Source organism: Crocodylus siamensis, chromosome 2 (assembly GCF_052110815.1).
Source record: "Crocodylus siamensis isolate JL-2025a chromosome 2, ASM5211081v1, whole genome shotgun sequence".
NCBI classification, from domain to species: domain Eukaryota; kingdom Metazoa; phylum Chordata; order Crocodylia; family Crocodylidae; genus Crocodylus; species Crocodylus siamensis.
Window position 1 is genome coordinate 141,010,510 of NC_143396.1, and position 124,667 is coordinate 141,135,176.

Below are 124,667 nucleotides of genomic sequence, written 5' to 3' on the forward strand. Positions count from 1 at the left end.
CTCCATATAAATGTCAGTGCTAGAAGAAGGGACTATTTTAACAGTGTTTCATCTCTCAATAATTGAATGCACTGAGGAGCTGGAAATTGAGCTCTGGCATTAATCACTAATGACCTTACAGAGCTCAAGGATCTTTCAACAGCCTGATCTTTGCAGGGCAAGACTGTATGGCATGATCTATATTCCTACAGCACCTCTCAAGCAAAATCTGTGCTTTACAGAGCAATTCTCATGACACCCTGCAAGAAAGGGAGGCATTATCCATTCCTCACCTGAAGCACAGGAAAGCAAAATGACTCTGAAGGTTTCTCAGTATAACTGGGGCAAAGCTAGAAATAGATGCTACAAGGCATAGTTCACTAGTCCTTGCTTGACTCAGGAGACAATAGTACATTACACTTATTCAAGCACTCAGTGACAGAAGTCAAGGTGGATGGAGGGACTAGTAGACTATAGGCATCCTCCTTGCCTAGTCTTCATTGATAAACTAACAGATGGGGAAACAGACGGGAAGTAAGAACCTTCTCAAATCACAGGACACAAATCAAACATGTATTAGGCTATTTTGTAGGTTGTATCCCAGAACAGGGAGACAAAATTAACTTACCCAAGCCTGCTGAGTAAGGTTTGCAAATACATCTACCTTAATAGGATTGTTTACAAATATGACACAAACAGAGTTTGGCATCTTGTAGAACAGGAACTGGGCGCTTCATACAGTAGTATAGGCTGGAGAAGGAGATAGAAAGAACTAAGTATAGGTTTCCTGTCTTATTCTCAGGAGTACCTGGAATTAAAGTTCAACCTTGCATGAAGCAGAGGACTCAGAGAAAGATGTGGTGCATTGTACTGGAGCCCATCTCTCTCTCCACCTAAGACAAAACACAAAGTGTTTGTTGTGGGAAACTCCATCCTGAGAGGGACTGAGGGGGCAATCTGCCACCCCGTCCCCTTAGCCTGGGAAGTTTGCGGCTTCCCAGGAGCCCGTATCTCAGACATTGTGGAGAAGATCCCTGAACTCCTCCAGCCCACTGACCACTATCCCATGCTCTTTATCCATATGGGCACAAATGACACAGCTTGGAGTGCTCCCAGCTGGGTAATGAAGTGCTACAGGGATTTGCGAGCAGGGCTAAGAGGTCTGGGGGTGCAGGTGGTGTTTTCTTCGGTCCTCCCAGTCTCAAGCTATGGGCAGAGGAGGGAGGAGAGGATTGAGATAGTGAACCAAAAAGACTGCAGCGCTGGTGTCATCAGGAAGGCTTTGGCTTCCATGAGCACAGTCCACTCTTTGGTGAGAGAGGCGGCGAGCTGCTGGGAAGGGACAGCCTCCACCTCTCTCTCCTGGGGAGGAGGCACTTCTCAGCCAGACTGGCTGATCTTCTCCACTGGGCTTTAAACCAAGCCCACTGGGGAACAGGGGGACTACCGCCACTGCTGGCCCACTGAGCAACCCTTGCAAAGCCAGAGGGCCAAGGCACTTAAGGGAGCCCACCCCTGCAGCAGCCCTGGTGTAAGCTGTGGGCAAAGCAAGGGCCCCCAAAGGGACACTTGCCTGCCTGTACACAAATGCCAGGAGCTTGGGGAATAAACAGGAGGAACTTGTCCTCCTGCTTAACACAAATAATTATGACATCATAGGGATAATGGAGACCTGGTGGGACTCCACCCAGGGCTGGACCATGTGTATAGATGGCTATACCTTGTACAGGAGGGATCAAGTGGACAAAACGGGTGGTGGTATAGCTCTATGTCAAGGAGAGCTACGCATCCCTGCAAGTCAACATTGGCATGCAAGGTGGATGACTAGAGAGCCTCTAGGTTAAAATCTGTGGGGAACACAGCACAGGGGACACAATGGGGGGAGTCTACTACAGACCTCCGACCCAGGATCAAGAACTTGACCAGGAGTTCACCAGGAAATTGGCTGAGGCCACATGCTCCCAGTCCATGGTTGTCATGGGAGACTTCAACTACCCAGACATCTCATGGGAAGAGCACTCAGCCAAATCAGAGTGGCTGCAAAACTTTCTCTTGTGAGTGGATGAGCTCTATCTGATGCAAGAAGTCAATGGGCCAACAAGAGGTAAAGCACTGCTCAGCCTGGTTCTGGCAACAGGGGAACAATGTAATCAGCTACCTAATGATCAAAGGGAACCTGGGTGACGGTGACCACAAGCTGATCACCTTCACCATCCACCATAAAGCTGGCAAGTCAGTCAGCAATACAGAAGTCCTCGACTTCAGGAAAGCTGACTTTGACAAGCTCAGGAGGCTTGTCAGTAAGGCCCTAAAGGGTCACAGCCTGAAGGAGAGGGGAGTTCTGGATGAGTGGTTGTTCCTTAAAGGAGTGATCCTGGATGCACAAGCAAAGTCTATCCCATCTCAAAGGAAAGGCAGCAAAAAGGCATAGCAGCCCCCTTGGCTCTCCAGGGAACTGGCGGACCTCCTGCATCTAAAAAGACAGACCTACAAAGGATGGAGGACTGGATACACCTCCAAGGAGGAATACTCTGCACTGGTCCGGACCTGCAGGGAGTGAACCAGGAAAGCCAAGGCTGTGATGGAACTCCAATTGGCTACAAGTATCAAGGACAATAAAAAGTTCCTTTTTTAGATATGTGGGGAGCCAGAGGAAAAGCAAGGGCAACACTGGATGCCTGCTAAACCAGATGGGACAACTGACAACTGACACCCAGGAAAAAGCCAACTTGTTAAATGGATACTTTGCGTCAGTTTTTTCCAGTCCCATGGGATGCCCCTGCCCATTACAGGACAGGGAGACCCAGGTGAGAGAGATTCCTTACCCCCCATCAATGCTAACCTAGTGAAGGAACACCTTGAGAGGCTGGACAACTAAGTCAGCCAGCCCTGACAGTTTACACCCCAGGGTACTCAAGGAGCTGGCTAGCATCACGGCTCAGCCCTGGCACTGATCTTCGAGAACTCCTGGTGCTCTGGTGTAGTGCCTGAAGATTGGAAGAAGGCCAATGTGGTGCCTATCTTCAAGAAAGGGAGAAAAGTGGATCCTGCAAACTATAAGCCCATCAGCCTGATCTCTATCCTGGGGAAGGTCTTAGAAAAGATTATCAAAGAGGCCATTCTTAACAGACTGGCCAACGCCAACATCCTGAGGGATAGCCAGCACGGGTTTGTTGCAGGTAGGTCTTGCTTGACCAATCTCATTTCCTTCTATGACCAGGTGACCTATCACCTGGACAAGGGAGAGGAAGGTGATGTTGTATATCTTGACTTCAAGAAAGCCTTCGATCTGGTATCCCACGATCAGCTCTTAGTAAAACTAGCTAACTGCGGCCTCGGCCACACCATGATCCGCTGGCTGGAGAATTGGCTCAGTGGTCGGACTCAGAGGGTGGTGGTTAACAGAAGTCAATTGTTGTGGTGCCGTGTGACCATTGGGGTTCCTCAAGGCTCTGTCCTTGGGCCTATACTATTTAACATCTTCATTAATGATGTGGACATTGGTATCAGAACCAGACTGGCCAAGTTTGCTGATGACACCAAACTCTGGGGTAAAGCGTCCACACCTGAAGACAGGAAGGTGATCCAGGCTGACCTTGACAGGCTCAGGAAATGGGTGGATGAGAATCTGATAGTGTTTAACACAGGAAAATGCAAGGTTCTCCACTTTGGGAAGAAAAACCTGCAGCACGCTTATAGGCTCGGCAGTGCTACACTGGCTAGCACTATGGCCGAAAGGGACTTGGGGGTCATGACTGACCACAAGATGAACATGGGCCTGCAACGTGATACTGCTGCTAGTAAAGCGAGCAAAACACTTGCCTGCATCCACAGATGCTTCTCAAGTAAATCCCAGGATGTCATTCTCCTGTTGTACTTGGTCTTGGTGAGGACACAGCTGGAGTAACTGCATCCAGTTTTGGGCCCCACAACTCAAAAAGGATGTGGAGAAGCTTGAGAGAGTCCAGAGGAGAGCCACACGCATGATCAGAGATCTGGAAAGCAAACCTTATAAAGAGAGGCTGAGAGCCATGGGACTCTTCAGCCTGGAAAAGCATAGACTCAGGTGTGATCTTGGGGCTACCTATAAGTTTATCAGGGGTGTCCACCAGGATCTGGGGGAATGTCTGTTCACCAGAGCACGCCAAGAGATGACAAGGTTAAATGGTCACAAACTCCTCCATGACCATTTCAGGCTGGACATAAAGAAGAACTTCTTTACTGTCCAAGCCCCCAAGGTTCGGAATAGATTGCTGACCGAGGCAATTCAAGCACCAACTCTGAACACCTTCAAAAGACATCTGGATGTTTATCTTGCTGGGACCCTATGACCCCATCTGACTTCCTGCCCCTGGGGCAGGGGGCTGGACTCGAAGATCTTCCAAGGTCCCTTCCAGCCCTAATGTCTATGAAATCTCACATACTATGGCTGATACACAACACAAACACAACTTTAACTATTTTCAAAGGTTCGGTAATGTCAGGAGTGGCATCTCTCATTTTTTCCCCCTCTGCTTTTTGGAAACAAAAAACACAGTGAAAAAGAGTATTCTTACCCCTATTCTTCAGCTTGACTTTATGTAAAGTGAGGACTTAGCTAAAGACCCCATTAACGTCCAATTCTTTGGAATGCATAATAGAATAAAGTCCTGAAAACAACTAGAGTTTCTCCATCTGAGAGTAGTGTCTCTTATAGGACATTGCATCTGAGCTGCAAAAAACACAGGTATTTCACTGCCTTGAAAGATCTAAGGCATCACAGTGCAGTGAAGTGGGGAAATGAGAAACCTGGGTCCTAACTGTGCAAGGAGATACTGTGTGTATGCTTTAAAAAAATCCCTGTCTTTTTATACACTTTTTGCAGCCTACAAAGGTTGTGGTTGAAGGAAGGACAGCAGTGATCTGGGTAGGTGCAGATGTAGATACAGCTCCTATTCTCCTCTCTGCCCCCTCCTCCACACCCTTTAAACTCCAGAATCACACTGGCATTTCCAGGTCTACTTTCCTCACTCTACTGAGATCATGACATGTTTTTTGTTCCCCATCCCTTCATTTCAACACACCACTAAATACAATTCTATGCAGACTCTTCATATGAAAGGCATCTAACTGCTAGACTAACAGCTAACTGCACACACCATTTAAAGTACATTTTAGCAGCAATAGGGCATCACGTTCCCAGGCATTACAATCAATCCTGAGCTGTGTTCAGAAAAGGATAGTAAGGAACATGCTGCTGGTTTGGCAGGGCAGAAATCTGCTCTCTAGCTTCAAGGTTCAAGTTCATTTAGTACCTGTGACAAAGAACAGACCAGCAAGAGCATGGAGGACTCCAGTCCTTTTAAATCTTAGGGAGCACAGCAAGCTCTCTCAGAGGACAGCACAGCTGCTTTGAGGAATTAGCCAGTCCAATTCTGTTGCCCTTTTCATCTGAATAATCCTACTGAAATCAGTGAGCCAAGTCATGAGTAAAGGTTTCAGGATATTGCCTTAAAATAGCACAAGAGTCTGCAGGTACATTAAGAATATAGTTAGCTCCACCTTGCTATACAAGACAATCTGTCTTGTGCCTCAACCATATTTCTCTTTCTAGCACAGGGTCTTTGTTGCAGACAGTCTCCCGCGCCAGAGCTATTAACCATGTTGCGGCACCAGTTCCTCCTGTCCATCTGGAGAACAGATATGAGGTCCTGGCAGCCCTGGAGGAGGAGGGAGCAGTGGAAGATTCCAGGGAGGAGACTTTGTGCACACAATGTCCTGTGCGGGCGGCGGGAGTCAAGAGGCCTAAGAGGAGGAAGCGTCGCGTCATCGTGATTGGTGACTCCATCCTGAGAGGTACGGAGGGCCCCATCTGTCGCCAGGATCCCTCAGCACGTGAGGTCTACTGCCTGCCCGGAGCGAAGATTCAGGATGTGAAGGGGATGCTCCAGTCCATCATCCAGCCCTCCGATTATTACCCCATGGTCCTTGTCCATGTGGGTACTAACGATGCGGCCAGGAGAGCCCCTGATCGCCTGATGGAGGACTACCATGCTCTGGGAGGCGTGCTGAGGGAGATGGGCGCACAGGCGGTCTTCTCTTCCATCCTGCCAGTGAGCGGACGCGGCAGACGTCACGAGATGTGCATTGCGGAGACCAACTGGAGGCTACAGGAATGGTGCTTCGAGGCGGGCTTTGGCTTCCTCAGCCATGACCGGCACATCGTGATGAGAGACATGCTGGGATGGGATGGGCTCCACCTTTCCCCTAAAGGTAAGCGTGTGTTCTCTTCCAGGTTGGTGAACCTCCTTCGGCGGGCTTTAAACTAGGCTCGTCGGGGGAGGGGGAAGATGAGGGCGGAGGAGACGATGAGATACCAGGCCCAGCAACAGCCAGCGAGCCCAGACCAATGGTCAAAAGGGAGAAACAGGTAAGCGATGGGGGACGGGGCATTGCTGAGACTAGGGGGTCAGTGGGCACAACCGCTGAAGGCCTCAAATGCCTCTACACGAATGCTCGAAGTATGGGGAAGAAGCAGGAGGAACTCGCCCTCCTCCTAGCTGTCACCAGCCCTGACATAGTAGGGATCACAGAAACGTGGTGGGACTCATCGCATGACTGGGCGGTGAGTGTCAAGGGCTATAGGCTATACAGGAAGGACAGGATAGGAAGGAAAGGTGGAGGAGTAGCACTCTACATCAAGGAGGAATATACTTCCTCGTTAATTAGCATGGGGGTAGAGGGGGGGCACTCTGAGGTGCTCTGGGTTAGAGTAAAAGGCAGTCCAGGGGAGAGAGACTTAACGGTGGGAGTCTACTATAGACCTCCCAACCAGGGAGAAGAGCTCGACCTGGAATTCTTAGGTCAGCTTACAGAGGCAGTGAGGGCTAAGGATGTGGTCATCATGGGGGACCTGAACTTCCCAGACATCTGCTGGGAGGAGCAGTCAGCCAAGTCTGATCGCTCACGTCGGTTCTTAGCCAGACTGCAGGACCTCCATCTAACCCAGGAGGTGCACAGTCCCACCAGGGGAGACGCCTTGTTGGACCTAGTGCTGGCCACGGGTGATGACCTGGTGAGGGGGCTGCGGGTGATGGGCCACCTGGGAGACAGTGATCATCGCTTGCTGGAATTCACCATCCAGCGTAAGGTGGCAAAGGGCTGCAGCAAGGCAACAGCCCTAGACTTTAGGAGGGCTGACTTCAACAAGCTAAGGAGGATAGTTGGGGAAGCGCTGAGGACCCAGAGGGGAAGGGAATCAGATGTCGAAGGTGAGTGGTTGCTCCTTAAGGAGACGATCCTCCATGCCCAAAGGGAGGTAATCCCAACAAGGGTCAAAGGGAGCAGGAGGGCACATAAACCCCCATGGCTCACTAAGAGCATCCGGGAATGTCTCCTTGCTAAAAGGGAGGCATATACCCAATGGAGAGATGGGGTCATCGCCAAGAAGGACTATGTTATAGTCGCCCGAGGATGTAGGGGGGCAGTCAGGAGGGCCAAGGCAGAGTTGGAGATAGGACTTGCTTCCCGGATTAAGGACAATAAGAAGTCCTTCTTCAAATACATAGGGGGTAAAAAGAGGGTCCCGGGTAATGTGGGGCCCCTGCAGGACACGATGGGCAACTTAGTCATCACGCCAGATGACAAAGCTAACATATTTAACGATTTCTTTGCCTCTGTCTTCCTAAGTAGGGACCAGTTCAGCCACCTCCCTGCTGGGCCCCCCTCGGGCCCCGAGAGAGACACGCCTGGGCCAAGGGTTAGCGAGGAGTTAGTTAGGGTACTTCTGGAGAGGCTGGACGTGTTCAAGTCCGCTGGTCCGGACGATCTTCACCCTAGGGTTCTACAGGAACTGGCTGAGGTCATTGCGGGACCCCTGGCACGGCTCTATGAGCACTCGTGGTGCTCTGGCGAGGTGCCGGAGGACTGGAAGAGGGCCAATGTGGTCCCTATCTTCAAAAAGGGAAAAAAAGAGGACCCGGGAAATTACAGGCCAGTTAGTCTGACCTCAATCCCGGGTAAGCTCTTTGAAAAAATTATCCTGGCACACATCCAGGAGGGCCTTGCAGGGGAATGCATGCTCAGGGGCAACCAACATGGGTTTATCAGTGGCAGGTCTTGTCAGACCAACCTGGTGGCCTTTTACGATCAGGTCACCAAATCATTAGACGCAGGGGTTGCTGTGGATGTAGTCTTTTTGGACTTCCGGAAGGCTTTCGACACTGTCTCTCACCCTGTCCTCATCAAAAAGCTGGGAGACTGTGGTGTCGATGCCCACACGGTCAAATGGGTCGCCAACTGGTTGGAGGGCCGCACCCAGAGGGTGGTAGTGGATGGGTTCTTCTCGACCTGGAAGGACGTGGGCAGTGGGGTTCCGCAGGGCTCGGTCCTCGGGCCTGCACTGTTCAACATCTTCATCAGTGACTTGGATGAGGGGTTAGAAAGCCCCCTGTTCAAGTTTGCTGATGACACTAAGATGTGGGGGGATGTGGGTGCACTAGAAGGGTGCAATAGGCTACAAGCTGACCTTGACAGGTTGCAACGGTGGGCGGATGAGAATAGGATGGGGTTTAACACTGATAAGTGCAAGGTGTTGCACATGGGGAGGAAGAACCGGCACCACACTTACAGGTTGGGGAACTCCCCTCTTGCCAGCACGGAGACGGAAAAGGATCTTGGAGTCGTCATTGACTCCACGATGAACATGGGCCGGCAGTGTGGGGAGGCAGTCAAGAAGGCCAATCGTACCCTGTCATGCATCCACAGATGCATCTCGACCAGGTCCAGGGAGGTGATCCTCCCCCTCTATGCGGCACTGGTCAGGCCGCAGCTGGAGTACTGCGTCCAGTTCTGGGCGCCACACTTCAAGAGGGACGTGGACAATATGGAAAGAGTTCAGAGGAGGGCCACTCGTATGATCAGGGGTCAGCAGGGCAGGCCTTATGAGGATAGGCTACGGGACCTGAACCTGTTTAGCCTCCACAAGAGAAGGCTAAGGGGGGACCTTGTGGCCTGCTACAAACTGGTCAGGGGGGATCAGCAGGTATTGGGGGAGTCCCTGTTCCCCCGTGCGCTGCCAGGAGTGACCAGGAATAACGGTCACAAACTGGCGGAGGGTAAGTTTAGATTAGATATTAGGAGGCACTACTTCACAGTCAGGGTGGCTAGGGCCTGGAACCAGCTTCCAGGGGAAGTGGTGCAGGCTCCTAGCCTGGGGATTTTTAAAAGGAAGTTAGATGAGCACCTTGCCGGGGTCATCTGACCCCGGTGCTCTTTCCTGCTAAGGCAGGGGGTCGGACTAGATGATCTACCTAGGTCCCTTCCTACTCTAGCTACTATGAAACTATGAAACTATGAGTCTCCTATATCTCTAGAAAGAAAATGAACCAACCAGAGTTAAATGCTGTAGCTGAGCTGTTTGTAATGTCCTTCCACTTGCCCAGCAGATGTCAATAACATGACACTCACCTTGTGCAGAGGCCTCTGCATCCATTAGGCCCTCAAAATAGAATTCAAGTTGTGCATAGAAAAGCCTTGTGCTTACATTGCAGGGTAGATTTCACCTTGAAGGACTTTTGTCCCAAGCAGAACTCTCCAGTTTGAACATGCACGTGACAATGCTCCTTCCATGTGAGAGGCAATGGCTCACACACAGATAATGCAGTGCCACCCAATTAACACTTGCATTTAAAATCATGTCTAAAATAACCAAGAGTACTTAACATTCCATTTGTACATTTACAATTAAGACTTTCTGCTCAACTGTTTTTCAGGACTGGATCTTGTTTAGCCATTATTTTAATGGCATACCCAGAGACACCTGTGACAATACGCATGGTAGTGGTGAAGTCAAAAATAACATGAATACATTCCATATATCCAGATCTAGATGTATTAGTCTAACTTTTTAAAGGCATACAGTTTCAATACCTGTTATTGGATGAACTAACATTAGTTCCTCTAGTTTAGTCAAAGTTGTCTAAGGTTGGGATGAAAGAGACATCACCACTCAGTGAACACAGAACTCGTGACCTCAGAAACAGAGCCCATCAAGTTAGGAAAGCTGATGGGAAATTATGGTTCGCTGCAGAGCACTACAGCCAACCAAGCTAGGGAGTCAGGATACCTGTGCAGTTATGAAGAGCGTAGTATATGACTGAAAGGTTCTGTAAAATAAGCAGCTCGCATCCAGTTTAGGGTACTAATGACTTAAAATATGCTGCTTGAGGCAGTGACTGCCTGCTACTCTGCCTAGCACAACAGACCCATGTTCTCAACTGGTTATTGTGCAGTTCCATAGTTGTTAATAACAAGTGGGAGGGCCTGTATAGAACTGGCTGCTGATCTCTGTGGTACAATTCCTTCCAGTATATTGTTCATACACCAGATATCTGTGCTTCAGAAAGTCCAAGAAAGGAGGTAGCTCCTACTGAACCAGACAAGCAAAAGATGAGGGTATCATGTAGAAGCTTGTTTTCTTATGTCTGGACATGCGTCTTTTAAGTGGTCTCCTTTTTAGTTCGAACTGCAGACCATCTTATCTGGACAGCCCCAGTCCAATTCATGGAGTAGATATTTTCAATACAAATGAGTCATTCACTGGCACCCTTGGAATAGGTAACAGAGGCAGATGACTGAGTGGGGTGGAAACCAGATTGTCACCCCATCTTTAGAGACTGCTTGCTCCTAAGAAAAGGAAGAGTCTAGAATGTTACATAGCTGGAAAAACACTGCTGTTTGAACTGGTCAGGAAACCTTCTCTCCCCTCCAACTCCCAATTTCTCCAACTGAATGAAAAACAAAGCCTCCCATCTTCCCAAGTACAACCAAGCGATTGACAAAAAGGAAAGTCCCTCTACTCCATTAAAAAAGGATTTCTTCTGTTTTCAAATTTAAAAATGCCTTTTAAATAAATCTTAGACTAAAATTTTTCAACTACTTTTCTTATTGAAAAATACAATAGGCATTTTTGCCAGAGAAACATGGTTCCTACCTCAATAACTCTAGTGAGACCTGACAGAAATTACAGCATTTAGAAGCATTAAACTAATTATTTTTTTGAAAAAAAGGTCAAAGAAGACCATAAATATGACGTATTCCAATTACAATCAGCGCTACCCTCAAAGGCATTTTCCCTCCCTATAAGCAAACAACATTGGTGCCAGTCAATCCTTGTATTCTTTGAACAGAGGATGCCTAGAAGGCTATAGTTTTATTAGGCCCTTTTCAAGCCCAGTTATAATTTTTGTACTTCCACTCAGCCTTTGTTCGTCTGAAACTTTGGGAAGCAGGGTCCCTAGTCATGAACCGCTTAGCTATTCTCAGTCCCACTGAGACTGGGAAAGACGGAGGTAATTTTTTTTTCTTAACAGATTTCTAGATGTTCTTGACTAACAAGGAGAGAGATTACCTTGATTATCAAGTGTGAAGTACTTCTTTTTACAGCTGAAAGCTTGCATGAGGGAGAAAAACTGAGAGCCACTGGACATACCAGCACATATTACGGGGAATTTCTCTTTGTAAAAGAAAGTCATAGAACTTGCTGTGGTTTAACCACAGCTTGACTCCTGTGCTTTCATTCATTGCATCTGTTCTGCTCGTGCTTGTAGGGAGGCAGTTAGACAGGCCAAAGCTACCATGGAGCTGAGGATGGCAACCCAAGTAAAAGACAATAAGAAATTGTTTTTTAGATATATAGGGAGTAAAAGGAAGGCCCAGGGAGGAATAGGACCCCTGCTAAATGGGCAGAAACAATTGGTGACGGACAGAGGGGACAAGGCTGAACTCCTCAACGAGTTCTTCGCCTCAGTGTTCCTAAGTGAGAGGCATGACAAGTCTCTCACTGGGAGTGTAGGGAGGCAGCAGCAAGGCACCAGACTTCCATGCGTGGACCCTGAGGTGGTGCAGGGTCACTTGGAGGAACTGGATGCCTTTAAGTCGGCAGGCCCGGATGAGCTCCATCCGAGGGTACTGGAGGCACTGGCCGACATCATTGCAGAGCCACTGGTGGGAATATTTGAACGCTCGTGGCGCACGGGTCAAGTCCCGGAGGACTGGAAAAGGGCCAATGTGGTTCCCATTTTCAAGAAGGGGAGGAAGGAGGACCCGGGTAACTATAGGCCAATTAGTCTCACCTCCATCCTTGGCAAAATCTTTGAGAAAATTATCAAGGCTCACATTTGTGAGAGCCCGGCAGGACAAATTATGCTGAGGGGAAACCAGCACGGGTTCGTGGCAGGTAGATCGTGCCTGACCAATCTAGTCTCTTTTTATGACCAGGTCACAAAACGCCTCGACGCAGGAGGAGGGGTGGATGTCGTATACTTGGACTTCAGGAAGGCCTTTGACACGGTATCCCACCCCATACTGGTGAACAAGTTAAGGGGCTGTGACTTGGATGACTGCACAGTCCGGTGGGTGGAGAATTGGCTGGAGGGTCGCACCCAGAGAGTCGTGGTGGATGGGTCGGTTTCGACCTGGAAGAGTGTGGGCAGTGGGGTCCCGCAGGGCTCGGTGCTTGGACCGATACTCTTTAATGTCTTCATCAGCGACTTGGACGAGGGGGTGAAATGTACTCTGTCCAAGTTTGCAGATGACACTAAGCTATGGGGCGAAGTGGACATGCCGGAGGGCAGGGAACAGCTGCAAGCAGACCTGGACAGGTTAGACAAGTGGGCAGAAAACAACAGAATGCAGTTCAACAAGGAGAAATGCAAAGTGCTGCATCTAGGGAGGAAAAATGTCCAGCACACCTACAGCCTAGGAAATGACCTGCTGGGTGGCACGGAAGTGGAAAGGGATCTTGGAGTCCTAGTAGACTCCAAGATGAACATGAGTCGGCAGTGTGACGAAACCATCAGAAAAGCCAATGGCACTTTATCGTGCATCAGCAGATGCATGACAAATAGGTCCAAGGAGGTGATACTTCCCCTCTATCGGGCGCTGGTCAGACCGCAGCTGGAGTACTGCGTGCAATTCTGGGCGCCGCACTTCAAGAAAGATGCGGATAACCTGGAGAGGGTCCAGAGAAGGGCCACTCGTATGGTTAAGGGCCTGCAGGCCAAGCCCTATGAGGAGAGATTAGAGAAACTGGACCTTTTCAGCCTCCGCAAGAGAAGGTTGAGAGGCGACCTGGTGGCTGCCTATAAGTTCATCAGGGGGGCACAGAAGGGAATTGGTGAGTATTTATTCACCAAGGCGCCCCCGGGGGTTACAAGAAATAATGGCCACAAGCTGGAGGAGAGCAGATTTAGATTAGATATTAGGAGGAACTTCTTCACAGTTCGAGTGGCCAAGGTCTGGAACGGGCTCCCAAGGGAGGTGGTGCTCTCCCCTACCCTGGGGGTATTCAAGAGAAGGTTGGATGTGTATCTAGCTGGGGTAATGTAGGCCCAGCACTCTTTCCTGCTTATGCAGGGGGTCGGACTCGATGATCTATTGAGGTCCCTTCCGACCCTAGCATCTATGAATCTATGAATCTATGAAACACCGGAAAGTCTTCCCCCCACACCTTGTTTTTATTGTCTTAAAGAAAGATGCAGTATAGAATTCAGGCCACGTTAGAATAAGGAGCTTTTCCATTACCTTCCATTTATCTAGTGCCATACAGAAATGATAAATCAGGACCCGTGCTACTACAATTTCAAACATGGGAACGTTGCCCTCTCAGAGTCATGTTCCAAGTTGAGATATATCCATAAGGTCCACTTTGGCTTGAACTAGAGTCCTTCCAAAGGCATAAAACTAGAGATGGGAATATACTGTAAGCCTAATTCTGAACACATCCAAGCTTTTGAATTTACAGGTGGGGTCCATTTCTGAGTGAGGCAAGAACAAATTTCTGCACTGATTGCTTACTAGATGAGGCTGAGGAGTACAGACAATTACATGTTTTCTCTTCCTACAGTCTACTGTTACAAGCACTAGTGCCTCTGCATGAGATGTGAATGAAGGTTTCCAATTTTGCTGAAGGACACTAGCCTAGGATGCCATCTCCCAAGCTGGGTCACTTATGTAAAAAGACATGAGAGAAACTGAATAACATTTTTTTTCTTATCTCACTTTAAGTACTCTCTTTGTAAACTGGACTCTCATGTGTGCAAGATCACTTAAGGAGGGGGAAAAACACACTGAAATATTCAAGTAAAGTACCTGAAAGTAAGCCTCGATTCTGGTCTGCTAATGTTACTCTGTCTGTGTTGAAAAACCAGACAGACAAAAAGGTTCCAAAATTACTAGATGTTAAGGAAGTGATCAATACCAGAGAAGCAAGAAGTGTTCTTATATGAGGATTAATTTGGTTTGCATCATTTCTTACCAGTTGTACAGGGAGATCGTGGGTCTGATATCATCATTCTTGTCCCAGAGGAATCACAGGACGGCTAAAGGGAGCTGGAAGTAATCTGTACCATATGTTTACCAACCAGAAAACCCAGTTATTCCTCAAATTCCACAAATTCATTACTGTAAACACTCTCATTGTTTGCTGTGTTAATGAATTCATAGCAACTAAAACATCTGAGCAGTCCTTTGCACACCCAGTATTCCCACTGAATCTGGAGTGGGGGTTGTGCTGTGGCAGGAAAACAGTCGCTCACTCTGCAATGATACAGAGAAAATCACGACAAAGCATTCTAGAACCTTAGCTGTAACTAACCAAGAGGAGTGATCATGAAAAATAAAATCCTGATTGTGAAAAATAAGACTTGAAAGAATTTGCTTTCCCATTAAAAAGCAAAGGAAGTCAAAGCAACCTACCTGTAAAGTAAGTACTGCTATTGCTTCACTTAGCCATTTCACAGATCATTATATTAACCAAGATGTCTGAGATTCCAGAGGTCACATTAAAGAAATCCTAATTTCTGTTCTTCTTACATTTTAGATCCAACCCATTTATATTCCAATACTACTGACAGCTGCCTACCATGCACAGGGTGCAGGTGCAGAGGATGCCCACAGAAGACAGTTTCTTATCCAGAAGAGAGGTTTTAAAATCAAAAGCCCCAAGAAGATTTATACACACGGCTAGAAACTAAATATCTACTGAAGTGTTCAGTTGCTGGATCAAGGCACACAGAGGTAGATAAGAGGCAGGAGAAAAATGCACAGCTTCCATTTTATATGAGGAACAAAGGTTAAGAAGCTTAGGAGTTCACACACCGGGATTTTTCAGAGAGCCAGGAACAGAACTTACATCTCTCTGGCCTCAAACTCAGGGTCTTAACTCTAAAGCTCCCATCTCTCCTACTTTGTATTACCTAAGATGGCCTCTACTGGGAAGGAATTAGCCCCAGTAAAAGTCAGTACTTCCTCTCACTGAGCAAACTACTGAAACACTACTTTGGAAAGTTTGTTTTTATTGTCCACACAGATACAGCAGGATACCTCATTAACATTGCTAGCATGTGTCCATATGAACTCTTTCTTCTCATTCTGCTTAACTCCTTGAAAACATCAATGTCTTGGTCAGCCTTGATCTCACCCAGGGATATTGGATACAAGAAAAATAGGTCTAACTTTCAGATAGCAGGAAGGAAAAAAGGAAGAATCCCAGACATATCTTCACTGAGAAATCTTTACAACCTTCCTTGAAGAGCTCTTGCAGCCTGAGACACTAACTTTAGAAGACTTAGACATAACAGAGAAAGGAACCATGGTGAGGAAAAACACCATTGAAGGTCCCAAAGATTAAATTGAATTCTGAGCCTATGGAAAAGATGAGTCACATTTTATATGTGCTCAGCAGTCCCACTGGCTCACCTTGTCATTTGCAAGCATTGCATCCACATTGATTTTCCTCCTTAGTTCCTGATAAAGAAGATCATCCATGTGGATGAGGAGAGGGGCAGTATTGTAGCTCAATGGAAAGAAAGCAACAGGACCAGGGAAAAACTGTTGCTTCAAGCAGTTATTTGTAAACCTGTCAGTAAAAGGAACACTGCATCTTATCAGCCCTCCAACACCACTGCCTGCCTGTCAGCTAAGCTCACCCCACCTGCTTCAGAACAAAGCCTAACAGGACACTAAGTGAGCATACCAGGTTAAGGACCCTTACATGCTTTAAGCCTGCATTAACTCCTTGCCTTCCTGTTGGTTTATACAGTCCTGCTGAGAGATACTGAATAAATGTATAAAGTGAACAAGGCTGGATTCTGCAACAGACCTTGCCTCATTTAACTTCTGTTTCATTGGCAGTGCAAAGAAAGGATGTCTGCTGTGGGAGGGATCTGGGATAGGGCATTTCAATGGTATTTGACCCCATGCATTTGAAGTGTGGAATTGCTGGGTCCTTTAAAATGTGAAAACCTACACAAATGCAGAAAAAGCCTACAATCTGGAGGCTGGATGGCAAGCTACGTAAGAGCAAAGGAATGACAGACAACACATCAGCATATTATGTATGTGCCTTGCAGAGGCTGGACTAAAGTTAATGCTCCAATCCTGTACCTAGTCCTTCAGGGTTAGGTTCTAAGTGCAGGATGGAGGCTTGTGTGTGCATCACTCCTAACCTAACCCATTGTTGGTTTGCACCATGATTTGGCCCTTGATTCTGACTTTAGTGTTAGGTGGTAGACTGCTATTCCTGGGCAAAGCTTTCTTACTTCAGTCAGGAACACACGTAAGACATCTGCCCATGTAGAATCAGGTCCAGAACAATACAGCCGATCATTGTGGTTTTCCTTATCCCTTTAGATGAAAGCACATAGCTGCTTATTACACTGTAGCTCTATATGCCAGACAACCACAAGTAGTGAAAGTCAGGCCCATAGTAAACTGTACCAACACAGTGCACAACACAGGCTAGGTAGAACAGCATTGTACTTCTCTTCACAGGGATGATTTTTGAAAGTGTTCCTACTGTTCCTAGCAGGAAAACCCAAGGGAGCAACGGCAAGAAACTTCTCCAGCATTTCTGCCACTCCACAGGGCCACAAAGTAACAGAAGAGTCAATCCATAGAAGTTTTCAGCTTAGTTATCCTGATAGTTAACTGAAGAGCAGCTGTATAGTTGGTCAATAAAAGGATTTGTAGTACATGGGTTCCCTGTGTTTCAGTAAGTACTACCTGGGAGACCTGACAGCAGGACTATAACAAATTTACTGAAGAAAAGAAAGATTAGAAAAGTTATTAGAGGATGAATTATGTCTAGAAATCTTTTTCTGTTATGGGAAGCAGGTTAAGGTAGGCAAAAAGAGTGTGCGTGTGAAAATATTTGTGTGCTAGTTAGGGTTATAGAAGAAACCCTGTATTTCCTATTGCAGCTATTCCCAATCTGTGGCACAGGTACCCCCCAGTGGCACACAGACAACCTGTCAACCAACACATTAACAGATTTATTATAATTATTTATATAATAAAAATCTGTGGGTGGTACTTAAGGCTGAACTGAAACATTTGCTGGTGGTACTTAAGGTTGTATTGCTGTAAATTGGTGGCGCACAATCTGTCAGAGTTTGGGAACTGCTGTCTTATTGCATTATCTGAGAAATGGGTCTAAACTTTCAAAAATGATGTGGCCTCAGTTTGTGAGCACTCAATTTGAAATGCTTTCAAGGAACCTGATTTTCAGAAAGTGCTAAAGATTCCCTGTCTCTCTGAAAAATCAGGCCCTTGTCAGCATGCCAGGTTGGACAAGGAGATGAATGAGAGAGAACATGAAAAACATCTGAAATAATGCATGACCTACAGAAGTTTCTGTTCGTCCTGATTCTTAACACATGAACAAGAGGCCAGACCATGAAATGGAAAAGGGTCAAAAGTGATAAAAGGAAATACTTGGTCACACAATATGTAATCAGACAGCAGAACTCACTGCCCTAGGAAGTTATTACAGCCAAGGACTTAGCAAGCTTCAAAAAGAGGCTGAATGTTTATGTAGGTATCAAGACTATGCAGCTATAATAATTAGTGGTTACAAAAATTGGTGGAAGGGCTATAAAAACCTAATGCTTCAGAGTTTAAGCCTATCTCTAAATATTAAAGATCTGAGCAAGTCTCAGTGTTGGGGTAGGTTATCTTTATTCTGCTGATGGTAGTGTCCCTCCATGGTCCTCTGTCAACTGCTGGATATAGGGTACTGGAGTGGTTGGACCCTGGAGACAATCCAACCTGGCAGTTTTTATTATTATGAATAAAGAATTATAATTGTGGCTTTGCTTGCATTTTTGAGTGTGTAACGCTGCAAAGGTAATGTAAACTTTATGTATATTCTTGATGGGATTTAAGAAATATTTACCTAGAGATCTACAATGTTACATTACAAATAATAACTCAAGCTTTTATTTGACAGTCTTCCTGAGCTCCATTTCAGGCTAAGCATTTTGGTTAGACTGACACTTGTCAGGATACAGACCAGCAGCTTCTGGTTTTACACTGCTGGGAAGAATAAATCTGATTTACCATGCAATCTCACACATCCTCATTGAAAACTCAGTAAAGACTGGGAGGAAAAAACATCGGAAAGGATCCAGTCTTTGATGTCTGCAAAGAGTGAGAAGCTTGAAAGCTTCCATTCAAGACTGGAAAAATCTTGAAAATGATTTCAAGCTGGAAAAAAATTGAAAATGAGCCATGGATCTCAGGCTCTGTGGCAGCTGATGATACTGTACTATGAAATGTAAAATGCTGAGAACAAAGCAATTGCACTGATCTTCTGGAAAACAAGCTGACATTTAAAACATGCAAGGATAGTTATGGGGCTTGACTTCAAGAGTTCATCTTAAATACTGTACCTAGTCATGGTTACAATGGCTTTGGGTTGTACCTCAGTACTGGGCATGTCTACACGTTTATCAATGCACCATACTTACAGCACATTAAATGTAATGGCAGGTACTAACTTAAAGCACTGTAATCAGCGCTACTGCGCATTAGTGCAGATGAACAGATTTTTAGTGACATTAATGTGCGTTAGACTAAATCTACAGTGCATTAGCACAAGTTGTCTGATAAGGAGAAACAAGCACTCTCTCATTACTCTGAGTCCTGCAGTTGTTTTAAGTTGATGTCAATGGTGACCAACAAGATTTTAAAATCAAGCATTTCTTGACTGCTGCTGGGCTTTGCTCACTGCTGCCAATGCTGCTGCCTCCAAGCTGCACAACGCCATGTGCATCCCACTGCCAAGCAGACAGGGGGTGCAGCGCAGTCCAGCAGCAGAAGTCATGTGGCATCACACCACTCCTGGGGCAGCTGCAATGGTGCACAAAGCCCAGTGCACAGCAGCAGCCACCTTTGCCCTGCACACCAATCACGGATGGCATGTGGGCCCTGGGCCTCCACTGGATTGCACACAGTGGTGGGAGCTCCCCCCACTCCTGAACGAGCTGCACAGGCTCTGACTGACCCATGACCTGCTCCAAGGCCCCATTCACCCTAGGCCCCTCCCCATGCCCCACTCCCTCCCCCATTGCTGGGCCCTGATCTCCCCTCCCCATCCTTTCCCCCTTCACCAAATTGACTGGTACTTGCCTGCTGGGCTGCCAGTGATCCACACACTGGGCTGCAATCCTGGCTGCATACATCCCTGCCCACCCCTGCTGCAGCTGCCCAGAACCTGTGGCTGGGCTGCCTTGCAGCCCTGCCCACAGCCCTGCATTAGCCCTGGTCTTCTGTTGCCTATGCCAGTCAGTAACCATCAGCTAGTAGCTCCTGAATACCCATGGATTGGTTCTGATGCTCTCCACACAATGCTAAGTAGAATCATAGGTCATCCTCACAGATGTTAAAGGAAGAAGGGACCCATGTGAGCTTTTGTGCTCTTCCTTTACCTAGTGCACAGTACTTGTCTGAATTACTCTTTAGTAATTCCAGCTTCCTGTCCAATAGCTGTGGTTGAACTACTGCATATCCACTGACGGATGCGTATTACTGGTCCCTCCCAGTGCCTGATTCACAGTGATTTAGAGTTGGGATTAGTGCCAGGCAGGGGCCTGGGCACCTTAGCTGCAAGGCTGCTTGCCTGTCACACTAAGGCTGATAAGGGTGTCAGTGTTCCTTTCCTGTTTCAGCAGCTGGCTGCTGCAGGAGCATTTGTATTTCCTGCTTCTGCTGCTCTGTGGGGTTCCTCTCTGCCACTCAGAGAAACTGTCACCTGTTCAGTTCCTGGTATGTGTATCTGGTGCGTTTTAGGGACTCCCAACAGCTGTCCCTACCTTGACTGCACCAGGCCGCAGCCCCTCTGCCACCTCCTATCAAGAACCCTTTTTTGATGTTCTGGCTGCACTTTTTTCCATACTTTTTATTTTATGCAACCCCATTATTGAGACCCACCACCTGGGACCTACTGGTCAACCTCTTCCTGGCCCTACCCAAGCTCTCCATCTAGTAGACAAGGAAGGAGGAGCTGGGTTGGGGGAACCTAGGTGACTAGGGCTTTTTTCCTTTCACTTACCCATGCATGTCTCTGGGGAGACTTTTACTAGGCCGCATCCACAGGTTCCTTAGGGATATTTGAGGGGCAGTGGAGGATAGCCAGAGTTCTCTGCTCAGTGGCCTCCCTTGGCACTCTAATGATTAACTTTTGGCCTGCACTTCTATTCCCACTTTAATATCCTTTGACCTAGCAATGTAACTGTTATACATTTAATGGCCTCCCTTTTACCACTGAGGGAAGCTTGTTGTTTCTTGGTGGACCTTGGCTCATGTGACTGTATAACAAGCTTGTGTGATTCCTGAAGTGTTTGGGGAACCAGGGCTCTGCCCTTCTCTTGCAAATAAACAGGGATCCATCAGTGACACTTGCCTCCATCATCAAGTTCTTCAAAGGGAGAAAACTCAGAGGAGTGAGGTTCAAGAAGGTTTAGAGTATTTCATTGATCCAAATGTTTCTGTCATATGTTTCAAGACGTAAATTCCCCTCGAGTGTTAGGTCCATTAATAAGCCATACTGTTTGTGAACAGTGTCACAGCTGAGTTCTTTTGCATGATCCATACTTCAGTGGGAAGGTGTAATCAGTAACCTGTCTGCCTAAAGAGACGTGGAAATGGAGCCAGCTTGCTCCAACAGCTTGCTGCATCTGACTGATGAGGCCACAGCTGAAAATAGAAGAGGATGAGGTTAAATAGTAGACATGGGCCAGCTCCTCAGCTGATGAAAATCACTGTTGCTAAACTGAAAGACCTGAGTATCTGGTCCAGAGTTGCTGAGCCCATCCTGTGCCAAACCAGAGTCTGGCACAGAGAGGAACTCTGCCAGAGGAAGGGTCTGCTGACAAGAATGAAGGAAGACTATGGGCCAGCCCCTAGTGTCTCTAAGGCAGGAGTAGCAAACTCACTTTGTATCCTGGGCCAGATCTGGACTTCTGGTCTTCTTTTGGACCAAATCCAGCCCAGGGTATAGGATAGATCCAGGCCAGCATGATACTATCACCTTGGGTACCTGCCTACCCAATAATCAATGTATTTGTGCATACAGCTAATTCTTCCCTAGCTGTAGTAACACCAGGCATTTGTCTGCTGGACTTCATACTACTGCGCTCTCTAGCCCAGTTCTCCAAGCTATCAAGATCCTTTAAATGCCTACTCTTCTCCCCCAAAATGCCTGCAATCCTTTCCAGTTTTGAGTCATCTACAGACGTGATCAGGAAGCTCGATATTGCAGCATCCCAATAATTAACAAGCAAATTAAACAGCACCAGACAGTATATGACAAACCATAATGGAAACCCCCATGAAGTCTCCTGCCATTCTCACATGGATCCTTGTATAATCACCCTTTGCCTGTTTCTCAAGCCATTTCTGTGCCCATACCACAGTAATTTCATCTCACCCACCTTTCTCCAATTTACTTATGAGACTGTGATTATGGACTGTATCAAAAAGTCTTCCTGAAGTCCACTCCATCCCCTTCATTCACCTCACTAGTAAATTTTTCAGAGGAGGTGGTCAAGTTACTCTGTCATAATTTCCCTGAACAAATCCATGCTGGCTGTTAGGGATCAGCCCTTCCTTCTCCATAGCTTTACAAGCTGAGTGAATCTACACATGCAATTAATGTGACATAAGGTTACTGTACAGTAAAATAAGTACGGTAAGATGTGGGCAGGAGCACATCTTCACATGCAGCCTGTTGGGTGCAGATTTGTACCTAATGGGAACAGCTTGGTCCAGGGATGCTCCTACTCTATCCTGGGTAGGAGCTGCAGGCTCCCTGAGTGCCAGCCTTGGGGCTGGCAGGGAGCATGGGGGCCAGTCCTAATGTGCACAGGGCCAGGAGACAGCTGCCTCTGCAGCCATCACAGGTCCCCCTGCATCAGACTGTCTCCTGCTGCCTGGACTAACCAGAAGCAAAATTATTCAGCAGTACTGTGCATTACCTAATCCGCTGTTTATCTAGTATCTGTATTGCATTGGTACTAGCAAACTGAGCATTAGACTAATTTAATAATTAAGCAGTAAGTCCAGTGCACATGTAGTCTTATTCGCAGTAAAGTGTCTTGTGTAGATACACCCACTGACTCCTTTAGCATTGGTTCCAGTTACTTCCCAGGTGTTGTGGGCTGACATGTCTTAATTTCCTGGGACCATATTTCTCCCTAGAGCAGAGGCCAGATCCCAGGCCCTGCTATGCCACCACAGAGCCAGCTGAGCTGGCAGGGAACTTACTGGGATGAGTCCAGACAAGTGGTATGTCCCCGGTTCACTGGACAGCAAGGCCCAGGGAAGTCCAGGGAAACAGGTAGGCACCTGGGGCCAAAGAACATGTGCCCTAGGGAGCTGGCTCTGATTAGCCTGGAGAGAAGACTGGGTGTTTAAAGGGAGATGCTGAAAAAGGTGTGGTGTTCAGCATCTCCTGGAGCAGGGACCCAGCGACTTAGACAAGCAAGAAGATCAGTGAAGCCAAGGACTCTCTCTGACCAAACCCTCATGGAGTGTTGTGACCCTAAAGAGCCCTGAGCCAGGAGCAACCCTGCATTCCCAGAGAGTTGTCACAGCAAATGGTGGAGTAATAGGGGTCAGCCCTGCTAGCCCCCTGTCAGCAGGGGGAAGATCAGGTCATGGCTGATAGCCACTGACTGGGAAAAGGGAAAGACGGACCCACTAAGAACAGTGGGGACATGGCAAAACTGAGGCAGCCAGGGCAAAGAGAAGATTTGCATGGCACTCTGGGGGGGAAAAGATAAATAGGGCATAAATCCAGAAGGGAATAGCCTAACAGAACCTCAACCCATATAGGGAATAACCAGGATCAAACCTTTTTCTTTGTTTTGCTTGGATGCTGGACTTCAAGGGCCAATATTGGCCAGGAAAAAGAAACCTCCCTTTCAATTTATGGTCCCTGGGTGGAAAAGAGGACCAGCTGGGGAGAAGGATTCCCCCTTTTCTTTTGTTTGAATCATGTTTAATGAGGTCCTATTCCCTACACCTGGGGCTTTAAAGGAGATTTAGTCTACAGGGGCTGAAATAACACTGGAAGGGAAAGAGAAGTGAGGAACAGGACAAGTCAGGATAACCACAGAAATATAGAGTCTTCAGAAGGAATGGGGATGACAACCAGGATGGAGAGAGAAAGAGGATGATTGTGTAAAGGAGATGAGGTCTAGTGGATAAGGGAGATGAGGTCTATGTCATTTACTTGGACTGTAGGAACACCTTTGACTTGGTGTCCCACAAGGCTCTCAAGGTAAAACTAGGGGACTATGGGCTCAACAATTCAACAGTGAGATGGGTGGGAAACTGGCTGCAGGGTCAAACCCAGAGAGTACTAATAGACAGATCTGTGTCAACCTGGTGTAAGGTAGCCATTGGGTTCCCACAGGGTTCAGTACTTGGACAAGTGCTTTTCAACATCATCATCAATGATCTGTATGTGGGGGTGAAAAGCACACTGGCAAAGTTTGCCAATGACACTAAGCTTTGGGGATGCGTGGTCATGCCTCAAGGTAGGCTGACAATCAAGATGGACTTAGACAGATTAGTTAGATCGGCAGACTAGAACAAGATGCTGTTCAACACTTAGAAGTGTAAAGTGCTCCATCTGGGGAGGAAAAATCTGCAACAAACTTACAGGCTCAGTGGTGCTACACTGGCTAGTACCAGGGCCAAAAGGGACCTGGGGGTCATAATTGACCATAAAATGAATATAAGCTGCCAGTGTGATGCTACAGTTAGCAGAACAAACAATATGCTGGCATGCATCAACTGATGCATCTCAAGCAAAACTAAGGAAGTTATTCTCCTGCTCTGCTTGACATTGGTGAGGCCACAGCTGAGTATTGTGTCCAGTTCTGGGCACCACACTTCACGAAGGATGTGAAGAAGCTTGAGATAGTCCAGAGAAGAGCCACTCATATGATTAGAGGCCTGAAGAACAAGCCATATGAAGAAAGACTGGGACTGCTCAGCCTAGAAAAGAGAAGACTTCAGGGGGATTTGGTGGCAGTTTACAAATATATATCAGGGGAGAGTTTCAGGAGCTAGGTGAACAACTATTCACCAATGTGCCCTAGGGGAAAACCAGGAGCAATGGTCATAAACTCCTAGAAGAAGGTTTCAGACTGGATATAAGGAAAAACTTCTTCACAGTTCATGTGCCCAGACTCTGGAATAGACTCCCAGCGGGGATGGTGCAGGCACCTAGTCTGGAGAGCCTCAAAAGGAGACTGGACAAAAACCTTGCTGGGGTTATTCAACCCCAGCAGTCTTTCCTACCAGAGCAGGGGGGCTGTACCTGATGATCTTACAAGGTTCCTTCCAGCCCTAAAGTTCTGTGAATCTGTGAATCAGAGTGACCCAGTGAGTTCAGCCAAGGATGAGATCAACCAGGGGAAACCGAGGCCAAAGAACCACAAAATAAATAAACTGACTGAGTTTGAGCAGAGACCCCATAGGCATCTCATACTTCAGACCAACAGAACATAGTGACTGACCACCTGAGAGGAAAGGGGAAGGGTGAAAGGGAGGAGGAGAAGACCACAGCGCTGCTAGACTGACCTCTGTGCAGCAAAATATCCATCCTCCCAAATATTCAAGACATAACAGACAAGACTGGGGGAAGGGGGACAAGACGTAAGTCAAGGTAATTCTAACATAACAGGACTGGCAAAGGGCACCCACACTCCCCTTTTTAAACATGGGATCCATTTTAGCCCTTTTCCAGCCCTTTGTCATTATTACTGCTGGTGGCATCAAAATCCCCCTCAGCCAGACCTGACAGGACCTTGGCATGAATCTCACCAGGCCCTGCTGACTTGAAAGCTTTCAAATGAATCAACAGCTCTATGACCCTCTCTATGGTGATTGAAACCCTCAGCCTTTCCCCTTCCTTGTCTATTTAGGCAATTCTTGTTAGCTGTCTGGTTGGGGGGGGGGAGGGGTACATGCGTGCATGCGCACACGCGCATGTATTCTTGCTAGATATTGGTGTGCCTCCTTAGCAATGAGCCTTCTTCCCATTGTCTCTATTTTCTCCTTTTGTTTTAAGGCATTGGAGGAGCCTCTTGTGAAGTCACCTCACAAAGCCTTCCTCTGTGATATCAGCCCAGGCACTTATGTCAGAAAGGCCTGTATTTGGACATCAGCCCAGCTAAGCTGAGGTGCTGAGCAAGTGACCTCAAAGACCCTTATATCTTCACACCAGCTGAACAAAACAAAGTGCTTAGTTACTATCTTCACAAAGCTCTTTTCCCTAGACATTATCACACCTAAGAAAATACTAAAAACAAAAAGCCACTTCAAGTAGGCCTCCGTGGTTGCCTCACTTAGTGACTTTGCCTTCACAGTGACCTTTACTCATCTCTTGGTAACCAGAGACTCTTGGCCAGTTTCTAAAGGAATGTGCATTTAAAGATCAAGCTTTCACCCAGCCAGACACAAAGTGAACCCTAGTGATAAATACAAGGCGGTGCTATGAGCTTGCTATAAAGGAGAATATGTTGCAGCTTTTTCTTTCTGGTAATGGAAATTCTGTGCTTCCAATCAAGTCTAAACTTAATGTGCTGGAGTAGTGGAATAATAACAACCAATCCAAGAGGAGAGACACAAACAGCCAGGGACAACTTGTAATGACATTTCACAAATTTATTAATAACAAAGCACTAATAAATCATAAAGCATTTTCAAAATATTGCAGGTTCCTGGCATCAGGGGAGGTCATCTCTGGGGGGCTTCTTCCATCTTCACTTCTTCCATCAAGACTTTGCAACAAGTGCAGAGAGGAGAGAGGAAGACTGGACAGCCAAGAGAACAGCTCAGGAGTGCCACTGTCTCCACACCTGGAGATCCAACAATGCCACAGCAGCTTCTTTGAAACTGGGAGATCTTATACCTCTGGGGCACCCCTATTCCTCTGAAACCAGTAGATCCGCTGTCCCCTGCCTGCCCAGCAGGAGCACATAATGCAGCTTCTTGTTCAGCCATGTCTTGGCCTTTGCCTTTGTGTATCTGCAACCTCTGCTTTGTCAGCTCCTGCTTTTGCTCCTGCTGTATTTGTCCTTTGCCATTTCCAGATGAGGTATTTGCAGCGGTCGATGAAGCAGCAGTTGGAACATGTTGCTGGTTTGAAAGAGCCTCCTGCTCTGGTCACAAGTCCAGAGCTTCTTAATCAGACCTGTAGGCTGGGCCTTTTTATGCAGGAGTGTAAGGGGGTGAAGAAGGCGCTGGGTGAGGGTGACGCCGGCGGCGGCGGGGTCCGGCCCGACTTCTGGGTCCTGGCGGAAGGCCAAGCACCCAGGTTTCCCCCTTCTAGGAACCCAGAAGCACCCGGGTCGAGGCCTACCCGAACAGATAAAGGGAGCCCAGCGGGTCCGGAAGAGGCAGCGGGTCCGGAGACACAGGCGGCGGATCCGGAGAAGAGCCGCGTGAGAGCCGGGGCTGGAGAAAACACCCTGGAGCGGGTGCGGGCCGCTTGGAGGTGCGGCCGGACCTACTGGGGCAGGGGTAAGCCCCGGCGTGGTGAGGAGGCCCGGCCAACCGGCGGCGGGGACTCGAGCGGCTTAGCGCCGCGGGAAGCGATGGCACCCGGCAGGAGCCGGGTACCGTAAGTACTATAATACAAGGGCAACCACAAGTGGGGAAGTCACCGCGCCTGTGAAATTTGGGAGGACTAAGAGGCGGAAGGAGGCCCTGGGAGAGGGCGGAAGATCCCAGCCCGAAGTCAGGAAGGGGGTCAGCCCTGCTGCAGGTAGGGATATCGGGGAGGATAGCCAAGGGGACAAACAAAACCCGGCTCCCTTGAATCCCTGCGAGGAACTTTGTGTTGGACTCTGTACTTTGTTTTCCTTTTTGAGCATTTTTTGGGACCAGCGTCCTGACAAGTGGCCTGCCAAGAGGCGGCCACTACCCGGAGGACCGGGCGAGGGTGTAGGGGAGGAGGAGCCCTCAGGACCCCTGGACTCAGCGGAGACGGAGTGCCGTTTCCGAACTGCACGCGCCACAATATTGTGAACCCCAAATTGAAGTTACCATCAAAGTCGTGGCAGGCGAGACTGGCGTGGGTGCAGTGAGGACAACACATTCCCCTCCCAAGGGGGGTCCCCTGTGAGACAGTCGGTTGACGAACCGCGCCCCTCACAACTGGTGCATTGGCCAGGAAACCGGACCCGGAGTGGCGACGAGGATTTTCATAAGGGCAGCCTAGACCGGTTGTGCAGTCCCAATGGAGCTCCCGACGGGAATGGCGGGCATGGATACAGGACAACAGACCCTGCATCTGGTGGCCCAACTATTACAGCAGCACCAGCAGACCCCCATGAGGCAGATGAATGTGCAGGAGCACATGCTGCAGCAGCAGGCCCAGGTGGGTCTATACCCCGGGGAGTTCAACATGCCAAGGATGATGAAGGAAGACAATGTGGAGGCCTTCCTGGAGTCCTTCGAACGAGCAGCCCTGGCCACAGGGATAGACCGGGCAAAGTGGGCCTGTCGCATGGGGGTCCTGTTGGTGGGTCTGGCTCAAGCGGCCTATCGGGCTTTATCACGGAGCGAAGCCATGGACTATGACAAGGTGAAAACCAAAATATTGCAGAGGTTAGAAATCACCCCAGAGAAACACTGGCAGGCCTTTCGAGAAGCCAAAACAAGGAACGAGAGGAGCCCTAAGATGTTGTGGCAATTCCTCGCCGATGAGTTAACCAAATGGCTGAGGCCAGCCGAGGCTACCAAAGAGGAGATTTGTGACCAGGTGTTGCTGGAACAGTTCCTCGCGGATCTGGGGGAGAACACGCAACGTTGGGTCAGATGTCATGGGCCCACAATGTCACACCAAGCCCTGTGCTTGGCGGAGCAATACGAGGTGGCCCAGAAGGGACTACGTCTAGATAGAGGTATGTCGGGACGGGAGGGCCCTCCCAAAAAGGGGAAGGGCGGTAAAAACGAAAGGACACCAGAAAGAAGGGACTTTTTTTGTTTCCGCTGTGGAGGGAGAGGACATATGGCCAGGGTTTGTCCAGTAAATCTGGACTACCAACCCGCCAAAGGGAGACCGTACCCTGATGGATCCGGGAGAGAGCGCGAGCTCACGAGAGAGGAACCCATGGAGTGTGGGGTCTGTGCGGGGGTGGCGGCTTCCCCCCAACCTTTACCCAAGGTCCGAGCTTGGGTGGGACAACGCCCCTTGACGGCCGTGGTGGATACCGGGTGTGCCCAGACCCTGGTCCGACTGTCTATGGTTCAGTGGAGACAAGCCCCCTGGTGAGCTGGAATTCACCTCGTTTGTCTCCATAAGCAGAGGTCATATTTTGAAAGAAGGGTCCTAGACGTGCGCGTGCGGGGTACCTCCCGGCGACTGCCGGTGGCCCTGAGCGAGGAGATACTGTACCCAATGATATTGGGAAGGGACTGGCTGGAGATCTGGGAGGTCCTGGCGATGCTCCGGCCCCAGGATAAGCCCCTGGGGGGTTTAGCCGGAGGGGAAGTCGAGAGAGAGAGCGATGAAAAGTTGGAAGACTTCGCCAGTGGCAGCCAGTTCAGGGAGGCACAAGAGGAGGATGTAGAGCTGCAACCCTTCAGAGAGGAGGTGGCCACCCGGCCCCAGCTGCAGGTAAGCCCCAGCGCGAGCCGAGCAAAGGGGCCCCGCGTAGAAATTAGACGGGGTTTATTGTACCGTATTAAGCCGGGCCAGTGGGCGGAGGAGGAGGTAGAGCAGCTCCTGATTCTCCGATCCTACAGAGCTCCGCTATTGCAGTTAGCACATGGGAATCCTATGGGGGGACACCTGGGAAAACGTAAGACTGAAGCTTGATTGACGCGCTGGTACTTCTTGCCCCATCTGTATGAAGACGTAGAAAACTTCTGTAAGGCGTGCGAGAAATGTCAAAAAGTGAGCGATAACAAGCCCCCCTGGGCTCCCCTCCAGTCGGTGCCGGTGGTGCGGGACCCGTTTGCAAGGGTCGCCCTAGATGTAGTGGGCCCATTACCCCGTAGCGTGGTGGGACATCAGTTTATTCTGGTGCGCATTGATTATGCCACCCACTTCCCAGAGGCCGTACCCTTGAGGGCGGTGACAGGGGTTAAGGTCGCGGAAGAACTTATGAAATGGGTAACCAAATTCGGAATCCCTAGGGAAATAATAACCGATCAGGGGTCGAACTTTATGTCAGCGGTGGTAGCGGCACTTTGCAAAGTGTTGTGGATACACCACCTCAAAATGACAGTATACCACCCTCAAGCCAATGGGTTGGTAGAGCATTTCAACGCTACCCTAAAGGGAATGCTACGTCGTTGCACCCAGGACAACCCCCAGAGATGGGACTCGTTAGTGCCGCCACTTTTATTTGCGGTCCGGGACGCACCACAGGCCTCTACAGGTTATTCCCCATTCGAGCTGGTCTTTGGACACCATCCCAGAAGCTTGTTAGATATCATGCGGGAAGGCTGGGAGGACGATGGTCGTGTAGGCCAGAAGGCAGCCAAATACGTGCAGGACTTACAGGAGCGGCTCCGCCTGGCCCGGGAGATGGCTCACGATAACCTGGCTGAAGCCCAGAGGCAGCAGAAGGACTGGTATGACTGAGGGACAAGGGAGCAGGAATTACAGCCAGGTCAGAAGGTGCTGGTGATGTTGCCTAGTGCCAATAGCAAGTTTGAATCACAGCGGCAGGGACTGGTGACAGTGGTGAGGCGAAGGGGCCCAGTGGACTATGAGGTATGAAGGGAGGGTAAACATCAGAAGACCCAGGTTTTCCATGTCAACCTACTGAAGGAGTGGCACGAACCTCAGGGGCTCATGCTTGAGACAGACTGGGAGACCGAAGAACAAGAAACTCAAAGGGGGGACCCATCGCCAGGCCCCCCCGAGGGATGTGCCCGGCGCCGAGGATTGGCAACTGAGGGGCGGGCAGGAATGGCAACTGCGAGAATTAGTCCATGAGTTTAGAGATGTCTTCACAGAGAGCCCGGGGAAGGTGAAGGGAGTTGAACATGCTATTGTGATGAAAAGGGGCCAGGTCGCAAGAGAGAAGTGGCGAAGGATTCCCTTTTACCGGCGCCAACCTATTAAGGAGGAGCTAGAAAAAATGTTGGCGCAGGGGATCATTACCCCCTCATGTAGCCCCTGGCGGAGTCCGCTAGTAGCAGTAACGAAGCCGGATGGCAGCTTGCGGCTGTGCATGGATTTTAGAAAGCTAAACGCAATAACACAGTTCGACGACTTTCCCATGCCCCAAGTGAATGAACCAGTGGAGCGGATAGGACAAGCCAACTTTATCTCCACTTTAGATTTATCGAAGGGGTACTGGCAGATCCCCTTACAGCCAGAAGATCAGCCAAAGACAGCTTTCGGCATGCCGTGGGGTTTGTTCGAGTTTAAAAGGATGCCCTTTGGGTTGAATGGCGCTGCAGCGACATTTCAAAGACTCATAGACTGGGTACTCGCACCCCACCAGGAATACACTGCAGCCTATATAGACGACATCGTTGTATACACCCAGACGTGGGAGCAACATGTAAACGCCTTAAGGGCGATTCTGCGAGAGCTGAGGCGAAAAGGTCTGATGGCCAACCCAAAGAAGTGTGCCCTGGGCAAAAGCGAGATGAAGTACCTGGGTTTCTTGGTCGGCAATGGGCAGGTGAAGCCACTGAGAGTCAAAGTGGAGGCCGTCCGAAACTATGAAGCACCGCTGACAAAGAAGCAGATGCGAGCGTTTCTCGGTTTGGCCAGTTATTATCGACGATTCATTCCCCAGTTTGCCGAGGTTGCCAATCCCTTAGTCAAGACAACTTGGGGACCAGAGCCCCACAAAGTAAAATGGACTCCGGAGAGACATAGAGCCTTCAAAGAGCTTAAGAGAGCACTATGTCAGGAAGCCATTCTTCACACGCCTAATTTCAATGTCCCGTTTACTCTGCAGACGGATGCTTCAGCCTATGCCCTGGGGGCAGTCCTCACCCAGGAGGTGGACGGAGCTGAATGCCCAGTGGCTTTTGCCAGTCGTAAGTTAACCACCAGCGAGCAAAGGTATTCTACGATTGAAAGGGAGTGTTTGGCTATAAAGTGGGGTATTGACTACTTTAAATACTATCTATTAGGCCGGGAGTTCCAGTTAATAACGGACTACGCACCCCTACGCCGGCTTAACTCCACTAAAACAGAAAATGCACAAATAATGAGGTGGGCCCTGGCACTTCAGCTGTTCCAATTTCAGATTGGATACAAACCCGGGCGTACTAATACAGTGGCGGACTTCCTGTCAAGGCACGGTGGAACGGGACCACAGCCTGAGCCACAGAAGCAGACCCCCCCCATTGCGGAAAGGGGAGGACGGGGAAGGTGATGGTCAGAGTAAAGAAGCGCCTAGTGGTGTCTTAAGGGGTGGGGTATGTAAGGGGGTGAAGAAGGCGCTGGGTGAGGGTGATGCCGGCGGCGGCGGGGTCCGACCCGACTTCCGGGTCCCGGCAGAAGGCCAAGCACCCAGGTTTCCCCCTTCTAGGAACCCAGAAGCACCCGGGTCGAGGCCTACCCGGACAGATAAAGGGAGCCCAGCAGGTCTGGAAGAGGCGGCGGGTCCGGAAGAGGCAGCGGGTCCGGAGACGCAGGCGGCGGATCCGGAGAAGAGCCGCGTGAGAGCCGGGGCTGGAGAAAACACCCTGGAGCGGGTGCGGGCCGCTTGGAGGCGCGGCCGGACCTACTGGGGCAGGGGTAAGCCCCGGCGTGGTGAGGAGGCCCGGCCAACTGGCAGCGGGGACTTGAGCGGCTTAGCGCCGTGGGAAGCGATGGCACCCGGCAGGAGCCGGGTACCGTAAGTACTATAATACAAGGGCAACCACAAGTGGGGAAGTCACCGCGCCTGTGAAATTTGGGAGGACTAAGAGGTGGAAGGAGGCCCTGGGAGAGGGCGGAAGATCCCAGCCCGAAGTCAGGAAGGGGGTCAGCCCTGCTGCAGGTAGGGATATCGGGGAGGATAGCCGAGGGGCCAAACAAACCCCGGCTCCCTTGAATCCCTGCAAGGAACTTTGTGTTGGACTCTGTACTTTGTTTTACTTTTTGAGCATTTTTTGGGACCAGCTTCCTGACAAGTGACCTGCCGAGAGGCAGCTGCTACCCAGAGGACCGGGCAAGGGTGTAGGGGAGGAGGAGCCCTCAGGACCCCTGGACTCAGCGGAGACGGAGTGCCGTTTCCGAACTGCACGCGCCACAATATTGTGAACCCCAAGTTACCATCAAAGTCGTGGCAGGAGAGACTGGCGTGGGTGCAGTGAGGACGACACATTCCCCTCCCACCGGGGGTCCCCTGTGAGATGGTCGGTCGACGAACCGCGCCCCTCACAAGGAGCTGCAGGTTGGTGTAAACCAATCAGATGGGATTTATCCATATATGGCCATCACATGGATTCACATCCCATAAAGCTTTTCCTTTGTGGCAATGACCATATAAGGAGACAACTAAAATTTTAGGAAGCTCCTAAAATCATGGTCATTGGCTATAATTAATGGGTGATATTTTTAGTAGACAGTGCGCACAACCCAGGATACACGCAGCAGACTTCCTTAAGACCATTCCACTAGTCCCACACACTTACAATGCTCTGATAATTTTTTAATCATGTCCATTTTGAACAGTGGGTTATTTGGCGAATCTCAGAGAAGGGGGAGCTTTCTACTTCAACCAAAAAAACATGTTCTGGTCATGGGAATATAAGCAAGCTGGACTGTCTCACACTTGGACTGCTATGGCTGGCACTGTATGCTAAGAACACCCATTTCATCCCCCACGCTCCTTTTAGAGGCAAGAGCAAGAAATTGCATTTATGGTGCCATCAAATGGCAGCAGTTTCAGCCCTTGAGCATTCATGGATGGGCATAATTCTAGCAAACTCATCTAGGTCACACAGAGACAAAGTTACAGCTGAGAACAGAATACCTTGCTTCTGCTCACCCTCCACCCTTGTCTATGGTAGGAGCACAAAACCAACACTTGTCCATGCAGCCCAAAATTACACTTACTTTTCTGTGACTGTATCACACCATTGACTTGTGCTCAGGCATATTGGAGCTGAATTTCTGACTTTGAATTTCTAGACAATTCTGGATTAAGTGCAGAGATTAAGGGCCTTGTTACACATTAATTTTAGTGGCTCCTGGAGCTCTTAACCCCTGGACTGTTCACATATTAACACCTGAAACTAGTTTTAAGCACCACTTAGGTGGCTTAAAGTTATGCCACGCCAGCCTAGATTTATCTGATCTGTGTTACATTAATGTGTAGCTGCTCTAGACTACATCTTAGTGTGGACATCCTACTCGTCCCCTCCCTCCCCTGCTTGTCTGAATCAAAACCACTACCTCTTCACTCCCCAGTCGAGCCTCCACCCCACCCCCATCCCGCAATAGCCTGGATTGGCCCACTGTCCCACACTCCACCCAGCATCCCAGATCCCCGCTCACCACCCCATCCCCCAAGGGCCCATCTTACTTGGTTCTGTCCCAGGGGAGCAGGCAGGGTAGAGGAACCTTCCTGCCTGCTTCGCCATGGCCACATCCATGGCCCCTGCCACTCTCTGGGCAGGTGGCCACAAGCAAGTTGGGGGGCACAGCTGAATTGTGAGGACTGGTGGGGGTGGGGGGAAACCCGAGGAGCAGGGGGGAGCAGGGGAAGACCCAGGAGGCAGGGGGGAACCCAGAATAGGAGAGGAGGGAAAGGGAGGGGACTGAGCAGCTCAATATAGACAGTGTAACAAGGTCCTAAGTTTAGCTGTGCTAGTTTGAAACCGAGTAGAAGGCAGAGTAGATGTGCACCTTATAAATGAAGCAAAGTAGACATATTTATTTAGCACACACTTTCATGAGCTGAAGGGAGGATGAAATGAGCTTCAGCTCACAAAAACTATACATAACGTACATTGGTTAGTCTATAAAGTGCACATCTACCCTGCTTTATACTATATTATGTTGTATAGGAGAGGGAAGTGATGGTACGACTCTGCTCAGTGCTGGTTAGGTCTCATTTATAACAGTATGTACAGTTCTGGGCTCCACATTTTAAGAAGGAGGTGGGTTTGGACAGCAAGCAATGTGAAGGAAAGTTGAGAGGCTTCAGTGTGCTTAGCTTGGAGAAAAGGAGATTAAGGAGATGAGAATTTTTTCTTTACTAAATGCAGATTTCAAGAAAGCAAAACATTTTGCTTTTCTTGTTTGGCCATGACTTCTTGGGCCCTGATGCAAGGCAAATGAGGAAGGAAGAAGTGTAGGAAGATGATCTTGTGCCTTACAGACCAGACTAGACTCAGGCACTTTGAATCCATACCTGCCCTTGTGATCTTAACACATCTACACATGAATTTCCCCAATTGTCACATAGGGATAAGGATTAGTGGCCGGAGAAAATTTTTACATTAATTGCATCTTTGCTGAAAAATACAGTTGTAAGGAGACCAAAACTATCTGTGAATTTTGGTCACATTTGGCAGATTGTTTTAACAAAAAAAAGAAAGGGGCAGGGGAGGGAAGCAGGGGAAATGTGGTCCAAATAGTTGAATATTTTTGTTTAGAATTGATGTTTCAAGCCCTCAAATTAACTGCATTTAATTTCAACATAAATTAATTACAATAATTTTTCTGAGGTTTCTATTTCAGTGAAAGAATCTACCAAGTTGAAACTTTTCTTTCCCAATTCCTCAGTTTGGACATCATACTGCAAAAAATAACCGCACTGCTCTAATGATGATTCTTCACTCCCTCAGAGGCATGATGTGAGTATAAATACATTTACATGTTTCAAGGTAGCAGTAGCACAGAATCAACACTAGCTTGACACCAGAGCTGGCTTCAGGGGGTCCTTTTAAAAGAAGGAGACCAAATAAAGCCTCTTTCTGAGGCATCCCAAGGCAGAGCTTTCCCTTCAAAAATAGCACTGATCTTGTGACAAGTAGATATTGTGGTACACAGTGGAGTCATATATGAATCTAGCTGAAACTTCACAAAGATGGGAGGTAATGGCTAAGGGACAGAGCAAATATGTTATATTATTCTTGATCATTTGTATATAAAACGCCACATTCTAATGGATGGATTTCAAATAAGGGGAGGGCACAAACTACTTCGTAAGTGTTTATTGTAAATCACTCAAGAGTTTACACATCATTAATGGCAAATTAACATTGTTAAAACACCTGCTGGATGAAGTACAGAATAAAGACAATTATTTTATATTGGTATCAATTAAAAACAAGAAACCAAACAAAAGAAAAATCCAAAACAACTGAGGTTTTTGGGTTTTTTTAAATTCTACATCACTCCTGACAATATCTGGGCCTGATTCTCATTTAACCTAAAGATCATCTCCTCTTGGACCAAGCATGTGAATTCATGCTGCCAGAGTGGGGAAAACCTCTGGTCTAAGCATAAACAAGAATCAAGTCCTCTGTCTTCAAAAGTGCTCCAGTGCTGACAGTATAAAGCCTCTCTCCTGCACTGGCTAACATCTAACAAAAAGGGGTATATGGCCCATTAATTCAACATGCTCTTTTTACAAGTTAAATCCAGAAGCTACATAATTATCTTTTTTTATACTTTGCTCTGAAAGCAATGGAAGTTGCATGCAGCTGAAACATTAGTAGAAATTTAAATTTAGATAAAGGCTGGTTTTTAAAGACATGAGTCAGCGGTGGAAAAAAAATCAAGATACTTATTGTGCAGAAAGAGCTAAAGTATGCATGCATCAGTGACTGTGACTGATCAGAATATAAATTAGATCTCCAAACATTTAAACTGAAGCTTTATTTGGCTTAAGACATATTTGAACTGTACACCTTTCTAAATTACAACATATATGTGACAACAAATGAATCATCTAAACATAGCATCAGGTTGTGTTTTGGCCTGTGTAGCATCTAGCTTTTAACACAAAAGCCAGCTCAGCAATAAGTGATATTCATCTTCAGCAAAGACAGTGGAGCATTGCTCTTGCAAACAGGGCAAACAAAACAAAGAAAGCAGATTTTCAAACAAATGTCAGAATTGTTTTTAAGTGATTTTTTTTTCCACGCATTTTTTTAAATTCCTTTCTGTCAGCTTCTTTTTGTGACAGCAGATCAGGCCCTGCCTCTCACCTCCCACTAATATATGTCTCAAAGCATGTTTGGTCACCTAGTAAAAACAAATGCTCACCTGCACTGCACTTTGAAAGGATAATTAGTTTCTCCATCCCGCCAGGTTTAACATGAACAAGCATATTACAGCGTAAATTGGATGTCAGCTACAATGACTAAAATCAAAGGGCTATGACATTAATTCTAGTATTAAATAATATCTAATATTGTTACACTTAATAGTCTTGGTTTGGACATAAGACAGCTAATAGGAAAACAAATGGGATAAATTCATACCTGGAGTAAGCTGCCCCAGGGATTAATTTCACCCATTGTACCTGGAAAATCTACTTTATCCAAAGTGGGGGGGGAGGGGGGGGGGGAGAATCACACACGCACGCGCGCGCACACATACATATACGACAGCATCAATTTACCGAAGATATGTTACACTGTTCAAGCACTGCCATCTCCAGTCCTCTCTTTGCGGGCTTGGATCATTTCCTTGGGAGCCCGTTTTCGGTCAGTAACCAAGCCCAACCAAAACATGAAGTCAATGAACCATGTGGTTGGGTTGAATTTCAAGCCTAGCTCACTGGCTGAATAATCAAATGGAAAGGTGTGGTGGTAGTTGTGGAAACCTTCACCTGGAAAAACAATCAAAGAAAGGTTTTCAGAGCATGACTCTTTTCAGGCTGTGATGGAAATAGGAAGGGGGAAAAAAATAATAAGAGGTACCCCCTTCTACAACACTAAAGGCACCCTACACTAAGGTGGTGCCCTACTTACTCCAGGGACCAGGGAGCTATCCTGGGCCAAGTTCACAGGAAAAAAGTGCATCAGCTAGACAAGCACTGTTTTTAAATAGACTTAATTAAACCAGTTAGAAACCCCTGTGCTGGTACTGTTAAATGTGTTTACATCTGATTTAGACTGATTAGTATAATTAGGTGCACATTCATGTCCATCAGAACCAATGGGAGACATGGTTCATATCAATAAAGGGTTGGTGTTTTGGCTTCTTCAGTGAAGAACAGAGGGGAACAGAAGATTTCTGACCTCAGTTGATAAACAGAATCCCTGTTACTAAGGTATATGATAGAGAACAAGAAAAGGCTGAACAGGAGAGAGATATAACATGGAGCCCTGCTTACACTGCCCCACAGAGTACCTCCATGAAGCCCAGCATGCCAACTTGGAATGGATGCCTTTGTGCATACTAGCGCACATGAGACTGAGAGCTTATTGGCATATAACCAGCACTGCTCTGAGGTAACACATTACACAGAGTTTGCACAGAAAGAACAAGCATCCCATGTGTCACTCTGGCAGTCCCTACCAAGCTGTGGAGGTGGGGTAGACATGCCCACAAACTCCCTGGGATGAGAATTAGAGCAGCAATAATTATTAGGTCCTATTTACCCACAGGAATTGGCCCACTGCTGAACGAGTCAGAGGGACTAGCTATTTAGAACAATTTGGCTGCTGTATAGTATGCAGAAAATTTTCTTCTGTTCACAACTGGAGCAGGGCTAAGGAAGGTTTGGTCATGGGTATACTATGATCTCAACTTGCAAAACCCTGTCAACTTCTGGAATAATGGAATGTGTCATAGGCAAAATTCCTCTCTCGCTGATGCATGCAGCTTTGCTGATTCCAATCTAGTTATCTGCAAGACATGCTCAGGTGATGAAAACTGTCATAGCTCAGAGGAAGTCATTAGAACTAAGCTGATTTATGCCCACTTAGGAATGAGCTCATTTCCAGTTTACATCCTGGTGTAAAACAGATGAGAATCAGGGACACTGTTCAGCTAAGCTACTGAGACAGGATGAGATGGGTCCTATTCAATCTGTTAGGTACAAGAGTGGACTTAGGTAACCATATACAATCCTATTCCACCCTGTCTGAGTCCCTGAAAAACTACCATTGCAAAAGAGTGTGGGTCATCTTCCTCCTCCTCTGCCCTGTTTTTTTGTGACTCAATCTTGTTACAAATAGATTCACTGATGGATTTGCAGAAATTGAACAGGGTGAAATAGAATTGCATTTAGGTACCTAAGTTTAGACACCTAAAATGTGGAACACAACTAGGCCCAAAATGTTTTGTCAGCAAGGTGTCCGTCCCTGTCCCTTCTCTACCCACATATGCCTGAAGCAGAATAAGATCCAAAGAAATGTGCACAGGCCCTGACACTAGCATTCAAGGATGCCTGACATCCAGGCAGTATTTACACTGGGCAACGGCAATGACTCGCTGCAAAAATAGCTCCCTATGTCTATTAAAATAATATGGAAGGAGGATAATGGTTCAGGGCAAAACTTTAATTCATGCTAATTTGACTTGAGGGTGTGGGAAATGTCCATTTTTATTGGCTATAACAGGACTGTCCAACTGGTAGCACATGGGCCACAAGTAGCTCATGAGGTGTTAACATGCAACACCCTGGGCTCCCACCCAGCTGCCACTGTTCTTATTGCTCCAGCTGCAGCAGGAGCAATAACGTGCTCCTTCTTTCCCCTGATGTCTGCTACCTGACCCAGCCCCAGGGGACAGGGTGGCACAGCGCAGCCCATGTTGCCAGGGAAGCCAGTAGCCTGAAGTACCTGTGCAGCACGGTGCCATAGCAGAGCCCACAGGGGGCTGCAGTTGGGATGTGGTGCCACACCACATGGAGGGAAGAATGCCTGCCCCTAGGCACATGGTGCAGTGGAGCAAGAAAAGCACTTGCCCCCACATGGTACATAGGGATGGGGAAAGCAACTATCTGTACGTGATGCAATGGGATGGGGAGGTTTGATTCACCTACCGTTGCGCATAATGAATGCAGAGGTGGAGATTTCCTAAAGGAACCCCCTCATGGTAGGGTCCTACAACCATTCTTAGCACCAAAAGCTGGGATTCTGAATCAGCTTACATGGAAACAATGTTAGATCAACAACCAGAGGTTTTGCAATTACCACCCTATATAAACTGGCTTGATTTTCAAAAGCAGTGGGGACTGAAAATACCCCACTGGAAATGAAGTGCTGCTGGGTACTTCTGAAAATCAGACCAACTACTTAGGTACCAAAATATATGAACATGGGGTTGGAGAGGGAATTTTCAAATGCACAAAGGAACACATGGATTCCTTCTTCTTTTGGAAGCTGGGTGCTTACTCAGCCTTTGTGCCTTCAAACGTCTCCCACTAGGTTCAGGCACCTACTTTTGAAAATCTTGGCCAGCGCTTCTGTCTCTGCATAACTGCAGCTCATGAGCTTGGCAGTGGCTTTTCCCTCCAAGGATGTGCTAATTGTTTCCTCGCTTTGAGTGCCACAGGTATGCAAGACTGGCCAGTTAAACAGATTTCATTTAGTGCTCTTTGGGATGGAAGAGATGCAGGGCTCAGGTGCAGCAAATACGGAGAAGAGTCTTTATTCAGGAGACTGTTTATCAAATGAGGTCAGACACACACAGATCCTAGGAGTTCCCCAGCTCCAGCTGACAAGTCATGCTGTGCAATGGTAATGCAGAGAGCCTGCCTTAAATCTTGATTGTGATGTAGCAAGCCTGGTTATAGGGGCTCTGTTTTCAGGGACATTCTGCTCCTAGCTAGGACCAGCACAGAGGCTTAGCAACACTGCAGAGCAACCCATTTCTTCTGGTACTCACCGATGGCTCCTAGGGTGACAAAGGCATTCTGCCTGGGGCTGATGTACTTGTCGTATGGTCGGTTGCCGTACATGTGAGCTGCACTGTTGACCAGCCAGGCGACATTAAGAGACACGGTGTAGCGAAGGATGGAAGCAAGGAAGTAGGAATTCCACAGACTCTCACCCCAGAGGTACCAGGGCACAAGGGTGGGGAGCACAAAACACATGAGGACGACTGAACTCTTATAGTACCTAGGGGGAAACAAAAAGAAAGGAACAACATTGCCATGAGAGAAGGCCTAGCTCTGCTGTTACTTGAGTGGGACTCAGGAAACCCATGTCTGCCACAACCTTCCTGTGTCCCTGGAGCAAGGCATGTTACCTCTTTGTATTGGTTCTCTGCCTGTAAAATGGAGACAATAATACTTTATTTGTCCTTCTGATCCAACTGTGTTGTCAGCTCTTTGGGGCAAGGGCTGTGTCATAGTTTTATAGATATTAGGGGCTAGAAGGAACCTTACAGATCATCAGGTCCAGCCCCAAATGATGATTCACTGCATTTATAAAAATCTAGTAAAATAGACCCTGGATCTCACATGGGGGGCCAACAGATAGGAAGCTTTGAGAGGTTTAACATACATGGTAACTCCAGAAGGTACATGGGAAAAACTTAAAATCACAATACAGGCAGCTGCTAAAGAAACACTGAATAGGCAAAAGACATGGATATTGGATGAGGTGCTGGACCTTAGAGAGAAAAGGAAGAAATGCGATAAACTGCATACTGTCCAAACCAAAGAGAAATCCATGACATAAACAAAGAGATGCACTGTGCAGAAGAAACAAATAAAGGTTCTTGGCTAGCATTCAGCAGAAGAGAGAGGCAACTCTCCTGAGGCTTTTGCACACTGAAAACAGACAAGAAAAGGTAAACATCAGTAAGTCATTAGATCCAAATCAGGGACTCTACTTTCTGACTCTAAACATGTAGCAGAAAGAGGGCAGAATCACTGCAAAGAATTATCACCTGATGCTGAGAACACCAATGTAACTTGGGGAGATTAGGCACAAGAACTACCCCAACTTAAATATGTAGTACCCCAGGCAATGGAGACAACCAAGTCAGAAAGCCCCTTCAGATCAGGCAAAGTTCTAATAAAACACCTTAAGAAAGCAGCTCATGTGCTGCACGATACTTGCTGCAAAGTGTGAGGAACTGGAAAACAGCCAAGAGACTAGATGAATCAATTTAATGTACTGATATTGAAAAAGAGGGATCCAAAGGAATGCTCAAACAACTGCATGATTTTACTGGTGTCTCATACAAGCTAAACACTGCTAAGGGTAGTTCTGGAATGAATACAGAGTAAATTGGAAGAGATCACAACACAGCAAGCAGTATTTTGGCAGGGCAGAGACAAAAAAAGCATGTGACAAATTTAAGAAATGTGATGAAGAAAGCAAGAGTTTGGACAAGCTCTGCATCTCAAGTTTGTTAGCCTCCATTAAGCTTTCAGTGCAGTGGGACACACAAAGCTATGGCTGTGCAGGCTTGAGACGGGTTTCCCCAGGGAAACCCAAGGAACAGGAAGCTACAGGCAGGTTTACTGGACTGACATTGGAATGGCTCCAAGTATGAAAAGGAGTTTGACAAGGCATCTCTCCCCATGTCCCTGTACTCTTTCACATCTGCACTTAAATGATCATGTGCCAAGCACTTGCAGGATCTAAAAGAGATCAGAAAATTGGAGGTAAAAGGCTTAGTAATCTGAGGTAGGTAGACAGTATTATTTTGATTGCCACTACCCTAGAAGAGCTGAAAGATCTAGTGGAAAGATTGGTCATGGCAGGAAAGAGACACAGCAGCACAGTTAACATTCCAAAGACCAAAGTGATGACTACAACTAGAGAAAGATTCAAAGTTAAAATAGATATGAGCCTTTGGAACAAGTCTCAAAGTACATATTTGGGTACCATCCTATTGGAAGACAATAAGTGCATGAGTAAAGAATGCAAAACTCATTCAGCAGTAAAGCATTTGAATACAATATGGACAAGTAGGCAGAGTTCTAACAAAATTTTTTAAAAAATTACTAAACGCATTGGTTAGGCTAGTAGCAAAATGCAGATGTAAAAACTGGATGCTTATGAAGGAGTTGGAGACAAAATTACAAGCATTGAGGATGATGTGCTATAGAAGGATATTTCTTTTCTGAATCCAGCACAGAACAATTGGATGCTCAATAAAATTGGAACCAAGCTTGAACTGATGCAAATGGTGAAAAAGAAAATAATGAAGTACCGCATCCATATTTTAAGAAGAGAAGGTGATAGCCTAGAAAAGAAGAAGGTTGTGCCAAGGAAGAGAGTGGGGCTGGCCAAGAAAATGATGATTCAAAGATATTGAACACTAAGTGGAGAGCACTTCCCAATGTTTCACTAACCTGCAAGACAAAGAGGGCACTTGATTGACTGACTGATTGATATAGAAATCCTTCAGAAGAAAATCTGACATGAAGTTCCCATCCCAAGTCATTTTCAGAGGAGTTTTTCTAAACAATTATAATGAATAATTTGTTCACATTACTTATTTTTGTTAACAAATCTGCACATTCCTTTATTTTACTGGCTGTTTGCCTATTTAATTCACATGGGGCTAAACCCTGGAGTTTTTATTCATTTTTTGGTTTGAGGAAAAATTCTTGTCTTACAAAAGGACATTGTCAAGTTCTCATTGCCATGTACAAAAATCTTTCTCCCCAGGCAATAGTGAAGGAGCAGGCCAGGACTGTGCATCATGGCTATAAAAAGGAGGCGAAAAAAGAAGAAATAGAGGAAATGGAGGAGGAAGAATGGAAAAGGTCAAAGAAAATACAACATCAAAGCTAGGCCATCCCAAAAAGCAAACTGAAGTGAGAAATAGTTGAGAAAGAAAGGGCCAGACACCCAGGTGATGGGCACACTTGGGTTCCTTCATGTCCAATGTCCTGCTTTAAATGAATCTCTTCACAGGAAACAAATCTCTCAGCAAAGTACTGGCAATATGGCTGCTTCAAACAAATCTGTGGCCACCTGCAAAAGTAAAGGGAGGGATATGCTGCAAGAATCCCTCCTCTGCTTCACCTGCCCCTAATGTTTGTTCCCTGGAAGGACAGGGGAAAATAAGGAATTTATCAAGAACTGATGTAAGTATTGGAGGAGGGAGTTCTGAAAAGACTTGCCTTCATTTAAATTTACTCTCTCTCTAGAGCCTTCAGGCAGTAGGTAGCATCTTCTGTTCCACACTATGTACCCGTAGGGTGAGAGCCAAGAGCCCTCTTGTGGCTGCAGGTTTGGTGCCATTGTTTAAGACTGCTTCAAACAGCATCACTGCTGTGCAGTAGCCCACAATGGCTGGGTTGTCAAAGCCTTTGAGTACCAACCCTTCCAAATGATTTTGATGCAGGTTTGAACTGAGTGAGAGTCCCAGGGCTCAGCTCCAGAACAGCAGGCCTGTCACAACAGAGAGGTCAGCAAAGATCCTGGCAAATATATTGAAGTCCTTCAAACAGAGGGTACATGGCAGTGGCAGCAGCCAGATCTCCCTGCTGCAGGGATTGGCAGGCCTACTACAAGAGTTCAGGTAAGAATCACAAGTATTTAGTATTCAGTCATGGTCATGGCCACCCTGGGTGTTCTTGTTCACAGGGACTGAACACAGGACCTCTGGGGTTAAGGCATCAGCCTGTATAGCACAGGAAAGGGCAAACTTCTGAACCCTTCTACCTACAAATCAAGATCTTGGCACAACTTAGGGCCTCAAGACACCAAACCTTTGAAGGTACCTGCTCTGCTCACAGAGCATCAGCTCAAACAGTAGTTTGTTGCTAGGTGACTTTCTTGCAAAGCCATATTTAAACAACCTGGGAGCCACACATGACACATAAGCCACACTTCGGACACCCCTGCTCTATATTTTGAACTGAAGAGCCATACCCACACACTGAGAAATGACTTAGGGCTTTGTTACACCTTACACTGTGAGCTGCACAAATGTTGCTCGGTGTCAGTGCTAGCTTGGAGTTTAAACCAGTCATACCCTTAGTTTAGAAACCTTCTCTGATTGCCCTGCACCTGCACAGCAGTGACTTGCCACTAGAGGCCTGGTGAGCGGGGCAGGACTAGAAGCTTTAGCTGTGAGTTGCCACTAGTGGGCTGGTGAGACAGGACAGGCTTTACAGGTGAGGGTGTGAGAGATCCTGGGATACTGGAGGACATCGACTTGGGTGGCACATCTGTGGGGAGCGGCCATACCTTGATGGAACAGGAGCTGAGTTGTGCGCATCAGAGATAATTGTGCCCTGGATTGGGGTAACTTTGAGCTGCGTAACAAGCCTTAAAACCACTTTAAGGTGTTAATGTGCAGAGAATCCAGGGGTTAAGAGCTCCAGGAGCCACCCCAAATTACTGTTTAACAAGGCCCTTATAAATGTCTATTCACGATCTAGCCACTAGAGGGTGACAAAGTCACATTCTGTTAACATGAGTCATACCTTAATTGTCGGTTCCCAAACTCTGACAGACTGTGCACCACCAAATTAAAATGATACAACTACCAGCAATTTTTTGTCATAAAGTAAATAGAATAAAACTCCTAACGTTCCACAGATTGGGAATTGCTGCCTTAATGGTCTCCATTCTTTTCCCTAAAGTTCGGCAGTGTTTTTTTAGGTTCCCCTGTCCCAGACACATTGATTCTTAATTAATTACAAGCTCCTTTCCTTGCCCTTAAATAGTGCTTAACTATTACCAGGAAACTGAGAGACTTTGAATGCCAGTGTAGCTTAATGCCATTAAGGAGGTCTAGGGTTTATTCCCAGCTGTTCCACTGCCCTCCTGGAAGACCTTTGTCAACACACTTTACATTTATGTGCTTCAAGTTTGTCCATCTGTGACATGCAGATAATAATCTTTTGTAAGGCACTTTGGGATCTTTTGTAAGGCACTGGGTTGGATATTGCCAAATGCCATTAACTTCTATGTATCAGAAGTGCTGTGTAATACCAGGTGCTCTGATGTACTACTGTGACTATTCTTAAGATATCTCATTGGAAAAAGACAGAAAAAAGACACCCCATCCACTCGCCAACCGGATAGGCGCCAGCAATGGTGTTTTGGTTGTGCTTGATTGATTTTGGCTTGCCTTGAGGGGGATCCCACATCCAGGTGGGTTCTGCTGGCGCTTGTCAGGCTGCCCCCCTCCCCCCGATAAGTAGCCTTCCCTTCATGGAGACTGGCAAACTGTACGTGTGCTGGCTGGCGCCTACTTCAGCACCACTGAGTAGGGTGCTTCTGGTCTTGCACCTCTTCTCCCTTGTTTTTTTTCTCTCAAAAGAAATAGACCCCTGGGGAGGAGAGGGATATGGAGTTGCCTCCTTTCCCCCAGCCTCCTACAGGGGGCTCAAACACTTCCTCTGCTCTGCCTGCCGGCGTCGAACTGGCTGCGCTGCTCCTCCCTGCTGCAGGAGCCTCAGCATGTCTGTCGTGCTCCCTGCCAGCGTGCTCCCTCGCTTTCTCTGCCCCCCAGGTTCCGGTGGGGTTTTAAATTTTCCTGCAGAGGCCGGAATGGCCGCCATGATTGGATCAGCTGTTCCCCACTTGGGGAACAGCTGATTAAACAGCCGGCATAATGCCAGCTCATGCGACCACAGCCGCAGTTCCTGCTCCAGCTTTGGCTGTGCTCCAGGAGGTAAGTTCCCCCTGCGGGGGGACTGTTTTTGGGATTTGGGGCCCATGGGGACTGCCCTCTCCCCTTCAGGAGCTTATGGGGATGTCTCGCCACCACAGACCTCCCCCCTTAAGTTGCCTTGTGGCATCTGGACCCCTTGTGTGGCTTCTCACTGAGCCTGATGCTCCTCTTCATGAGTGTGGCATGCTTCCTCTGCCAACTTGTCTGGGCTACCCCATCTGGAGAGAAAATCAACTATGAAATTATCTTTGCCAGGGCACTGCACAATCGTAAACGTAAAGGGCTGCAATGCCAAGGTCCAGCAAGTCTATGTTTGTCTATGTTTTGTTTCTGGGTTAGCCATTGCAGTGGGGCGTGATCTGTCACCACCATGAATTCTCATCCCATCAGGTAATACTTAAAATAGTCTATTGCCCAGTGTATGGCCAGGCACTCCCTCTCGACTGCGGCTGAGCTTACAACTGGCAAAGGCGATCGAGCACTCCTCTCCCCCACATCTTTGAAGTAATACTGACCCTAGGGTGCTGCCTGATGCATCCATCTGCAATATAAAAGAGGCATCAAAATCAGGGGTGTGCACTATGACATCATGACGTATCGCCTCCTTTAGTTCCTTGAAGTTCTCTCTCATTTCTGGCATCGATTTCAGCAGTGCTGCTGGTCCCCCTCCCAGTGCATCCACGAGGGGAGCGGAGAGGCTTGCAAAATGTGGTATGAACTGCTGGTAATATTAATTAATGAGTCCCATGAAGAAGCGTAGCTGTTTACGGGTATGTGGCTCCTGGAATCATCATATGGCCTCGATCTTCTCTGTCAGGAGGCGTATTGTTCCCCTATCTACCTACCTGAAACCCTAGGTATGCCGTTTCTCATCCTGCTAACTTGCATTTCTTGGGATTGGCAGTCAAACCCGCTGCTTGGAGTTCTCTCAGGACTGCCCTCAGGGCTTTAAGGTGCTGGTGCCAACTGGGAGTGAAGATAACGATGTTGTCTATATATGCTGCCACTTGGGACAAGTGCAAGCAGGGTGTCCATCAGCATCTGGAAGGTGGCTGCCACATCATTCAGCCCGAAGGGCATCTGTATAAGCTCAACTAAACCCCAAGAGGTCCCGAAAGCAGTCTTGGTGATATCCGCAGGGCACATCAGGATTTGCCAGTACCCTTTGGCAAGGTCAAGGGTAGATATGTACGGGGCTTCAGTGATCCTCTCAATGAAGTGGGTAATGTGTGGCATGGGGAAGGCGTCGAAGGTCATCAAAGCATTTAGCTTCCTGAAGTCTATACACAGGCACAGTGCCCCATCGGGTTTGACCACCGGCACAATGGTGCCAAGGGCTCTGGGATGGTCATACAATTCCCTGTCTTAGCATTTTTTCTATCTCCTGGGGTATCAGCCTCCACCTTTCCCTAACCACTGTACCAGAAGGAGTTCTAATCTCATGTTCAATTCCCCTTACTCAAGGAAAGGGAGGCTGTGGCGGCCCAGAAGGCCTCTATTAAATCCAACAGCTCCTGTTGTTGCTGGCTATCCAGCTCTTCTCCCATTTGCACTGATTCCTTCCCCGTGGATTCACTTAACGCGGGACAGGGCGGTCCCAGTTCTTCCCCCACCTCCTCTTCTTGTGCCAGCCAGCCCTGTGGGGTCTTCCACTCCTTAAGAAGATTCACATGATAAATTTGGCATTCCTGGCAGTGGCCTGGCTTGAGCAATTCATAATCCACCAGCCCCACTTGACGAACTACTCTAAACAGACCTTGCCACATTTTGAGATGCTTGCTCGAGGACGCCAGGAGTGAAACCAAAACCATATCTCCTGACTGGAAGGTCTGGGTTCTTGCCTTCCTATTACATTGGGCCTCTTGTTGCTCTTGGGCAGCCCTCAAATTTTGGCCTGTGATGTGCCTTCTTGATTCAGTCCTGCAATTCTTGGAGGTATCTTTCCACGGATGTTCCTAACCCTACCGGTCGTTCCCATTCTTCCCTGATGACCTGTAACAGCCCTGTAGGGTTGTCGCCATATACTAGCTGGAATGGGGAATACTGCATCAACTCTTGCAGGGCATCCATCAAGGCAAACAGCAACAGCATTAAGATGGTATCCCACCTCCAGGGGTCTTCCTGTGAGCACCGCCTGAGCAATCACTCAATCATCCCATTTAAACTTTCCACTAGACCGTTCATCTGATGACAGTAAATCAATGTCTTCAACTGGGTGATGCCCAGGGTTTTACACAGAGCTTTCATCATGCCGGACATGAAATTCATCCCCTGGTCAGTGAGTATTTCGCGTAGAATGCCGACTGGCACTATCCATTTAAGTAATTCTTCCGCTACCCGCATTGCTGTAATGGACCTGAGTGGGACTGCCTCTGGAAAATGGATGGTGTAATACACTAAAACCAATATATACTGATAACTGTTGTGCAACTTCGGGAGGGGACCCACTATGTCTAGCATGACTCTGGAAAATGGTGTCTCTATTATCGGCATCAGGCACAACAGTGCCCTCTGTGGCCTCCACTCCTGGGCCCTTTGGCATTCTGGGCAAGCAACCCCCCATCTTTCCACGTCTTCTTGTAGAAATGGCCAAAAGAATTCTTGGACCAGCCTTGCCCAGGTCTTGGTGTGTCCTAAATGGCCTCCCATTGGGGAGTCATGAGCCAATCTCCAAATGGAGCAGCGGAGTAAAGATGGGACCACTAACTGTCTCCCTTTTGCTGTGCCCTCCTTGCCCCTTTGGACCCAATATAATAACCCCCCAATAACCTCAAAGTGGGAATGACTTTGCGATGTTCCTTCCCTGGGATCTTCAGTCCATAGCCGCTAGAGTTCTGGGTCTTCTCGTTGGGCCTGATGGAACCGTGCTGCGTAACCACCTGCTCCAGGTTGATACTGCCCAATGCCGCTTTGCTCTGGTGAGGTGGCCTTTTGCCAGCCCAGCCTTCTCCCCTTTGGAACCGCTTCCTTTCTTCCTCTGTAGCTCATACCTGTTTGAGCACCGTGTAGGAGGGTTCCTATTCTCTTCCGAGGATCATTTCACAGGCTAAGGCAGGTGCCAATCTGAACTGCAGTTTGCCACAGAACTCCATCACCCTCAAAGGCCCTCTCGCAGGATGGAGTGTATACAGCTGGCCTGGGGCCCAGCTCGCTCAGGCCCAGACTGCATTCCTGGGAGATGTGCCCAGTTCGTCCACACCGACAGCACACAACACTTCTCAATGCCCCTTTTGGTGGACCGGTACTCCTTTTCCCTTCACTAGTCAGGCTCTCCTTCGGGGCCCAGGGGCCTCACCCACATCCTCTCTCATTTTCTGAGCTTGCGAAGGCCTCAGCCAGGCAGAGGGCTTCCTCACTGGTCTGAGGTTGGTGTCTCTGTACCCACCTCTGGGTGTCTTCTTCCAGGTCCCAGAGAAATTGTTCTAATAAGAACTGGTCCATCACCCCCTCCCAGTTGAACTGGCCAGCTGGTAGCCATTTATTAAGCACATCCCTAAGAGACTGCAACAAGGCTCAGGGCCGCTTAGCTTGTTTTGGCTTCCATGCTCAAAATGCCTGTCTGTAACTTTCCAGGGAAATCTCTAGCCTGTAGAGGATCGCTGCATTGACAGCATCATAATCTCGGGCGTCCTCCTTCGACAGGGCCTGGTAGTTGGCTTGGACCTGATCTATCACTAAGGTGCCTAGCTGGTGGCCCCACTAACTGCAATCCAACCCTGTCTAGATAGTGGTCCTCTCAAATGCTTCTATATATGCCTCAGAATCATCTTCCCATGTCATACACGGCATCTTGAACAGGGTGGCATTACGCAGCATCCATTCTTGCTGGTGTTCCCCTTGTAACTGTTGCACCTCCAGCACTTGCCCTGTAGCCTAAATAGCCTGTGTTAGTAGCTCCACATGGGCTATTGCTGGCGGCTACATCTCTGCTTGCCCCCAGGTTGGGATCTCTCTCCCAATAACACCGAAAACTTCCCGGCCAATGCACTACCGTGATGGAACGTGCCTTAAGTGGGGTTTCCTGAGTGATGCACTATCCGTCCGGCTTGAGGCCCCTCAACTCGCCTGCCACGACTTGGTGTTATTATATAAAGGGAGGGTTCAGTGGAGATCTTCTTCCTGGGGGGCCCCTGGGGATGGCAGTACTCACAGTTCGGGTGTGATGTTCCATGGGGCTCCGCCTCCCCTACACCCCGTCCACTTGCCAACTGGACAGGCGCCAGCAATGGTGGTTCGGTTGTGCTTGATCAACCTCAGCTTGCCTTGAGCGGGAGCCCATGTCCGGGTGGGTTCTGTTGGCACTTGTCAGGCTGCCCACCCCCCCACCAAGTAGCCTTCCCATCATGGAGACTGACAAGCTGTCCATGTGTTGGCTGGCGCCTACTTCAGCACCTCTGAGTAGGGTGCTTCTGGTCTTGCACCTCTTCTCTCTTGTTTTTTTCCTCTCAAAAGAAATAGATCCCTGGGGAGGAGAGGGGTGTGGAGTTGCCTCCTTTCCCCCAGCCTCCTACAGGGGGCTCAAGCACCTCCCCTGCTCTGCCTGCCAGCGTTGAACTGGCTGCGCTGCTCCTCCCTGCTGCAGGAGCCTCAACGCATCTGGCATGCTCCACGCCAGCATGCTCCCTCGCTTCCTCTGCCCCCCCCGGTTCTAGTGGGGCTTTTAAATCTTCCTGCAGCAGCTGGAACTCGATCAGCCGTGCAGCCGTGGCCACGGTTCCTGCTCTGGCTCTGGCTGTGCTCTGGGAGGTAAGTTCCTCCTGAGGGGGTGCTGTTTGTGGGGTTTGGGACCCATGGGGACTCCCTCTCCCATTTGGGAGCCTGTGGGGGCATCTCACTGCCACATACCTGACTCCATCAATGAATCCAGTCTAAAACACCATCATAGCCAATATTAGCTGCACCTGCCTATTTGAAGCTTAATTTGTATCTGCACAAAGAAATGGTGCTAAGTTGTTAAGAGCTGCATTACCCTACAGTAAATGTAATAAGGCCAGGATTTTACCTTCAAGTGTAGATTTCTGGATCAGTGCCACAAGGACATTTTCAAACAATACTTAGAAACAGTTGCTAGAAACTATCTTGCCTAAGGAAGTTAACAATCAGTTTTTCATTCTAAAAATCCTGTCTCTCATTTTCATGCTGTCCCTCAGTACACATGAGGCAAGGAGGCTTCTGGTTACATTTCCCACTGGTCTCCCAAAGAGAAACATGAAGATTAATTACTCATGAACAGTCAGGCCAATCTGCTGCTTGTTTAATGTCAGGAGCCTCTGTTCTTCCCACAAAAGCATTTGTAGTGGAGGATTTAGGAGTTTTGTTTCAGTTTTCTGTCCTTGTCTGGTTGTCAGCTACTCTCAATAGACTATGCTGCACAGGGTGACTGAAATTAATAATTAAAAGACTTTGCTGAAGGAAGAAAAAATTACCATAAGATTGCAGCTTTCCCCCGTTCTGTCAGAGTGAAAATTGCATTCATCATTCATCTAATGGTCTATGGGGATGAGACAGGTAATATGGGCTAAGCTGGGAAGCTGAAAACAGCAGGGGAAGCTTCAGTTAGGTATAAGTTACTTGATTTATTTTTCAAGCATAATTCAGAGTTCTGTGACAGGAAGAGTACTTAGTGCCATAAATCATATCAGGCCTAAGTACTGGGGAGTAGAATAAAATCCATAGCTGAACATCTTCGACTTTGGAAAAGATCAAATTTGGCTCCTAACTCTGCAGTTGTGAATGTGGGGCAGGGGGGATGGGACACAGGGAACCATCCCTGTGGAATGAACCAAAGTCATACTGCCTTGGTTCATTAATTGCCCTGGCATGGCAATTAAAATTAGATCATCTGGGTTGGATTTGCCAAATGACACTAATTATAGCAGCTAGCAAAAGTCTGTCCTATAGCTTATTTCACAGAAAGCCAGGCTCTTTGAAGGGGGCTGCTAGGGGTGTACTGCCACTGCTGCAGGCAGCTCCAAATAGCTACGACAAAGTGAAAACAGCTGTGAAGTACTAATGGGACATAAGTTTGGAGGCTAGGAGGAAAGGGAGGCTGTGGCAGGCCAGTAGAGGGAGCTCCTGTGTTGAGCCTCCCACTTCACTATGCCCATCCACCTTCCGGACTCCACGTATCTCTCCAGGGCAGCCCCACTTTCGAGCCCCACCGCAGAGTCCAGGAGGTGGACGGGCATAGTGAGGTGGGAGGCTCAAAGCAGGAACTCCCCCTACTGGACCACCACATGTGGTGACAGCTGTGGGATACGAATACCCTGCTGTATTAGAGGCATAATTTGGAAAGAGGAATAGAGTCACTGAAATCCCTTGAGCAAACAATTTCTAATTTGGCATCGGGTCAACTGGATAGTGTAGATAGCCAGGATGGCGGACAAGTATGTCCAAATGACCATGCCCAAACTAAGAGATCTGGCGAAAGACAGAGGCCTTCTAGTGAAGAAAGGGCTAAAGAAGGAAGAGCTGATTAAACTTCCGTGTGACAATGACTCAGCCAGAGCCCCCTCATGCATGCCAACTCCTGAGCCCTCCCCAGAATCACATCCCTGCACGCCAAGTCCGCAGCCCTCCGAGGGATCACCCCCTAGGGAGGAGCACTGGAGGTACCAGATACGGGTAGAAGCTGAGGAGCGAGAGAGCAAACTCAAGCATGAGCTAGAGGTGAAAAAGCTGGAGGCACAGCAGGAGGAGAAAAGGATGAAGCTGGAGGCAAAAAAGATGGAGCTGGAAGCGCAAAGGATGGAGATGGATCGGGAGGCCCAGTGTGAAGCAGCCCAGCGCCACAAGGCAGAGGCCAGGCGCAAACATGAACTAGAGGTACTCCATCTGCAGCCCAACGGGGGAGAGGCAGGCCTTCCATGAGCACCCAGCGGACACCCCAAACCAAACGCCACAGCCTTCTCTCACTACCGAGTCAGAGATGATCCTGACGTATTCCTCAGCATCTTCGAAAGGCAAGCCCGACAGTGGAAGGTGCCCGAGGAAGAGTTCCTAATGCACATGGTTGCTCTGGTAGAAGGTGACATGGCGGTGGTCCTGAACAGCCTGCCCTTGGATGCAGCTGATGACTATGATGCCTTTAAAAATGCCGTGTCTTCAAGGTTCAAATTAGGACCGGATTATTTCCGGAAAAAAATTCCGGAATATGTGCCCACAACCCGAGAAGACAATGGCTGATTTTGCGGCCCTGGTGTGGGATGCACTCCTTATATGGGCAGACAGAGCCAAGGCTGACAATAGAGAGAAGGCACTCCATCTCATGGCGCTGGACCAATTTTATTATTGCTGCCTGTGGGAGATTAAAACCCTAGTCAAGGACAGGGCCCCCAAAACCATTCAAGAGGTCACCAAAATTCCAGATCAGCTGTTGCTAAATTGTGAGGGGCCAGACAAGAAGCCTCCCTACTTTGGGAAGGAACAGAAAGGGGTCCAAAGAGGGGAGGAAGGGAGGGCCAGATCCAAAAGGGGAAAAGGGGCCACCCCAGACCGAGCCCCTGATTTGACCAAACTACCCAATTCAGAAAAGAGGGGGTGCCATAACTTCAGGGAGCCAAGCCACATCAAGCCCAACTGCCCAAAATTAAACAACAAACCCAAGCCCGTCAAACATGCAACAGCTCTAAGCAGTGAAGGGGAAGACCCGAGCCCCTCTGAGGGGCGTGCCTGTTGCTACAGGATCACAAACCCAGAGGAGGTGATGGCCCCTCACCTGACCAAGATAATGGTAAACGGGAGAACCCTTATTGGGGAACTGGACATGGGGTCCAGTGTGTCATTAATCAATGCCAACCTTGTTTCACCTGGAGATATAATCCCGGGGAGGATCCTTACCATTCAAGGGGTGGGGTCTCCACCATATAAAGTACAGGTAACCCATCAACCCATCAAGTGGAGAGGCTGTGCGATGTGCATAGAACTGGGTGTGCTGGAAGGGGCTCCAGTCCCCATCCTGGTGGGATGGGATATTATTGATCTAGAACTCCTGCACCAGGACTAGGTCCTAGAGCTACAGCCCTACCGTATTAATGCGGTGACTCATCAACAGAGCAGAAAGACTAGAGGGGGTGGGTTAGAAACTCCCCAAGAGACAGCCACACCGTTGGCTGCAGTGGGAGAGGCCCCTGCAGAGGGTGATCACACACCAGTACCTGAGTGAACTAGCGATCCTGAGGGTGGGTTAAGTGACAGTCCCAGGGAGGTGTCTAGTCCATCAGTGGCAGAAGGAGGCGAGACTCTCAGGGAGGAGTCCAAGGAAGTCCCTGAGGGTGAAGGTGCACTCCCTGCAGGAGCACCCGAACTCCCTCCTGATTGCTTAGCCAGGCAAGGGGAGTTCAAGCAGGAGGTTCTAGAGGACCCCAGCTGGGAGGAACTCTGGCAGATGGCTCAGGAGCAAGAGACCAAGTTCACCCCAGAGGAGAGGGAACAGGTGGTCTGGGATAAAGGGTTTCTCTATCGGTTGTGGGTACCAAAGAACCATGCCGAGACCTGGGAACTCCATCGCCAGATCGTAGTACCTCGTAAATACAGACAATTGCTTTCCATGGCTCACGATTTACTGTGTGCTGGTCACATGGGCAGGGAACGGACATGCCGGTGGCTGCAGGGGAACTTTTATTGACCCAGAATTGCCCAGAATGTGAAGGACTACTGCCGATCTTGCGAGACACGCCAGCGGATGGGCAAAAGTGGGGACAAGAAAAAGGGTCCCATACAGCCCCTCCCTATCATTGATCAACCCTTCCAAACAGTTAGGATAGACATTGTGGGCCCTCTGAGGCATAAGACCCGGAGAGGGAAGAAATACATCCTGACTCTAGTGGATTTCACAACCCGATACGCGGAGACAGTTGCCCTGACCTCCATCGACGCACCAGTGGTTGCTGACGCCCTAACCAAGATCTTCTTTCAGCTGGGTCTTCCCTCCAAGATCCTGACTGACTGGGGTGGAAACTTCCTGGCAGAGGTGATGAAGTGCCTGTGGGAGTGCTGTGGGGTGAAACACCTCAAGACCACAGCCTACCACCCTCAGACAAATGGGCTAGTAGAGAGGTTCAATGGGACCTTGAAAGGTATGCTAAAGGCCTATGTGGACTCTAACCCCAATGACTGGGATGAGAAACTTCCTCTTTTGCTCTTTGCCTACTGGGAGGTGCCCCAGGAGTCCACTGGGTTCTTGCCATTTGAGTTGATGTTTGGGAGGTGAGTTTGAAGTCCTCTCGATTTGGTGAGAGAGAAGTGGGAAGGGAAAATCCCTTCCACCAAGACCTCGTGGTGGAGTATGTGCTGACCTTTCGTCAGAAACTGACTGACATGATGAAAGTGGCACGAGACTCCCTGGGACAGGCCCAGGAGAAGCTAAGGTCCTGGTATGATGAAAAGACCCGCTTACGTACCTTTGAATGAGGTGATAAGGTTATGGTTTTCCTGCCACTAAAGACAGACAAGCTGCAAGCCGCTTGGAAAGGTCCTCATGTTATCCTGAACAAGCTGGATGATGTGACCTATGTAGTGGCCAGGAGTGGGAAAAAACCTAAGACAGTTCATGTGAACATGCTTAAACCATACTTTTATAGAGGTGATGCAGTATTCTGAATTTCCTCAGTAGAAGGATCACTTGAGGACCTGGAGGAGCCAGTCATGTATGGTGACTGGGATGGAGAGGCAGGAATAGAGGAACTCTGCCTTCTGAACCATCTGCCCTCCCAGGACAAGGACAAGCTGCTTGCAGCACTCAAAGACTTTGGGACAGTGTTCGCTAACAAACCAGGTAAAACGGACCTGGCAATACACTCTACAGACATGGGCAGCCATCGCCCTATACACTCCAGACCTTACCCAGTTAACGAGAAGGTAAAGCAAGAAATAATGGGAGAGATCACAGAGATGGAAGGGTTAGGGGTAATCCAGCCTTCAGTGAGTCCCTGGGCCAGCCCAGTGGTACTCGTCAGGAAGCAGGATGGGTCCATCCAGTTCTGCGTGGACTACTGGAAGCTGAATGCTATCACCACCCCTGATCCATCCCTATGCCCAGGATGGACACTTTGCTTGACTGCCTGGGCCCAGCCAAGGTATCTCTACTCTCGATCTGTCCAAAGGATTCTAGCAAATGGAACTGGATCTAGATGCCATAGCTAAGTCCGCCTTTACCACACCTGTGGGACTATATGAGTTTACGGTTTTACCTTTTGGTATGCGCAACTCTCCTGCATCTTTTCAAAGACTGATTAATAACCTGCTACAAGGATGTGAGCAGTTGCCATGGCTTACATAGATGACATCGCCATCTTAAGTCAGGACTTTGAATCACACCTGATTCATCTGGTCACCGTGTCAAGCAAGATCAAGCACGCTGGTCTTACAGTGAAAGCCAAAAAGTGCCAGTGGGCACTATCCAAAGTGGTATATTTGGGACATCATGTGGGTGGAGGTCATATTGCTCCCTTGTGGGACAAGATTGAGGCCATTAAAGACTGGCCACCTCCACAAACCAAGAAGCAAATCAGAGCCTTCCTTGGCCTGGCTGGATATTAAAGACAGTTTGTCCTGGGATTTGGAGCGACGGCAGTTCCCCTACATGAGCTGACCAAAAAGGGCAGCCCTGATCCAGTGCTCTGGAAGCAGGGGTGCTGTCACGGGGGCACTTGGGTGCCCCGTGCCTAGAAGGAAATAAAGAGAGCTGCCAATCACTAGGGCAGCCCAGGTGCCAGTTGCTGGGGCAACCAGAAAGGTCATGTGGCCAGAAGGGGGCAGGGCCAGGCCTTTATAAACAGCCCAGGCCGGAGCCTAGCTAGTAGTTCCCTCCTGGCAGGAGCAGGAGCAGGAGCAGGAGCAGGAGCAGGAGCAGGAGCAGGAGCAGGAGCTGGAGGGAGCAGGAGCAGGAGCAGCAGGAGAGTGAAGCAGGCCGAGTTGATGGTTGCAGCCTGACCACTCTGAGCAGCTGCAATGATGACATGGGGTAGAGAGAACCCTAAGTGAAGTAGGGCTGAGAGCCAGTCTGGCACAGAGTTTATGCTATGAGCCAGGAGGCTTCTTGTTGTTATGTTACAGCCGTTTGGCTCAGGGTTTAGTTACTGTTAAACCGGAGGACCGGGTGAGGCTGTAGGGGTGCGAGGAGGCCTCATGGGGGCTCCCCAGTAGTTTGGGGGTTCCCAGTGCCCAGCAAAGGCACAGAGAGCGGTGCCAGGGTGGCACAGTGTTAGGTGCCACAGTGGGCACGGCAAGCGAGCGCTGGAGAGGTGCTTGGCATGTGGGGGTTGAGGCCCCAGCCCGAGAGGGAGCGTGGCATAGGCCCCAGAGGGGGTGGAGAGTGTGGCATAGGCCCCAGAGGGGGGCGAGAGGCCCAGAGACGGCGAGGAGCATGGAAGGTGCAAGACAGTGGGGCATTGCCTGGGCCGCGGCAAGCCCAGGGTGCCAAGAAAGGGGTGCAGGCTGCGTGACAAGCCCAGAGGCACCGGTAAAGGGGGCGCAGGTTACGTGACAAAATCCAAAGGGCGCCAGTAAAGGGGTGTGGGTCGCAGGACCAGCCCAGAGGCGCCGGTAAAGGGGCACCAGGTGTGTGACCGGCCCAGAGGCACCGGTAAATGGGGCGCAAGTTTCACAAGCAGCCCAGGGGGGCGCTGGTGAAGGGCTGCCATGCGCGTAATAAGTCTGGAAGCGCCTGAGAGGGGCGCCGGGGTGTGACAAGCCCAGGGGCTCCAGGTGTGTAGCAAGCCCAGGGGCGCCAGAGAGGGGCACCAGGGCGTGACGAGCCCAGGGGCGCTGGAGGGCAAGGGACCTAATAACATCCAGGGACAACTGCAAGCCTTGGGGCATGCTGAAGGGGAGGTAGAAGCTATGCATTGCCCATAAGGCTGGGGGGTGTTGGAGCACCCCACTGGGAACGGAGGTAACACCAGCGTGGTGTCTAGGGTGAAAGTAGGCAGCCTCCCATATTGAACCTCATAACATCAAAGACGTGGCGGGTGAGTAGAGGGTGCTGGATCACCTAAATGACACAGCAGGGGGCGCTGGCGAGATCATGGCCGCTCCTAGGCCCCACTCTGTGACAGGTGCCAAGAAGCATTTGACACCCTAAAGGCTGCCCTGGTCAAACAACCGATCCTGAAGGCACTGCTCTATGATAAATCCTTCTACGTAGCCATGGATGCCTCCAACTCAGGACTAGGAGCTGTACTCTTACAAGAGCCCCAAGAGACACAGCACCCCGTGGTGTACCTAAGCTGGAAGTTAATCCCTCGGGAACAGAACCTGCTGTCTATTGAGAAGGAGTGTCTGGCAATTGACTGGGCACTAAACAAGCTGAGGCCCTATTTATGGAGGCAGAAGTTCACTGTCCTGTCGGACTATGCCCCACTGCAGTGGTTGCAGACAATGCAAAACACCAATACCAAGCTGCAACGATGGCCTGGCAGCTTCAAGAATTTAACTTCACTGTCGAACACATCAAAGGAAGCCAGAATGATAGCAGATGCCCTGTCTCAGCCCTGACATAGTGGGGATCACAGAAACATGGTGGGACTCATCGCATGACTGGGTGGTGAATGTCAAGGGCTATAGGCTATACAGGAGGGATAGGATAGGAAGGAAAGGTGGAGGAGTAGCACTCTACATCAAGGAGGAATATACTTCCTCGTCAATTAGCAAGGGGGTAGAGGGGGGGCACTCTGAGGTGCTCTGGGTTAGAGTAAAAGGCAGTCCAGGAGATAGAGACTTAACGGTGGGAGTCTACTATAGACCTCCCAACCAGGGAGAAGAGCTCGACCAGGAATTCTTAGGTCAGCTCACAGAGGCAGTGAGGGCTAAGGATGTGGTCATCATGGGGGACCTGAACTTCCCAGACATCTGCTGGGAAGAGCAGTCAGCCAAGTCTGACCGCTCACGTCGGTTCTTAGCCAGAGTGCAGGACCTCCATCTAACCCAGGAGGTGCACAGCCCCACCAGGGGAGACGCCTTGTTGGACCTGGTGCTGGCCACGGGTGACGACCTGGTGAGGGGGCTGCGGGTGATGGGCCACCTGGGAGACAGTGATCATCGCTTGCTGGAATTCACCATCCAGCGTAAGGTGGCAAAGGGCCGCAGCAAGGCAACAGCCCTAGACTTTAGGAGGGCTGACTTCAACAAGCTAAGGAGGATCGTTGGGGAAGCGCTGAGGACCCAGAGGGGAAGGGAGCCAGATGTCCAAGGTGAGTGGTTGCTCCTTAAGGAGACGATCCTCCATGCCCAAAGGGAGGTAATCCCAACAAGGGTCAAAGGGAGCAGGAGGGCACATAAACCCCCATGGCTCATTAGGAGCATCCGGGAATGTCTCCTTGCTAAAAGGGAGGCATACACCCAATGGAAGGATGGGGTCATCACCAAGAAGGACTATGTTACAGTCGCCCGAGGATGTAGGGGGGCAGTCAGGAAGGCCAAGGCAGAGATGGAGATAGGACTAGCTTCCCGGATTAAGGACAATAAGAAGTCCTTCTTCAAATACATAGGGGGTAAAAAGAGGGTCCCGGGTAATGTGGGGCCCCTGCAGGACACGATGGGCAACTTAGTCGTCATGCCAGATGACAAAGCTAACATATTTAACGATTTCTTTGCCTCTGTCTTCCTAAGTAGGGACCAGTTCAGCCACCTCCCTGCTGGGCCCCCCTCGGGCCCCGGGAGAGACACGCCTGGGCCAGGGGTTAGCGAGGAGTTAGTTAGGGTACTTCTGGAGAGGCTGGACGTGTTCAAGTCTGCTGGTCCGGACGATCTTCACCCTAGGGTTTTACAGGAACTGGCCGAGGTCATTGCGGGACCCCTGGCGCGGCTCTATGAGCACTCGTGGTGCTCTGGTGAGGTGCCGCAGGACTGGAAGAGGGCCAATGTGGTCCCTATCTTCAAAAAGGGAAAAAAAGAGGACCCGGGAAATTACAGGCCAGTTAGTCTGACCTCAATCCCGGGTAAGCTCTTTGAAAACTTATCCTGGCACACATCCAGGAGGGCCTTGCGGGGGAATGCATGCTCAGGGGCAACCAACATGGGTTCATCAGTGGCAGGTCTTGTCAGACCAACCTGGTGGCCTTTTACGATCAGGTCACCAAATCATTAGACGCAGGGGTTGCTGTGGATGTAGTCTTTCTGGACTTCCGGAAGGCTTTCGACACTGTCTCTCACCCTGTCCTCATCAAAAAGCTGGGAGACTGTGGTGTCGATGCCCACACAGTCAAATGGGTCGCTAACTGGTTGCAGGGCCGCACCCAGAGGGTGGTAGTGGATGGGTTCTTCTCGACCTGGAAGGACGTGGGCAGTGGGGTTCCGCAGGGCTCGGTCCTCGGGCCCGCACTGTTCAACATCTTCATCAGTGACTTGGATGAGGGGGTAGAAGGCACCCTGTTCAAGTTTGCTGAAGACACTAAGATGTGGGGGGATGTGGGTGCACTAGAAGGGTGCAATAGGCTACAAGCTGACCTTGACAGGTTGCAACGGTAGGCGGATGAGAATAGGATGGGGTTTAACACTGATAAGTGCAAGGTGTTGCACATGGGGAGGAAGAACCGGCACCACACTTACAGGTTGGGGAACTCCCCTCTTGCCAGCACGGAGACGGAAAAGGATCTTGGAGTCGTCATTGACTCCACGATGAACATGGGCCAGCAGTGTGGGGAGGCAGTCAAGAAGGCCAACCGTACCCTGTCATGCATCCACAGATGCATCTCAAGCAGGTCCAGGGAGGTGATCCTCCCCCTCTATGCGGCACTGGTCAGGCCGCAGCTGGAGTACTGTGTCCAGTTCTGGGCGCCACACTTCAAGAGGGACGTGGACGATATGGAAAGAGTCCAGAGGAGGACCACTCATATGATCAGGGGTCAGCAGGGCAGGCCTTATGAGGAGAGGCTACGGGACCTGAACCTGTTTAGCCTCCACAAGAGAAGGTTAAGGGGGGACCTTGTGGCCTGCTACAAACTGGTCAGGGGGGATCAGCAGGTATTGGGGGAGTCCCTGTTCCCCCGTGTGCTGCCAGGAGTGACCAGGAATAACGGTCACAAGCTGGCGGAGGGTAGGTTTAGATTAGATATTAGGAGGCGCTACTTCACAGTCAGGGCGGCTAGGGCCTGGAACTGGCTTCCAGGGGAAGTGGTGCAGGCTCCTAGCCTGGGGATTTTTAAAAGGAAGTTAGATGAGCACCTTGCCGGGGTCATCTGACCCCGGTGCTCTTTCCTGCCAAGGCAGGGGGTCGGACTAGATGATCTACCTAGGTCCCTTCCGACTCTAGCTACTATGAAACTATGAAACTATGAAAAGGATTCTGGGTAGTGGGTTGGATGGACTCAGACCCGCCTGACAGAGCTCTGGCGGGAGAGTTCCTTAATGTGTTATCATGTTTTATATGTGTTATTGTTATCATCAGTATTATATGTTGTGTAATTTCTCTTTAGGTGTGAAAGGCAACCCTTCCAAACAAAGCACGCTTGTACCCATAGCTCTGTAAAGCTAGGTGTCCAAGCTTTTAAAGGTGTGTGTGTGTGGGGGGGGGGGAAAGTGTGGCAGGAAGCCACCTTTGTTTCTCCCCAAAATCTCTGCTCTGTGACAATTTGATTACGATGGGCCCAGCAGAGGAAACACACCCTTACCCTACCTCTTTAGGTAACCTGAGCTGGCTACATTCCTGAAGCAGGGGGGAAACCTGCTCCCTCTGCCTACGTGTCTGGTATCACCTACCTGGGTGAGGGGCTTCTACCTGGTGGGCTAGAGTCTACCTGGCAACTAGTGATGTATTTCAAATTGGTTGGCCAACAGCCAACAGGTGCTGGCCTTCATTGGACCAGGTGAATGAGGTCATAGGGGCTATATAAGATAAGACTGCCCAGGAGGAGGGGGCAGCAGCCATGCAGGGGACTCAGACTTAGAGAGGAGCTTTACTATCCGAAACTGGCTCTGTCCCCCATATCTCATGAGCTGGGAACAGCCTGCCTCCAGAGGGACTCTCCAACAGCCTCTGGATGATGCTTGTGAGTAAGCTACTCGAGATCTGATTAGAGATATAGCTGGCAGTAACTCAGATGCGTGATCAAAAGGCTACCTCAGCCAGACTGTCTTGCTCTATGGGATTTCTATGATATTGCTCTATTTTGTACCCTATTTTCACCCTACCCCTGTAATCAATAAAGTTCTCCTTTGTGACCGGTGTAGGAGAGTTATTGGGGAGTGGGTCTAAATTATGCCTAAGAGGCCCCTTAGGTCTGCGGACTAAGGGAGACTTTCCTTTTTGGCCCCCGACTTGGGGAAGTGCCCCAAGTGCCTGTACTGTGTCGAGTACCCATAGGACTATTAGGCCTGTGTTTCCCCGAGGACACAGGGCCGAGAGAGTCCCTTCTTGGGCTGGTGGCATCACACGTTACCCCCGGACTCTGCGGTGGGGCTCAAAAGTGGGTCTGCTAGGGCTTAGGTGCCCCTGGAGAGACACGTGGAGTCTGGAAGGTGGACGGGTGTAGGAGCTCAAAGCAGGCGCTCCTCCTACTGGTCCACCACAGAGGCTATCTGGTAAGAGAAGCAAAATGCTAATGAGCCAAAGAGTCTGTAAGAAGAGGGGAAGAGGAACTGGGAGCTGAAGAGTAGAGAGAATAATGTGACAAATGAGGAGAAAAAAAGCCAACAAACCATGCAGAATGATTCAATAGAGAGAGAAGAAACAAAGCAGCACTCAAGTCAGGGGACCAGGAAAAGAAACTGCTAAGTGATAAGCTGAAATAAAGTGGAGACCAGGCTGTAAAGAGCTGAATAGGCTTAAGACAAAGCAGTCCAGGGAACAGAAAAAGAAGGCTGGGAGGACTGCAAAGGTGGTATGGGACTCGAGGATAAGCTATTGTTTATCCTCAGACTGAGAGCCTGAGAAAGGCCTGTGTCAGCCTTCCTTTCAACTGACTTCTTCAGGTGGGACATCTCTTTTTTTGCTGACTTCCATCCTATCTTGATTTCATGGTCTCTCTTATTTATTCTGCAAGAAAGAATCCCCACAAACAAAGGTGTAGCTGAGGCAACTTTATTTTTATAGTTGGCCCAAAAAATAAAATGAAACACAAAAAATGTTGAAATTCTTCTCATTCTGTAAGACCCTAAATGGGTCCATTTTTGTTGTGTGTGCCTGTGCCTGTGCACATGTGGACAGGTACATGTGTGTGTTTTCTGTCTTATTAATAATAAAAATGGTTGTTCAAACAGTAACAGATACTCATTCACTACTAATTCCATTTTCAACAAACAAAAAATACCAATTCACACTCACAAAAAAGAATAAAGTTTCAGTTTTAAAAAACTGAAAACACTGGCAAAAATATGAAAAATTTCTAAGTATTTTTGCAAAAACCCCCAAAATGTTTAAATGATAGGCTGTTTCATGAACAACACTTTCATTGTAAACTTGCTGCCTAGCTCTAACCCTAACTTCTATGAAATAAATTAACCCTACTGTTCTGCACATTCTTAGCATTTTTTTTGTAGGTGCCCTTCAGTTTGATTTTTTGGCCAAAGTCATGGTTCATACTAAGGACATTAGCAGATTTAGAAAGATGTCTCTCACCTATTAAAGGGCAAGGGGAGCAGAAGGAAAGCATCTTTCTAACTCTTACACCTCAAGAACCTTTCAATATGGATAAAACACCCAATTATCAGCCAAAGAACTCCTCAAAACCCCACTGATGCTGATGGAAAGTCTCCCACTGACTTCACTGGCATTTAAACTGTCTCTGAAAAACCTCAGACTGTGAACAGAAATGTAGAATTTGATGGGAAACAGTTTTCTCATGGTGCAAAACTTTTCAAGATTTCAGAATACGTCAGCACTTGAGTTCAGGTTAAATCCCTGCCTTGTCTGATTCAAACACAAATCTCCCACATCCAAGCTGTGTGCCCTGATCTCCAAGGGTTTCACCTTTTCTCTGACCTGAAGTTCCACCTTGGAGCTGAGGCCTCTCTGTACAAAAAGGTTTGTTAAAAGCAATACATTCCACCAAAAAGTCTTGCTTTTGACAACCCCGCATTTCCTGATGAAAAACCCTGTGTCAGAATTTCTGACCTGCTATAAATAAGGCCAGTGCTCTCATTCACTCTGAATGGTACTGAGAGATTTATTTCACTGAATCCAGGGAAGTCAGCTACTCATGGAACAAGGTCCTGTTCCACAGGCCAGAGCGAGGTAGATGTTACTTAATGCTCAGATGCACCACTGCAAATCTGGAGGAGCTCAGTGACATTACTCTACCTTTACAATGGCATAACTGACACCAGGATTTAATGCCCCATGAGTCACAGTGTCACAACAGAGCCTTAATAAAGCCAATGAAGAGATGGTTTATTTTGACTTTTATTAAACCTTTTTTGCTTTTTCCTGGATTTAAAACTATATATGTTTCCAACCTTACAACAGAACAATCTGGCACTGTCATCATTTGGTTCCTGTCACTAAGAAAAAGGAAATTTAAAGCTGGACTAATCTCAAATCCAAGCATCAAATCCAAAGCAGTGTTACTAGTATCTTTCCATCATTGCAATGTATTTTGTCATTTTCCAACACTTGCAGTTATTTAACTGCTACCAAAATGCTTGTCTCATATAGGATGTAATTTACTCAAGCACTGGGGAGAACATAACTCACACCTTCTCTCTCTCTCCTCACTTCAAGCATGCTGCAGAAGAGATTGCCAATGGATTTTCACAATCTGCACTGCTAACCCCAAAGCCTCTGAAATGACAAAGCAAGTGGACTGCATTAACCTCATCCTTCATGCAGCCCCTTTGGCAAGGGACTAATTTAGCCTGTTGGGGGTTTATTTAATGCACAGAGGGCATACCTACACAAGATGCAATGGCGCCGTAGCATCCGCTGGCAAAAACTGTGACACCATTGCTATGTCACCGTAGCAACACACTCCCTCATCGCACATTGTTATGGTGACAAAGCAGCTAAAAATAACTGCCCAGCCGGCACAGCACAGTCCAGGCTGCTACTGCGCTGTTGTTTAATGATGGCACAGTAACAAAGGTGCCATATGGCCATGTGTAGATGCACCTAGACAGGCCTATATTACAGGACTCCTCAACCTACTCCTGCAATAAGGCTTGAACATATCCTGGTCTTCCTCTGTGGCTCAGTGGCTTGGTTACTGAGTTAATAACAGGCAGGTTATGAATTCAAAGCTGGGGGTAGGCCTCTAAATTTCAGCCTTAAAGGTGACCTCAAGAAGTTCCTTTTCTCTATAGTTGGAGAGACTCCTGCTTTGAGTAGGGGGCTGGACTAGATAATCTCCTGAGGCCCCTTCCAACCTTAATTTTCTATGATCCTAAGAAAGAGCTTGCATGACTGAACCACTGTCTCTCAACTGGGTGCGCTGTGCTAGGAAAGCACATGTTTGGTACAAAAGGGAGGAGGCAACAAGAAAAGCATCTGGTAATACATCAAAATTAGACTAAGGGAAGGAGCCCATTTCCCATTGCTGCTCCACCTCATGCCTTCTATGCACATCCCTCTCTGGGACATTTCACTTACTTTCTTTGGAACCTCACAACGGGATCATCCAGCAGGTCAGAGAAATCCAGCTTCCTCCCTTGCTCTATGACATCTCGGTGCTTGCGGACAAACAGCCAGCCAATGTGGGAGAAGAAGAAGCCACGCCGGGCGTTGTGGGGGTCAGCATCTGTCTCCGAGTACTTGTGATGCACCCGATGGTCCCGGCACCACTCATATATGTCATTCTACATGGAAGGCAAAGAAGGATTGAATGTCACACCCAAACTACACACAACTTTCTGGAATACTGGGTATCAACTAAGCAACACATCCTGTCAGACTCAATCAGGGATAACAGCCATCAGGGCAGTGAGCATTCATACACCTAGGAGGCAACACATTCACAGATAAATGTTGCTGTTGCCTCTAAAGTACCCTGAACCAGGTGTGCTCTGGAAGGGACTTGAGCCTACAGAAAGGATGCTAGTGCTCCACACATATGTCTTGAACACTACAGCACCTCAGAGTACCTATGATTCTCATATTCTAGATACAAACTGGCCCACACTGCAAAAGGATTCAACTTGCCAAGGTGTGCAACTCCAGAATTTCTATCCAGCTCTTGATCTGGATAAAAATCACCAAATAGTTGGCCTTTTCTACATAGGAAGGTTAGTTCAGACCCATCTGCAGTATTAACAAGTACTAAAATAGCAAGGAATTTGTGCAGTGTAATAGTTTTGTGAACCCAGAGTGATTGGTGTGTCAAAGTGTATCCACAGACACTGGTGGTGTTGAAATACAAATGGTCTTCACCTTATGCACTAGCAGGAGACACTCAGCACATCAGACCTAATATGATCTTTTTAGTGATTTCTAGTAAACCATATTGGAAATGAACAGCTGTTGTGAGTCTGCCATAACACACTATCAGCACAGAATCTCCCCTGTGGCAGATACACTGCTCTAAGAAGAAGAGAGGCCATATACAGACCTGAATGAAATCCTAATCCCCTTCAAAATAGACACTGCAGACCAGTGGCCTAACTGAAGCTTATATCTGAGAGACTGCTCAGAAAATATTTCCTGCATATCTGCCAGAAAGCAGTATCTGTTCCAGAAACAGACTGAGAAACTGAGAAAAGCCATACTGCCTCACGACGATGGTACAGAAGCTGTTTTGATAATGGCTAATTTGAGGGGTCTGGTTTAGTCTTCTCATTAATAGACCCAATGTCACTGTACAACCTTAAAGATAAATAGTGGTCCACAGACATTATAGGGGTCACATATGTCATCCATTTTTTACAGCTGGCCACCACTAGCTTCTCTAGGGATGAACATAGCACTGTGTCAGATCTTGAGAGATGCTGAGTACTGTCTTCTCCTGTTGAGCACACTCAGCTCCTGAAAATTCAGCACCTCTCTAGAGGTGGTCAGCAGCCTGGAATATAAGACTGAACCAAAAAGTCCCTGGAGAAGGAATAAACTACAGGAGCAGATCAGTTTGTCTAAGCAAATTATCAGTAGAATATTTAAGTCTTTGGCATACTCCTTCAAGGAGCTTCGTCATACCAACAAATAAATCCTCAAATATGCTGGAAAATTCAGGCACAGTAAAGCCAAAGAAGTCCCTGACTTACACAACTGGACTCTTGTCACTAGCTTTATGATCACCTTGGAGTGTCTGAAATCTTGACTTGGCATGTGAGCTGTAATGATGCCTCTTTAAACCAAGTATCATTGCTAGAGATGGCCTAGAAACGTTGCTGAGGGGGCTGATAGGAACTAAACTTGATTTTTGGGGGGGGGTTATCAAAAAAAGAAGCAACGCAGTCATGTCTGTGTTAAGGCACTTTTTGTGAACAGAGGGGCTGAAATAAAACCCTTGGAGCTAAACCCTTCCTTGACCGTGGGATCTGGGTCAGGATACAAAGGAGAGTTCAGGCCTACCACACAGACATCAAGGTCAGTTAAATACGCAGTGGCAACAGCCTGGCACTCTTGAGAAGCCAGTCTACTCCATGGAGAAGAAGGAATCTGGTGGTCACAGTTTTCAGAAGTGGATCCTTAAAGCTAGGTACCTAAATCTAGATTGAGGAATTCAGATGCTATTGATGGTCTGTTTGTTCAGTGGCACTGAGCTTCAATATCTTTCAGTGGCATGTCAATGCTTGACAACTGTGAAAATCAGATCACTGATTTAGGTGGCTAACTATAAATTAAATTGCCTAACATAGGGCACCCCAGTCTACAAATGGTTGCCTGCACTGAAATCTATAATAACATACAGCATGTTAAACAAAAAACATTCAGCAGAGCATGGCCTCTTCTTTCCTTCTTCTCAGTCACTGCCATGGCAGAGCATGGGAGGCATGACACCCGAACAGCAAGCTTCCTTGGGAACGGCAGAAGCAGCATTGCCATTGCATACTTCTGCTTTGTTTTTAGAGAAGAACAGAGAAGACATGACAGCCTGAGATGTCTGCAAAATGGCAAGAATGAGGCAACAACAAAGACAGAATTCATGTTCCATTGACATGACTGCAGAATACAGTAACCCAAGGAAGACAACTGCCTATGTCCCCATTTTGTGAGTTGAGAAGCTTCTGTTGTCAGTGCTAGAAGAAATCACTGCTTTTTACATCAGCTGCAAATTTTCCAGAGGCTGTAGAGGGAATGCTCCCTGGTGCTGGGAGGCAACCATGTCCCAGAACCAAAGAACCTGGCTCCAGTTCCTCCACAGTAAGAATTTCATCATCCTAAAATTGTGTCTGGAAGATTTCCAGGGCTGCCTTTTTAACCTCCATTCTGTCAGAGAATTAAAAACACAGAGATATGAGGGAGGTGAATTTACACCTTGATGACTGTTGCCACAGGAAAAACTGATATAGATCTTTAGCAATGTAACAGTAACCACTGGAGTCTTGACACCTGTCAGGTGACAAGAGATTTTTGTTTTGCTTTTTTTTTTTTTTTTTTAACACTAACCCATGTCAAAGGACTGACACTAGGAAATGAAGACTAGGCTCTTGCCGGTGTTCCCATTCCTCACACCTTTCTTACATGATAACAAATGAAAACAAAAGCTTTGGCAAAAGATAAAGGAAACAAAGTCACCTGAATCTCTGTCTGTGCAAAACTCTGGGACACAGTTGCACTGTTTCCAATGTTTTCGTAAAAGCAAGATACATTGCAGAGAAACCAGAGAAGCTAAAATCCTCCATACTGCTACAAGTGGCAGGTCTAGAGGAACTGGAGTTGGAAGCATGAAGCAGACCAGAGTCTACTTTGAAAAGTTATTTAAAGATGTCAAGAAGATACAAGAATGCCAATGGGAAAGGCACATTTTTTCTAATAGAAACAATCTTCCAAATGAGATTATTGATCACAATGCTACAGACCTGTGTAATAAGGAATGAGGCAAAGCAGGTAACAAGGTCAACCAGCTTTTGTGTCAAAGCATATAACCAGGTCAATGCCATGCTAGTGCATGACATTAACTCATTTGTTGGCCGATGCAATACATATTAGCAAAGTTAGCTGCTTCCCTAAATTAGCAAGGCTGAGCAGAACTGAAGGCAGCTTGCTAAAAATGCAGAAAGCCAGGCTAAAGGAAAATGTATGACAGACCAAAATTGTTTACAGTAAAGACAGAGAGAATCGAAACACTAGATACAGGTGAGGGCATGGAACCAGTAAAAGTGTGGTGCAAGTTGCAAAAACCTCCTATTCTTAGCACCATTTTAAAATCAATATAGGAGTAAAATACCCTCTTGCAGCTGGAGAACAAACTGGTAATGATGATGATGCAGACAAGAGTCTGGGTCTCTTAATCAATTTGCAAAGCAAGGTTTCGCTATAGATCAGCTTGCAAAAATGGAACTAAACAAACTAAAGTGAAATTCCAAATAAGTACTGCAGCTGAGTGCAAGGTAATCACAGTAACATCACTAGTGACTGCCTGATGTTAAGGTAAAAAACAAAGCTTGTTTTATATAGGAAGCTACAAAATGAGTGCATGTAATAGAATCACAATGGCATATCTCTGTATGGATGGATACTACTGAGCAGTGTTTGAAATAGTGACACTAAGGAGCTGCAAGTAGGAGAATGAAGTAAATCTGACTCAAGCGTTGCCCATCTCAGAACCAATGCTTCAGCAGTACAAACTGAGTCACTTACAAAAGCTTGAGAAGTAATTCTACATGGTTGATTGACGAAAGAAAAAAATCTCAGGCTTTTCCAAGAGTAAAAAAAAATGTGTTTGGCTACAGAGAAGAAATGTCTGCATGTGAAATTTCTGCATTCTGAATTGACAAGACTTTGTCTGGAAGACAAAGTGTCATTGTTACAGAGCATGAGGCCAGAAGTGCTAAGTATAGCCTCTGGTCTCCCACAAAAACAGTCTTTCTCAAGATATTTAGGATTCTGTTACAGCTTCTTAGGCAGCCTGCTCTCCATGGCTAGGTACAGAGATTCAAAAAGCCTGAGGAGGATTTAATATGTCATGTGGTTTTCTGTAAATGGCTTAGTTTAGATCAGTAGTGAACACAACACACATTCGTCCTTTGGTGGGGGACGCAAATCTTAAACTGGGTTTCACCATTTTTAAACCCATCTATGTGTGCTGACCTTCTATTCTGTTATGGATATAAACTGGTTTCTGATCACTTATACTGGTAAAAGTATAATGTCTGTACCTGGCCCACATGTCCAATATGACAGAACTGGTTAGAAGTAGCCTTATAGGCACCGGCAGTTATCACAGCAACTTGGAGCCAAAAGCAGTTGCAGTAAATCAGAGCTGTACTTAAGCTGCTAGAGCTTATAGGAAAATGACTTGGACCTGACATTCTGGATTGGGTAGGGGTGCAAAAGTGGCTCGAAGCTACCTTTAGACACCCCACTCACTGACATTTGCAGTGAATACTTCTCAGCCTCAAATGATGGTAAGGCTGACATTCAAGTGTGGAACATACAGTACATAGGAATTGAAGTTCAAAGGGGCTTTTGCATCCCCAACTATCCTGGTTGGTCCAAGATTGCACCAGAAGGATTTGGAAGTAAGTATGAAAGATTACCTCTAAACAATGTCCTTTTCCTCCAATTTTTTTTTTTTTTTGTGTTGAAAGTTGCTCAAAAGATCATCATGCCTTGTAGTGCTTTGCACCAAAGGGACTAAAACCAAACACAGCTCAACATAGTCAAATCAATAGTACTTCAATTGCTTTAACTCAGAGCTGTGCACTCTTTGTACTATGAGGAGATTAGTGTTTTCTAGTGGTGCAGACTCATGTAAGAATTGAACTGTTCCAAGATTGTCACCGATTGGGAACCAGTTCATAATTGTTGTGATTTAGAGTTGTCTGCATGTACACTGCCAAGAGGTCCAAGGAAAACAGTCACCTTTTAGGCACTGCAGTGCTGTTGAACCACAACCAAGGGGTGAAAGTGAGTATCCAGCTCAGCATGCCTCACAGCCAGGAATGTCTGGAGTTTCCCTCGGATTTCTTTAGCAGGGGAAGATCCCAATTGGCTGGAAGGGGCTGTGGCATGGTGGGGTCTGTCCAGACTGCTGCATTCTTGGGGGGAGTATTCTAGGGGATGCCCAAAGTCTCTGCTACAGGCTGCAGCTTTAAAAAGACTTTCCTTAGCCACTCAATTTAAATTCATTCCCTCCCTCCATCCTCTGAGGCTGGTGGGCAGGTGGGTGCACCTTGAATGGTAAACAACCATCAATTGCTGGTTGAGGGAAAACTGAGCCACGGTACAAGGGGCAAACTTAATACCACTGAATGGCAATCAATTCCATTCTGGGTCAATGTGAATCGGCTCATTAGCTGTTAATTGTTCTTCCCCCAAAAGCAGAGGCATCCTCCCCACTCACCTGAGTTGTGAGTAGTACCAGGAAGTTGAAGACTTGGAGCAGGGGCGGTGAGAAGCAGTGAAATGTGGGCTGCCTGGAGAATATCAGATACTAGTTATGGAGAGTTTGATGCTTAGCACATTACTGGTTCACAGAGAACTGGATCAAAAAGTATCTGATTATCCAGATATACCCTTGAAACATTTCTGAAGGTTTTAACCATTCTAAACTGGCCTGAACATCTGGACACTTTTGGTTTAAAGTGGTCTGAATGTTGCATGTGTCTGCACCCTAGGTCATAGAAGAGACTGACTCAAGATGACACTATAGAAACATTCCCAAAGACAAGCAGTGTAGAAGTCATTCAGATGCTTCCATTTATCCTCTGTCATAGCACAAGAATGAGAAAATATCCAGTGAAATGGAAAGGACACAGGCTGAAAGCTGATGAAAAGAAACACTTTCATTCACAGATCATAATTAACCTAGGGAACTTCATGCCATAAGATGTTATTGAGGCCAAGAGCTTATATGTATTAATAATAAGAATACTTACAATTATATACTAAACCAATAATTGTGCTAAAAGCAGTGTGACACCAGCAATGAACCACACCTGGGTTTTCATTCAGGAGACTCAGATGCTATTCCCAATGCTACCACCAGCTGGCTGGTTGACAGCCTCTTCTTCCTCTCCAAACCTCAGCTTCCCCCTCTTTAATGTGGAGATAACAATGCCTTCTCTGTAAAGTTCTTTGAAATCTACCAATGAAACGTGCTATATAAGAGGTAGGCATTTCTTATTAGGACAATAACTAAAATAAAAACATACATATGCCTGCCCTCATTCTTCAGGACAGAAGCCAATCTGTGACTGCCTTACATAGGCATGCAATTGCCCATTATGGAGGTTCTGTGTTGTCCCCTGAAGCTTTGGTACCAATTCCTGATGGATCATTGATCCGGTTTGCTTTTATTCCCAGGTACATACTGACACACAGGTGACGTATGTTTCTGCCTCCCTCCCCTGATTCATCAGTAGCTCCTGCAGAGTGCAACAGATGAACATTCTGGTCCCCTTGATGCTTTCAGTAGATAGCAGCCTTACACAGAGACCTTGGAGTCAACCTGCACAAAGACCAAAGATCACTTTTGACAACCCCATCCCAACCTGAAAAGCCATGGAGTTGGCGAAAGCCAAAAATATCCTCAAAGGCAGCCTGGCTTTGTAGGACCGGTGACTCCACAGACGATGCGCGCCAGCAGTCACACCCAGGGCTGTAACAAGGAAGCAGAAATAGGCTGCAAGACACAAAAAGAAACAAAAACATGCCTCAATATCATGCTTACACCAAGGAGGTGGTTTTCAACAATGTTAAAGAGGATTTCTTCTGTCTTTTCAGGCTGCCTGGGAGACCTCATGGAACAGCGGACAAAGCACTAGGAGCCAGGAGTTCCTTGGGCATGCCACCTCATTTTGTATCTCCTCCCACCCATTTTCCACACAGAGACAGCTAGCTGTTCAGGCTAGCTGCCCTGTTTACAATACCTAGTACAATGAGTTGCTGATGCTGGCTCTGATTGCTAAATGCTTCTGCACTATAAATAATCTGGGAGAAGTGAATGACCATGATGCATCCTATAGCAAAGGAACCATAACTTCACTCAGTGCAGTGGAGTGCACCTTCATTATTCTTGTGTCAGAAGGGAGGAAGCTACTCTCATAACAAGGCATTGTCCTTCCTTCCCCAGACATGGCTTCTATGAGTCTAATTTGTCAACTAATTGAAGAGGTGCCATTTACGCCTCTATAGATAAAAGATTCTGTCAGAGTTTTCATGATAAAATCCTCTATTACCAGGAGTTTATAACTTGAAAATAAAAAGTCTCTGCAGAAACTTGGCATTCAAGATCTCTTAGCTGGTGGGCATTTTCCCTTCCCCCACTTACAAAAATTGGGTGAGAAACTGTTTTGTGAGCATTTGCACTTAGAGCTAGCACAGCAAGAAAGTGGCATGCATTAAATGCTTCAGGTTTTTTTAAAGACTCCTGAAGAAGAACAACAAAAAATGTCCTTGTTAAGGTTTAGATGGTCTTCTATTTGTTTCTAAGCCCCAACAATTCCTCTGTTTTCTTTTAGTTTCTCTTACGAAAAAGCTGTATGGAATTTAATAAGGAAAAATCAACAAGAATAATACTAATGCTACTACTACTAATAAATAAAAGCTTTCTATAGGACTTTTGAGCCATCTTATGGCATTAAACAAGGATATATCTCTGCTGCTGAATTCTGTAAGACAGTTAAGAAATATATACAAAGTACTTCATCCTCTATTAATTTTATAGTGTAATTTCTATAAAACCCTATTACATTTCAAGAGGCTTGAACTGCTTCTACCCCCCATTAAATCCCATACCACTTTTCTACATAAGGGCCATTCCTCTTTCCCACATACTCAGCGGCCAGTTTCCATGGTGACCTTCCCTCTGTCTGAGAAGGGGGGGAAGGGGCTCTATTGTGAGTGCAGCAGCTCCTCTCTTGGCAGGGTCCCTGCAGAGAGATTTGATGTAGAAGGCATCAGGAAGGAGGGGAAATTATTCCCTCGTATTTGTTTGTGGTAGCTGACAGAAGGAGAGTTACTAGGCATTTCAACACCGCATCGCTGCTGTGTCCAGGCAGAGCCAGTCTTGAGAAAGCCCGTTCCCACCGACTCCTTCTCACAAATGCTGAGCATGTGGTCATGACCAACCCAATGTGGTCTAGGGAACGGTCCAAGGGACTGGAAGTCAAGAGAACTGGGTTCCTTCGGGTGTTGTATTACTGACCAGCTCTGTGAGTTTGGACATGCCAGCTCACCTTGCCTCCGTTTCCCATCTTAGCTTTGTGTGTCCTGTCTATTTAAATTAAAAACTCTCTGGGTAAGGTGCTGTCCCTTACTGCATGTTTTTGCAGCAACTTGCAAAATGGGGCCTGTTCTTTGTTATGGTCTTTAGATGACATTGTCATACAAATAACAGTAAAAGGAAGAGGGGGCAACTCAACATTAAAAATACATCCCAGCCCCTGCCAATCCTGACAGCAAGAGAGAAGACTGCACACTAACCACACCAAAAATAAAATCGTTTTTATGTACTGGAAAAGCATTTCTATGAAGCTGATACTTTCAATATCTGCTCTTTTTCGAGGGCCATGAGGTTTAATGACAAATATTTTGGTTTGTGCATGGAACACAGGCTAATTTACCAATGTTAGGGCTGGAATTTAGTGCCGCAATAGTTGCTCTCAAAGCCATCCCTGGTGGAATATGCTTTTATACCTTCAACATGATCCCTAGCTGCACCCTGTAAATTGCTTGTTTAGTTGTTGCTTTTCACTGGCTTGGATGGGTCACTTTTGTAACTAACTGGTTTCCCTTTCCCTCTTTTCTTCAACGTTGTCTTATCTGAGCTGCAAAAACCACAGAGGAAATGTTATATTTGAAAGGAAGTGTTTTTACTGATATTAAAAAAAAAAAATCTACAGATAGATCCTGTTTTGCCTTTCCCTAACACATGCCTTGTTCCTCTGGTCTACGTGGGGATTGTCAGGAAAGTCAACCCAAACTACTAAGGGTCTGCATTTCAAGTGGGTTATTTAAACCAATTTAACCCACTCTGTGGATGCTGTTATGCAGAATTAAATTGGCTCTGATCCAGTTCTAAAACTGAAGTATGGTCACTCCTAATCTGTATTTATTTTTAAAGTTGATTGCTTAAACCTCATTACGCTCCAGTGTGGATGCTCTCACTTAGAATTAATGTGGTTTTAATTCAGTTTAGCTTATTTCATTACAACATATGCTTTAAAACTTGGCTAAATGAGCCCAAAAGCTCAGCATTGAGCCTAAGGCAGCTCGGGTTTTATGAGCTGCAAAAAGCTTTCTGCTTTTTTAAATTTAACAAAAGGTTTTCCATTCACTTTCCTGCCACTATGAAACTAGCATTGCTGCTGCATACAGCGTACCCACTAACAGACTAAAACCTTAACAGGGCAAAACTTTTGGTCCAGGTGAAAAAAAATATACAAGTACTTTGCGTCTCAAATTCTCTTTTAGAAAAATAAAGGTTTTATTTACAAAAGTAGACTTCTATTTGTTTCTTTGTTTTCTTTTTCTAACAACAGCAAACAGAAACTATTTCTGATGACAGAATGAGAACAGAGATCTTTCTTGTGTTAATTTGAGTCATTCCCCCATTTATTTCCTGATGTCATTTCCTTTGATTTTCTTGGTATTATCTCCCGTATCTGAATTCATTAGTAATAAATACTGCGTATGCCAAGTTGTTTTGCCTTGTAACAAAAAGGAGACCAAGAGAAAAGGCTGTTAGAATAATAATACACTTGAGCTGCTCATATGCTGAGACAGTTGGAGTGAAATTGAGGCAAATACTATTATATAAATACTCTGGACCCTTATTCAAAAGCAAAAATCCACTTAGCCTCCAAAATTCAGCTGTCATTGTCTATAGACTCTCAGTGTTTCTCAGAAATATTTATTTCACAAAACAAATTCACAATATAAACTTAAATGGGCAAGTTCCAGCATTGTCTCTGTTGTCTACCAAGGACTTTGTCCTACCTGGAATAGAAATGTTTAAGGTACCTGGTTTTAGTCTATGTTGTTTTTCAAAAGAAAAAGTAAAGAGATTCTATCAACATGAGGTGCTTTTGTTTTTATATTACTAAGAAAATTAACATGCATTTGTCCCTTAACTAAGAAAGTTAAATGTGACCTGTGCCCTGCATTTTCTCCCCACTAGAAATAAGCATCCACTGCTGAGTGTTTACTTGCCTATTAGTGTCAGTATCCCATAAAACATTATACCCACCACTACATCCTGCTGTGCAGTGACATGGAGATAAATCAGAAATATTAGTGAAATGGATGAAATACAAACCATCTACATTCACAAACTCTAAAGGTCATTCATGATACAACCTGAAAAAAAAAATACAAAAAATATTTTTAAAAAACCCTACTGTAATTGTCAATGAACCGAATAGTCACAGCACAGAAAACTGTAATATCAAAGGTAACGCAAAAATGACAAGTTAATTTGCTTTCACGCAGGCACCCTCATTGAAGTCAATGGGCCAAATCAACTTCCGCAGTATTACACCAGGGATGGATTAACCCCAAAGTACTTGCATATTGTACAAACCACCCTAGCACTAATTCTGACTCTAAATTAGTTCCATTTCTCAAGTAATGAGTCAAAAGTTTCTTATAAGGCACCATAACCTATTTAGCCTAATAGAACATAAAAATCTGATGTAAAAGCACCAACTATTGTCCACTACTATTAGACAGCTATCTTCCTAACATTCAGCCAGCTTCAGTAACTGAAATGGTCTTAAAGACAGCCAATCTCTCCCCTTCAGACCAACCTGATGATAAGCAAAGGCATAGGAGTGGAGGAGGGAAGGCTCTGGCTGCGGTACCAGCAGCATTTTGCTTTTTTCTGGGTCCATCAGCTCCCCCTGCCCTCCTGGTAGGCAAGAAGGAAGTGAAATTAATTCCAGGCTACCATCCCCATACCAAGACAGTGACTGATGGGACTCTGGCCATCTCCTCCTTCTTGCCTATATCACATGGGGATCATGAAGGGCAAAGGCAGCTTTCACTTGTCCTAAACTCCAGCGCACCTAAAAGAGTAGGACTGTGGCTCACCACAACACACACAGTAAGAAAAGCAGTGCTTGGTCCTTGTCACAATTAACATCTGAGTACAGTTTCTAAGAGGAGCTGAAAATTAGTGAGGAAGGAACAGATACCAGAGGGAGGAGGTTTGGACTGTTGCACTGGAAATGCTGAAATAATGACATCAGCAGCAGCTTTCAAACTTCTTTTAACAGGCTTAATCCAAAGCCCATTAGATGGGCTTCAAATAGGTCCTTTGTGTGTAAAATCAACCCTGCAGTGATGGCTGATGATGGCTCTATTTCTTTACAGATGACAGGGCAGTCCCTGGGATAGTCTCTATCTTTGAGCCCAGCACCCTGTGCCCCTTGGATATGATTCACGGAGAATCCATATCTGCTCCGTGGCTTCTGACCAAGTACCAATGTGCCTGGCAGTGGCTGCTGTGGCTGAGGCTTAGTAGGGTTCAGAGCCCTGATTTGGCAAAGCTTTAAAGATAGGAACATACTAAAATGATGTAAGCAGCACCAATGTCTTCTGAGGCTTGTTCACATGCTCACAGTTAGGCACGTTCTAATATATGCAAAAAGTGGACATCTCTTTGTTCCTGAGCAAGCTAGAAAAGTTAATTGAAAATTGTATCATCCTTCTCATATAACATTGTACTGAGAATAACTATAAAATATCAGACCAGTGAAAAGGATGACTCCAGAGTCGTATCCCCACTACATTTTTTTTTGCAGCTGGCTCTGCAGTCCTGTTTTAATTCTTTGCACATGTCTTTTTAAAGAAGGGACTGGGAGTCCTCTTATAAAACCCATTCTGCCATGTACTGCAGATCAACCTAACAGAGCTTAATACCAAGAAAAGTGAGTGGGGTGGAAGTGTCATTAACGGCAACTTTCCATATGGCCCAAATGATTGCAATTATAGGAAGACATTTGTACCAGACAGAAGAGCACATGGCATATCTGGCGTAATAATGCACAAATTATTTTGCAGTATTATTTGGGATCCTGGCCCTATTTTATGACAGGACATGAGTGTTGGGACTGGAAACAGACATCATTTTGAGCCTTCTTAACACTTCTTATGGCAGCAAAAGCAAATAAATGTTCATCCCCTTCTGTCGTGTCACAAATGTCCAAATTTGTGGCTGTGACAAAAGGTTTTATTGTGGCAAACACCTATTTGCTATGTGGCAGGAAAGCACAGGCAACCCAGAGCACCCCACGCTCTTAAGCCACCTGAGGCAGGCACTGCTGGGGCTTGAGGGGCCCAACCCTCCATGCCCCATGAATTTTCATGCAGGATAGGGCTCCTCTAGCCCTAAGATTGCCTGCTCAGCTCACCTCACATACAGAGAGGGGTCCCTCTGGAAACTGGGAAACCTGGGGTTCCCCACTAATGGAGACATGCTCCACGCAATCATTGGACATGTCTCTGGGGGTGGGAAACATCAGCTTTCCCCACTTGCAGAGACATGCCCCAGAGATTCCCGGGCATATGACTCTAAACAGGGAACACATCACCACCCCCTGTTTTACATGATCAGTGTGTGGGTCAACAGGTGATAACAACAGGGCTGGCTCAGACTGACTTTGTTGGTTAAGTAGGGCCTGGGGGCTGGACCCTAGGGTGCTAGGGAAGCTGAGGGCCCCCTCAGGTAGGGCTGGGGACAGGAAAGGGCTGCAGGTTGGGAATGAGGGGCACCAGCAGGGCTGGGGGAAGCCCTGTGGGTCAGGTACAGGTCACACTGCCAGGGCTGGGACAGGGGCCTGCAGGGAGAGCCAGCAAGGCTGGCAAGGGGCAGGGCAGGGGTGTGCAGGTGGGCAGCCTGGGCCATACGCCAGGGACAGACATTCAAAAAGCCTGAGCCTGAATTGATTCAATCTTCACAAGTTAGTCTAACCTGCCTACGTTGAACTGGTTTGCAACTACACAGTCATTCTCTCTGGACTGAGAAAATGCAGGTACATGCCTGCAGTGGCTCAGGCTAGAAGTGGGGGGAAGCTAGGACAGCCCTCCCCTCTCTTCCACACTGCTGAGCTAAGGGGGGGGGGGCATAGCTAGGCCCCCTGGGGATGCTCTGATTAGGGAGGGGTTCTTCCCCCTCCATTGACAACAGAGCATTTATCAGCTCTGTTATCAGCATTAATCAGCCCAAAAACAAAAGACCCTTTAATTAGTTCAAACTCTTCTTAACTTTTTCCAAGGAAGTAATGGAGGGACATTATCAGCTACCTGTTGAATAGCTCCAAAAAGCCCTAAGTGGACACTGTCCTGTCTGCCTTACACCGACACATCTCAGCATTAGTGGCTATGGTCCATGGTGGCTATGGTCCATGCTATGGGAGCGGGAAGGGAGTGGATTCCTGCCTGAGCAGGGAGTGATGAGTGGGGATGGGGAACAGGAAGCCAGGCAGACACTGCTGCACCTGCCGTCTCTGCTGGAGCTCCAGCCAGGGAGCAGAGGGGAGGGGCCAGCCCCGCTGGGAAGCAGAGAGCACCACCCAGTGCTGCAAAACATCTGGGATGCTGGGGAACTCTGGTTTAAGTTAAACCAGGAAGGCATCTGGGACAGACATTGCATATACCAGTTTGACCCAAATCAGTTAAGTCAGGTAAACATTCAACTAGTTTTATCTCAAACTCCTTTCAGCCATTTTCAAACTGGTTTATGTACACTGAATGTCTCTTCTGTTACAGGTTTAAACCAGTTTCTGATCACTTGAACCAGTTCCTATGTAATGTCTGTCCCTAACCATACGGATTGGAGTGAAACACAGCTGCTGGTCAGCAGCCCTCCAAGACCCAATCACCTAGCTTTGGGCTCCTGAGCTGGGCAATTGGTAGGGATAGGCTTAATATGCAGAGCCCAGGGCTTAATTTTATGGGCTCGCCCCAGGGTCCAATCCACTCCAATCCCTGGCCAAGCAGATAAAGATGGTGGGAGTAGGGCTCGGGACAGCAGGACTGGGGAGCTGCTATTTTTTATTCTCTCTCCTCAAAGGGCTGGGAGAGAAGCACACAGTGGGAAGCTGCTGCTTTTTTTGGTCCTTTCTTTTTCTTCCCCAAGAGCCAGGGGAGAAAGCAGCAACACATAGGAGGCTGCTGTTACTGACTCCTATTTAGAGCAGGGGGCAGTGGAACAGACACCCTGGGAAACTATGAACTTTCCAGTATTGGAGGTATTCAAGAAAAGGGAGCAAGTGGAGGGTGGGAGGGGACTGCAGGTCTGGAGTGAAGGGCACTGGCAGTGCTGGAGGGGTTGTGGCTTGGAAGTGAGGGGCAACAGCATGGGCAGGGCAGAGCACTGCACAAAGCAGCAGGGGGGACAGCTGCATCCTGGTACAGTGCAAAGCTGCAGCTGGGAAGAAGCAAGTAGGGGGTAGGCAGAGGCTGCAGGTCAGGAATGCAGGGTACCAGCAGGGCCAGGGGGGTCTGTGGCTTGTGAGTGAGAGCCACAAGCATATCAGGGCTGCTCAGTGCCACAAAGCAGAGGGGGAGGGGGGACAGCCACAGCTGGACCCATCTCCTGGTAATGATGGGAGGAGAGGGAGTTCTGATTTTCCATGATAAGAAAATCAAACACCAAAATATAAAGGTATTTAGAATTAATTTTCTTATAATGACTGAGGCACTGGTAAGCTTCCAAATTGCTTTAAAATTGTAAAACTATCAATAAAACTTTGTGTTCAACTGATACTTATATAGTGGTGCCTCATTTTAATCACGGAAAAAAACATGGATTTGGGGGGGTTTCCATCAGAAAATTTGGGGATTTTAAACAAAGAAAACCAGGATCTCTGATTATCATACAGTAACACTGGTATTCCCAACCTCCATATTTAAAGAATATCAGGCTAGGTACTTTCCTTTGAGTCCCTCTCAAGCGGCCTTCTCTCTAGCCTATCATTAATGGAGGCAGAACTACTGCTAAAAGCAGCAGCTGCTGGGCCCTCTATCTTATACTGAGATGTGTTCTTATTACTACAAAGGAGGAGGCTATTTCTGTGACCAACGGCTTCATTAAACATCCATCTTAATTATGCTACAAAATTAGAATGAAAGATAACTGGAAACAAAGTGAATAAATTCACTACATTAAGGGATATTGATTTTCCCTGTTCATTTATTATTCATTTCCTTTTCTGTCTTGGATATTAGACAGAGCAACAGAGAGACACACAATACATGACCAGATTCTCAACTGAAAAACTGAAGTTGCTCCACTGAAGTCAATGAATTTACCTGAGAAACTGACCCTTGGACTTTATTCGATGTAGCACAGAAGTGAAAATTTTGTGCTGTTCTGACATAACATCAAACACATTAACTTTAAAGTTAAATGAATAACACCATTAAAACAACAAACTGCCTTCCAGCCTGTTAAGAACGACCAATGTGTTCCCCCTGCCTTCATATGGTTCCCTTCATCCCAAGGGCTGCCCCAAAGCACTTTAAAAGACACAGACCTCTCCCATCACCATTTATGTGTATTTAAATGAAATTGATAGCTTTCCATGAGCGGATTTTGCTGCACATTTTTCACAGGAATAGCATCACCCATTACTAACATGAAGCTGCCCCAGAGCAGATTGTGGTGTTTCTTTAGCAATTACAAGACAAAAAGAACCTAGGAAGGCTGCACAACAGTTTAGGACAGGAAGTGATTGCTTCTCAGCCTCTTGTAGGCTAAGATCAAGTGTAGTGGTATCCAACTGAAAACAGAGGAGGGTTTATGCAGATGTTTATTCAGATGGCGATGAGACCAGGACACCGGTCTCACTTGAGCATTTCAGTTAGCAGACAGTTTAAAGATAAAAGAAAAGGAAAGGATGTGCCATAGGAACATGATTCTGCAGAGGTGCTCAGAGCTTGTATCTTCCAGGAAAGTCGGGGCAGCTGAGAATCCTCAGCACCTTCTAGAAACCAGGCCATGGAGATCAAATTCTAAGCCATACAGTTATGTGGGGATTTCCCATTACTTTCACTGGGTTCAGAAAGTGGCCCTAAATAAGACTCAATAGACAACAGCTTTCTTCTTTCTGCCCTCTCAAGCTTCACAAAAAATGGGATTATATGCCTAACTCCTAACCCCAACCCCATTCAGTAGAAGGCTGAAAGGAGGGAACAAGAGACCCATGCGGCACTGGGGATCTTGGTGTCAGAAATCCTGACATAGAAACCGTTGCCTATTGACTGACCAGTTTGCACATTTACCCTGTAGCTTTGCAATGAGGTAGTGATACTGGCATAAATGTTATGGATACAAAATCTGAGGGCTTAAATATCACAGGAAAATAAACTCCTCAGTTGCTCAAAGACTGGAACAAAAGCAAATCCAGGCAACCAAATATATTTTCCAGGGAGATAAGATATAGGGGGTATGTATGGGAAATCAGGTCTATGCCCCACCTGACTTCCAAATAGCTTGAGAAGGCAAACACTTAGTGTCAAGACACAACTCCCAACCCTTCCTTTGCAGAATAGATTACAAACTCAATCTGAATCAGCTCCTGAACTATTTGATTTTAAATGAAGTACCTAAAATAATTATCGTTGCCGTAGTAATTACATGAGGAGATAGGAGCCATTTATCTATCTTGCTAATTTTCTGAGCTAGTTTGAGACATGAAAAAGGATTAAATATAGAGGAAATCTCTGCTATTAGCAATTTCCCCTTATTCAGATAGCTCCCTATCAGATCTGTAATTGAAAAAGGCTCATAAGTAGTAGTCAACAGAAAGGTTATATGTTGCAATATGTTTGAAGAAGGAAAAAAGCAATTCTTGCTAATAAAACAGGGGTGATGTGTAGGGATGCATGCAGGTGCACACGTACCCCTGAGCATAGCAGTGCACCCCCTGCAAAAAGGCACCACCAACACTGTCAGCAGCGCCTGTGGGCTGTTGCCGCTCACCACCCTGATGACAATACTGCTGGCGGTGTCTGCAGGTGTTCAGCAATCCCTGCTGGCCGCCGTCACTGCTGCTGGTAGCATCTGTGGGTGGTCGCTGACCCCAGATCAGTGCTCGCCACCCATCCCTTGCCACTGCCAGTGCCGGCGGCATCTGTGGGATCTCCCTGCTCACTACCACCATGCTCCCACCACCGCACTCCCGCCATCGCCAGTGCAGCCGTGCCCCTCAGCTACTGGAGGCACATGCCATTCATGTCTAGAATCAAATCATTCCCCATACATTAACAATGAAACAATTTTATTTGAGGGTGGCTGTTTGCACCAGGGAAAAGTGCCTTTAAAAAATGCCAACCTAGCCTTTTGCATTTATTTTCTGAGCCGATTTCCCCTATGTGCTGACTTTACAAACAAAATAATACTTTTTTATAAACAAACTTGCTAGCCATTCAAACTTAACCTAATATCTGAAAATCCAGCTGTGCTCACTCACTCCCTCTCAGTTTCACACTTTATCACAGGTCATTGCCAGCATCAGAGATTCTGGAATCAGAGCATGAACAGCAATTTTGTTGATGATGTATGAGATGCACTAGAGCACGGCTTGCTTCCCCTCAGCTTAGTAAGTGCTGTAGTAGCAAGAACACAATAGGTGATCATGGCAGCCAATGAAGGAGATGTAGAATGGCCAATAGAAGCTGGCACTATCCTAACTTTACACTCATTTTGGGCCAACAGTTCCATAGTCCGGTTGGTAAAAAGATATGTACTGGAAATAGGATTTGTCTTAAAAGACACATAGGCTGCTTGTACACTCCACAGGGGTTTACTTCAGTTTAATTCTCCCTAAATTGAAGCAGTGGGTTTTTAAAAACCCTGCTTCAATTTAAACCAAATAAACCCCTGTAGCATGTACACAAGGGTCAGGCCTGATCCTTACCTGCCTCTCTGGTGGCAAGGGGGGCAAAGGTGAGCTGCCAATGGACTGAGCAGTCCCCGAGCTGGAGGGAGCGGGGAACTGGCGCTTCCCTCCACAGCAGCGGCAGTCCACCCCCAGGTGGCATGTACCTGCAGGCACCTGGCCCTGGTGGTCCTGGGGGCGGGGGGGACTGCAGCCATGAAGGGAAGCACGAGGCCCCCACGCAGTTCAGGCAGGTAAGCTCCAGAGAGAAAAAAGGAAAAAAAAAAGATCAGCCTCCCTGTTTTTCTTTTTTTTTTTCTTCAGAGTAGCCTGCCTGCACAGGCTGCAGCGAGGCTGGTTGCACAGTCCCTGAGCTGCACAGGGACCCGTGCTTCCCACCCTGGCTATAAGGTAGCAAACTAAAACACCTTGGACATGTTTTATTTTACGATATCCAAAAGCCATTTAACATGCAATACACCACTGACAGTGTAAACAGCAGCACCATTAACATGCAATACACCGCCGACAGTGTAAACAGCAACACCATTAAAGCAGTGTAAAAGAGCATTTAAGCCACTTTAAAAGCTAATTTTGTGCCATATACAAAGGCCCACAGTTCCCGGGCATAATCCTTTCCACTACATTGTACTAACTGGGAGTGGAGCTGGTAGAGGTGCTGAATAGACAAGGAGCATCATCTGCAGCCTAGGCTAAGGTTTGATGAGGTCAGCAGAGAAGATAAATCTTAGAGCACTGCTATTCCAGAATCCAACCTACACTTCCCCGATGCCAAAGCCAGCCTGCCCTGGCCTGGATCCCCTACTTGTCATGCACACATACCTCTCTCTGGGCAGATGAAGAAGAAACTGGGAAAGGGACATGCATTGGCATTGTGAATCAGCTGAATGGATGTAGCCTTCTGCACTGGAAATGATGTTACCTTTTGAGTGGTTCATATGTGTTGATGGCTAGATTCTTTCCAAAAGCTCAGCATGCACAGACCTTCTAAAGAGCTCAGCTCACCATAAATACACCAAGTACCCTGGTGTACTTAACACCAAGCATTCATGAATCTGGCCTCATGCAACACTCATTATTCTTCATCTCACCTGGCAGACAACTAAGGGAGCAGTGGGTGAAATGGAGGAAATGGCTGTGTCCAGTCCCAGATGGGAACAAGGAGTGACATTATGAAGCCTACTGATTTAGCACATCTGTGATTTCTTCTTTGTTCCATGTTGAGCATGTGGCTTTTTACTTCTAAACATTTCATTTGTCTACCCCAGAAACGACACTTCAATGAGCAACTCCACTGCCCTCTTTCTTTTCCCCACCAGCCTCCCCATATCTGCTTTCACACAGACACGCTTGGGACCACTTTTATAATTGGCTGAAAAGGAAAAGAAGCAAATGAATGTGAAGTCCTGCCTGAGATGTAGATGGTGTCACTAAGACTGCAAAGTTCTCCAATGTGTCACCACCCCTCAGCCAATGTTTGACGGGCTTCATGCAAAACAACAGGGGTTTCTGCAATCAACAGTGCCTGTTAACTTGATGCCTAATATAAAAAAATAGTGTTCTAAAATCTGCTTTCAAATCAGGATGCATCCTATTAGTGTTATGCAGATAGCATCCTCAGCCTGACCACCAATAAAAATGACAGTGACTAGAATTAATATATAGGTTTGCAGAGACCATCTGTACTGCAGAATATGAAAAAAAAAAAATCAAGACTCCCCTTCTAGAGCATCAGAGTTGGTCTTAGCTACTTCAGACAAAGGTTTGTCAGTTGCCACTGCGTCCCCTATGACCAGAAGTTATGCTCTCCGCAGTGCTGAACAAAAGGTCAGGGGACAACATGCATTCCATGGCCCTGCATAGCCAAGGGATGCAGCTCTGGGGTTGAACTTGCCTCCTGCAGTTTGCTTCCTATATTTTATTGATCCTTAATCTAAGCTTCACCTCTGGTCAGGTTCAGTTTTGTATTGCAAGGGCTCTTCCTCATTTCAGCAGTTCTGAGCAGAGAGAGGGAAACAGATATCTTAATTTGGCTCAGAGTTACCGCTACCTCACTGGAGATTTTGCCCTCTCTTTGACTTCAGCCAAGGCAGTCAGATTAGGCCTCAATGTAATAAAGGCCTCAGTGTGTCAAAGAAGAAAACATTCAGCTAGCAGCTATGTTTTCAAGAGTGGTGCCTGATTATCTGTTGACAGGGTGAAGCACTTTGTACCAAGGTTGGAAAGTAGTCAAGGACCTGTATCACTTTCTCAGTACATAATGATAATTGGGCATATGCTACCTTGAGTTAGGCACCCAAAAAACAGGGGCACTTTTTAAATCAGATCTTGATGTAAGCACAAATAAGAATGTAATAATTCAAACAAAATATGCTTCCCAGTTCGTGTCATGCCAACACCTACAGTCCATGCAAACTATCGTGACAATTCCACTGTGTTCCCCACAGGCTTTGCTTCTTCAGTAAAAAAGGTGAGGAAAATGATAACAGAAGATCATTTCCTTTCTCTTTTATAACAAAATTCTCCTTAGCAGCTCCTGAGGGAAGTTAACTAGCCTCTGTACTTCAGTTGCACTCTTTGCAAAATGGAGAGAACAAGCATTATTGCAGAGGAACTACACTATAAGGATACTGCTCTGGAGAGGGTACTATACTGTAATGGTTGGGGCTGGTAACAGATGAGCACTGACTGGCACAGGGGGATGGAGAGTGATCCATTATCCATAATAAGCTTATGCACTACTTAAGATGGGTTCTGTCCTGCCCATATAACTACAGAAGGGAGGAGGATAGATGTTTTCTTTTTACATCCCCTTATAAGCTAGCCAGATGTTGGATCTGTGTGTGCAGGGGTAAGCAGGCATTCCACACCCACTACTCCACCCAGGAGTAGTGTAGGGGGTGGTCAGAGATGGGTCAAGCCGTCTCTCAGATAAGGTGGGTGAGCTGGAATGGAACTGTAGCTTCCTTAACCACAGATCTTCATCAAGGCTGCTCCTGGAGAGCACAGTACCATGCCAGTCCTCAGTCACTCGTCTCCTTGTGGCACAACCCTAACCTATGTAAGAAGAGGAAGGGAATTTTGTTCTTCAGTTAAATATTTTGCATTCAAGTCCTTGATATGCATCCTGAAAATAGAAGTTGTTGTGGAAAGGAGATAGCCCCAGTTTCTAGTGTCTTGTCCTGAACCAAGGGTCTCACAGCACACCAATTCTCCCTCTTGTAGAAAAGAACTAGACACAGCTCCCTTTAGAATCCATCAGGGCTTTGCAAAGCATCAGTCACCAAGGCTTCCCTTAAAAAGTGGTGCCAGACCCCCTCCTGGCCTTCAAAAGCAAAGGTTGCAACCTCCGCTTCCCAGCCTGCACCCATCTTTCTACAGTGAATTTGCAATTGGGACCTGCTCTCTCTTCAGTTCTCTACCAGGTCATCCCTGAAGTCCAGGGTGAAGCCCTATGCATGAAGGAATAATGAATGGGTCTAGCACAGGTGGGGGCAGGAGGAAGGCTGTACTTTAGAGAATCAGCACATAGAGCCTTTTGAAATCCCATTTTTTGACATCTTTAGGCACCTAAACATCCTTAGTCCCTCAGGGTTAGATCTCATTCCACTTACTACGAGGTCCACCCTCCGGCCACAGGATTTACACTGGTATGTGGGGTTACAAGATAGAGTGCAGAAGCCAACATGCAAGAGAGCCAGGGTTTGGAAAGCCAAGGCCCTGAAGTTTCACATGCAGCCTGATCCACAGCACAGAAGCCAAGGCAGGAGCTTTGAAACTGTCTGACAATAGATTGTCTCATGCTATTAACAAAAAGCCCATGTACACCTGCAGTTAAAAGAGAATGTGAGGGGAAAATATGAAAGGCAAAAGGTAACATATAAAGCAAAGAAGGCTGAAAAGAAATCAAGGGGAGGAGTAGGCAACACGTCCCTTGTGTATTAAGCAAAAGGCCTTCTTTTTTGTTCAGCATAGGAGGTGATGGCAAACCCATAGGAGGGCTGACAGACGGGTTTGTGGAAGGGGGTACCTGCATGTGGATATGAAGAGGATGCTTTTCATGTACTGAGAGAAAACGCAGGGCCACACAGCTGACAGTTGGATGTTATTAGGGAAAGGGGAGGATGGAGAGATTCTGTACAGCCATTTCCTGAAAGCCAGTGTTCAGTTCAAAGGCACTCCTGTCTTGATTACAGAGTCAATGCTGCAGGGATCAGCTGTTCCACTAAGTGTTTGGCCTGATGCCATCTCTCCAGCAGGAAGCAAAAGTGTGCGACTGTGGCTGTAAATGCAACTGTGCATTCACCCCAGGACTTTGCAGCCTGCAGGGGAGAAAACTTTACCTTCTATCCCAACACATAAGATTCATCCTTGTACCACATAAGGTGATGGAAACCAACCACAAAGTTATTTCACATACTGTGTGGAATACTTCTGTGGCTGCTTTCATGTTTTGTTGAGCCCGAACACATGATCAAATTTCTATTTAGGATACAATTAACAAGTTAATCATGGTCTGAGTGTACTGTCTACCAAGGGCCTTACAGTCAGGCCCTCAGATACCACTGCATTTGCTCTGAGAAGAACAACCATGGCATGTGTGGCAGGCCAGTAGGGGGCGCTCCTGCGTTGAGCCTCCCACCTCCCTGCACCCGACCACCTTCCAGGCTCCGAATGCCTCCCTAGGGGCACCTCGCGTCCGGCTGACCCCCTTCCTGGAGCACACTCGTTAGCCTGGGTGTAACGTAAGCTGCCACCACCCCGAAAAGGGACTCTCTTGACCCTGTGTCCTCAGGGAAGCACAGGCCTAATAGTCCTAGGGGTACTCGACCCAGTACAGGCACTTGGGGCACTTCCCCAAGTCAGGGGCCAAAAAGGAAAGTCTCCCTTAGCCCACAGACCTAAGAGGCCTCTTAGGCATAATTTAGACCCACCCCTCAATAACTCTCCTACACTGGTCACAAAGGAGAACTTTATTGATTACAGGGGTAGGGTAAAAATAGGGTACAAAATAGAGCAATATCATAGAAATCCCATAGAGCAAAACAGTCTGGCTGAGGTAGCCTTTTGATCACGCATCTGAGTTACTGCCAGCTATATCTCTAATCAGATCTCGAGTAGCTTACTCACAAGCATCATCCAGAGGCTGTTGGAGATTCCCTCTGGAGGCAGGCTGTTCCCAGCTCATGACTTATGGGGGAGAGAGCCAGTTTTAGATGGTAAAGCTCCTCTCTAAGTCTGAGTCCCCCGCATGTCTGCTGCCCCCTCCTCCTGGGCAGTCTTAACTTGTATAGCCCCTGCGACCTCATTCACCTGGTCCAACGGAGGCCAGCACCTGTTGGCTGTCGGCCAATCAATTTGAAGTACATCACTGGTTGCCGGGCAGACTCTAGCCCACCAGGTAGAAGCCTCTCACCCAGGTAGCTGATACCAGTCACGTAGGCAGAGGGAGCAGGTTCCCCCCTCCCTCGGGAACGTAGCCAGCTCAGGTTACCTAAAGAGATAGGGTAAGGGTGTGTCTCCTCTGCTGTGCCCATCCTAATCACACTGTCTCAGAGCAGAGATTTTGAGGAGAAACAAAGGTGGCTTCCTGCCACACTATGCATCTTGCCTTTACCAAGCAAGGGCACTCTAGCAGAGAAACAGAGTATATCTTTGCAAAAGCCACCAAAATACCCCGCAGTATAACCTATTACAATACAAGAAGAAAACCCTCACTGACTTCACACCCTTGGTTGTCACCTTCCATCCCACACATGAATCAATAAGAAGTATCATCCAAACAATTAGAGCTTATACTCAAAAAGGACCAGACCGTGAGAGAAATATTCCCAGCTGTCCCCTCCCACCGCCACTGCAATTCCTGGCCCTCAGGCAGTTCCCTAACTTTGCTCAACTCATCATGAGAAGCAAACTCCTCACTGATCAACAGAGACCTAAGGGACCCAGCCCTACCTTAATAATACATGCAAAATGCAAAACCTGTTAACTCGTTTTTGCTGCTACAACAATCAACACTCCCCACAACAAAATCATCAGAATCCAAGGATCATATATATGTCAAGCCCAAAATGTGGTACACCTCACCCAGAGCACCAAATGCTCTCATGGCAATTACGTGGGTAAAACCAGACAAAAACTATGCACCAGAATGAATGATCATCAAAAGAAAATAAAGGACAGAGACACCAGAACACAGGTAGGAGAATATTTTTCACAGAAAACCCACTCCCAGTCTGACCACAGTTCTCGTGGCCAAGGGAAATTTACAAAATGCCTTCACAAGAGGAGCCTGGGAAAAAAAATTCATTAGCCTATTGGATACTGAAGCTAAGTATGGACATTCAAGAAGCCCAAGGCAAATGTGCTCTAAGTATTGCACTTTACTCAAAGAACCCTAGATTAGGAGTGAACAAAACTGATGTTCGCTGGGGGGAGGAGGAAACACGACATGGAAGCTGCCTGCACTGGCCAAGGCCAGCAGGCTGGGAGCGCCTCCTACGAGGCTGCTGGAGTGACCCCTTTCCCGAGCCCCACCAGCAGGCAGCTGTCAGCAGTGGCTGGGGGTGGGAGGTAAGAAGGGTGGGGAATAGACTACCTTGCTGTGCAGGCTCCCCCCAGCTTGCTGGCTTGGGGGCAACCAAGCCAGGTCCACATGGCAGTGGGCTCCATTCCTACCCCTGCCCCCAGTTCCCAGAGCAGAGAAAAGTGGTGTAGCCCCAAGCTTCAGCTGGGGGAATAGAGGCCCCTTGCCATGCAGATCTGGCCTGCCCCCTCCCCCCCACGACATGAGCCAGCTCCCGGTGGGGGGGACCTGGCAGGGGGGCTCCATTCCTCCTACTCCTTGCTCCCTGTGCCAGGAGGAGACAGAACCTTTTCTGTCCCCTCTCTGTGACAGCTCAGGGGTGGGGCTGCAGTGCTCACCCAGAGCAGATGAACACTGGCTGAGGCTAGCAAGCTGCCAAACAAGGCCCCCTGGGATGTCAGCAGAATGCAACCTACCTTGACTCATGCTGCGATGTGGTCTATCTGTTCCATAAAACACCGTAACCAAAGTGCTTTAGTCAGATACCACATCCATCCAGAGTTAGCTTAGAGTGGAAGCCACTGTTTTTAAAGCACTCTATGTGCCATGAACCTCTATTTGGTTATGGCTGTAGAGCATTTTTTTCATGCTTATTGCATCATATGTGTAATAGCTGTACTTAGTCTAAAAACCAGGTCTTAACATACCATGCCTTCAGGGACCTACCTAATTCATGGAAGCTGCCTCCATATTTCATGGTTCCTGCATGGCATTGGGTGCCATTTTCAGGTGGAACATAGTAGGCCCTCCCACCCATGCCTCCGATTGGCTGAGGACCTCAGAAGCCCAGCCCCTCCCTAGGGATTGACAGATGGCCACCTGTCACTTTCCAGGGAAAGTGTGAATTCCAGAGCCCCTCAGTCTCTCTTCCCTGCCATGCTCCAGGATGCCAGGGCTTCCTGCCCTTTTCTGTTTGCAGCTGCCTTCCCCCCCGCCCCTAAGCTTGCTGCCATTTTTCTGTTTTTTCACAGTCCTTGCCCCTTTTTGCAAGGACTGGGATTTTCACAGGGGACCTACTAAATTCATGGTTTCTGTGAAAACCACAAAATCATAAATTTGGTAGGTCCCTGATAATTCGCTCATCTCTGCCCTACACAGGTGTTAACAACCCTCCTGAATAGCCTTGCTCTTTCACTTTTCAGGCTTTTACTGCATCTCTCTTGTTTACTGGGTACCTGACAGCTTCTCCTATATCCTGTTTTTATTTGCATATGAAGTTTTACACAAGCCCTTAATTCCATCTGCTATTTAGCTCTGCTGTGTCTGTTTCTCTCCCAGAGACCTGACAAAGGGTACAAAAGCTTGTCTATGTCCTTCTTACTGTATCGTTGGTTCAGTAAAAGATACTACCCACAAAAATCCTTGCTTCTGGCATTGCTGGGCTTGAAATACATCTCAGTGCACAGGATCAGCATAAAATATACACATCACCCATGAAAGGTCATAAGTGGGACCTAAAATGTGAACAAAGCCTGAAGCTAGTCCATATCAATCCCTTTAAGAAAGATTCCCCTCCCCCACAATTGAATTAGGACAGCAATAGGACATGACCTCTAATTCAGTCTGTTCTGCTCCACAGTTACAGCATGTGGGATACAGAAGACACACCGCAGGCGAAATGGACAGAGAGAAAAATCCCTGAGAGACACATTTTGTAACCTCTTCAAGCACTGGCTAATGATGCTACTGCCCAGTTTGGGGTCTGAGGAGCTCCAGTAGCCTTGGCAGCTCTTAGCGCTAGTTGTGAAAATCTGTGCTTAGCAACACGTCAGTCCCTGGCAGGTAACGTTCTAATGTTCTTCCAGCCATGATAAAGATTAAAAAAGAAAGATTGCAGTCTCTTGTTAACATTTTACAGTTGGAGAAAATGAAACAGTGAAAGGCCGAGATGATTTTCAGAGTCCAGGCCCCTGCAGCTCCTTTTACCTTCTAGTGACACACCCAAACGCACAAGACAAATCAGTGCAAGGAATAGCACTCAGGTGTCCACATTCTTAGAGACCCGCTACAAGCACAAACCGCTACAGCTTGCCTAAGCTCTTTGGGCCAGGAGCCATCTTTGCTGCATGTTTGGACAGTGCTTAGCACATGGGGTCCAGATTCTGGTCCATGACTAGGGTAATTCCCTCAATCCACATAATAATATCATGGGATCACAGATAAGGAGGAGCTCCACATGCAGAATAAGTGCATAAGCCACAGCAAGTTGCAGGGAGGGGCTGCCCTTAATCTATCCAGTTCTCCCCAGCACTCTGTCCAATGCAGTAGAGTTTGGGAGGATAAATCAGCCATGTGAAGGTGAAGGGTCTGGGAGCGGTGCATCCTGGGATGCTAGAAAACCACAAATTGCTTGTATTGGCCCTGTGGAACAGATTGATGTTACTGCAACATGAGCTGCCTTACTTTGCCCAAAGAGGTGTGACTTTGAGATGTTCAGAGCACACTTAGCTCATCTTCTACTGCCTTTCTAATGCATGGATCCTCCTGTCTAAACCACATTTAACACATGGGAAGGGTAACATCTAATAATACCCTGACTCAGACACGACTTTATCAGAGTTAGCAAGTGACACTCTGATCTTCTGAAACTAGGGTACTGGATTCATTCATTCCCCAGGGAAGCATCAGTGGCAATAGGAAGAACATAAATTCTACTCTCCCCAAGGGGAATTCCAGCGGGTGTGAAGGCAAGCCGGCAGAGGGAAAGGACTGACTGGGGATGGGTGGCATCAAGGTCAGAGTAGGCCTGCACCCTTCAATGGCCCACAGAGCTGCTGAAATATGAGCAGAAATTAGGGAGCCCTCAGGGAAGCTTGGGAAATGACTGCTCCCCAAGATGAAGAGCTGCAAGCCCAGTTTTTACCTCAGCCCCTTGTGTTCAATCCCAGGGCGCAGGTGTAGAATGGTATGGGCATAACCAAAGCAGCAATCTGGCCCAAAGTCAGCACCAAGGCAGATGAGACTCCTCCACCACAGTAAAATAGTTGGTGCCTGGCAGACTGTGATTATGGATGAAAGGCACAGTAGCATATTTCCACCAGTTAGCATGAACAGCACCTCATTCATGCTGAGGAGAGACTGCAGTGTCTGTACAAACAGCTCTTTACTCTGGAGTGCCTAACACACTCTGGCCCAGTACTGCTTCTGTTTGGTTTTGCTTTAAATCTCAATTTCTCAAACAAAAAAAAAGACAATAAATTTAACCCACTGGGGCTCCAACTTCAAATGGGAACCTTTTTTTATTCTTTCTTTCTTTTTTCCTTTGTCTTGGGGGTAAATCAAGAATAAAATAAAGATAAATCCCTTCAATTAACCACAGGGATTTACTTTTCTATATATTTTATAGCAGGTTTTAAAAAAAGCGAATATATCCAATTAACATCTCATCTTAGCTGGTTCTAAGTAACTATAGTGCAGCTATGGGCTGTCACCCTGCTGTGTGGTCCTTGAAGATGAACTCAACCACCCCTGTGGAAGGGGTCCGTCCAGATACAAGAACAAAGGGCAGGATACTGGCTTTATTTTATAGAACAGGCTTTATACAAAATGTTTAAAACAGTAGCAGAGAGAGAGATCCCACCGAAGTCCAGAGAGAAAATGTTGGTCTGAACAGGAGGAACTTGATAATGGAGAACAGCACTGTAACTGGGTGGGGAGGAGGCACAAGGGATGCCAAACCGTGGTGCTGGCTTATGATACAGGGCACAAAAATAGCAGCTGCCGTCAACAACGGCTGCCATCAAGGGCACAAAACTATTTGGTTATGAAGAAAATGCTGTTGTTCCTGGCGGGAGCTGAGGAAAGAATATGTTTGCATCAACACTTGTGAGCCAACACATAAGAAAAAATAAAGGAACAATACTACCTGCACCAATGAAGGATGGGACAAGATATAAGGAAAGATCCTAGCAGCTAAACCAGGGTGCCATGACTTGGAGATACCAGGCTCCAAGCCATGTTGTGTGTATGCATGTGCACAGATGCTATTGATTCTGGCATGCTCCCAGAAATACGATTTTATTTTTAACATATTAATTAATGTCCTGAAACAAAGGCAAACAGGGTATTAATTACAACTGCAGACAATGCTATATTTGGAACTGTTCTTAAAAGTAGTGAGGACAGAGAAACACAGAGGGGCCCTGGCAAGGTAAGGACCTAGATAGAATATAAAAAAATTAGAGCAGACTGTAAACAAAAAAGGAGGTAATATATCCAGGGGGAAATAATGCCACACAGGTATTATCTGTGGGAGACATGAATCTGTGAGGAGGATGAGGGATAATGGTAGACAGAGAAGAAAATATTCTGTGTTCACAATGCAACAGGACAGCAAAACATACCAATGCAGTTTGGGATTTTGGGTACTGAGGTATCATGTCACAGACAAAGAGAAGCTACATAAACCATTTCAGGCAAGTCATTAAAAATGGTTGAAAGAGAAAGTGAACCACATAAAGTATTACAGCCAAAATTTCAGAAAGGCTCAGCACATGTGATCAGGTCATTTCAAAATCTGGGCCTGTACATCTGTGGGGCCAAGCACTTCTGAAAAGCTGGGCTATTTATCTAGTCCATTAGATGTGAGCTGAACTCTGGTTTCTATTCCAGCTGCTAAATACCTATAATTTTGACACTGGCAAAGCTAGGTCTGCGCTATACAGATAACTTGCATTTACTATTGGCTGAACCTGAACAATATAGTCAAGATACAAATATATATTACAAATCAGTTTAGATCTTTATCTGGTTATGAAAGAAGCAAGGCAACAAATGTCACAGCTTTCATGTTTCTATCCAATGCAAGAATGGATAATGCTGGTTCCTGAAAGAGATGAAATCTTGGGCATCCTTCTCAAGGAAAGGACAAGACACTAGTTACTTTACATTTAACCACTCTTTGCCAAAATCCAATGTAAGCTAGTTACATGGAGCAAACTGCAATTATGTCTGGGGCAATATGCAAGTTATAAAACTACTAGTTATGAAACAAATAATTATGCATTCAAATGTTGCCATTCACAAGAGATAAAATATCCTTTAAAATGATATCACTCCTGTGTGACAACGAAAAGCCAAATCTGACACTAGCTCCACATCCATTGTCTGCAAGCAATGTCTCATTCTGAGAAGTGCTACCTTACTAATGTGATGACAGAATAATAGGGAAGAAGAGTAGTGCCCCTAAAGAAAAGGGAAAGAGAATCTGACTGACTGACTCTCCTGTTGTTGATACTCTCCCAGGTAACAGCATTTGGACAGCTGGGTAAAAGCCTTATAGCACACTGCCATACTGCACTGAGACTAGATAACATTTTCAAAAGCACCCAAGTCCCATTTTCAAAACTAACTTTGGCCGTTAATAGCCTGTGTTCCAGGAATTTGAACAGTGTGTTTGGCTTTCACAGTGGATCACAGCCCCATTTTATTTCCATTCTGTTTTTGGGCCTAGGTGCTCCTGAACACTGGCTTCTATTATTAAGATATCTTTTTTTGGCCCTGGTTTAAGCAAAATGCTTAAACACTGACTTAGTTTTAAGTGCATAAGCTGGTGAGGTCAAATGATTTGGAAGCCCAGCTAGCCAGAGATGTATTATGTTATATTCTTTAAAATGGAAATATAAGCACAATGGAATAAAATGTAAAAAAAAAATAAAGTAATTAAAACAATCAACAACAACAAAATAGGTTCGTCTGAAAATCAGCCCCTTCTTAATGTGGCATCCAGTGAGTGTTCAAAGGAACTAAAAGGCATGGAAAATTATTTTGGACAGAGGTGAAGGACCAGTTCTTGAAAGTGGTTCACAAAAACAAGGCAGACACTAGCTTTTCTGCCTACAATCAAGTCTACAGGAGTAACTCAGCTATCATCTTCTTCTGAATGCCAAGCACACACAGTTCAACTCAGGAAAAAAACAAAACAGATCATATTTCTTATTGCAAACCTGATTAAGCAAATGTTTAAAGCACTGCAATGGACTCCGCTGTATAAGAGAGGAGGGAATAGGTTTCAATACAAACTCTCATTTTCAAGGTTGCTCATTTATAGAAAGTAACTTATCTGCCTAAAGAAAAAGGTACTTGAGGGGCAGAGAATATTTTTAGCACTGGCATTCACAACACTGACCTATATTTTAGGCTTCACATTGATGTCAACAGCAGATCTCTGGGAACAGGCAGGACTGTGAAATTTTGAAAGGGCATGCCATATGGAGCTGACACAGACACAAACCATGTCTGCAAAATGCTTAGCTCATAAGCAGTCATAGTACGCAATGCTGAGGCTCAAACCTCCATCTAGAGTTCATCCCTTTGAGTCTTATTACAGCCCAGACATCACATTGTAGGAGAAGCCTCAGATGAAAGTATACCTGAAGCCTGAGGAAGCAGCGGGCTCTGAGCTGTTGCTGCCAAGAATCTGGTTTTTACCAGCTGATCAGAGTTCCCTTTTGAATCAGAAGTACATAGAAGTCAGGAAAATAGGAAGAGAATAATTCTTCCTACTTCCAAGAATGCCTTTGGGTCCACTGACAATCCAGGGGGTCAATCAGCCCAGAAGACTGAAAACAAAGCAAAGATGGGGTGAATAAGTACAAAGGAGATCTAAAAGCATGCAGTAGGGATAGTTTCATAGTGCTTAGGGTCGGAAGGGATCTAAACAAGATCATCAGGTCCGACCCCCTGCACTAAGCAGGAACGGGTGCAGCGGTCATATCACCCCAGCCAAATCATAGCCTCCTCTTGAAAACCTCCAAGGTAGGAGAGGGATAAGATAGATGTTATTTCATCCTAGGAATCTATGGCTGCAGCATTACCTATCTCAGTTTAAAATGGCCTCGATCCAATGATCTGAAGTGCACAGGATTTTGCAGAACAGGGAACAAGAATGATTGATTTTAGTAGGGCCTATATTTGATTGTTGCTCTGGGTGCTTACTTCTAGGTCTGAGAGGGAAGGCAGGCTACTGGCTTTGCCTCTGTTTAAAATACTTCATCCCCCACTTTCCCTAACAGGTCAGACAGGGGGGTCCAAGTGGATACAGCACCAGTAGGAGAGTCAGCACCCGTGATTACAGCCCTGCCTCTATCATAAATCTGCTGCACAAGTCTGGACAGTCAATTCCACTCTCTGTGTTTTTGTTTCTTCAACCCCCTGACCCCCACATCTACCCCCAGCCTTTGTGCCTTGACTGTAGGCAATTTGGGGCAGGAACTGTATCATGCTAAGTACATATACAGAATCAAGCACAGTGGGGCCTCAGTATTACTACGACTTCTAGAGGGCTTCTAGGAGTTATGATACTACTGCTAATAGTCCTTAAACATGCATCTAACAACATCAACATATTCATTTCTTTCTAACTTATATGTCCATCCCATCCCTTTACGTGGCTTCATGCATTTTATACTCAATCTTGCCATGAGCTCCACAGAGGCCTGGTTCTGTAGGGCTGGGGTTGCCACTGACTCCAATGAGAGCATAGCCTGGGCTGCTATTTATGTGCTTTCCTCACATACCCAAGTGACATTTACTTATTCCAGAAAAAAATGTTCATGGATTCCAAGGCATCTGCTGCAGAGGCCATCCTCAAGGGCAGACATGAACATCACCTCAAATTGATTAGATGGCCAAGTCAAAGAAATATTACTCTATTACTATGAACAAGAACTATAAAACATCACCTACCTCTGTCATTAGAGCTACTGCATTGCACTGATTCATCCCTACAAGTCTGTCGCACGATCAGGTACATGCATAAGCACACACACACACAAGGCTATTCCTGATAAAAAGTTGTCTGTTAGATTTAGGCTCCCTTACACAGCTCTAGCAGCATTAAGGTGTCTTTGAAGTAGGTACAAATCAACAACTGGTGCTTAGATCCCAATACTCAACTTCATAATGAAATATAATTAAGTTCTACCCATCCATCAGCTCACTATGATGCAAATTATAATTTCAAAGACATGGCATGCTATTTACAAGCTTGTATTGTCCAAGGTAAAAGCACAGATAGAGGGTTCGGGGCACCTATGTTCAGTGTCCTGTCTGTCACTGACTCTGTGTGACCTTGGTCAATCTAATTAACTTCTTCTTGTCTCTATTTACCCATCTCAGAGTGAGGTTGTGAGGATTAATCAATCAATCAATGCTTGTAAAGTATATCAAGATCATGGAATTAAAAACAGAGATAATCCAAGAAGGATATAATGTACAGTTTTAATGCCTAGGTGATAAAACATCAGACAGAGTATACATACCTGCAAGCGTGACTGTTCATCATCGAGAGACAGAGCCCTGAACACAAAGTTTTAATGTTTTTATCCTGCTGGGCAAGTTTATACAAACAGAAATGGTGGCTGTACATCATGTATAGAGAGCTCCTGTCACGCAAAAAGGATCTCAAAACATTATAAAGCCTGGATGGGATTCTAAACACCTGGTGGGCACAGTACAATGCTCAAAGCTAGGAGAGATCACTGCCAAATGTTTGTGCAGCTCCATGCATGACATTAGATACAAATTATTAGCAAATATGAAAATGATCTCATGGGCTGCTTGGCATCTTGGTACATGAACTGTGCACCTTCAAAGTCCATACACCCACAAGAATGTAAGCGATATACTGGGTCAGACCAATGGTCCATGTCTCCAACAGTGGCAGAAGTGGATGCTATGCAGGGAGAACACTGAAGCAGGTCTAGAATGATCTATCCCCTATTCAGTATTCTTCCCAGCATCCACCATTTATTGGTTTAGAGATGCCAGAGGAAGCCTCTCCAATGGTTCTGCTCAAAAGCCATTAACAGATCTCTCAACCATGAATCACACTGCCAAGGAGGGGGAAGAATATGGTAACTATTCTGCAGGAACAGTGCTCCAGGAGATGGTTGCTGTTCAGAGGAGGAGGGAAGCAGAGCTTCTTTACACAGAATGTAATTAACAAAGCTGGGGTTTGGCCCAGAGATCTTAACACAGCTCCTCTTACAAGGAGGGCTATGGATCTTTAATCAAGACACCTGACAAGGGTCAAGGCCTGGGTTTTGTGTCTCATTCAGGGAACATCAGCCAAAATTAATCCCTGTGCTGATGCAGGTTTTGGTACAAAAAGAGTAAGAAATGGATGAGAAAATCATGCTTTCTCCCAACCTGTGGTGGCTAAGAGCACATATAACTTCAGCACAGACAGGGTCCTCTCTGGGTGTTGAGTCGGCAGGGACACAGGTTCCCTTGGCCAAACCCCCAAACCCAAGAATGCCTCCCACATCCTTAATGCCTTGTGCCTTAACGTCTTAACCTGGGTGACCCCATGACACAGGGGGTTTTGCAGAAGGGAAGGCAATGAGCCAACAGAAACTGCTCTGTTGCAAGTGGAATAGCCCTTGGTAGGCTGTGCCAGCATGGCCAGCACAAGAAGAACCACAAACCATGAACCATCGTCCACACCTTGGGCCCACAACTCTGAACTTGTGGAGGACTAGGAGCAAAGGCTGTCAAAATCCAGATCTGAGCTGAATCAAAACCATGCATATGTATACATACCTGCCAGTAGCCTAACTAAAGGCGGCAGGTGTGCAGGGAGGAGGACCAGGGCAGTAGCCTCAGACACCAACTTTGGAAGGGCACAAAAATAACAGCTGCAGCTACAGCCACATGGGCACACTGTCATTGCTAGCAACTGCCGCCCAAAGCACAGTGATGCCCCTGTTGCACCTCAGACACCTGCCACACATCCTGGAGTGATTTGTAACCAACTTTGGATCTCATTCCTTAGGCCCCTCTCTTCTATATCACAAGACCATTGGGGAATGATTCCTCCTACCAAGTGACCAGCACAACTCTGCAAAATCCCACTCTTGAGCATTTGCAAAATTACCTCCCCCCACATATACACATACTTAGCCAGTCATTTTTGTTACTAATTGACAACCAAAACAAAGGGTAAGCAAGTCCATTTTCCCAGTGCATTCTTAGAACTGTTTCACAAAGCCACAGCCCTCGGTTTTTTTCTCCCTCTGAATAACAGGCAGACAAGGGTCTTTGGGAAAATCCAGTATCTTTTATGAGACCAACTCAAATAGTTGGAGAAATTCTTAGTAAGTTGGTCTCATAAAAGATATCAGATTTACCCCAAGATTCTTGTCTGCCTATGCCCTTAGACCAACACGGCTACAACCTACTTCCTCTGAACAATGACATGTCCAAAGACTGCTTAGCTTACAAGCCCTGATAAGTTCACAGCCCAAAGTGGTGGAGTTGCAAATTCATTTTACTGAAGCTTTGCACGTTTTCACAAATGCTCACGACTAATTTTACCTAATAATGCCTCTAGCAGATCAAAAATCACAGGAGGAGATGCCCCGAGCATATGTCAACAAAGAGGAATGTAGCAGCTCTTCATTTCTAATAAGGGAATATTCTAGATGCATTTATGGTCATGTAGCATTAACTTCCATCTTCTACAATGATTTGAGGGAGGGGAAAGAAAAATGAAAACAGTGTCTATGCTTCACCTATAAGGATGAAACCTACATTATCTGTAACTTTTTAAACAACAGGCTGGCTGAACACTAATTTACTTCTGTTCTACAGGAAAAAAGTAATGATATTTGATGTGGTTTTGTTGGACAGACACAATAGCAATTCACACAGGTCTCTAATAAGAAAGGATGTTTTCCAAGGCAGTGTAGATGAAACCTGCAGATACAGCTTGAGTGAGCCTCAGTATGATAAAACATGCCAAGAGAGTTGTGCTGATCCAGAATACCACCTTTCATCCTCAGATTTAGAACTGTAGAAAAATGGGGTTGGAAGAGACCCCAGGAGATCCTGGAAGGCCAACCAGTTGCACAGGTGTCAAAAGTGGCATGGGCAGCCTCTGTGTGTGGCATGCAGAAGATCAGGGAGGGGCAGAGCACACCATGGTACATAGGGCAGAGAAAGTAATAGATCAAGCAGGAAACATAGGAAAAGATGCAAAGAGCAGAGCACCAGATCAGACAGGGAGCACAGGGCTGGGAGCAGACAGCAGAGCAGCAGATGAAACAGGGGAATGGGATTGGGGTGGCACTCAGGGAGGGTGTGGAGCTAATTTGTGGTATGCCTGCCAAAGAGGTTGACCCCCACTGACCTAGTCCAAGCCTTACTCAAGACAAGATTGCCCATGGCTGACCCATTCCAAACAAATGTTTATCTAACTTGCTCTTAAAAACTTGCTGTGACAGGAACTTCCTTCCTCCAGTGAAGTGTTGTACTGCTTAGCTCCCTCATCTTAGTTAGACATTTAGAACAGCCCTAAGAGCAGGGCTTGAAACCCCAGTCTTCCCACTCACATGTGAGTGCCCTGGCCACTGGGCTTTATAATTGGATTTATGAGAAAGCTGGGTATGTACATACGTAAATGGCGGAGTGAGATGTAGTAGCTGAATGTATTTCTTTTCGGTTGGGTATGATTAGGTGGGTGTTTAGGTTTTTGTGGATTCACTCAGCAACATTTTGTCTCCCTTCCTGCAGCTGGATACAAATTCCTCACTATTACATTTTGATAATCTGATCTGTAATGTCCTCAGGTTTTGTGTCAAGCTAAAAGAACTGCAGGAAAAGTGATTTATTTTATCAGAGTCTCGTTTAGTTTACTGTCACGACTGTGGAGAACAGTATCAAATTACTACTAATTATGTGAGTATTCATAGGATGTATGAGAATAGGCTGTAAGAACCAACCTGTCCCACAGCTGACCATCAACAATAGCAAGCACAGACATCAATATGACTTTGGCCTGGATGCAATCTAATAACTGAGAGCCAAAAAAAGTTTTGTGGACCTCTAGCAGCCATCCCAGAGGCATTGACTCTCAAGTGCACTCAGTTTCTCGAAAGAAGAAATGTGCTTTTTTTAAGACCAAGTGCATGAACTCTCAGACTGAGATGGATTTAATCTAAAATGAAATAAAAAATGCCCTTTGAGCTGCTCTAAATTGATTTGTGTGAGAGGTAAGATGCAGCACAGCAAAGCAAGATGGGAAACGGCGCTTCAGAGCCACATAGAAGAGGACTCTAAGGTAGTTCTTCTTCCCCTTGCCTCCCAACCATCATGGAAAGAATTCCAAAGAGAAGCAGCCAAACAACATTCCTGACCCCGCAGCCACTGGTTAGATGAAATCCAGCAGTTCTAACCACCCACCCCCAGTTGCACACTAGCATATACACACATACCTACATATGCTTCAAGGGATAGCCCATAGATCCAGGCCTTTCAGCTGTGTGTACATAAAAAGTGCATCCTTGTTTGCAAGGGCAGTGAAATATTCAAGCTGAAAACTAGACAGGACACAACATCAATTAAGCCCAAACAGGGAAAAATCACAATGACAGAAAATATTTTTAGCATCTCCTGGCCAAGACTCCTTCCCCACATGGAAAGAAGACTCCAAGAACTGGAAGAATAACTCCAGGGGAAAGCTTTCTTCTGCCTTCCCTGCCAAAGGGGTCCTTTCACTGACACCAAATCCAAGACCTAGGACAACTCACTTCTGTCCCTGAAGTATATGAGGGACTTTCATGGGAGCTGGGTGTCTAACTCCCTCAGGCCCCTTTGAAAAGCCCAGTTGTAAAAAATGCTGGCGCTTCACAAGATAGGTTAGAAAACAACTCACAACACTGTCCCCAGGAAAGGGCAATATCATTACACAATTATCATTTTCCAAATAGGGCAGATTCTGATTCCAGGTGCTCCATTGAAAATCCAGACTAATTCCACCAAAGACCATGGTGATGCTCCACTGTTACACCTGGTACCTGACTGCAGTAAAATGGCCCATGTGCTTCGAGTGACATCAGAGGTATAACTGGAAAGTTCTGCACCCAGGTCAGTGGGACACACGGTTGAGCTGCTGGTGGCCACTGGGACAGCAATGGTAGGGGCTACTATGTTTGCACTGCCCTACTCAAGTTGATGCCCAGGGCTGATGTCCAGGTCAAACCCCTCCCCCCTCTAGTTATGCTAGTGAGTGATATAGTAAAGGCTTTTTGGAAGGTGGGGACAGAGGCACAAGAATCCTCATGCACTTACCTTTAAAGTTAAACATCACTGGCAACTAGAATTTCTTCTAAAGTGCTGAAAAGAAAAGAGCTGATGATACTCAAACTGCTCAGAAGTTTCTAAGACTATTTCTTAGCATCTCTGAGCCCAAGAACACTGCACTTCATCGAAACTGACAGCATAGAGGAAGCAGGTTTGAGCAGCTGCTTTCTAAGCAGCCTTTGCATTGCCCTCAGCCCATGCTCTGTGCTGAAACACTGGTGGTTTATAAGTGCTTTAAGTGCCAACAAATGGGTGGCCTAGATACTGATATTGGCACTTTTCAAAGATAGGAAGAAGAAAAGATAGTGTTGTGGTTCAGGTATTAAACGCTGCTCCAGAGACACACATTCAATCCCAGCTCACCATAGATTCCCCTTCTGACCTTGGGCTAATCCCAAACAGTTCCCTGTTTCTTATTCCCAGCATCTGGTTCTTTTTTCAAAGCCACTTTTTACACAATTAAAAGTAGTTAGCAATGAATTAACCAGCTAATGAGTTAGGACCTGATCAAAAATGGATATTTACCAATTAAAATGTAAAATAATATCATATATCAGGTACAGAGCCCTGAAAAAAGGCCTGAGATTAGACTGGGATTATGGGGCAAAATCCTTTTCAGGTCATCCCAAACCACATGTCTCTGCCATCAGGGGACACTTTGGAATAAGTCTGAGCAGGGCACTGCTCAACATGAAGCTCTGCATAACTGAGTATTACTTTAATAGTATTATGGCATAAAACTAACAGGGACATACAGATGTTGGTCTGCGATCATTATTAACTTGCCAAGGGCCACTCAGTCATCCTTTCCACCTATTGCAGACAAACTCACTGTCTCCACTAAAAAAATATGGTTGCTAAGCAACATAGTTACCTACCATCTAGTTTACAAACTCTTAAAAGCAAGGGAGCGAGTAGGTCAGGCCTTGGCAATTCATCTCTGCTTACAAAAAAAAAGACACACAAGGGGCTACATTTTGTGCTGTATCCCTTGGCATGTGCAGCACCAAAGCCTCAGGCTGGGGCTGGTGGGACATGGAGTTGACCTTACACTGCCACTGGGCTGCTTGAATTCAGTGTGGCCCCAGGTGTAAATCAGAGCAGCCCCAGAAGCTGCCCAGGCTTACAGAAGCCACCCTATGGCAGCCAAAGGACTGCTTAGCATGTTCCCCTGGCAATACCCCCAGCACTTCACCTATCCACAGGCTTCACGTAGGCTGTATATTCCGGGTGAGCAGAAGCCAGGGTGTAATACTGGCCAGTCTTCCTTCTCTGCTGTCTCTCAGCAATCTGAGCCCTCCTTAATTAACATTTTTGTTTGCTTCTGTTTTATATACCTGCCAGTCACATATGTTCTAGCTTCCCTCTGAAACAAGGCAAACAGTTCTGCAGGCAGCACTGAGAAGGTTTCATGCAGATCAGTGCAGGGTTAGGGAAACTTCTTAAGCAAATAGGCTCTCCCAGCTCTCTTGCCATCTTGTCTTTTCCTCCTAGGGACAGAAGTTGCACATAAACCGTTTTAAGTGATCATAAACTGATTTAAACCTATAACAGAACAGAAGTTCAGTGCACATAAACCAGTTTCAAAATGGCTGAAATTGTTTTCAGATAAGCCTGGTTGAATGCAGTACCAGACTTAACTGATCTGTGTCAAACCATCTGTGAAACTTCTGTCCCAGACCCTTATGTCCAAACTTGCGGCATTATACACAGCAGAAGCTGCAGTCTTTCACACAGGGCTAAGCAAGTAGCAAAAGGGACTGGAGGTAAATTGCACTGAGTAAACACATGCAAGTTAGCTAAGAGTTCAGAGAGCTGAGAAACTCTTGTTTTCAACATAAATGCCAGCTGGAAAAAGCCACCACAGCAAGCGCTTGAGTTAAGTCTACAGCACAGATCCGTAGAGAACTCACCTTCCAGCTGATGTAGTCACAGGTTACATCCTGACCTCAACCTGACCCTTAGGTAGCTACAATGGCCAATCCATGCAAATTGCACTGGGGGATTAAGGATTCAGTCTCTTCCCAAAGGCAAGAGGGATACTTTGTCTGCAGATTGAACAAGCGGTGTAGTTTAACTTAAGTGTTAAAAGGCCCTAGCCAGTCTAAGCCAACCCAACCAGACTTAATTCTACCCCTGTCCAGCAAGGGTCTGATCCAAAGCCAAGCAAAGGCAATGGCATTCTATGAGCAGCTCAGGTCCCCAAGCACCAGGGCACTTGCTTACTTCTAACACTCAAGTTTTTGTTCCATTTACTTTGATGGGCACCGAATTAGGCTTGGGAAAAAGCATACCAGAGCGTTTCAATCATATTTAGCAGCAAAAATATATATTAAAAAATACTTACAGAAGGACAAAGCAATTTAAAAGATTCGTCTTCTGGCACATAAGGGGTCTGTATCAGAGCCAACATTTGAATTCAAGTCTTCCAAATTCAAACCCAGTGCTTTAACTCTAAAGCCATCCTTCCTTTGTCAAAAATGTCTCCCCTTTATCTAGCTTCATTAATAGGCAACAGCTACACATTCCCAAACGGAATCCATGTAAAATAGCTCTGGGCACAGATGACACTCTGCACCTGCTGACCTGGCTAGTCCTAATCCCTGCTGACAGCAGATGGAGGACTGATTGATTCTTAATGGAAAACCTCGTGGTTTAGAGCAGAAGGGAGCAAATTCTTCACTTAGTGATAATTAACTTTGGCTGTTAAAGCCTCAGTAACTCAAAGCCTCTTCCTAAATGTCTAGTACCCTTGAGTAACTCTCCATGGGTAGTATAACTAATGCAGTGATAGCATCATGGCTGTCTGAGGGACATACACAGGACAAGCCAGGAAAGTGCTCTCAGGCCCCCGCTATGATTCTAAATGGAATTTTCAAGACCTCCCCCTTAGAACACAGTATTAGAGGCAAAGGAGGAAGTTCAAGAAGTACATTTGGAAGCAACAACAGGACTCAAAGCCAGAAATCTCATGTAGCAGTAGGCAGCACGGACTAGCCAACTGGTCAGTCCATTTAAATAAAGCTTCCTTGCTTACTGACTCCTTCCCATTCCCATTCCATCTACAGGCAATATCTGTGAGGCCAGAGAGTGAATGGAAAGTGACCCTGATTCTAGACTCCCTCCAGTATTGCACAAGGAGCTTGCCTTGGAAAACCAAAACATAATACTTCTTGACACCAGCTTCCATAGAAACATGGTACTCTTTCCTATCCATCCTGGCTTTGTCAAGTTCTCAGTGGGCACATCTACATGAGACACTTTACTATGCAGTGGCATAGTTTACTGTGCAGTAAGCATATGTGTCTACAATTGCACATACTTACTGTGCAGTAAACCCCGCTAATCATGAATACATTTGCTGCAAATGCAAGTAGTAAACTTACTTTCAATTAGTAAGAGTGCAGTAGTGCTCATGTAGATGCCTGATTGGGAGCAAACTGGCTCACGTTCAGCCATCCACCAGGGGGCAGGAGAGTGGTCCCTGCTCCCAGGAGCCACCTGCTGTCAGGGCAGGCTGCACCACCAGAGCCCAGGTCTCCCTGCCCCAGCAGGCTCTATGTCTCCCTGCCCCAGCAGGCCCTGGCTCTGACAATCAGGGAGTGGGGGCTAGGAGATCCTTATCTCCCAGTCCCCACTTCACTATCTTGATCCAGGAGCAGGGGGCTGGGAGATTCTTATCTTCCAGTGCCAGCTCCATGCTGCGGTCTCCCAGCCTGAACCCTGCAACGGTGGAACTCAGGCTGGGAGATAATGATCTCCCAGCACCAGCCCTGCAGTCACAGAGGTGGTGCTGGGAGCTCCCTGCTGGTGGGGGCTGGGAAGCTTCTTCCCCTCCCGCCTCCACACTCACAGAGCTGAGCAGGGAACAGGTTCCCCAGCCTCTGCCCTGCAATCACAATGTTAACAAAAAGGCATAGAGAAAGCTGGGGATTTAAAACCTAGCACTGCTTCTGTCTCCCTGTACTGCGGTATGGAGAAGCTGCTTGGCAGCTAGATTCTGGATGGATGGGAGAAGGCATTTCCATTGTGGAACAAGTTTGGGGATCAGTGGTCTAGGTGATCTACAGCCACAGATAATTCCACCCCTAGCTTTAGGGTTCTGTTTTGTCCTTGCTGTATTCATGGGGCTTATGTTAAAGCTATGAATTACATGACTGAGATTCAACATCTCCTGTTGAAGATGATAGAAGTTTTGCTATTGTCTACAGTGAGAGCAAGAGCAAGGAGGGTGTATGTGTGTATAACAACCTGAGATACAGCTCTCTGAAGTATACCTGGCTGGGAGATCCCAAGTAGTTCTAGTCCTGAGACCATAAACAGAACTGTGGTTGTGCCTGCTTATGACAGGGGATGAACCTGGCCCCTGAAATCTTCAGATTTTCACTTATTTCTCTGCTGAGCTCTTGTTTGCCTGGGACTAAGGCAGTGGCAGTTGCTAAGATCCTCATGTAGCTGAAGGTTAACCTAGTAGTAAGCCTGGCCTTGTTATGTGCTATAAACCCACTCAGAATATTTTGCTGCGGAGCAACCACACCCCACTTCCAGGATTTGGCAGACAGCAGAAGATATGCAGGGAGAGCAAGACACGCTTCCATTGTAGTGTTCAGAAATGTATGCTTGGAGAGTTTTACGGAAAGCCACGGATACGCCCTGAAAGTGCTAACAGAGGGGAAAAGCATTTGTCCACCTCTCTCCTACCCAGAGCATACCTGAAACTCGAAATCCTGTGCAGTGATCCCCTGAATCACTTCCTCCCAGTGGAATGGAGGATTCTTCTACAGTGATGGCAAAGGCAAGGAAAGGGGGAGGACTTAGTAAGGGCCTATTAAATTGCCATTATACTTTAGACAGGGAGGACAGCCTTGGGGTGAAGGCAGTTGGCTTGGGTTTAGGAAATCTGGGCTCTCCTTTTGGTTCTGGCACAGGCTGCATGAGCACAACTTTGCACAAGTCAGCTCTTCTCACTGTCCCTTGTATCCATGTCTGTAAAACAATAGCACTCCCTTTCTCCTTTTCTTTGGTCTGGCTTATCCAGACAGATTAGAAACTGTTTGAGGGCAGGGACTGTTTCTTACAACAGGTACATATGATGTCTAATGTTACAGAAGCACCTTAAAAACAAGAGCTGTCATATATGTAAATACCAGGTAACAACTCAGATGCCAGTAGATGGCACTCAAGAATGTACAGTATTGCAAAGGAATTTTGTGGGCCCAGCAAAACTTGTTCGAAAAGACTGCCTGTGTGAGTACCAGTCTGCATGGAGCTGATCTTGGTTGCAGCCTCAAACTGATATTGTAATACACCTACTGACACTGCAGTCATTTTAATCTGTTTCACATACAGATGCAAGCCACAGAGCTTGTATGCAGACCTGAACTTTCTCAGAGCTTGCGGGTGGCTGGATCTTGGGTTTTGGCTCAGATGCAGCTGGGCACACTCATCCGTCAGTCTGTGCTTGCAGACAGCCAGCGTTTCAAGTGCGCTGGATAAGCTGCATAGGGAAGCTTGGCACCGGGCCTCCTTAGAGCAAATAGCATCAATCTGTCACTTTCAAGAGCACTAAAATGTTTCTTAAATATTGTTCAAAACAAAAGCAAACCTCCCCTCCCACACAGGCATGATAATAGCAAGGGAATTATTTGAATACAATCCAACAATGGAAACAATGACTGGAACTGCAGCCCAGTTCATTGCTAATTTCTTGTGATCTGTGCACGTGGGTGGCTTTATAATTTTGAAAAACAGGGTGCTGATAATGAGGGGCATCAACAAATAAAATACATTATTTTTTCCAGTTAAAAATAAACTAGAGCTTTACTAATATGCTGGGGGCCTAGAGCTGTATTGAAGCAAAAACAAATATATCTAAATTGGAATGAGTTTATCTAGTCCACAGGACTGTGAAATAGGAGCTTCATTACCAGGAACCGCTAACAGACAGCAGAATTGCAGTACAAAGGCTAGCCTGACTGGTGAAACATCAAGACAATTAAAAAGAAGAGATGGTTGTTAACACCTGTTGAATAAGAATTTAGAAGGGATCAGGTTATAATTAATCAAGTGCACCAGTGCCGCCCCGCCACCCCCACCATTTGACCCTGTCTATGCAGCTATGATCCTGCTTTCTATATGATTCATTCTTAATTATAAGAAATCTAGGGCTGTGAAAATTTTCATATGGCCAATCCCAACCCTTCAAAAATCTTGAGCTAGGCCAAAAAAAAGCTAAAAATACTAGTAATAAAATTGCAGTTCCCTATTTTCCCTGTAGGTTTTTTTTCTCCTTTAGGATGAAATATCTTTGGATCACATGTTTGCCCATTTCCCCACAACTGTGAAGGTAAGAAACAGACTATTTAAAAAAAGGAAACTGAGCTTCTTACCAATCACAGGAAGAAAATATATATAAAAAAGCAAGGAGCACTTAGTAAGACTCAGATCACAAAGAGGTCTGTCAGTTAAAAGATGACAGCACACAAACTGGAACAGTGCAGAGTTCAAGCTCATGTTAAGAGAAAGGATCACTGTTTTCCACCTATTACTATGACAGAGAAGTAAGTTGGAAGACGAGCTTTCTAATGCTCGTGGGAAGCATGGCTTTTGCAATGTCGAGAAAACAGAATCATGGCTACATCCAGTGCACAGTTCAGTCAGGCTGCAAGAGGAATTATAGTCATAATTTCAGTAAGCAGAAAGAACAGCAAACAGCACACCACTTTATTTCCTTCAATGGGTGCCCTGTTTCTAGGTCCCAAGCTGCTGCTTCTGGCAAAGTGAAGCTCCCATTGCACCCAAATCTGCTTTTACAACTACTATTATTATTCCCTCCTAGCCATGCTAATTCACACATGCAGGAGCGATGGGCATTAATCCCCATGCATCAAACAGATCTCTACTCCTTCCGCCTCACTTCTGGGTACAGTCTCACTGGACACCAAGAGGTAGACAAAATAACCCCACAGTCAGAGCCAACACAAAAGGGAAAACTCATCTTGCACGCTCCTTGGGACAGGGACCACCTGTTCCTATGTGCTTTATGCATTTTCAGTCACAGCGAGGATCCTGCCAGGACCTCTGGGTACTCTCATAGCACACACTTTAATAAGTCAGTAGGGCCTAGGAATCCTCTAGTGCTGTAGCTATCAGATAATCAGATGAAATAGTAAGGCACCAAGGTGAAGGAGAATGAGCTGCTTCCTACCTGTCCTCTGTGATGGGGTCCCAGGTTGGCTGGCCCTGGCAGTGGGGCAAGAGAGCATAAGAAGCCTCTGCACATTAGTCATAATCCCCAGCAACTTCTGCATTGGATAGCAGAGCTCCATGATCCAAACAGCTCATGTTTGTGGGGCTTTCACTCAACCCAAAGCAGAGTTCAGACAGAATCCAGCCTTCAGTCCTGCTGGCCAGTCCTAGACAGGGAACCCCAGCTGCCCCCTATTGCTACTCAACAAAACTGGTCAATTGCTACCATCAGCAAGTGAAACTGACAAGAACATCAATGTCCCTAAGCTCTTGCAGAGGCCAGAGAGCATCTTGGGAGGTTTCCATTTGTGTTTTGCTTGGGTCAGATTCAAACCTAAACCAAAATAGAGGGAAGATGGAGGGGGAAGTTTGGGGAGAAGGTGGAGTTTTCCTAAACCAGAAGCAGCTCAAACATGGGGGAAGGATCTGTGTCCCATGTAAACAGCACTGACTCCAGCACTCCCAGGGCCCTAGCTGAAATTCTGGTTGAGTCAAATAGATCAACTCAGACAGCCCTTTTGCATCCCCAACAACCATGGTTTAAAAGCAATAATGCATCTCTCTACCTTCTTGCCAAGAGGCGGTGGCAGAAGGGGAGTCTAGGTGATCCTGAATAAACAACTGGCTCTGAGTTTTTGCTTGGCTTGACTTTTCTATTGTCTATTATCTACAGCTGGACAAATTTCAATATACAGTATTACCAATGGAAATGAGTCCAGCCAAGGGCTCCTTTTGGCTAGAATGGCTGGTTTTGTTAATTGGGAGTGGGAGGAGATTGGTAGAGGAAAACCTAAGCTGGGGGGGGGGGAGAAGGAGGGGGGAGGAGCCACTGCCTCAGACTGGTTGCATTTGGGCATTTCTGGGAAAAAATAAAGGAGAGAATGGTTTGAGTGAAGGGAAACTCCTTTTATGAGAACACCCTCTAACATCAGTAGTGATGCAAACCTGGTGCTACATTGCACAATTGGTCATGATGTCCTCTGTATCATGGGGAATGGAGCCACAGAGAAACCAAGTGCTACATTTTCCAAGGAACTGAGCTTCTATCACAGATCTGGCTGCTTGTTTTGGCACCTGTCCAGGAGTTTTAGAAACTCCAGCCTAACTAACTTGCCTCAGGTCACAGGAGAAGTCTGTGGCAGAGTTAAGGAACAAAACCCCACTCTATCCTGGATACCAGCTGCCAGATCATCCTTTCTTTGGGCCCACATCAAAGTCCCAAGATGGCTGTAAGCTTTCGTCACCAAGAGGAAAACAGGCCATTAGAAAGAGTGGACCTAAGTGGTTCCAAATTACCTATGAATGGCAAGATTTACATTCAGATTCAGATCTCAGCTGTCCTAAAGCTTGGGCAACTGGGTTCAGATTCATCCAACCATCTGCAGGAAACATGCCATATCCACACTGTCCAATGGTAGGAGCTGAGTGTCCTGTTCCACCATCCTCTCACCACCTGAATACAGCACATTTGACCAGCACTGCCCAGAATCTCTTTGCTTCTCTTTTACACAAAATACATTTTCTGCTGATATATTTTAGAAGAGCTTTATTGTTCCATATGCTCTACTCACCTTCAACTCTCTAGTTGCACTCTAACTGCTATTTGTTATTGGAACATACATGGCCACCATAGCCATCCAACACAAGGTCTGCTTATCTCATGTTCCTCTATATTGTTTATTCAGTTAATGTGTGCAAACTGATGTTCCCATGATTTCCCCTGTTGCCTTCTTCCCCTTCTCCCTACTGTGTTCTACGCCCACCTGTCACCTCATGCCTCTATTTACAGGGTAAGTCTTTGGGGAAGGGAAGATCAAGCCCAAGCCCTAAAGTTGATGCATGTACAGGCAGTCCTCAGACTTATGACACAATTGGTTTCTGAAAACCGTGTCTTATGTCGAAATGCTGTAACTCAGAACCAATTTTCTCATAAGAAACAATGTTATAAATGGGGGATTGGTTCCTGAACCAAGGCCTGATACTCTATTTTCACCAAAAATACCTCAGAATTTTGTACTCAGTCAATTATAGATGAGAAATATAGCTACATTAATGTATGTATATTGTAAATAGCAATCGTATTGATTTAGAAGGACTTCTTTGAGGTGACTTTGCTGGACTTTTTGAAGGGTTCTTGGCTGAAGTCTTCTCAGGAATCTTGGCTGCAGGCTTTTCTGGAGTCTTGTCTGCTTTCTTAAACAAAGTGTCCAAGGAAGTTTGGGCAGATGTTTTCCAGGGAGATGAGCAACGCAGCGAACTTGTTCGCTGGCATGGCATTGCATCGGATCAAGCATTGTAAGTCAAAACTGGCATTGTCAAGTTGAAACAGTGTCAATTTATAAACATTGTAACTCAAAATGTTGTAAGTCAAAGAATGCCTATATTTATATTTTGTTTGTTCTTCATTCATAATTCAGACCACTGCCAAAGACATTCCCCTGAGGATAAAGGGGCAATTGCAAAGTCTTTCCAAGTGCTTCTGTCCACCCTTGAATATTCTTTCTCTCCTTACATGTGTTAATTCACTGAGAACCCCTTTCCTGTTGAAGACAGAACTTCTTAGCTCTGTTCTGCTTTGTGCAGGTCTGTGAGCTACAAATTGCCCTTCTGTAAAGCCATGATACAAGCGCATCCACTTCAGATTCAGACAGAATCCAAAATGCATCTACACTGGATGGAGCTGCTGGTTGGAATATGGGAGAAGGAGGACCAAAGGAAGGCTTCAGACCACCCAGACATCAGCACCTTTCTATCACCCAGCTAAAATCTTCTTCCCACAGCCCTTCATGTGCAGGTACCCTGGGCTTTCATCTTAGCAGTTTGGCCACCCTAGGACATGAGTTGCTTGGGCACACCCCTACAGGAGAACAGAATCATAAATGCCATCAAACCTGGCACTGGAGTAAAAGGATGTGAAGGCTGCAACCAGTTCTTTGAGATGTGAAATCACTTGCATGTGCCAGCTAATGTTTACACTGCTATTAATACTACTTGTACCTACATAGCCCATAATACTGTGATAGCTGAGTACATGGTATTTCATTTATTTACTATCCTTGTACACCTAGGAGATAGGAAGTTCTATTTTCCCTCTGTTTGCAGATGGGGATGTGAGACGGAGTCTGGCTACACCATTGCATTGGACAGCTCAGTCACTTCCCCAAAAATATGCTCTGCCCACCCACTCCAGATCCATTTATATCACTGGCACAATCAAGGCCTTGAGAATAACCTGGAGGCACCCTTGGTACCATGCTTGGGAGCTAGGTTTCTAGCAAGCTCAAGGGCAAGTGATTACAGCACCCCTGAGATGTCCTCCCTAGGGGCAAAAACAGATGGGCAGGACATCCTGCCGCAGCACTGAGACTGAGTACTCTGCTACCACAACACAGCCAAGCAGGGGCTCTGACTTGCTCAAGGTCACACCAGACATCTGTGGCAGAACAGATACCTGAACCCAAGTCCTACAAGTCCTAGCCTAACAATTTCAAAACTTCCTTCCAGAGGAGAGCACAGGGCTGACTCAGACACCTGTATCCACCAAGCATAAGCCACAGAACACGAAAGCCATAAAGATGGCATGGCCAGAAAAGAGAGAGAATGAATTTGTGCTCCTTTTTTGGCTTATTACCTAATGTAGGGAAAAGATTAGAAGGCTTTTCTTAAAAGTGTAGCTAAGTATCTCTGGTGCTGTTTCTGGCCCCATGAATCTTGCGTTCCTTTCTGCACAGTGGCTCAGCCTATAGACTGGTGAGTGTTTTTTCCTCCTCTTGTTCAAAATAAGGCCTTGGAGCCTTTGTGCTAAAAGACAGCTTCAACGAGCTATCAGTGCTAAGGACTTATCCCAGTAGTCAGCCAGTAGAAGACCATACAGCTTCACAAGGCATGTCTGCAGGACCTCCAGGCACACTCAGTCCATCCTGTTCCCTGTAGACCACATCCCAGAAATGAGGTGATGTAGGCTCCTTAGAGATGGGCTGAGCATGTGCTGATAAGTGCTCTCAAAAGAGAAACTAAGGGCAGTGGAGGACACTCAAGTAGACACATTGCCTCCTTTTCAAGCATGCCTGACAGGTAGGGTGGTCATCTTAAAAGACATTCCAGTTTTCTGCTTCTCTTCAAGGGAAAAATAGAGGACATAAAGGCGTCTGGTTTCATATCAATAGAGGACAGAGGACAACCGGACTATCCTCTATGATGGCCACCCTAATGACAAGGCAGGCTTCATGGCTTAGCAACTAGGAGCAGCACATAGGTGGCATGGACATAGCTATGTACACACACATATACACATCCACGCACACCCATGCCCCAGAATATGTCCAAACACTATCCAGCAGAGGGCAGCAGTAAACCCACACAATCAGATGGTCCCTGACAGACACAACGAATTGTTGAATGCATATGGTATTTTGCTTACCTATACTATTTCCTTTGAGCACCATGCCTCACCAGACGTGGCCATCTTGAGGAACTACAAGTTTTCCTCACTGTATGCAGGTTTTGTATGTGCAAATTCGCTCTTATGTGATGACCCTTTTTATACCAAAAATCCATTATATGCAAGATACATTCACTTTTATGCGATTGGTGTGGTGGAAGCCTGCAGTCAGATGCTTTGTTCAGTGCATTGTGGGAGTGACACGCACCAAAATATAGTCTCCTGTATAGATCTATGCTCCTCACTCATTGTCTGCAACACATGTTTCTGCAGTTGCCATCCCCTTTATGGTAACATTCACCACTGCCTTGTGCTTGTGTGTACTGTCTTTTGTTGGGGAGTACCAAAATTGTCTTGTAAAAATGGTAGAAATGGGTCTGGGGTTCAGTACAGTCAAGGTCTTAGAATGCATCCCTATTTGTTACAATGTAAAGTGGGTTCCCTTTATGCAAATTCGAGTTATGCGCTGTTTTCCAGAAATGCATGTACACCATAAAACAAGGGAAACCTGTATATGAAGGCAGTGGTCTCCTTCCTAAGCCAAACCTTTGGTCTTACATTCTCATGGTCAGCTATAAGTCATCTCAGGTCAGAGAGCAGAGTGGTGCCTGTCCCACTGCTGAACTCCTACAACTCTTGCTTGATTTCTGATCTTTGCTACTTCAGACATGTATAGCATTCCCCGAGAGATACAGCAGAGGGTGGATTCCTAAACACTCCCAAAATAGAAAATGGTAGTTGTCTAGAGACCAGCAAAGAAGAGTCAGAAAGCAAAAACAAACATGCCTTCTACAAGGATTAATACAAGGATCAGCTGTTTCAGTCATTATAGCTTTCACTTTAAGAAAAGTGAGAAAGAAAAGAAGAATTTTTTTTAAAAAGAAAGAGTTGCCTTAATCTGTTTCTAGAGCAACTGAAATACTAGAAATGATATGACTAATGCCGTCTGAAGTACAATCATATTGTCAGAAAAACAAAAGAACAGGAGATCTGTGACCAATTAGAACAGATTCATCTACCTTTTGAACTCTCAGTAGCTGGTTCTTAGAAACATGCAACTCTGAAACAGCCGATTGGAATGAGCAAAGGGACTCACTGGAGACAGCATTTCTGCTTGGGGAGCTCTAGCTATTTCATGGAAGAGTTTGATCTATTTCTGCAGCTGACACCAGGGCATCAGCCTGGGCTCTCAGTTTAGATTTAGTACATCCTAAACATATCCAGAGACAGAGCAAGTGGCACTATCCTTGATGGTGCCCAAGGAGAGAGAGTTTGGACAGGCTGCAGAGGGAGAAATAATGTAACTAACCCCTTTGGAATCACTGGAAAGGAAGGCAGGGGCTGAAAGCCAGGGGTACAAATGATTAATTGAAATCAGTGCCACAGACGTGGTGCTGAATCAGCATAGACATTGCAAATGCAAGTCAAAGGCAGTCTAAGTCTATTGTGGGTCCTAAGAAATTTTAAAAGATTACATTAATAACCTGCCTGAAAACTCCTTCAGCTAGAAAACTAAATACATCTCAATATCCAATGCAACAGAGTGTCTCCTCACCAATGTTCTTGGGGGACAGGCTCCCTCTATTCCATGCGTGTGTGCATGCACATACATGTATTATTAAAAATAAAAGGTATTAAGGTATCTTTGTTGCAAAGCCTTTAAAGCAACACCCCTGCTGATTAAGACCCCAGTCTGTGCACTTTCAGGTATGGGTTTGATTTGAAGTAGAAATGATTTAGATGAACACAACCACCCAACAGGATAGAAGCAGACAAAACCTCCCCCTGCCCCCCATACACTCTGTTCTCTATTGAAGCTGGTGTTTGGGGATGCCAAGATCTTTGGAAAGGACTAGACCCTGCATGGTATATTAAGCTGAGGCTTTCTTGTGGTCCATATCACCACAGCCCAAGAGCTCACAAGAAGCTCACTAGAGGCTGTGTATGCAACCTGTTGCTTCACCTCTTTCATAAGATGATTTTGGCCAGGATCTTAGCAGCTAGAGACAAAAAGGACCACTGGACCTGACCTCCCCTGCTGCACCTCCTTGCAAGGTAAAGACAGGCCCCTTACATCCCTAAATGCCACATCAGAGGCTGAACCAAACTGATGCCACACTTGATTTTAATTTCTGTCCTGCCTTTTTGTTGGCAAGTCTGAGGGCTCTTCCAATCTACCACCGCTCTTATGAGCAAAGATGGAACCCAGGAGGGTAGGCATCTTCTGCCAATGTACAGCCTTTCCCATGCTGCTGCCATATTTTTGCCCTCCTGAGCCCCTCCTCTTTCCACACAGGCATTTTTCAGGGGATAAAAATGCTTCCACTGAGGTGGAAGGATCAGAACTAGGCACTGGGGAGCTGAGGGGCTGGAGTTCTTGTCCTCACTGCCACTTACGCTCTTTGCTGTTCAGCTTTCTTGTCCCTTGGTTTTCCTTAGATGTCATGCCTGAGTAACACCTAGAGTAATGGCGTCAAAATGGACCTCAAGGGGCATCTTGGCCAGCCCTCTGCTCAAATGCAGGACTCTGCTGAGTGCCTGGAGACACTTGCATGGGAGTGCAAAGAAAAGAGTTACATGAGGGAACAAAGTGACAGGAGCTGCCTGAGCACAGGGAAGTGCTGAGCAGTGCACAGACCCCAGTGATGCTGTTTCCTGCATACCTGCTGGGAGGCAAACCAGCCACAACCACTTCAGTCCCCAAAACCAAACAGCAAGGGCCTGTGAGTACCTCTCCACTTTCCCAGCATCTGTCCAGCAGGAGAACTCAGTGCTGCAGGGGGGAGCTAGCTGGGCCATGACAAGTCTCAGGGGGCTGTGCTTCTGCCTGCTCCAGGATTTCTGAACAAGCCCAGCTCTCCCCCATCCCAATTCCCCAGGGTCCAACACTCATGTATGAGGCTCTGGTGCCTTCTCTTCAGCAGCCCAGGATGGGAAAGTGCCAACTAGAGTCACTAAAGACTGTTATGCCCATGGGAGCACAGGAAACCAAACCAGAACAAAGCAACACAGGATAAGCTGGTGTCCTGATCCCATGGGCAAGTGCTCCGAGGACACAACTGGAAGTGGGACTGGAGGCACAGTGCTGCATTCCCAGCACTGTAACAGAGGGGCTCTCGGCTAGTGACTCAGGGACATGCCAGCCAGTGAGAATGAACACTTGAAAGGAGGTGTGGCTGACACAGGGGCCAGGCTCGGGTGGGAGAAGCAGGGATTCCCCAGAGAAAGAAGTAGCAACAGCCTTGATTGTGGTTCAGGCATGAAACTAAATTAGAAGGCATTTTAGCCTGGCACTCTGCAAGATTCTGAGAGCCTTCAGCATCCAGGGACTGCAATGCAAGGTGCTCATGCAGATAGGAACAGACCCTTAGCATGGCTCCAGCCCCCTACCCTGGTCCACTGTAAGGTGCAGGGTTCAGAAGGGAGCTTGAGCTGCCTAGTGCTAGAAGGTGGGCAAGGACAGCTAGCCCAGGTGACCTCCTGTAGGAAGGGACTCACAAGCATGCAGCTGATCTCCTCCATCCAAAGAGGAGACAGTTCTGGACCATTTTTATTTTCCCCTCCCCAAACCATTGGAGCAATTTCAATCCTCATGAGGAAACACGGAACATTTTACCTGCCTCCTGCCCTGGGGATAGTGACACGCAGCAGGGAAAGCTAGGAACACTTTCTCCAAAGCCCTGGCCCAGTCCTGGATTATCAGCACAATGGAGGGGGATACCGGAGGCTGATGTGGGGCCTTGCCCCCTTCCACCTGCCCTTTGCTTTGAGAAATGCAGCACTTATTACTCCAGGTTTGGACACCAGAAACATGCAACACGCCCCCTCCCATCCTCCCTCTTCCCCCATGACAAAGAGGCAACTCTTTGCACAGCAGTAACAAAATAACAGACACCTCCAGCAGTGGAGGAGACTCACCCCAAATCAGTGTAAGCAGCTGGGCCTTGGGGATGAGGCAGAGGGAGTAGGCAGCTCCGATGTGAAGCAGGGTCATCAGGATGACATTCCTCCAGACAATCTCCTGGCTACATCTGGCTCTCTCCACTGCCGCTGCTGCCGCCGCTGTGCCTAGGGGACTTTCCTTTCTGCAATCACACAGGGGGCTTTTCTCCTCTCTGTCCATCCCACAGCTGTTTTCCTGGTTTGACATAGCTGAGACACAAGGGCTGCCTGTATTCAGAGCACCAGCCAAAGCTAAGCCAGCCCACGCTCCCTTGCTAGGAGAGGAGGAGGCTGGGTGGCTTAGGTCTTTCAAAGGGGGGCAATGGCTGCTGCTCCCAGGGGGCTTTCCCCACCCCCCTCCAGTGTGACTCTGGCCCAACCTCACAAAGGCAAGTCCAGGAGAGCAGCATCTGTTGCTGCTGGCCTCTCAGCCATGATGATACTGGGCTGTACTCCGCACAGCAACAGAGGCAGGCGGGGCATGCAAGCAGGCAGAGAAAGGCCTGCATAGCTACAGCCAATGAAAGCCCTGCACGGAGCTCTTAAAGGGAGAGAGAGAGAGCACAGCTCTGCCTGCAATGGCCACATATTGGCCAGGCTTCCTGTGTCCACAGCAGGCGAACAGAGCAGGGAGAGACACTCAGATGCCATGGCAAACAAACAAAAAAGCAACTAGTATCATGCAAAGGCAGGCAAGTTTTTGTGAGGGGACTGATCCTGCCCCCACAGCAGATCAGGAGTTGGAGTTAAACCCCTCCATTGCTCCCCATGTCAGGTTGCACACATTCCTTGCAGCTGTACCTGCTGGATCTCACCTGAGCGGGAAGGATCAAGCTGAAAAGCCCAGCTTGCCTTGCTCTCTGCAGCCTAGTCCTGATTCCCCAGAAAGAGCAGGCCCCTTCAGGAGAATTACTTCTCAGTTCCTAGCTTGCTTGTGCGGTCATATGGCTAAGGGCAAGCAAAATGCAGGGACATCTGAACCCCAAATCTCTGGGCTTGGGCCTGCATGTAGGATGCCTGCCAAAGGATTTTGAAGTATCTGAAACCCTAGGCTGGGGTTTGAATCATTCAAGAGCCCCACATACTGCTCTTGAATGTTTCAAATGGATTTGGACCTGATCTGGCTAATTTGTCCTGGGACACAAAAAATTTTCCTTAAAAAAAACAACCTACTTCTCAGCCTTTTGGCTCAGATCAGGTATGGGGGCATGCAAATCCCAAGATCTCTGGGCTTAGGCTGGCACATAGGATACCTGCCAATGGATTTGGGAGTATCTGAAGTCTCAGGGTGAGAGCTTCAGATGCAGGATGCTCACCAGCTGTAGCACCATACGTGGTGTTTAGAACGACTGGGTTCTGCCCGCTCAATCAAAATGGTTTTTGGAACGATTGAGTTCTGCTTAATCAATATCATTTGGAGCTGATTTGGCTGATTTGATCTGGAACACTAAATATATTAATTAAAAAAAAATACTTCTCGGTCTTTTGGCTTCTTGCTTCTTGGCCTCTTGTGGTCTAAAATCAAAGTCTGTTGCACAGACTGAGATGGATTTGAATGGCACTGTGTAGTGGAGGGTGCACCCGTGTGCAATGTACTGCAGACAGGACACCCTAGGAGAATCTTGTAATTAGCTTCCCAGTGGCTAGCTTCCAGTCGGAGGATTTTGGCTACACACTTACTTTACGGAAATGGGGGACTCCTCGTTAGCTTGGTCCTGTGGCTGTTGGCTAAGGGCAAGTGAGCCTTGGGGGCATCCAAACCCCAGGCCTCCTGGCTTGAGCCTGCACGTAGGATGCCTGGCAATGGATTTGAGACTATGTGAAGCCACAGGCTGAAAAGTCTAGAGTGCAGGATACTTACCAGTTGTAGTGCCACATACAGTGTTTGAGTGATTGAGCTTTGTTCAGTCAAAAGGATTTGGAACTGTTATGACTAATTTGACCTGGAATACGAAAAATTTTCACAAAAAAAAAAAAATTAGACCTCTGGGCTTGGATCTGCACATAGGATACCTGCCAATGGAGCTGGGCGTATCTGAAGTCTCAAGGTGAGAGCTGGGGAGGGAGGATGCTCACCAGTTGTAGTGCCGTATGTGGTGTTAAGAACAATTGAGTTCTGCCTGCTCAATCAATCTGTTTTTTGGAACAATTGAGTTCTGCTCAATCAATGTGATTTGGAACTAATTTGGCTGATTTGACTTGGAACATGAAATATATTAATAAAAAAAGATTACTCGGAGGCTAAGATTGTGTAGGGAATATCTGAAGTCCTGGACTAAAGAGTCTGGGATGGAGGATGCTTGTCTGCAATATCTGGGGCCATCTGAATCCCAAAACCTCTGTGCTTGGGTCTGCATGTAGGTTGCCTGCCAATGGATTTAGGAGTATCTGAAGTCCCAGGGTGATAGGTCTGGGATGGAGGCTGCTCACCAGTTGTAGTGCTATACATGGTGTTTAGAACAATTGAGTTCTGCCTGCTCAATTGATATGGTTTTTGAAACAATTTAGTTCTGCTCAATCGATATGATTTGAATTTGATTTGGTTAATTTAACCTGAAACATTAAATATATTATATATTTTAAAAATTACTGTAGACAGCATCCTGGGGGAGCAGTCCTTTTCTCTAGGAGTTACCCTGAGTGGGGTTCTGCTTTCAGGCTCATATCATGAAGAAACATGGGGGAAGCTGTGCTATGGGCAAGGGGGAAGTATTAGGGGGCTCATTTCCACTGTTTTTTCTTGGAAGTGAACACATGCAGAAGTGGGGAAAATACCACTGCCTCTGTGATTTCATTTAGAGCCTATGGAAAGCCAGATCTTCCATTGGAGACCCCCAGCAAATGCTATCAACTGCTACAGGAAATGACTGTTTTCCTTTGTCTCCCATTAGAGAGATTGTCAGGTGGTAGCAATCACCATGGTCCTGTTGGAGTGACACCAACTGAGGATGTCCCCTGGAAAGCCTGTGGGGTCTACTCCAATTGCAATCACCTTCAAGGCTTTTAAAGAGCTCTTTCCTTCCTTTCCCTGCCTTGCGCCATGAATAGAGCTCAAAGTTTTGTTGTTACCCACACCCGTGCAAAGCCAACAAAAAGGCCTGTGGAGAATCTCACAATGTGGGACATGGGCAGTGTCAGGGGCTTGTACAGGCTCTTTGTGCTGGGGGGAGGGCTGAATCTCACCTCTCAGCCAGAATCCTGCAGTCCGGACTCAAGCCAATTATGCCATGGAGAAACCCCAGGAAAGGGTAGGAGAGTCAAGGTGGGGGTCATCCTTGGGAAATCTTGTGGGTATTCCCCTCAAAAGCCTGGGGAAACCCCAAGCCCCCTGGAACTCAAAGCTGTGCCACATAGATGAGAATTATCCTGCACACACAGCAGATCCTCCACGTAGCACCAAGGCTCCCAGCTTGATACTACCCTTCCTGGATTTCACCTCAGATACCTGGTAACTGGGGTTAGTGCCATGAAAAGAGGCTTCTCAGTCCAAGGATCCCTTACTAACCCACCCCTATTGGACCCCAGGCCTGGAAAGACTGGCTCAAGGCTAGGTCCTGTAAAGAACAAGGCACCTGCAAGCTAGTCACTTAACATCTAGTAGTGGGCCTGAAATCTTTCCCTTTTCTGAACATAGATGTCAGAGTCTGGGCTGCAGGCAAGTACCTTCATCTTTTCAGCACCCAGAAACCCTCTCCTGGACTTACACAGGTAAAGCAGGGCTTAAGTGGGCTTTAGACATCTCAGTCAAAAACTACAATGCAAAGCCCCGCTGCCTGGTGGTCGCATGACCCTGAAAGAACTCAGCTCCCCAGGTGCTGCCCTGTGGGATCTAATAGCTCCTGCAGGTCTGCTCCTGAGCCCTCCCAGGAGCATGGAGCACAGCTTCTCAGTCTCACCTAGCTAGACCTGACCACAACCAGAAACTGAGCAGAGCTGCACCCAAGCCCTCTCCCCTGGGGGCCTGACCTGGTAGATATGCTCTGAGCACACCTGTCACATCCCAATATGTTTAGGTTTGGGCCTCTTGCAGTATGCCCCAGCATCCTTTTGAAAACACAACCTTTAGAGGCAACAAAATCCTGCCCCCGCCTCCCCACCCCACCCCCGCAGTCTTATAGTTAACCCTGTAGTTAAAGTATTGGCCTAGGAAGCAGCAGATTTCAACAGGTTCAATCAATGATGTTCTCAGCCTGAAGGGGGTTCAAAGCCACTTCCAGGGCAAGTGATCTATCTCACCACTAGACTTTCCTACAAAAGATGGACCTTCCCCTGCTCCCCCCACCTCCATTTCAATAGAAAGTGGCTGCCACTATATCTGTAAGAGACTCCATCCTGTCCAAGTGTGTGAGGTAAGTTGTGAGGACACTTTCTAGACTGGCTTCTTAGGGGACTTAGAAGTGTCCCCTAAGGTTCCAGATCCACTTGGCCTTCAGTGGGAGCTGGGGGCTGAGCTGTTCCTGCAGAGACAGTTCAAGGTATAAGCAGAAGCTGAACTGGAGAGGATTAGGGAACTTGAAGGTCAAACTGGGAGAGGCCTAGTGAGGTTTGGTGCCTCCTATGTCAGGCAGCAACTGTGTGGGCATTTTATAAGTCACAATTTTGGACATAGGCTCCAGACACCTAAGCCCTTTCTTGGATCCAGCACTTGCTATATTGTCTAACAAAGTAAGTGGCGATGAAAGGACTGTGAGCCATGCTGCCTTTGCCCCACATCACAAGTGTCTCTGCATCCTGAGAAGCATCTTCTCCTGTTCTTTTTCCTTTTCCTTGCTTGCACAGCAGTGATGAGTGTTCTTCAAGATGTTTTGGGTAGCCATGGAGAACATTACATCCTCAAATATGATTATTAAAATAGTTCTTTAGAGGGAAAACAATTTGCTCTGCAAGTTTCACATGGTACTTCTGGTGGTAGCCGGAAGTTCCTCTTAAGTTTTCATTCTAACTTTGATTCAGCAAAGTACATGCCTAATTCTAAGTGTCTAAGTCCAAAGGATGCAAGATGAAAGGCAACCATCTCAGAGAGAATTTTTTGTGAATATGAGAGGATTTCAATTCACTTTGGATTTCACATTTAAAAGATATAAACCTTCTCCCACCCAAGGGAAAGAACCTAACAGCTACTTTTTAGACAAATTAGTGTAAGTTATTATCTAATCGATGCTTAGTGTTTCAGCAAGTAAAACCAAGCACTTCATTATAAAGACAATTAATTTCATATAAGCTTCATTCTGGAAGGTGATTCCAACTAAACAAAAACAGCACTAGTGTATGCAGCAGCTGACATTCCAGAACCAGTTAATAACATTTACCGGAGTGGAAGTAACAAGAAAGCCATTGAAACAACAACATAAAAAAATCCAGTAAACTTTACATCAGCCACACATAACCCCCATTCACCAAATTTTAAAGCTCCTTCCAATGGTACATTTATCCCCAGAGGCAATATTATTTCTGTGTTTAGATGCGAGTAAATCTGATTTCCCATCTACGTATTTCCAATGTTGCCTTGAATCTGTTTCTTACTGCTTCCACGACCTCATTTTATGTACTGGGTCACTTATTGCAGGCTGCTGATAAAAATGAAGAATTGTTGTTGTTCTATATCCTAAAGTGGGATTTGTGAATACGGAGTTCATGAATGTCAAACGCATGACCCAGATTCACAGAGAAACAGATGGAAGAAAGTAGTTCACTGTTACTAGTGACCC

At 46.8% G+C, this 124,667-nt stretch overlaps 1 protein-coding gene across 1 annotated transcript; it reads right to left on the bottom strand.

Annotated features, from left to right (window-relative positions):
* Nucleotides 1-36,090: 36,090 nt before the first annotated feature.
* SCD5 (stearoyl-CoA desaturase 5) lies at nucleotides 36,091-119,430 on the bottom strand. Its single transcript, XM_090036931.1, has 5 exons — nucleotides 118,936-119,430; nucleotides 72,305-72,435; nucleotides 65,304-65,509; nucleotides 40,076-40,308; nucleotides 36,091-37,067 (listed from the first exon to the last, which is right to left on the bottom strand). The coding sequence occupies exons 1-5, from the start codon at nucleotides 119,165-119,167 to the stop codon at nucleotides 36,877-36,879; spliced, it is 993 nt and encodes a 330-aa protein (XP_089893057.1). The 5' UTR covers nucleotides 119,168-119,430; the 3' UTR covers nucleotides 36,091-36,876.
* Between the last annotated feature and the right edge of the window lie 5,237 nt (nucleotides 119,431-124,667).

Excerpts from the sequence above, each read along its gene's own strand:
- SCD5 (XM_090036931.1), bottom strand. The coding sequence starts at position 119,167 with ATGTCAAACCAGGAAAACAGCTGTGGGATGGACAGAGAGGAGAAAAGC. Across the intron at positions 72,436-118,935 it reads GCTGCTTACACTGATTTGGG|CCTATTTCTGCTTCCTTGTT; the intron begins GTGAGTCTCCTC and ends TGTGTCTTGCAG. Across the intron at positions 37,068-40,075 it reads TGTCACCCTAGGAGCCATCG|GTGAAGGTTTCCACAACTAC; the intron begins GTGAGTACCAGA and ends TTGTTTTTCCAG.